Source organism: Rhineura floridana, chromosome 4 (genome assembly GCF_030035675.1).
Source record: "Rhineura floridana isolate rRhiFlo1 chromosome 4, rRhiFlo1.hap2, whole genome shotgun sequence".
Classification (NCBI taxonomy): Eukaryota; Metazoa; Chordata; class Lepidosauria; order Squamata; family Rhineuridae; genus Rhineura; species Rhineura floridana.
In genome coordinates this window covers 174,322,396-174,466,574 of record NC_084483.1, presented here as the reverse complement: position 1 = coordinate 174,466,574, position 144,179 = coordinate 174,322,396, and the positions used below count along the sequence as shown (strand labels likewise).

Sequence of the window (144,179 nt, the reverse complement as noted above, 5' to 3'; positions counted from 1 at the left end):
TTTCCAAGCAATTTTTGGTGTCTTTTTGTGCGGGTGGGAGAAGGTGGGACCAACTTCTGTTTAAAAGAAATTTAAGAGATCTCGGGTTCTGTAGAGTTAATGTGCCGGGAAAGTGCTAAGTCAAATTGTCTGTTTGTTTGTTTTTCAGTTAGGCTAACTGAAAGTAAAAGTTCATTCATCCGAGTGACCGATCGCTAACAGACACACCTAAGTAATAGAAACTGCCGCTTCGTTTCCTCCTTTGGCGCTTTAATCGTTGCCGTTTTAAATATTTTGGCGATCCCTCACTGGCTTTTTTTGTTTTTGTTTCTTTGAGGTTGAGAAACTTACTTTTCCTCTACCCAAAGAGAGAGAGAAAAAGTTCTGTTTCAATCCCAAGATCGTATCTTTTGAAGTGCGTAAAAGAAGTTTTTGCGGTTGTTTTCCCATGTCATCGCTAGCATTTTAATTTCCCAGAACTCTTTAAAAATATTATAAGTGATCACAATCAAATGATGATCATTTACGGTAAGTTGTGGGATGGCGAGAGCTGACGGAAAGATTTAAAAGCTTAACTTTTCTTTTTCTACGATAGAGTATATCTCCAGCTGCCTGTTGGTGGCGCACTGCGTGGTAGGGAACACGCCTCAACTTCTTAGGGTGCTCCCCGTTCGAACTGTCAGATTTGTTTTATACGCCGGTGTTAAGTTATCAAGGTAGCCTGTCAAAGTCGTTCGGTATAGGAATACAATTATGTACAGATATAAGACTATTTCAGGGCTTCTGTATGTTTGGGACCGTGGAGTGCTAGACTTCGTGGACTATTAGGAGAGATGAGTAACAACTGCAGATGAATTCCAAAATCCATATTAAGGAAATATCTTTTGTTAGGGCAACCAAAATGCCACAAAATAATATGCAAGCTTTTGAGTTCAGCAGAACTCTTCATCAGGCTAGATAAACCAAAGCCATAGTGTGTCTACCATCTAGGCTGATGAAGAGTTCTGGAGAGCTCAGGAGTTTGCATACTATTTGGTGACATTTTGATTGGCCTAGTAAAGGGCCTTAACATGGATTTTTCTTATGGGCCAAAAAGCCTACCTTTACTTTAGGTGTAGATGGATATGGCTTGTTTAAAATGAAGGAATCTTCATGTGGAGAGAGGGAGAACATTTAACATTTTTTGGATTTATTTGCATGAAGGTAAGTCATTATCAGCTAGGGTAAATGCCGGATTTGCTACATCCTATGCATGTTTACTTGGAAGTAAGTGAGTTATATGGAATTTACTCCCAAGTAAGCCTTTAGCATTGGCACTGTGATGCCGAATCCTGAGTTCAATTGAGCTTACTCCCAAGAAAGTCTGTATAGGACTGCAGCTGCACAGCACAGTTCCTGTACTTCTTTACTCAGAAGTAAGTTCCACTGTGTTCAGTGCAGCTTACTCCTTAGTAATTGTGTATTCCCTAATAAGTGTTTACGTTTCCAGCTTTATTACTTTGATTTACCACAGCATACATGTACAGTATGAGCCTCCTCAGAAATCCTTACTCAGAAACAAGTCCCACCAAGCTCCATCAGATGGCCTCTCTCCAGTAAGCGTGCAGATAGGATTACCCAAATCACTTTAGAGGTTGTCCATAGTAAGGATATAGGACAGTCTTTGCCTACCGGGTGCCCTCCAGTTGTTTTGGACTACAATTCCCAGCAGCCCCAACCTGCACAGCTGGGGCTGATGGGAGCTGTAGTCCAAAACAGCAAAAGGGCACCACATTTATGGCATCTGAGAAACCACAGGGGGCATCTAAGCGGGGGTTTTGTGAGGACATCCCCAAAAAGTGGTGATGAGTTGTTTTTGGTCCTCTGCTGATTTTCCTCATTGCATCAACAGCTGGCCATTTTGAAAGAAGCACATAAATGTGGCCAAACTGCAATGTCAAAAATCGTCAAAGGTCAAGTTCGGTTCAGGGTGTTTGTGGACTTTAATTGCTTTTAAAGCTGTGGGAGATTAACTTCAATGGTTAACGGGTCTTACTGAATCAGCATGAATCAGCATAAATATTGTCATTTTAATTGTATTGTATTGTATTGTATTATTGTACACCACCCAGAGAGCCTCTGGCTTTGGGCGGTATAAAAATTGAACAAAATAAATATAAATAAATAAAAATAAAAATATTCAGGGGGTGGGAAACAAATGTATCCGTCAAAAACTAAAGACTTTGTTTCTGATAAAATATGAAATGAAAGGCACAGTCAGGTCAAGGTGCCTTGTTCTGTTTTTTAGAGTGAGGATGAAACTTTTAATGTCAACCAAGTTAGCTGAAAGTAATCCAGCTTTTCAGAGAATGTAGTCTTTGATTTGTCATCTGTTCTAGCTGAGAATGTTCTGGATTGGAATCAGAAATCTGGCTATGACACAAATTTTGTTGCTGTGCAACAAAATGTTCATGTTCAGTGTTCCAGCCAGCCGTGTCCTCCTCAAGCATATGCCATTCCCTTTCCTGTTTCCTCTGGTTTCCCACCACCCCAACTCTAACAGCCAGCCAGCAGTGCACTCCGTAGCCACTGAGCATGCCCAGTCCTCATTGGGCTGTTTCCTTGTCCCCATTGGTATTCTTTCTAAAGTTTTTTTCTCTTGGTACTTCTGTTGGAACCCTTGGGATTCCCCAGTTCCTACTGACACCTTCTCCTTGTGATTGGAAGGTGCCATTTTGGCTACATGAGAATCTACACTCTGAGGAGTTTGCTGTTTGTATATATAGGATTATAGGATGGTAGGCCTAAAACACAAATCCAGACAACAGGGGTGTATAAATTAGGTTGTGTTTATTTTGACTATGAATGCCTGCGCCTGTACATCAATCGTTTTTTGAGTGGGCGGGTCTCTGAAGCAACTCAGTAGACTACCCTTGTTTTACAGTGTGTGGGCAAACTGGCATGAGTTGAAAGAATGGAGAAGTTTTTGGAATCTCTACTGCTGCTTAGAATAAAGCTATAAACAGCAGAGGGTCCGGCAGCCATGTGTAAAGGACTACATGAAGGATAGGGTCTGGGTGGTCTTAGTGCGGTGGTAGGATAGAACAGGTCCTTGTATGTTTAAGGTCTCATCTCGGGGTCAATTCCTGGTATCTCTGGGCACTTCCACACAGCAGTTTATGGTAGACTTGATGCTGCTTGTGTGTGCCAGTCTTTTTCAAAGTTCCTATGATGAGATCCTTGTTGAAATGCGATCCTATATTTTTCTTCTGTTTAAACTAGATTAACTGTTTCTGCTTTTTTAAAAATTAGATTTTCTGTGGAAAAGAAAAATCTGGATTCATTGAGAAAATAACATCTGGTGACATTCTGATGAGGAGGATGTCAAATAGCTGCTGTCCAAAACTTGTGTGCGTGATCAGCACAAAGTCCACACTCAGCTGCGGTGTGGAAGCCCCCTCTGGTCCAAAGATCTCTGTCTGTAGATGTTGGGTGGGGGTCAAAGACCTCGGGCTGATGGAGAGCTGCTGCCAGTCAGAGTAGACAATGCTGGGCTAAATGGAGCAATGACTTGTCTTTTAAAATTCTATATAAAGCATTCATCATTTAAATGCTAAACAGATTTGATGATGACGATTTATCGGTATAAGGCAGCTCCTTACACATAGGCTTTGTAGTATTGGCTTTCTGATTATTGGGATTGAGGAGAGGACTTGGTTCTGTTTTGTTCTTGCTGTTGCCCTGTTTAAAAGGGGGATTGTTACAAAGAGATGGGGAACATTTGGTGTCTGAAAACAACATGGGGAGTGAATGTCAGTTCTTGCATTTTGAATCATTTGGAAATGCAGCGCCCAGAATTTCATAAATGGACTGTGAAATGTTTCTATTTATTTGGCTCCATCTGGAATGTTATTTGGCGCCATGTAATACTGTGGATGCAGAAGTGTCTCTAAATGATTTCAGGGTGGAATACATGTTGATTGCAATAATCTTGCATCAGCCTGTAGGAGAGGTCTAGGTTCCTTGACGGAAGATCTTAACAGCATCTCTGTGTTTGACTCCAACAGATAGTTATGGTATTCTACATTCCTTGAGCTCGGGGCCCATCAGTGGAGCCGGCTCGTTTGGGCAAATGGGACTCTGCCCCACGAAGCTCACCCTCCCTCAGCCAGCCCCCACCTACCTGCCTTCTTACTCAGGGCAATTCCAGGTGGTGGCCCTGCCTGTCAGCTTCCTCTTCCTTAGTCTCAGGCCACATTCACACCAGACATTTATTCCACTATTATTCCACTTTGAACAGTCATGGCTTCCCCTAAAGAATCCTGGGAAGTGTAGTTTATGAAGGGTGCTGAGAGTTGTTAGGAGGCACCCTATTCTACTCACATAGTAGCAATTCCCAGAGTTCTCTGAGAAGAGGGACTGACCGTTAAACCACTCTGAGAATTGTAGCTCTGTCAGGGGAATAGGGCTCTTCTAACAAAGCTCAACACCTGTCACAAAGTACACTTCCCAGGATTATTTGGGGGAAGCTATGACTGTTTAAAGTGGCATAATAGTGGAATAAATGTCTGGTGTGAATGTGGTCTCAGTGTTACCCTTGTAGAACTGAGCAAGGAGGAGGATGGGGGACAAAACTGGAGTTAGTTTCCTCTGCCTGTCGTTGACTCTGGCTCCACCCGCTCTTGGTCTCCCTGCCTTCCGCCCTACCAGTCTCCATGGGCACCAGCCATCACTGAATCACATGGACTGTACATGATGGCTCTTTAAACAGAGACCATACCAGCAAAGCATATTTAGTGGATAAATGTAGAAAGAACATTGGGCTTGGATGGGAGAAGCCCAGATTCTAGTTCCTGCTTACTCAGGTATGAATCCTATTGGTTATCTTTGGGCAATTCTCTCAGCTGAACCCTCCTCGCAGGCCTCTGTCTGAGACACAGCTGAGAATGTACATTATTAGCAATATGGTTGTTCAGATAAGGTTACTGCAGCTCGAAGCTGTACTAATTCTCTCCAAAGTCCCATTTTACTGCCAGCATTCTCAGTTGTTTTTCTGTGAGGGGATTGGTGTAACTAAACTTTGGCCATTTCCCAAATCCTCAGAAATTTGTGCTGATGCCAACAGTAGTGCCAACGTGATGAATGGGGCTCCCAGAATTGGCATGAGGTACCTATTGACCATGGATATAAATGGGGCCTTTGCATGTCCCCATCTCTGCATATAATTACCTATAACATTCAGCATTGTAAACACCTTAGCATTCTGTTTTTTGTTTCTAAAAACATGTTCAGAACCCTTCTGGTTTATAAAGGTAAGCTTAGGAAAGGAACAGATTAATCTGTGCTCTCCATGTAGAATTTAGCAATCTCTTTAATCAACAAAATGAGTCAGGTAATGCATATTATTATTATTAATAACATTATTATTATTATTATTATTAATAATAATAAATAATAATATACAAATTTATAGACCGCTTCACAGCATAAAGACATCAAAGGGATGTACAAGATGTTGTGAATTTAATATTTTGATCAACTGTTTATTAATATTTTCAGCATTACCTTAGAGCTGAAATGAAATGATAAACCTTGAAATTGAAGGCCTTTTTGTTGACTCAGTTTGACTGGAGTATCTTCTACCTCTTAGGTGGATTAAAAGATATCAGCATTTTGAGGTGTGACTCATGACCAGGGGATTTCTGCAAAATTACATAAGTTTCTCAAGGTCTCTGGAAATAACAAACAATTCCAGGAAATCTTCGCTTTGATAATGAGGTCAAGAACATTTTGGTTTTCTGCTCTTATCATATTGTCTGGGGTTCACTTTGCACATCATAACACCCTTACTTCTGTTTCAGAATAAATATAAAACCCTTAGGGTAGATTGCCAAATGCATGTATTTTGCTGTTGCAACTAGCCAAGGTTTCCAGTGCATGTAAACTGTGTGTATGTACATGTAGCAAAACGTGTGCATGACCAGCGAATTTAACAGGGTTGTAGCCAACTAAGTTTTACACAGCGCAGACTCACTGAAATGAATGGGCTTGATTAATATGGGTCCATTAATTTCAAAGGGTCTACTCTGAGAAAAGCTTAGTTGACGACAACTCACAATTCATATCAGGGCTGGGGGAACTTCAACCTGACGGCTGAATATGGCCCTCCCAGCCTCTCTGTCTGGCCATTAGATCATGCCCCTCTTCAGTCCAAACTCCTACCCAGCCCTGCTCTGCACCCTCTTCAAGTATTTTTGTCTGGCTGGTTTGTTGTTGTTGTTATGTACCTTCAAGTCAACTACAACTTATGGCGACCCTATGAATCAGTGACCTCCAACCGGATCTGTCATGAACCACCCCATTCAGATCTTGTAAGTTCAGGTCTGTGGCTTCCTTTATGGAATCAATCCATCTCTTGTTTGGCCTTCTTCTTTTTCTACTCCTTTCTACTTTCGCCAGCGTTTCGCCAGTTTCATCATTTTAGCTTCTACTGATAGTTCTGGTTAAACTTGTTCCATGACCCAATTATTTATCTTTTTCGTAGTCCATGGTATCCACAAAGCTCTCTTCCAACATCACATTTCAAATGAGTTGATTTTTCTCTTATCCGCTTTTTTCACTGTCCAACTTTCATATCCATACATAGAGAACAGGAATACCATGGCCTGAATGATCCTGACTTTAGTGTTCAGTAATACATCTTTGCATTTCAGGACTTTTTTCTAGTTCTCTCACAGATGCCCAGTCCTAGCCTTCTCCTGATTTCTTGACTATTGTCTCCATTTTGGTTAATGGCTGTGCCAAGATATTGATAATCCTTGACAAGTTCAATGTCCTCATTGTCAACTTTAAAGTTACATAAATCTTCTGTTGTCATTACTTTAGTCTTTTTGACATTCAGCTGTAGTCCTGCTTTTGTGCTTTCCTCTTTAACTTTCATCAGCATTCGTTTCAAATCATTACTGGTTTCTGCTAGTATTATGGTATTGTCTGCATATCTTAAATTATTAATATTTCTCCCTCCAATTTTCACACCTCCTTCATCTTGGTCCAATCCCACTTTCTGTATAATATGTTCTGCGTATAGATTAAATAAATAGGGTGATAAAATACACCCCTGTCTCATACCCTTTCCATATTTTGACCTTACAGCAGCCTCTTGTCCAGAGTATAGGTTGAGCATCAGGACAATCAGATGCTGTGGCACCCCTGTTTCTTTTACAGCATTCCATAGCCTGGCTGGTATGTGGCCTTGAACTGTGATAATGCACCCTTCTATGCCTGGTTGGAGAGCTGTGCGTGTATGTAGAAACCACTGACCTTTCCATGGCTGGAACATAGTCTACTCCATTGTTCTTCAACTTTGGACTCTCAGATGTTGTTGGACTATAACTCCCATCAACCCCAGCCAGCTTAGCCAATGGCCAAGGATGATGGGAGTTGTAGTCCAACAACATATGGGGAACCAATGTTGAAGACAGTGGCCTACTGTACATTTGTCTCTGGCTCCACCCACCACTGGCATGTGGCCCCTGGAAGATTGGCCGCAATGGAATGTGGCCCTTGGGATAAAAAAGGTTCCCGACCCTGGTCTATGTGTGGGGTTTGCATTCCTACACAGAGGTCCTTTCTGTGCAGGACATTTGACAGGTGTGACACAGGCTTAGATTCCTGAAGAGATAAGGCAATGACAAGTTTTGTGGTACCAGAACACAGGCATTCTAGGCTGGGAACGCAGCATCTTCAGATCTTTGTTTTCTTGCTCTGCAATATACTAGTAGTGCAAAAGGGTGCAACTTATGCTGGTGTGCATGACCATAATGAAGCTTGTCTAACTCCAGCCATTACCTGAAGCTGTAATTACAATAGAGACGGCATAAGTCAAAACTAGTCTGACAGCGTGATGGCTTCATTTATGTACACAAATGCCCAAAGGTAGTAATTAGCTTATCTATTGTGAAGCAAACTGTAAACTGATTTTGCTGTAATAAGATTTTGCAGACTTTTGTTGCTTCCTCTAAGAAAATGAGGCTTCCCAGGAAGCAAATCTTGTGTTCATTTGAACACACTGTCACTGATCATTCCAATAAAGAGTGATGGAGTGGATTGATTTCAGAAGGTGACAATATATGGATGACCAGTTAACCACATTGCGTGAATCTGATTCGCACAATATAGCTTCAAGAACCGGCTGGATGCACATGCAGCTGTATGTGTGAATGATGAGTCACGTTCTTTCCAGATGAGAGATTTCTTGAGTGCTGGGTTAACCAGTTTAGTATATCTGGAATACATAAGCTGCACAAGCACTGGGCCAGTCTCTAGGCCGATCCCTACTAGTCTAAACATAACATTACAAGATTAATTAATCAGCACAGGTGGCCCAGTTCAAACTGTAGTGCAATTATTGTACCAAATCTAGTGTAACTTGTGTTGCTTCTTTCAGTGTGTTGCTTCTCACACTACCTGTTTGGTTATAAATCACTCAGCCAGCAGTATTGAAAGCTGCCATTGGACACAATCTTATATATTAAATTGCTTTCTGTTGAGCTTCAGTATATCTTCAGTTTCTAGTTGCATTTAAATTGAACATCAAGGGGACTTTGTGTATATGTGTATAAATATGTATGAAGCCAGTGAGATGTAGTGGTTAGACTAGGGTCTGAGAGATCTGGGTTCAAATCCCCACTCAGTCATGAATCTTACTGGGTGACCCTGGAGCTTAGACCAGTCACCTTATCTCAGCCTAACCTACATCACAGGGTTGTTGTGAGGATAAAACAGGGAAGGGGAGAACCATGTATGTTATCTGGACCTTCTTCGAGGAAAAGTGGGATATAAACCAGTATGCGGGGGCTGTGAAAAAGGCAAATTCCATGCTAGGAATCATTAGGAAAGGTACTGAAAATAAACTGCAAATCATATGCCCTTATCTATGGTGTGGCCGCATTTGGAATACTATGTACAATACTGGTCATCTCATCTCAAAAAGGATATTGTAGAGCTGGAAAGGTTCACAAAAGGGCAACCAAAATGATTAAGGGGATGGAGCGACTACCCGATGAGGAAAGGCTGCAGCATTTTGGGCTTTTTAGTTTTGGGAAAAGGTGAGTCAGAGGCAACATGATAGAAGTGTATAAAATTATGCATGGTATGGAGAAAGTAGATAAAGAAAAGTTTTTCTCCCTCTCTGATAACACTAGAACTCATAATATCCAGTAAAGCCAAATGCTGGAAGATTCAGGACAGACAAAAGAAAGTACTTCTTCATGCATCACATGGTTAAACTATTACATTCGTTCCCATAGGCAACAGTGATGGCCACCAACTTGGATGGCTTTAAAAGAGGATTAGACAAATTCATGGAGGATAAAGCTCTCAGTGGCTCTTAGCCATGATGGCTGTGCTCTGCCTCCATCGTCGGAGGTGGTATGCTTCTGAATACCAGTTGCAGGACAGGAGAGTGCTCTTGCGCTCAGGTCCTGTTTGCAGGCTTCCCATAGGCTTCTGGTTGGCCACTGTGAGAATAGGATGCTGGACTAGAAGGGCCATTGGCCTGATCCAGCAGGCTCTTCTTACGTTCTTAAATCTAATGATTTGTCTGTGTAACAGCTCGTATAGCACAGTGGGGAGGAGAGCCTGGCTGCGAGTCCAGAGTCTGTGAGTTCAAATCTCCACTTGTGTCTCCTGGGTGTAAAAGACCAGCTAAAGATCACCCCCACAGTGAGTGACTCGGGTTACATGCCCTGCCACAGGTGCAGCCGTGGGCAAGCTGTATATTCCTAAGGAGCCCAGTTGCCCCCCAGCTGGCAGTTGTGGACAAGGAAGGGGCTGGCATGTGCAGCTTTGGCAAGTTGAGCAGGCTGTAGCCAGCTGGGGAGGACTAGCCTCAGAGGGAGGCAATGGTAAACCCCCTCTGAACACTGCTTACCATGAAAACCCTATTCATAGGGTAGCCATAAGCCGGGATCGACTTGAAGGGAGTCCATTTCCATTTCCGCAGAGAGAGAGTTGTATCCAACTAAGCCAATACCCAAAGTAGATCCGTTGAAGTTTTTTCATAGACATGATTCATTTATGTCTATTGATTTCAGTGGGCCTACTCTGAGTATTACTTAGTTGAGTACAACCCATATAAGCAATCATTCTATCAATATGTTACCATGTGTCATGGCACAGAGTTGCTGTTATTCCATGACCAAAGGTCATATTTTCTGAATCAGGCCATAATTGAGAATTAGCTGTCTTCTGACGAACACTTTTTTGTCCTGATCAATTCAGGAAGACTAATTCTTGTTCTTTCTTTTTTTCAGCAAAATGATGCTCCAACACCCAGGTCAGGTGTCTGCTTCAGAAGTCAGTGCCTCTGCAATGGTTCCCTGCCTCTCTCCTGTAGTATCTCTGGGTTTTGAAGACTTCACAAATCTAACTCCTTTAGTGAAAGAAGAGTTAAGATTTGCCATCCAGCATAAGCGCCATTCACATAGGATGTCCTCCACATTGGACACAGTAATGGTTTCTGATAGACCTGGTGAAATGTCTGTTTTGAAAGCAGAGGTACGACATTTTTATTTTATTTTAAATTCTTATTCAATAACAGCATTCTTTTTTTAAAAAAGGGAGAATATAAAAAAAAACCCTAAAAGCAGCATATAATTGTTCAATAACTTTTCAGTAAGATAGCTTATTATAGATAAGATAGTTGTCTGCAGTAATATTTTTTTCCCCATTGCAGTCAGTGATCTAAATGTGTTGGAATGAAAGTGGCCTCATGAAAGGCACATATAGTCTTGCTGCATACTGGATCCACATCTGAATCGTGTGTTCTTGAGAAAGGACTGTAACTCAGTAGCAGAGTTCATGCTTTGCATGCTGAAGCTCACAGTTCAATCCCTAGATTTCCAAGTTTAAAAAAAGGATCAGGTGGCTGGCGATGGTCAAGGGTGTCTGCCTGAGATTCTAGAGAGTTGCCACGTGTCATATGCTCAGCTAGATGGGCAAACACTCTCCTGGCATAAAGTGGCCCTCAAGAGATGCCTGGAGGTTAGTAGCAATGATGCCTGCTGAATATCTGATGGAAGAGTATAATTCCACAGCACGGGGCAGGTGACCATAAATGCCCAACTTCTAGTGGAATCAAGTTGGGCTTTTGACTCTAACATCAGGGGAAAGCTTACATAGGAAGCTGCCTTATCTCAGATCAGGCCATTGGTCTATTTTGCTCAGAGTTTCCTACATTGACTGACAGCAGCTCTCCCGGATTTCAAACACAAGTTGTCCCCAGTACTACCTGGAGATGCTGGGGATTGAACCTAGGACCTTCTGTGTGCAAAGTAGGTGCTCTTGATCTGATCCAGCAAAGCAATTCTTCCATTATTATGTTAGAATAGCATGTCAGACTATGTGGACCTTGGTCTGCTGCACCAAGGCAATTCCTGTGTTCCAATTCCTGTGTATCCTTGTATACCCAGTTGATCACTGCGCTCTGCAGGTGAGGGCCTCTTGCAGATTCCATCTTATCAGGAGGTTCGTTCTGCACAATATAGGAAACGGACCTTTAGTGTGGCGGGACCTACCCTGTGGAATTCCCTCCCCTTAAATATTAGGCAGCTGCCATCTCTGTTCTCTTTTCGGTGCCTATTGAAGACTTTCCTGTTTCACCAAGCCTTTTAAGTTGAGACCTATCCCAGTCTGAGTCTGTGTTAGAATGCTTTTAATATGTTTTCTTTAATAATATGTTATTAAACCTTCTTTTGTTTTTAAAGATTTTTTAGAAACTTTAAAAAAATGTTTTTAACGTTGTTTTGTTTTAATCTATTTTAAGGTTTTTTTATGATGTTTTAAAGTGTTTTTAGCGTTTCTGTTTGCCGTCCTGGGCTCCTGCTGGGAGGAAGGGCGGGATATAAATCAAATAATAAATAAAAGAGCACATTCCTAATCCTATGCATGTTTTAATTAGAAGTGAATTGCACTAGTTTCAGTTGTTTCTACTCCGAAATGTGCGTGGAATTGTAACTCATGAGCTCAATCCTATATATGTCTAATGATTCCATGGGACTTACTATGCAGTTCATTCCTACAAGAGGCAGTGATGGCTTTAAAAGAGGATTAGACAAATTCATGGAGGAGAAGGCTATCAGTGTCTACTGGCCACGATGGCTATGCTCTTCCTCCACAGTTGGAGGCGGTATGCTTCTGAATTCCAGTTGCTGGAAACTGCAGAAGGGAAGAGTGCTCTTTCACGCAGGTCCTGCTTATGGGCTTCCCACGGGCATCTGGTTGGCCAACAGGATGCTGGACTAGATGGGCCATTGGCTTGATCCAATAGGCTCTTCTTATGTTCAGCCTCTATCTGGAAGCACCCGAAGTCAACCAACTGACCGTTCTCTATGAATTCTGCTAGTGTGCACCTGGAGAAGATGAAAGGAAAAGGAGACGGAGGGAAAGGAACAAGATTGCAGCAGCAAAGTGTCGAAACAAAAAGAAGGAAAAAACAGAATGCCTGCAGAAAGTGAGTTAACTGGTATCGGGGCACAGAAGACAAGATAGGGGAGAATAGAAAAGGTCTTTCAGCTAAAACTGCCTACATGAGTGGCTCTGCATTTTTCTGCATTGCACTGTTCATTAGGTCTGACATCCTATACACGCGTAACTTGGGTGTAAGTCTGAGTAGACTTTTATACTGCACTGTAAATATAATCTTGGTTGAGCTACTGAGGATCGATGCGTGTTAGCTATGGGTAGTATCCAACTGAGAGTAGACCCGTTGATTTCATTCATTGCAATGGATCTGCTCAGAGCATGACTATTATTATTATTATTATTACTATAATAATAACAACAACAACAACATTTATTACCTGCCCTTCACCCAGAGGTCCCAAGGTGAGTTACAACAATGTTCAAATATGGCATTAAAGACCATTGGAAACAACCTAAAATCACAAAATAGAGTGGGTCCTAAAAATATACATCTCAGGTGTCAAAGGCCAGGGTAAAGAGGTGTGTCTTCAGCATTTGCCTAAACCCATACAGTGAAGTTGCCAGCCACACCTCAGTGGAGAGGAAGTTCAACAGCTTGGGGGCTGCTACAGACTGTGCCCTCTCCCAGGCCACCACCCCCAAGCTTCTGAGGGGGCTGGAACTACCAAAATGGCCCCCTCTTGCTGATCTTAACACCCAAGAGGGTCTGTAGGGAAGGAGGTGTTCTTGGATACAACCCAATGTTTAAGCCAGGTGTGGTGAACCTTTGGCCCTCCAGATATTGCTGAACTACAACTCTCATCATCCCTGGCCATTGTTCATGGTTGCTGAGGCTGATGGGAATTGTAGTTCAGCAATATCTGGAGAGCCAAAGGTTACCCACACTTGGTTTAAGCCATGGGTTTGTTTTTTTGCTTTCAGTGTGATTTAGATATTCCCAACTCTCCTAGGATCCCATCTCTGTTCTTTTTTCTTCTCAGCCCACCAGTTATTTGGTGAGAAAGTTTTAATTTTTCACTAAAAGCTTTCTAAATTGTACCACTTCGCTGTCAGGGATGGGGACCCTGTGGCTCACCAAATGTTGTTGGACTGCATTTTGATTGGAACCTCCTTGCCTATTGAATTCTGCGAAGTGTCATGCATAAAGGCAGGTTTGGCAGCTTTACTTGTTAAAAGTTTCAACCCTCTGGCAATAAATCTGTATTAACTGCAAATATTTTGTCCCTTGAGAATTATGAATCAAAATGCAGCTCTTTGCATGTTCATAGTCGCTACAACTGCCATCATCCCTGACCATTGGCAATGCTGGCTGGGGCTGATGGGAGATGGAGTCCAGCAACATCTGAAGGGCTGCCTGTTCCGTATCCCAGCTATGTAGGATTTTCTACTATGCAATCAAAATGTTGTAGAGGAACAAGCCACCTGGCTTTTCTTTACCTCTCTGTTTTCCCCAACTCCCTGATTAAACAGATGAGTTACTATGGTTAAAAATAATGGTTAAAAAGAGCAGGAAAATCAGATACCCTTAAAAGGAGCTAAACTCCTGGGAGAATAATTAGGTTTTTGAATGGTGCCCCAGAGTTAATAAGGTGGGAGTTACCCATGTCTCCCTGGGAGAGAGTTCTGTAGGAGGAGCTCTGCATGACAATGGAGGTTCCCAGAGGAGAACATCAGCAGATGACCACTGTGTATGGACAGATGACATTTTCATAATTCCCTGCCCTTGACTTAACTCAGGGATGGGAAACTTGTGGCTCTCCTGATGTTGCTGGACTACAAAGTACAAAGTACAAAGGTCATCTTTGACCTTTGGTTATGCTAGCTGAGGCTGGTGGGATCTTGTCCAACAACTTCTGGAGGGCCACCAGTTCCCTACCTCATGATTAACGTAGCAAAGTTTGCATCCCTAATCATATGTAATAGTTTCCCCCCCCCAAGATATAAACTGCTCACTAGAAAGGTTATAAGAGTTAAATAAAGCAACATTGTCAGATCAAGTTGTGTTTTTTTAATGGTTCAGAACTTTCATTTTTATATTTACACTCTTCTACTATGACTAGGAATCTGAAAAGTTGGAAACCATAAATGCAGAACTGAAGGCTCAGATTGAGGAGTTGAAGAATGAGAAGCAGCATTTGATCTACATGCTCAATCTGCACAGGCCCACGTGCATCGTCCGAGCCCAGAATGGGAGGACACCAGAAGACGAAAGGAACCTCTTCATTCAACAGATCAAAGAAGGGACCTTGTAAGGCTAAGTGACAATGATGATGCTAGATGCCCTTAGGGCATGCCTTTAACACCAAAATATAAAATCCCCAGCACACCACCCCAAGCCAGAAGCCATAGAGAAGGTATCTTGGTATTTGTGGTCTCCCATTAGTCAAGAAAAAGGCAGAGGAGATGACTCGCACTGCTGAGGAGAAAATACATGTGTTAGCTTATCTGTGATTCTCTCTGTTGAAAAAAAAACCTCAGTGGGGTTCAAGAGCAGCCACTGCCTTTGCTTCAGGTTTAGGTATCTGCCAGATTTGCTGTTCCTAGAAACAGTACTCACAATGGCTACAGGCTTCCTAAGCCCCTGATGGCATGTGGTATTTGCACTTGAGTTATTTCTGGTAGAACACGGACTCTCAGTGATGTACATCTTACGGACAACCAGGATGAATGGGCTCCACTTGTTCTTGAGTCGGGTAGGAAATGTCAGATGGAGTGGGTTGGTTGTTTTGTTTGTTCTTTTGCTTTGTACTTTCAAAAGGAAGAGGTTGGCAACTTCCAGAATGCTGCTTTCAATTCCAAAAGGCATTGCAATATAACGGGAATTACTGTGTTTCTACAGTCTAGTGCAATGTTTTAAACTGAGCATTGCACTCTCTTTGTTGTTTTCACGGAAGCCCTTCTGTGGGTTTTTTGATGACTCATGTTGGAGGTGATTTGTGGGACGATATGACAGGCATCAGCTTCTTTAAAAACTAAGTCTGAATTTGTCAAGCTGGAACGCGACCCCCTCCATTGGCTTCTTTGAAGAAAGGGGAATTTCTCTTTGAAAACCCAATTTATGAGTCATATGTACAGTATTCAAAATAACTTTATAATATACAAAACAATGACATGATCAATTAAAGGTCCTCTTTGGATTGTGGGTCACCATATTGTGGATCCTAAACTTGCACATTTTTCCTGGCACCACCTTTTTCAGAGCAAGAAACTGGTTGCTGTCAGTTTGCACATATAAATGAATGTGGATGCATCAACTGCATGTGTTTGCAAAACTGCCCGATTACTTCATGGCTGTGCTAAGAAAATAGATGAAAAAATAGCCAAGTTGGGCCGCAGCATCTTAATAGCAGGCTTGGAGGTGCATCTTCTTCTGTCATTGTGCAGAGAGCTAGTGATTGGAGTGTAGGACTAGGGAGATTGAGGTTCAAATCCACATTGATCTGTGAAGTGACCAGTTGGTGTCTCTCAATCCACATTGTCCTGCATTGATAGTAGAAGTTGCACCTATTTCATGATACAGGAACACCCATCAAAGTTAGTGTTGGCATTCCTTACAGTTGAGTGGTTCTTCTTTTTTAAAGAAGGTTGTATTATAGTTTAAAGTGGTAGTATTGTGTTGACTGGTGGCAACACTGATAATCTAACTAAACTTCCCTTAAAGTGCTCATAGAATCATGGAGCTGAAAGGGACTGCAGTGGGTAAAATGGTCTCACTCCGTGTCCTGAATCAAGATAACCAATGCCAAAAAAGCATCCCGGGCCACTGTGTCGATCAGTTTTGCAATATCACTGTCCAGTGAGAGAACCAGCCCAAGACTGCATTGCATAAGTCCAGTTCTGAACCTTGCATATGATCTACACATTCTGGCTTCTTGACAGTACTAATCTAGTTGGCAATTCATTGGACAAATCTCCCAAATATAAATGAACTGCAAAACTAGATCAAAAGATTGGGAGAGTAATAAAAGGTCGGAAACAAAATCCTTTCAGCTGCTATATGTGCAAGCTCTCTTGCATTCTCTCAAGCAGTCAGTGGGTTTAACTAGATGAGTATCTGAAAGGTTCCTTGCTGTCACTTCCATAGGGAGTAGCTCCTTTTGGTAAATGGCACGCGTATGTTTCTAGTTGCTGTTGTCCCTTTTTCTTTTTTTATAAATGGATGGTGGCTGCTGTCATCTCTAAATCTTCTGATAGACATTTGAAACATCTAGTACTTTCCTTCTTCAAAGAACTACATATGACTAAAGTTTCAACGTTTCTGTGAAATCTGAGGGTTGCATGGTCGAGTGAAGTATTGTCATTAGAGTTTTCAGCAGGAGGAAAGATTGGCACAAGAAGAGTCATCCAGTGTAGAAACACGCAAAGCCGCTTTCCAGAGTCATAGCTTTGGTCCATCTTGTCTGATGCCATCTGCTCTGACTGACAGTGGCTCTTCAAGGACCCCAGATTGTGCTACTTGACATCTTTGTTTAACTGGAGATGTGAAGGGTTGGATGTGGGGCCTTCTGCATTCAAAGCATGTGCTCTAAGGTCACATCCACACCATGTATTTAAAAGCATGCTTATACCCCGTTAACTGTCATGGTTCCCACCATAGAATCCTGGGGGAACTGTAGGGTGCTGTAGGTTTGTTAAGGGTGCTGGGAATTGTACCTCTGTGAGGGGTAAATGACAGGATTCTTTGGGGGAAGCCATGACTGTTAAAATGGTATAAGTGTGCTTAAAGTGCATGATGTGAATGCAACATAAAACTTGAGCTCTAGTTCCTCCTTGCTTGCCTATAAGACTTCTCTGCATAGCCTTCTGACTGTGGTACCATGTGCACAAAATGGTACACTGTGTGTGTGTGTGTGTGTGTGTGTGTGTGTCCAGTGAGTGAGTACTGCTATTACTCTTGTACTCACTGTCATATTATTAACTCCAACAGTATATATCTTTTTTTTGATGGTGGTGGTTGGGTTTAATTTCAGACATCCCTTCCTACTCAATAAGCCACTTGTCCTGTCAGAATTGACAGCTCCAATAATTTGTTGGCACTTCTCACCCCTCACATGTGAGGATCTCTGAACTGGACCCATGACTTTTCATTTGGCACTAATATTCCTAAACAGTGCATACAATAAATAGAGCAAATAATATAAGCTGGAAAAATGCAAGTGATTTGCAGACCTTTCACTATTAATCCCTTCTCTCTTCTTGCTTAATATATTTAAACGCTTCAACATTGCTGGATTTTCAAATGCTGAAATCGTAGAGTTCAGATTTTGGGAGCTGACAAAAATGGGGTTTATTTAAACTAACTTTTTGGCTAGTGGCAAACACCTAAAAAAAGAAAAAAAAGCTCAGCCTGCTCTCTGAAACGTGCCCCACCCAGAATTCAAACTTTGAATTTTGAAACCTGAATGGCAAGGCATAGAATTTTAATTGTGCAAATCAGATTTCTGCAGGCAAATTTAAATTAGAATAAGGGTTTTCCTATTTTTGCCCAAACTCTTCTCAGTTTTATTATGAACTATTTCTCTTTTTAATCTGTGGGATCTATCTGTTTAAATGTAATAATGCAATCAGTACAGTAGACAAAGAAGCTTACAGGACAAAACACAATTCACCATTATCCAGTGTTAAAACACACAGATGCACACAATATTTTGGAATGGTAGCTTCTAATGCTGCAGTCCTATTTACACTTAACTAGGAGTAGACCATTGAATGCAATGGGACTTCTGAGTAGAGACATGCATAGGATTACACTGTCAATCTCTGACTGGTATACTTGAGCCTGCTGCCTGTTTTATCTCTCTTTGATTTTTACATTCTGCAACAGAACTACTTAATACACTTGCAGCAATTTGGATATATTATAATGTTCAATGCTGTGTTTCAAATGTATATTTTATGTAAACATGGAAGGAAGTGGGCCAAATTCTGTCTCATTAGGGTGTAATTTTTTTCTTCCTGCAGAGTAAATCCACTTTGTTATTTGTCAGCTTTTGGCCAATAGACCTTGAGGCCTCTGCATTGACTGTGCAATGGGTGGGGGTGGGGGTGGGGAGAGGGGAAGAGAGAGTTTATTTACTATGTCACTATGTGCAATTTTGCTAACAAGAACCTTGTTGAAAATCTTTTCATTGGATTTCTGTAATAATGAATATATTATACTCATTCTTCTGTATCTGACATTGTTGCCCCATAAAAGTGGTATAAGGCTATTTATTATGGGATGCGAGGGGTTGGATCCAGAGAACCAAGTGAAGGAAAGTAGCGACTTGCATGTTGTACTTCAAGCACCAGCAGAAGAGTTTTCACAATTCTAAAAGACAGAGGTTGTATTGCTGTTTTCACACTTGCACAAATTTTGCAAGTGAAAGATCATCTTTGGATCTAGTTTTCCTTTGCTCATAGGATGCCCTAGTTCAGGGATAGGATAATCTGAGGCCATCCAGATGTTGCTGGACTCTCATCAGCTCCCTGGCCAGTTTGGCCAATGGTCAGGGATGATGGGAGTTGTAGTCCAATAACAACAACAATAATAATAATAACCCCTGGAGGTCCATAGGTTTCCGATTCCTACTGTAGTGAGACCTGTAGAATAGACCTTCCATGAACAAACACACTTTTCATACATGGAAGGGCTCCTTAACATCCATGTCCTAGTCTGGGGTATGGAGCTGTCAACGTTAACCAAATATGGGCCCTACAAATCACGTGCACTGTATCAGAGCCCCCCCCACCCTGCTTTGTCCATGTATTTCAAATGTTTCCAAAAGCAATCCTGAAAATAATCATAATAATTGAAAAATGGGCTCCGAGCCTCCGACGCTGTTGCATGTATGATGTTCTCATACAGACAGTCTTTGTTAAAACTCACCATAGAATTAATGTTTCTCTTTTCAGAGATTTTTGTATTGCTGTTCTATAGCCTATTTAAAATGACGCAGGCGTCATGCTGCTGCTGCTGCTGCTAAAACAGAAATGATGTTAACAAGCATGCCAAATGTTTACAATGGCACTGCTACTTTTGTCAAAGATAATCTTTGTTCAGCTGTGGCTGCTTCCCTGTGTGTGGTTGAGTGTGCCTGTGGGTGGGTGAATGTGCAGTGCACATACCTCAACATTATACAAGCAGTATCTATATACCTATAGCTATTTGCATTGCTTGAGAGAAGCAATGGACAGAGAGGCTAGACTTCTAGAGGAGTCTTATGCTCTGACAGCGTTCTGGCAGGGAGAATTTCACACCATTTATTGCACTATTATTCCACTTCAAACAGTCGTGGTTTCCCCCAAAGAATCCTGGGATGTGTCATTTGTGAATGGTTCTGGCGGTTGTTAGGAGACCCCTATTCCCCTCAGAGGGCCACAGTTCCCAGAGTTCTCTGTGAAGAGGGATTGACTGTTAAACTACTCTGTGATTGTAACTCTGAGAATAAGAGTCTCATAACAACTCTCAGCACCCTTCACAAACTACACTTCCCATGATTCTTTGGGAGAAGTAATGACTTTTTAAGGTGGAACAATAGTGGAGTAAATGTATAGTGTGAGTGTGGCCTTGGCTTGTCTGCAGAGATGGGAGAAGTGACAGTAGCAGAACTCTTTCCTGCTCTACAGGCCACAAACTCCTTCAAGTGTCGGCCTCTAAGTCACAAGGGAGAAGAACTGTTGAATGAGAGAACTGCATGGATTTATGTATGTTTTATTCTGAACATTTAATAATGCACTAGAAGCAAATTTGTTTTCTATTCTTGAGGTTTATGTTTTGATACTTTAATAATAAAAAAGACTAATACATGTGTGTGGTTTTTCCTGTGTGACTTACTTCACCTTGTTTGAAGGACTGAGGCTCACTCAAAAAACAAAACAAAATAAATAAAAAACCACCCCTAGGTAGTATCTTAAATATGCTCTAACTTCAGCCGAATGTCTGTTCTCCAGATTCACTGCATGACCCTCAGCCCTGTGCCAATGTGAATGTTGATGTCATGTCATCATTTCCTGCTCTGTATTACGACCGTTGTCCCTTATCTGATCTGCTGTTGCCTTCACTTGTCATGTTGCTGCAAGCTGTTCCTTACACCTGAGACAAATAGCCCATCTGTCCATCTACCCTGAGTTTGTACATACAAAGTCCTTGTCCAATATGAATGGACACATGGTTCTTCTTCTAGGCTATGATCAATTGGAATTTGCCCTGTTCTGCTGGGGTTTGGGCCTTGCTGGGGAAATAGTAGGCATTAGCAAAGCCTCTTCAAGCAAGGCAGGATTGGACCCTGGACAGCTCCCAGTTGTCTCTGCAGGCTGAGCTTTGGGAGAGGTCTCGCCAAAGGTGCAGCGTCATCTCAAGGTTTAAGAAGGCTGGTAAGGTTGTTTTTAGTGGCCTGGAACTTTGGGAGAGCTTTCTGCAATATTTGAAGGGCTCACAACATATTCTGCAGTTTGCCACTCCTGTGCAGCTGCAGACCAGGAGCAGCTACAGGGGAACCATCCCCAGAATCTGGGGATGATAGGGAGCCCCAGCCCCAGGATGGGCTTGTGTAGCAAGGGGTGCTGAGGATTCCCCCCAGAGTGGGCTGATATATGAGTCCTCTGAAACAGAGTCCTCCTTGGGGTAACACTGGAACCCAAATGCACCAGACGCAATACACTCAACTATTGGAACTGTCAGACCTTCAGACACTGTACCATTACTTTTGCTCGTAATGGGGAAGATATAAACCAGGGATAGGGAACTGTTTTCAGCCTGAGGGCTACATTTCCTTCTGGCGTACACATGCCAGTAGCGGGTGGGCCAGAGGCAAATGTGAACAGAGCAACAATGCAACTTTTGTCTTTGTAGAGTAGGCTAGTTTCTACACATGCTCACATGCACCACTTTATCCTCCACCCAGACCAGCAAGGAGCGCTAGCAGAGTTCAAAGACACATTTTAGTCAGGCAAAAGCACCCAACCCACCAACAAAGCCTCCATTTTGTCAGGATTCAGCTTCAGTTTATTGTCCCTCATCTAACTCATTCCTGTCCAGAGGCAGTCCTGACTCAGATGGTATGGAGAAACAGAACTGGGTGTCATCTACATATTGGAACGGTGTCCCAAATCTCTTGATGACTGTTTCCAGCAGCTTTATATAGCTGTTAAAGATCATTAGGTGCAGAAGAGAACCCTGTAAGATCCCACGGGCCAACTGCCATAGGTCCAAGCAGGATTTTCCCAGTGCCCTGGAGGTGGGAGTGGAATATCAGTATGCCTCCAACTAGGAACCTCCAGAGTTACTCCAGAAAGATACCATGCTTTATAGTATCAAAAGCCACTGAAAAATCGAGGTGTTGATCAACAGGGTCTCTCTCTCACACACACATACTTGTCCCTCTCCTGACACAGGACATCAATAGATTAAAATGGGTCAATCTGATAATCTGATTCCTTCAAGCATGTCTGAAGTTGCCTGACCACCCCTCTGTCAAGCACCTTGCCCCAAAAGGAGATATTAGTGATTGGGCAGTAGATGTCACCTACTTCTGGTTCCAGGGTCACAGACAGGCACACAGCAATGGCACTAGCAGAAACCCACACAGCTGCAGCAATAGAAATTCATAGGCAGTAGTTATTTTGTGCCATCATCACAAGCCTGCCAAAGACCGGTGTCTTCACCAAGGGACAAGAAGCTGAGCTATTTATTTATTTATTTATAAATATATTTGTCTACCGCCATTTCATTTAAAAACATCAAAGTGATTTACAATAAGTAAAAACAAACAACCATATGACAAAAACATTAAAAATACAACAAAAACAAGGGTCAACTGTCGCAAAAAGGCATCTTCTTAATTGCCTGCAGAAGCTTGGCAGAACAGAAAAGTTTTCAGCAGGAGTTTAAAAGTTGAAACAGAAAGTTCCCGCTGAATCTCTGTTGACAGAGCATTCCAGACAACTGGGCTGATGACACTGAAGGCTCAATTTTGTGTCAATGTTAAATGAGCCTTGCCAACTCAGTAGACAATCAGAGCCGCTCCTGCAGATGATCTCAGTGATCAAGCTGGGATATATGGGTTCAGACTGTCCCTAAGATACCCTGGACCTAAGTTGTTCAGGGCTTTGTAAATTATACAGCCACGAGAGTAAGAAGAACACCAACAAACATACAAAAATATAATTATATTTGAAGATGGCAGGTGTTGCCACCACTCACCATATGCTCAGAGGCACATGTTACCAAATTCTTCCAAGCTACACAGGAAGTGGATTGGACTGTGAAAGACCAACCCAAATGGTGTTTGCATTTTGACCAATTTGTAGGGCAGACCAATATCTCAGAGAGGAGTTCAGGTCTCCTGCTCCCCTGGTGCATTCACTATAGCTGCCCAATTTCCCTGCTTTTTAAAGTTTGATAGAAATAGTTGTGGGCTATAGGTACATTCTTAAACCGCAAGGTTTTTTGCCTATTAGGCAAAAATCAGAGTCACTCCTGTAGATGATCTCAGTGATCAAGTTGGGATATATGGGTTCAGGCTGTCCCTAAGATACCCTGGACCTAAGTTGTTCAGGGCTTTGTAAATTAATACAAGGACCTTGAACCTGGCTCGGTAATGGATGGGCAGCCAGTGCAGATATTTAAAGAGTGGAGTCACATGTTGTCGGCCATGTGCTTCCATCAGTAGTCTGGCTGTTGCATTTTGCACTAGCTGGAGCTTCTGAACCAAGGCCAAGGGCAGCCCCAAATTGAACACATTGCAGTAATCCAGCTTTGAGGTTATCAGTGCATGGATGTCAGGCCCAGGATGTGACTCAGGAACCAGACCAACGGCTGTAGTTAATTCGTGTTTTATTAGGGTAATGTCCAAACAAAGACTGCGTTTTCTCATGAAGCAATACAGGGATACAGGTCCTGCGGCATTGGGAGAAAGTTGACAGAGCAAGGGACTTCTTCCTGCCTGTTCTTTAAGAAGGGGCCAAACGGGCGCGCAATCTTTCGCTCCTCCTTAACTGCCCCTCAGGTACTGCCCGCCTTCCCCCCCTTCTCTCCTGTCTTTTCAGCTGTCTGCGTGTGCGCGGTGAGGGGGGAAGCATCACCCCCTCCTCTTCTGAAGTTTCCGATTCCAGGATGGGGGATAGGGGAGGAGCTGATGGTAAACTGCCTCCCCGCTTTTCGGCTGTGAGCAGCCCTCCCTCTTTCCCCTCTTGCTCTGAGCCTGAAAGAGGGGGAGGCGTGAGAATGTCCAGGGAGGGCTCAGGCTCCCCGTCGCTAAGCGACCTTATCACTGGCAGTTCCTCTGTTTCGTCTTCGCTCCAAAGGGGGAAGTTCCTCCCCCTTCCCTCTGCCATCCATCCGAATACTCTTCTCCCAACTCTCCGGGATCCAGCTCCCCGGGATTGGGACCCCAGCTCTGCCTTCCTACAACACCCCCCCTCCCAGGCTGTGCCCCCCTCCCCTTGTCTGGCTCGGGACGGTGGGGAAAACGTTGATGGAAAAGTTTTACCAATTCTGGAGCATGCACATCAGCTGCATCTTCCCATGATCTGTCAGCCACCCCATAGCCTTTCCAGTGAATCAAGTACTGCAGCTTGTGGCGTCTGATCCTGGAATCTAAGATCTCCTCAACTTTAAACTCAAGCTGCTCATTTACCAGGAGTGGAGCTCCGGGAGGTTCCTCCGGCCGTAACTCACTGGGAGGGGCGGCTTTCGTTAAGAGGGATCGATGGAACACAGGATGTATTTTAAACGTGTCAGGCAACTTCAGTCGGTACGCCACGGGATTGATTTGAGTTTCTATCTTGAAAGGACCCACCCTCTTGTCTTGTAATTTTCTACATTTGCCCGGCATCTGGAGGAAGCGGGTGGACAGCCATACCTGGTCTCCCGGTTGAAGGGGGGGGCCCTCCTTCCTATGCAGGTCAGCAACTCGCTTGTACTCCGTTTTGGCTTCGTTTAACTGCTGTTTCAGTGTCTGTTGCGCCGCTTGCAATTCCTTAAGGAAGTTCTCAGCTGCCGGTACCAGCATTCCTTCTGAGCTGCTTGGAAAGACTTTAGGATGGAATCCATAATTAGCGAAGAACGGGGTTTGTTGAGTGCTGGAGTGCAGAGAATTGTTGTAGGCGAACTCTGCAAAATGCAAATATGATACCCAGTCAGTCTGTTGATAGGACACATAACTTCGTAAATATCTTTCCAAAACGGCGTTCAAGCGTTCCGTCTGCCCATCTGTCTGGGGGTGATGGGCGGAGGAGAGTTTTAATTCCATCTGCAACTGTTTCCACATTGCTCTCCAAAATTTGGCTGTGAACTGAGTTCCTCGGTCTGAGACTACGCTGTTTGGCAATCCATGCAGCCGGTAGACTTCTTTGATGAATAACGTGGCTGTTTCTTTAGCCTCTAAGGCCCCTGCACAAGGAAGAAAGTGTGCCATTTTGGTAAGTAGATCCACCACTACTAAGATGGCTGTCATTCCTTGGGACTTGGGTAGATCAGTTATAAAATCCATGGAGAGGTCCTTCCAGGGTTCGTGTGGGACAGGCAACGGTTGTAACAGTCCTGCTGGTGTCCCTGTTTGTGTTTTTGTCCGCAGACAGACAGAACAGGACTTTACATAACTCTCAATATCCCGACGCATTTTAGGCCACCAGAAGTCCTTGGCCACGTTCTGAATGGTCTTGTAAATCCCAAAGTGTCCCGCTGTGATGGAATCATGACACTGGCGTAGGATTCTGAGCCGTAATTCCCCTTCTGGCACATATCTGGCGGTTTTGAACCATAACAGTCCATTTCTCCAGTGAAAGGTTACTTCTGAGTCTTGACCTTGTCCCGTCTCCTGCTGATATTTTAGCATGTCTGCATCTTCTTGTTGTGCCTTTTTGAGTTCCTCTTCCCATGAAGGCTGGCATACTCCCAACGTTAATTTCTCTGGCAGGATTACGTACTGAGGCTGGTCCTCGGATTCACTTTCTTTGTATTGTGGCTGTCTGGATAAGGCATCCGCTCTCTGGTTTTTGGCTTGGGCATGGTAAGTAATCTGGAAGTTAAACCTAGTGAAGAACTGGGACCATCTTATCTGTCTCTGGTTCAGCTTTCTGGCTGTTTGGAGGCTTTCAAGATTCTTGTGGTCGGAGCGCACTTCAATTCGATGAGAGGTCCCCTCTAGGTATTGTCTCCAGTTTTCAAAAGAGTCCTTGATGGCCAGCAGCTCCTTCTCCCAAACTGTGTAGTTCTTATCTGCAGGCTTTAACTTCCGAGAGAAGTACGCACAGGGGTGCAGCTCCTTCCCTTCTTGGTCTAATTGTAGCAGGACCCCCCTGATGGCAAAATCTGAAGCATCTGCTTCCACTACGAAAGGGCGGTTCGGATCAGCAAAGCGCAGAATGGGCTCAGTAGCAAACCTTCTCTTCAGCTCCTCAAAGGCCTCGGTGGCGTTCTCTGTCCATTGAAACTTCTTCTTCCCCCTTAAACAGTCAGTCAGAGGAGCTGTTAATTTGGAAAACCCTGGAATGAACTTTCTGTAATAATTGGCAAACCCCAAAAACCGTTGTACATCCTTTTTGGTGACAGGTTGGCCCCAGTCCAATATGCAGCTTACTTTCCCTGGGTCCATCTCCACGCGTTCCGCTGAGATTTGATATCCAAGGAAGTCTAGAGACTTGAGGTCAAATCCACATTTCTCTAATTTAGCATACAGGTGATTTTCTCTCAGTCTCTTCAACACCGTCTTCGCATGCTGGTCGTGGTCTTCCTGGTTCTTTGAGAACACCAGGATATATCTAAGTAACAGATTACATACGTGTCCAACAAGTCTCTAAACACGTCGTTCATGAATTTTTGAAAAATTCCTGGACTTCCACAAAGCTCGAACGGCATGACCAGGTATTCATACTGTCCATAAGCGGTCAAGAATCCTGTTTTCCATTCATCTCCCTCCTTCATTCTGATCAGATTGTACGCTCCTCTCAAATCCAACTTCGTGAAGATTTTTGCAGAGCGCAGTCGGTCCAGCAACTCTGAGATCAGGGGCAGCGGGTAGCTGTTGGGGATGGTGATCTGGTTCAATGCGCGATAGTCGTTACAGGGTCTGAGTTCCCCCCCTTCTTTTTCACAAACAATAGTGGCGCTCCAGCAGGGGATTGTGAGGGGCGTATGAATCCTCGCCTCAGGTTTTTATCCAGGCATTCCTTCAGGGCCTCCCTCTCATTCTCTGTGAGAGAGTAGATTCTCCCTGATGGGATGCTGGCTCCTGGCACTAGGTCAATTGCACAGTCGTAAGGGCGGTGGGGGGGTAAAGTCTCTGCCTCTTTTTCATCAAACACATCTTTGAATTCTTCATACTTTGGCGGCAGGGTCACTTGCTCAATCTCTTGCACTGCCCCCGCTAAGGTGTTCTTGATTCCTTCAGGTTGACAGTTCTCCTGGCAATACTGTGAGGTGAACCACACCACCGCCTCCTTCCAACTTATTTTGGGTTCATGCTTTGCTAGCCAGGGCATTCCCAGAATCACCTCAAAGTTCGAGAGATCTGACACGTATAGCGAAATGAACTCTTCGTGCCCAGGGATTTGAAGTTTCACTTCCTCCGTGGCTTGTGTCACCCCTCCTGACTTCAGGGGTCTCCCACAGCTAGGGGAGCATCCAGTTTCCACCGGGAAATTCCATGACGCTTGACTAACTTTGCATCAATAAAATTTGTGGAGGCTCCACTGTCAATTAAGGCAGTGGAATTAAACACCACTCCTCTGGAAGTTGTAATCCGAATAGGCAAGACCAACACCCCCTTTGAGGGAGGTTGGATCGTTGGGGGGCCTTTATACAACGCTGCCCCCAGTCCACCGGCCTGCACGTGGACTGGGTGTTCTAGTTTCCCGACGGCTCGGCTTTCCCCCCTTTCAGTCCACAGTCTCTGGCCACATGGCCCGGCTTTGAACAATAAAAGCATAAACGTTCCCGGCGTCGTCTTTCCTTTTCTTCTTCCAACAGTCTTGGCCTAGCCCCTCCCTGTCCCTCAGTTGCATTACCTGCCATCCCTGCAGTGGGAAGGGTTGCGGGATGCCGAGGCTGAGTATCTTGGGACCTCCTGCTTCCTTTCCAGGCGCCTTCCTTCCATCCGGTGATCTATCTGTAGGCATAGCCGGATGAGCCCTGGTAGGTCAGCGGGGGGGGAGGTCCTGGCCAACTCATCCAGGATTTCAGCATTTAATCCACTCCGGTACATAAACATCAGGGCGGCGTCATTGTAACCAGTTTCCTGGGACAGAATTTTAAAAGCGTTAGTGTACTCGGAAACAGTCCCTTTAGCTTGCTTCAGAGCGCCTAGTTGCCGCGCTACTGTTTCAGCCCTTTGCGGGTCTTGAAACATCTCGGTCATCTCCTGTATAAATCCTCTGTACCTTCCTAAGACAGTATCCTTTCTCACGAGATACGGAGTCACCCATTTTGCAGCTTCTCCCTCCAGGAGGCTAATCACGAAAGCTACTTTAGCCCCATCGTCTGGAAATTCCGTGTGCCTGACATCCAGATATAACTCACATTGAGCCACGAAGGTTGCCAACTGATCACTTTGTCCCGTGTATTTTGGGGGCAATCCAATGGGAACCTTTACTACGGCAGCTGGAGGGGCTGTTCGCATCTGGTCTATTGTGGCCTTCAAGGTTTGATTATCCGTCTTCAGCGCCTTGACTGCTGCTAGCAGGGCTTGAACATCCGTCTGCAAATCAGCTACCTTAGTCCTCAAGAGTTCCACTTCTTCCATCTCAGAAGTGGGGTTCGTCCCCCCCGCTGCTCCCTTTGACATCTTGTCCCAGTCAAGTGAAGAGAGCGTTGAGGGTGATTTAGGTGGCTGTGTCAAGCTGTCAGGCCCAGGATGTGACTCAGGAACCAGACCAACGGCTGTAGTTAATTCGTGTTTTATTAGGGTAATGTCCAAACAAAGACTGCGTTTTCTCATGAAGCAATACAGGGATACAGGTCCTGCGGCATTGGGAGAAAGTTGACAGAGCAAGGGACTTCTTCCCGCCTGTTCTTTAAGAAGGGGCCAAACGGGCGCACAATCTTTCGCTCCTCCTTAACTGCCCCTCAGGTACTGCCTGCCTTCCCCCCCTTCTCTCCTGTCTTTTCAGCTGTCTGCGTGTGCGCGGTGAGGGGGGAAGCATCACCCCCTCCTCTTCTGAAGTTTCCGATTCCAGGATGGGGGATAGGGGAGGGGCTGATGGTAAACTGCCTCCCCGCTTTTCGGCTGTGAGCAGCCCTCCCTCTTTCCCCTCTTGCTCTGAGCCTGAAAGAGGGGGAGGCGTGAGAATGTCCAGGGAGGGCTCAGGCTCCCCATCGCTAAGCGACCTTATCACTGGCAGTTCCTCTGTTTCGTCTTCGCTCCAAAGGGGGGAAGTTCCTCCCCCTTCCCTCTGCCATCCATCCGAATACTCTTCTCCCAACTCTCCGGGATCCAGCTCCCCGGGATTGGGACCCCAGCTCTGCCTTCCGACAATGGACTACAGAGGTCAGGCTATCCTTGTCTGGGAACAGCGAACCAGACAAAGCTGATGAAAGGCACTCCTAGCCACAGAGGTTACTTGGGCCTCTAGTCACAAAGATTAATCCAAGAGGACCCTAGAGTATGGACATAGTTTTTCAGAGGGAACATGACCCCATCCAGAACAGGCAACTTGCCTGCCTCCCGGACATGGGAACAACCTACCCAAAGAGCCTCCATCTTCCCAGCTTCAAACACCGTTTATTGGCCCTCCTGTAGTCCACTACAGCATTCAGACACTGATCCAGAGTATTCACAGCCTCTCCTGATTCAGATGTTATGGAGAAATAGAGCTGCATGTCATCAGCATACTGCTGACACCTTGCTCCAAAACTCCTAATGACTGCTCCCAATGGTTTCGTATAGATGTTAAATAGCACTGGGGAGAGAATAGTACCTTGTGGAACCCCATAGCACAAGTGCCGGGGGGGCGAGGAACACTCACCCATTGTTACTCTCTGGATGCGATTCTGAAGGTAAGATTGAAATCACCGTAATACAGTGCCTCCAATACCCATCCCACTGAGTCAGTCCAGAAGGATATCATGGTCAATGGTATCAAATGCCACTGAGAGATCGAGCAGAAGTAACAGGATCACACTCCTCCTCTCTCTCTCATGATAAAGCTCATCCATCCGGGCAACCAAGGCTGATTCTGTTCTGAAACTAGATCTAAATCCAGATTATGATGGATGTAGATAATCAGTCTTATCTCAGAAAGCCTGCAGTTGCTCTACAAACAGCTTCTCTACCACCTTTGCCAAGAAAGGGGTGTTGGTGACTGGTCTATAGTTGTTACACTCCATTGGGTCCAGTGTGGGCTTTCTAAGAAGTGTGTGCACTGCTACTTCTTTAAGGGCAGTGGGCATCACACCATCATGCAAAGATGCATTTACTATGTCTGTGGCCCATTCAGTTACCCCACTTTGACTAGCTTTAATAAGCCAGGATGGACAAGGGTCTAATGAATAGGTGGTCAGGCACATTACTGCAAGTACCTTGTTCACATCATCAGGCTGTATTAACTGGAATTGATCCCACAACACTGGGTTTGACATTGCATTGGACACCTCAGTTGGTGTCCACAATAGCAGCGCCTAAATCACTGAGGAGCCGAGGAACTTTGTTCTCGAAGTGTTTAGCCAGTAGGTTACAGCTGAACATTGTGTGTTGCAGAGTTCTGCCCCCTGATCAGGAGTGACCAACCTCCGTACCACATGGAACAACTCAGCTGGGCAGCTCCTTGAGGACACAATGGAGGCAGCAAAGCAGGAACTCTTTGCTGCCCCCCCCATGTGGTAGGCCTGATTATGAGCCTAACCACATGCTCGGTCTGCTCTGGAGCAAGATTCATGCCACTTATGCTCTAGCCCTCGCCTAGTCCATTTCATCAACCTCAGCTCCTCAGTATGCCAAGAAGCAAAGTCGGTTCCACAGCACCGGGGAAGCTATCATGTGAATCGCTGTATGAGTCTCACCATTCCATATTGAGACTAGGACCTCAGCAGGATCACCTGCTGTATCCACTGGAAAATCCCCCAGAGCAGTCAGGAATCTATCAGATTCCTGATGGAGCCAGACAGGTTTCCCTGGGGAGGGCATTCCATGACAAAGGTGCCATGACTACAAAAGGCCCTGTCTATCCCTACCACCATGCCTTAGATAGCAGTTGGGTGTGAGGAGGAGAGAGAGAGACAGAGTGGGACTTTTGATGTGTATTACTATACACTCTAGCAGGAAAATGCATAATAGGATGACATCAAAGCATGAGGTATGTTTTCCAGAGCTTGGAAAAGTTACTTTTTTGAACTACAACTCCCATCAGCCCAATCCAGTGGCCATGCTGGCTGGGGCTGATGGGAATTGTAGTTCAAAAAAGTAACTTTTCCAAGCTCTGGTTTTACCACATGTTGCAGAGAAGAAGGTGAGAGGGAGAGAAGCGCATTTGGGCAATAATGTCATGTAATGTCTAGTTCTGGCCAAACCAAAGGACTAAATGGCAAAACAGAAGCTGGTTAGCATTCAGCAATACATCCACAGTGAACATTATTGCTCCAAACATGATTTTATTTTCAGCTTCAGAAAAGGATAGGTACTTTTAGACACAACGGTTCCATTCATGTTACTTTGAAGAATGGCAGCCCCTCCCTACCGCCCAGCCAGCCATTCTGATGATGCTCTGGCCAAAAGAGTCTGGACGGAGGCAGTATGCACCTGAACACCCCTTCTTGGGAATCAGAAGTGGGGACAGCACTATTGCACTCAGGTCCTGCTTGTGAGCCTCTCATATAGGTTTGCCATATTGCCCGGTTAGCTGGGTTTTACCCGGATTCTATGCATGCCACCCAGCGCCCGGCTAGCCTTTTAGGTGGCCCGGATTCTCAGCTTTAATTTTTTTTAAAAATTAAGTTTCTGGGTGGTCCGGTTCTCGAGATATACATAAAAACGTCAGCCGCCCCCCCCCCGACTGTTAAATCTTTCTTTAAACAGTACTGTATAGCACTTCGTAGCTTTAACCCCGCCCGTTCAGGATTGCAGCCAATCAGGGATTGTGTTTCAGTTTCATTGATCTGAGGCAGTGTCTAGAAAACAAAATGGTGGTTTCACCCCCTCTTTATCCGAAAATCTCATAAATTGGGTAAGTATATACATTTCAGGTTTTTTCCCTCTTGTGTGCAGGAGTCAGATCTTGGGCAGTGTTTTGAAAACTTTCCCAATGCTTGCTTTTTGTAAAAGCAATGCTAATCCCATATGCCCAGAGTAAATCCCATTGAATTCAATAGGACTTACTTTTGAGTAGACATGGTTATGAATGTGCTGAAAATCAATGGGACTTTGGAGTGAATGTAAAAAAGAATTGTGTTTGTGCCCTCCAGTCCTATTTTAAAGCAAGTAGGCAGGGCTTACTTAGGTATTACAGTTTTTATTCTGTAGGAAAGTAATACTGATTTTTTTAAAACTGATACTGATTTTTCTGCAATGACCAACTGGTTTGACAATAAACTATTATATGGGCTGTATGTATTTGTACATCTGCAGTGTCTGCGTGTGCGTGTATGGAATCTTTCCGACACCCCTGTAAGGTAGGGTTGGAAACCAAGGCAGCTCACAACAAGAAATAAAGCCATTTAAAATCCAATAACCATAAAAACAAGTATAAACAGTTGCAAAACAGCGTAAAGTGGCATGATTCGGAATTTTGGGTTGTGTGAATGAAGTTGCTTATGCATTTCTGTCCCTGTTTGAGTAAGCCCCACTGAATACGCTGGGACTTGCTTCTGAATAAATAAACCTGGGATTGCACTATAAATATCTTTACAGTTTGTTAAATAATAAATATATTTGATAGTCATGCTTTTATATAAACATTTCTTCATTTATCATATTTTTGGTTGTGAGATGCTTAGTTTTCTGCCTTACTCATAGGAATCTTGTTGTGGTTGGTATGATATTACACTTAGGAAAGTGTTACTGCCTTTTGTGTTGTTTTTTTCCTATTTGCATTTCACTTATCTTTAACCTCACTCCGTTACAGCCATAGAAGCAACAGCAGCATATGCAAGATAATTAACTCCCATTAGTGATAAGAACAAGAATTTATAATTATTATTTCAATTAAAACAAGAGGCTTATCAATACTTTGAAGAGGACCAGATATTTATTTTCTTTCTGAGCCCAGGACTGGGTCTTTCATGATGCCCGGGGGGGGGGAGCAGGAGAGTAGTCGATAAGACAGACATCCTGGCATTGGTAATCTAATTAGCAAGGTATGTGTGGGGTTGTTGCACACTTCCAGGCCCAGTTTCATTTTGAGTATGAAGGTGGAACCTGTGTAGATGTGGTTGATCAAAGGGAGAAGAAATTTTGAGTTAAGCAAAGCTCTGCTTTTATAAAACCTAAGAAACATACAGATACTTTGAATGTCTGAGTGCCTGCACCAGTGGAATACTGGAGGAACTTGTAAAGCTTGCTGCAACAGTATTTACAACTGAGCATGTGGTGTGAAAGACTCCTTTTCCTAACATTTTGGCTTCTTGTTTTTCTCCACCCACCACATCTTTGAAATATATCGTATATGGTTAACCGTACTGTTGCCCTGACTTACTTTATGTTTGTTGCTATGTTGTGTTTTTATTATGTTTTTATATTGATTGTGTATTTTTATTGTTTTTATTATATTTGTAAGCTGTGCTGAGCTCTGTTTTTAACAGCAGAAGGGCAGGATATAAATCCTCTTAATCAATCAATAAATATTCCATAGTGTTGGAAACTAGAGTCTAGGCATTTAAGGCTAAAAATGTTGCTTTTAAAAAAAAGATTTCTCACATCTTTCCCCAGTTTTTGGTGGTAATTCCTAGGCACAAAAACAAAACAACTGGACAATCCAAGTATTAATATGCAGATATTTGCATAATATGCAAATAATATGCAAATAATTTGCATAATACACAAATACTTTACACAATATGCAAATTAACCTGCCCGGATTTGTGGAACTGGAATATGGCAACCCTACTCTCATAGGCATCTGGTTGGTTACTGTGAGAACAGGATGCTGGCCTAGATCCAGCAGGGATTTTATTTATAACTAGTTTCTTTGCCTGAAACTTTGATTGCTGTCTGGCATCTGATATATGACAAGGAGAGAAAAGATTGAAATGAGCTGATGATTCTGCTTTCATTGGAGAGACTGGCCCCTAGAGAAATCATTTTGTAAGTTATAAACTAAATTTGATATATGCAATAAATAAATGACAAAGCAACGTGCTCACACAGTGCTTGATTATGACTGGGTTTGACACACAGAATATATATGCGTTGACTTTTGGAAAATATTCTGTACCTCTGAACAATTTTTTAATAGTTTATTTGTCTTATGATTAAATGTTCATAAGAATTATCCAGCTGGAGTATTACAAAGGGATTCTGTTAAATACAGCATTGTTTCCCAATCTCAAATGGTGGCTACCCAGCTCCATCAAGAAAGCTGAAAAGAAAGTACGGTAGATATCACCATCCACTGTATTAGTTTTGTCCATTTACTCACATACTCACACACACACACACAGAGAGAGCGCTTCTGGTAGTCTGAGAAAGATTGTGCTTCAGTGAATGACTGCAGATAGAAGCACCTAGCATGAAAAAATGTATATCACAATTTACAAAACAAACCTCCAACAAAATGTTGTGGTGTGGAGTGCTCCTATTCAGCCATGTTCTCCTCCAGGATACTCTACTCCATGGCCACTGAGTGTGATCAGTCCTCATCGGGCTGCTCCAGGGCCGGTGCCAGTGGGCGGCCAGGTTGGGCCCTGGCCGAAGGCTCCTGTGGTCCAGAGGGGGCCCTATGGGGCCTCTCTTTAGGGTGGTACGGTGAAGCTCCAGCTCTGTGATCTTCGGCAACGTCAGGTTGCAGGACTCAGCGACCCTACGTTGCTGTGGATCACAAAGCAGGAGCTCCCATGGACCACCATGGATCCCCCCCAATACAGGCGGTGCAGGGCTTAAACTTAAATAAGCCTGCCCTCCCCAGCTACCTGTCACATCAGTGCATTAGTGCAAAAGCCTTGTGTGCTGCATGGGCATGTTTGCCATCACCCAAGATGGCAGCAGGGCATCCCAAAGGGGTTGATGCCCCCACCACTATCTTGGGTGATGGGACAGCATGCAATGCATGTGCACTGATGTGCTGACAAGACAGGAAGGTGGGCGGGCAGGCTTATTTAAGCCCCGTGCTGCCTGTATCGGGCGGAGGTGTTCAGCCTTATAGCACTGCCAGCCCAGGGCAGGCTGGCACCCAAGAGCCCAGTCATGCCTGGTGCTGTCCCTCGCTGTTCCCCCTAACACTTTTCCTCTAAATATTTCCTGCAGCTTGGTAATACTTCCTCATGTGCATGGGTGATGTCATTTTGGGTACATAAGGGGCAGTACTTGGAGAACTGAGATTGATGTTACAATCAAGAAATCCCTGCTCTAGTGCCCTCTCCAGTTGTTTCGGAGTGCATGGGGCTGATGGGAATTGCAGTCCAAAATAGCCTGAGGGCACCGGGTTGGGGAAGGCTGCCAGGAGGCTTTTCTTACCTCACCAGGAGGCTTTTCTTACCCCACCATTTTTCTGGCTAAAACAGGGGAGTTAATATGGATGAAAATATAATCTGTCTGTGCACTGGTGGGCATCTGCTGATGCTCTCCTCTGGCTTTCCCACCATCATGCAGCACCATACACACACCATATATTTAAGCACATGACTTCCCCAAAAGAATCCTAGGAACTGCAATTTGTTAAGGGTGCTTGGAATGGTAGCTCTGTAAGGGGTAACCTTAGTGTCACATGGCAATGTGCTGCTCTTTGAATATATAGCGGTAGTTGACAGACCTCTTATACTAAAGTAAATTCAGTTATGTCCACAAAATCACATCAAAGTAGTTGGTCTATGAATTACTCCTAATTGCTAATAGTGTTTTGGCTGCTCTTAAGAGAAGGGGGAGGGGAATCAAAGGCCTCTGAGAAGAAATTTCTGCCTGAAAAGGGCTCAGTTAATGGTATTAGGTCATTCTAGTAACACCAAGATTACCATGGCAATATCCTATAGGAAGATAGATTACCCTAAGTTTATGGGGGGAAAGGCAATTCTGTTTTTCTGACTCATGGTAATAAAAACCCACATTTGTGGAATAAAACAGGATACTCTCTATCATGTGATCTGAATGATGTCAGGTTAGATGAAAGCTCAATATCTGTAAATTAAAAAGGGGGGGAATTCAATGCTGCATTTGGATTCATAATTCTCAAGGGACAAAATGTTCTTTGCGATTAATGCAGAATTATTGCCAGAGGCAAGAAACTTTTAAGAGGTGCAGCTGCTAAACCTGCATGAACTATTCATTCAAGATGTTAAATCATTTAAAAAGAATCTCTCCAGCATTAAAAGCAATTGGATTGCAGAGAAAAATAGTGAAAGAAAGAGATGTGGCTTTTAGCCCTGTAGTGTAGCCTACGCAAGTGAGCAGGGTTTGATTATTTGTTTATATACACACCTTTATACCTGGTACTTCACAGAATTCCATAAGCAAAGAGTTTCCAATCAAATTGTTGATAATGACAATGGAATAGGGTTGGTGAACCTGTGCCTCCCCCTGATGTTGGACTACAAATCCCATCATCCATGACCGTTGGCCATGCTGGCTGGGGCTGATGGGAATTGTAGTCCAACCCAATATGCCTGAATGTTGACCATGCTGGCTGGGGCTGATGGGAATTATAATCCAACTCAACATCCTTGACCATTGGCCATGCTGGTTGGGGTGGATAGAGTCCAACAACATCTGGGGGAATACAGGTTGCCCCCCCACACTCCAAGAGAGGAAGGGGACAGAGTGATAAGACCAAGACAGGATGAATGTGAGAAAATGCCTTTATAACATTTGTACAGCCTTTGTGGAAGAAAGATGAATCTGAAGTGTGAAGGAGGAAAGAGGAGACCCCCCCCCATACATATTCACACAGGATGTAGTTAAAGGGCACAGAGAAAACAGAAGGCATCATAGAGGACAGTATTGATTGATTGATTGATTGATTGATTGATTGATTGATTGATTGATTGATTGCACTTGTATACCGCCCCATAGCTGAAGCTCTCTGGGTGGTTTACAGCAATCAAAAACATTAAAACAAATATACAATTTAAAACACATATTTTAAAAACAATTTAAAACACAATTTTAAAATTTAAAACAATATAAAAACAGCAGCCAAGACATCAGAGATGGCGCTAGTGACAGAACTAGCATAAACTCACATGAAAACACTCATAATATAAGCATCTAAATTTGGCGTGGGGATCCTTTGACCCTTCAGATGTCTCTGAACTGCAACTCCCATCATCCCTGGCCATTGGCCATGCTTGCTAGGGTTGATGGGAGCTGTAGTTTAGCAGCATCTGGAGGGTCAAAGGTTCCCCACACCCTGTCTAAATGAAGCCTCTTGGTTACTACTACCTATTTACTATTGTCTTACCTGAAGCAGGAAAAATGGGAAGTGAACAAAATGGTTCCAGTTAAGCACAACGGTGGTGCATCTAGGAGGGCCAGCCCTACTATCAGGCAGAGTGAAGCAGCTGTCTCACGTAGCTGAATTTGGATGTCATGAATGTTAGCTATTTAATTTGGGTGTCAAAAATGGCTAGTTATTTAATTTACTACTGTTGTATTTTTACTGCCAGAGGAGAATAAAGACACTTGTGGGATTTTCTGCCTCTGGTAATCAAACAATAACTTGAATGTCCTTTGTTTCTCAACCTCAGGAAACAAAATGTTTTGGGCTGGCCCTACACCATTGCTGTGGCTCCTGTCAGCATTCAGTTGTGTACACAATACTCCCATCACTGTCTGCAGCGCCAATGTGGGGAAATGCACTGTGGTGCAGTTTTGCGCAGTCAGAAGTGCAGAAGAATCTCAGTTGGCCAGATGCAAAGTGTGGACCATTGCCTTTTATTGAATGGCAATCAGCATTTGATCAAATCCTGCCATTTGGGTGGCTTTGGGGAAATCAATGACCATGTGGCAATAGTTTGTGTGCATATGTGCGTGCACATGCCTGAACACAGCTGTCTTCTGTTGCTATCCCAATGAACATAAATTTAAAGTAAAAACGAGGTTCTTGTTCTCCAGACCTTAAGACTGTTCAAGTCCCTTCCATCTGTTTGCAATTTGGCATGTGACTGAGCAGATACCACTAGAGGACAGTGTGAGTCAAAACATGTTCTGCCCTGCCACGGCTACCTGAAATCTTATCGCTTTGCAGAGTCAAAGAGTGCAATTCTCAGAAAAGGCATCTCCATAACGATTTGGATCCTTTGCTTCTTCATTTGGCCACATAATTGCTTTGTTCGTTTGAGAGATTTTTTTTATGCTGCACCATCATCAACATGGTCCTTTGCTTTATAAAAAAGACAGGAGTGTGCACTCTACATTTGACCGTTGTGAGAAAATAGTGGGGAACCTCAGGCCCAGGGCCAAATGCAGCCCTCCAGATCGCCCTGTCTAGCCCTTGGGATGCTCTCCTGGCCACACCCTCTCCATAGGCCACATCTCTCCCCAGATCTGCTCTGTACCCTCAAGTGCTTTTGCCCAGCTGGAACGTGTTTTCGAATTGTGATAATGCCTCTTGCTTTCCTGGAAGGAGAGATATGGGTGTGTGTGTGTGAATTTGTGGCTTTTGCATGTATCACCTCCTGTATAAAGATAAGAGTTGTATCTGTTGCTCAGCCCACTTTTTGCTTCTGGCCCCACCCACCACTGACTTGTGCCCCTGAGGAAATGTGGCCCTAGAGCGGAGGAAGGTTCTCCAACCCTGCAGCAGAGGACAGGAAAGAATGGAAGAGACAAATGTAGAAAAAGGGGGCAAATGTAGTTTCACATACACCCACAGACATATTAAACATAGCCTGCATCAAGGACACTGCAGAATCATGTTTTATTTTTGGACATCATTTATTTATCATTTTAATGTATTAATTTTAATCGTATTTTGTTGTTGTTGTTATGTGCCTTCAAGTCGATTACAACTTATGGCGACCCTATGAATCGGCGACCTCCAAGAGCATCTGTCATGAACCACCTTGCTCAGATCTTGTAAGTTCAGGTCTGTGGCTTCCTTTATGGAATCAATCCATCTCTTGTTTGGCCTTCCTCTTTTTCTACTCCCTGCTGTTTTCCCCAGCATTATTGTCTTTTAGATGGTGGTAAATCGCCTTAAACTTTTTTGAATAAAAAGTAACATATAAATGATTCAAACAAATTTAAAAAATGTAATAAACCTGCAATGTTCAGCCAAAGGCGTGACTTGCAGAATATTCACATATTTAAACACACACACACAAAACCCTGTTGTAAACATCCTGCTTCTCTTATTCATCTTAAGCAACTTTGAAAAATCCAAGCCAGAGATGGGCATGACACTCGCGATCTTCATCTGCAGGAAAAGTCTAAGCGCATCCAGTAATGCCAGCTCATGGATGTGGAAACCACATGACATTTGTGAAAATCTACACGATGCGCCCAATGGCAAGAGTTGTGTGCGCTGCTGGGGAGGAGGGAAGCAGGGAACTACTACAATTTCCCAGCAACTAAAGATTACAATATCGACAGTGGTAATGACAGAAGAGGTAGTTGGGGAAATATGGGTTTTCTGCAACAGAAGTATGGCCTTGGTGAAAGAAGCTTTGTCATGGAGGGGCATCTTCCCAATGACAAATGACTTAGAACAGCACATTTGTTGGACAATGAAGTGTTTATCTGGAAAAGCCAGAGGGGAATCCTTAAAGTTACCTAAATCCAGTGTTTCCTCCAAACTCTTTGTTATATTTCTTAAATGAAACTCTGAAAATATTGTTAGATAGAATGCCATATCTGAAAGTTAAGAAAGGTTTTAGAATATTCATCATTATTTGACATACATAGTCTTTAAAGACTATGCTGCCTACAAACCATACATTTAAAGCACCTTCCTCAGAATCTTGGGAGCTGTATTTGTTAAGGATGCTAGGAATTGCAGCTCGGTGAGGGATAAACTACAGTTCCCAGGAATCTTTGGAGGGGGGGAAATGTGCTTTAAATGTACGGTGTCTATGCAGTCTCCAGGCTTCATCTGTTCTACACCAAATTGTCCATGTCACATTATGGAGGGAATAGAGGTATGAAAGGAGGGTATATTCATATTTTATCTCAAGTAGTCCACCATTTTTTGAACCAGCCAGCCAGCCAGCCAACCAACAGCAGCAAAAAGCATATTGCTTATAAGTCCCATTGGTTTCAGTAGGCAAAGTTATATACAGAGGAAACTTTGGCTAACACAAATCCAATGTACACCCATTCACAATGAACATTAATTAATTGCCCTTCTCTTTCTTAATGTGTGTGTGGTGTGCATGACATTTTCCCCAGTTTGAAAATGTGCCCATGGACCCTAAATGTTTGGTGGGTCCAGGACTAACTTGTGCCTATTAGCACCTAATGTTGGGGATCTTAATAATACTGTGCCGGGTAATGAAAGATTATGAAGCATATTTTTTCTGTTCAAGAGGGGTGGCCATGATGACATGTTACAACAAGAACAATAGTCTCATGGCACCTTAAAGACCTACGGGTGTATATTGGTTCTCCTGTACAGGGTTTACGGGCATATATAGGAACATAGCAAGATAGGAAGCTGTCTTATACCAAGATAGACCACTGGTCCATTTAGCTTAGTATTGTCTACACTGATTGGCAGCAACTCTCCAGGGTTTCAGCCCTGCCTAAAGAGGCCAGGAATTGAATTTGGGACCTTCTGCTTGCAAGGCAGATGCTCTGCCACTGAGCTACAGCCTTCCCCTGATTTGTACAACATCAACTTCGCTGGACCGGCCATGTTGTTTGAATGCCTGATCACCGTCTTCCAAAGCAGCTACTTTACTCCCAACTTAAGGATGGAAAACAGAATATCAGTGGACAGCAAAAGAGGTTTAAAGATGTTCTCAAAGCTAATCTACAAAAACATAACATGAGCATCGAGACCTGGGAAGCTTTGGCCCATGAGCGTCCCAATTGGAGGCTGGCTATTATCAAAGGTGCTATGGACTTTGAAGAAGCACGACTACAGGGCGAAAGGGACAAATGAACTAAGCGGAAGGCACGTCAAGCAAATCCTCATCGTGACTTTCTTCCATCTGGAAACCTATGTCCTCACTGTGGGAGACTGTGTGGACCTAGAATTGGCCTCCACAGTCACTTACGGACCCACTGTTAAAGACCTTACCCTGGAAGACAATCTTACTTGGCCACGAGTGATTGCCAATGAAATGACACTTATAAATGAAGCAAATATTGCATAGACCTCTTACGTTCCAGTGCTCTCTCATCCAAAGGATGTTCAATCTCTAGTAGTGCGGTCCCTGGGACTTATAATTGGTCGGGAAAGTGGGTACATGTAACACTATCTTGAAATGCGGTACTTTACAAAACAAAGTGACAAACGCATTTTGCCTTCTGCTATTTCAGCTATTTTGCCTGCTATCCTCCCAATCATGGATTTGCTTCTAATGTCTGAACTCGTTGGCCTCTGTTTGATCACTTCTGGCATAAGCTTTCCAAGGCTACTGTTGCCTTTTATTCCATGTTGTGCGGAGAGAGAGAGAAAGGCGGACTAATGTTAGCGTATTGGAAGAAGCAAAGACCACCAGTGTTGAAACAATGATCCTCCAACATCAACTTCGCTGGACCGGCCATGATGTTTGAATGCCTGATCACCATCTTCCAAAGCAGCTACTTTACTCCCAACTTAAGGATGGAAAACGGAATATCGGTGGACAGCAAAAGAGGTTTAAAGATGTTCTCAAAGCTAATCTAAAAAAATGTAACATGAGGATCGAGAACTGGGAAGCCTTGGCCCATGAGTGTCCCAATTGGAGGTCAGCCATTATCAAAGGTGCTATGGACTTTGAAGAAGCACGAGTACAGGGTGAAAGGGACAAATGAGCTAAGTGGAAGGCACGTCAAGCAAATCCTCATCATGACCATCTTCCATCTGGAAACCTATGTCCTCATTGTGGGAGGCTGTGTGGATCCAGAATTGGCCTCCACAGTCACTTATGGACCCACTGTTAAAGACCTTACCCTGGAAGACAATCTTACTTGGCCATGAGTGATCGCCAGTGAATGAACAGGTATAGGCTCTTTCTGTGCATCTAAACCGCACATGCATAGGATCCAGCTTTGCTCACAGAGTCTTACTGTGTTGTGTTGTGTGTGTTGGAATGGGGTAATGATATTGGCACACCAGGCCCTGCCTCTGATATACACACGGCCAGTTGAATATCTACATACAATCTGTGTATATACAACTACACTTAGGATGAGGAAGGAGCTGAAACCTGAGGCATGGTAACTTTTACAAGTCACCTGAACAACAGTGAGAGCATTCCAGAGCAGGGCTGGGGAATCTTTGGCCATCTGGATGTTGTTGGACTTTGGTTTCCATCATCCCAGACCATATGACATGTTGGCTGCAGCTGATGGGAGTTGGGAGTCCGACAGCTGGTTCTCTGTCTCTGTGGTTTGCGAAACACAACCGAAAATGTATTTCATGCAACACCTAGGTGGTTTGTTTCAGAGATGTTCTTCCTTTGGTTTGTCAAGGGGCTTGGTGAGGAAGATGGAGGGGGCTCTTACCTGAAAAGTAACTTACTTCCAAGTAGCGGAGGAATGGTTTCTGAAATACAATTCTGAGAAATCAATGTCATCTCTTTCATCCGCACTGTAGTGGTGAACTCAGGAAATCCGTGGTTGTACATTTACCACTACTTTATATATATATATAAAAGGCTGTGATCAAGAGTTTAGCTATTACTAACTGACAGTAACAGGGAAAGGGAGTTTTGTTGACAGAGATCCTAAGCTGAACCCAGCGTAGTATGTGAAAATGTGGTGTAGGGATGCTAGAAACAGCTTCTAAACAAAGCATTTTAAATTCAAGTTGCAATGGACAGGTTCATTCATGTGTGCAGAGAGAGCAGGCTTAGTCAGTGGAGGCTTTTGCTACTATTGAAGTAAAATTTTGTTTTGCAATTCTGTTTCCCGATCTTCAGCAGTGGCTTTCTGCAGGAAAGCCTCTGCCAGTTTGAATGTTCATGCATTCTGGTTGCATGTGAATTATACAATATTATCAATTTGTAGCTTTTGGAAAAGTTCCCATATATCTGTTTTCACATATGGATGTTTTCACTTGCAGTTGCATTATAGCACAAGTAGCTAATGTTTTTAGGTGTAGTAATAGCAATAACAATAATGATACTGAAAAGTATCAATACTACTAATAATAGGCTTTTGTTTTTAACATTTCATAAACTATGTTTATCCATGCCTAGCTTGCTTACAAGAATTGATGCAGTTTGGCTTAATAGTTGTCATGCAAATGTAGCTATAAGCAAAATATATGCTTGTTCACGAAATCATGGATCACAAGCAGTTATGTTGAATGCAATGCACATTTTGGAATGGATGACGGAAAGGTTGTGGAAGTGATGAAACTATTCAGAGTAAAGCACTGATGCTTGTAACAAGTAATCTGAATCATAGTGGTGGGAAATAGAAAGGTAACCTGCTCCTCCCTCACTAATTCCTTCTTTAGTAACCACCTGTTAATATGCAGATTGTTTTTTTCCCAGGCTTTACTTTCTTCTTCTTTCTTCTTAGATAGTGTTAGTATGTGAATGTTAACCTCATGACTCTATAATGGCCACATGTATGTCTGTACTCAAAATGACTTTATTTCCCAGGAATAACAAACCTGAAGTTTCTTTATTTGTCAACCATCAGTCTTATCAGGCTGTTCATTTCTGCACTGGACTGCTATATCTATATCAAACTCCAATAGAAACTCCAAGGTTTCATCCAAATTCCATTTCCCTCTACATTTCAGCAGCATGACTACTTCTGTCATCCTGTGAAAGCTCTCAGATATTCTGGTTGGGGTCCTTTGATTAATTCTGGAGTATTTCAGTTAGGTTATTTCTATTATATCTGTATCAAATATTGGTCTATTTCACAAATTTATTCTCATTTCCCTTTTCAAATTCACTTATTATTTATTGATTGATTTGATTTGGTTTATATCCCACTCTTCCTCCCAGCAGGAGCCCAGGGTGGCAAACCATAGAATCATAGGCACATAATAATCTGATTTATACTGAATCAGACCATTGGTCCATGTAGTTCAGTATGCTCTACACTGACTGGCAGTGGCTCTCCAGGATTTCAGGCAGCACTACATGGAAATACCAGGGATTGAACATGGGATGGTCTGCATGCAAGGAAAATGGTCAATCACTGAGCTATGGCCCTTCAGTGTGGATTCATTTGCGTCTCTCACCCAGCTTTATGTCACAGATTCACAGTCCCCTAGAGCCTGAAGTTCCTTCTGAACTGTGATATAATGCTCCTCTCCAGATGACCTGTTTATTGAGCATTCATCCTGAATTCCTTGTGCAAAGTTTGTGTGGAGGTTAATACAATGCCTGCTCCTTATTGAGCATTTGGTCTGATTTGTTTGCAGGAAGGTTATACGGCATTGAGCAGTCTTCCTGATTTGCCTGCGTGGAGGTTATACATCTTCCCATCAATCATTCATTTATCCCACACTTTTTATTGTGTTCACTCTCTTAACAGCAAATGTGAATTTGTTGCCCCAGAGCACTTTAATGGTGCAAACCTACATTTCTAGTGTGCAATTGACTCCCTTCTGCAAAATACTGTCTGGAAATGACCATAGTTAAGCTATGGAATTTGCTACCAAGATGTGGTGAGGACCACCAGCTTAAATGACTTTAACAGAGGATTACAATGATCCATGGAGAATAAAGCTATCCAAAGCTACTAGTCATGACAGCCAGGATCAGAGGCTTCTGAATACCACTTGCGGGGGAACAATAGTGGCAGAAGACTATTCATATCTTGCTTGAAGTCTTCCTTGCTAAATGAGATGCTGAGCTAGATTATTTATTTATTTTATTTTATTTATTATTTAATTTATATCCCACCCTTCCTCCCAGCAGGAGCCCAGGGCGGCAAACAAAAGCAGTAAAAACACTTTAAAACATCATAAAACAGACCTTAAAATACATTAAAACAAAACAACTTTAAAAACATTCTTTAAAAAAGCTTTAAAAACATCTTAAATAAAAAGGGTTAAAAAAACATATTGTTTAGGGGAAAAAGGTGTTTTTTTCTTTTTCTTTAAACATATTAAAAGCAATTCCAACACAGATGCAGACTGGGATAAGTCTTAACTTAAAAGGCTTGTTAAAAGAGGAAAGTCTTTCAACTTTGGTCTGATCCAGCAAGACTGTTCTTATAGTCTTATGGCCAAGCTTCAAAGGGCTGGAAGGTCAGTCAAGCATGTGGCAGAGCTCAAAGATTGTCAAATGCCCATCACTCCAACAGCACCACCATTCTTACTTTGCATGGAGCTCCCAAAGTTTCCATGCCCTGCTTCTTCCAGGTAAGGTGTCTTACTGGAGAGCCCCAAAATCCTGTTCCATTGTTCTGAGTTCTCCAAGTCACTAGAACATAAGAGCCCTGCTGGATCAGATCAAAGCTCCACCTAATCCAGCATCCAGGTGCCTCTTAGAAACCCACAAAAAGGACATGAGGGCAATAGACATCTATTGTTCTCAGCAGCAACACTGCAACATTAATTGGCACACTGCCTCTATACTTGGAGCTTGCTTATAGCTATCAAGACTAGAAGCCGTTGGTGGTGTTGTAGGATTGAGGCTGAACTGGGTGACATCTCAGGGCACCTTCCAAGTCTGTGTTTCTGTGATACATAGGTGCTGCCTGGGTGCTCTTTGGTTGGGATTGTCCCATGACGTGGCCTTCTTGGTGGTGGTTCCCTGTTTGTGGAATGCCCTCTCTTCTGAGGTGTGTCTGTCTCCTTTATTAGTAACATTCAGGATGAATTGTAAAACGTTTCTGTTCACACAGGCATTTGATGGCGGAAAGATACTATTCCTGGCAACCCTGTAATTATTAGCCATGAGAATATGCAAGTGTTTTAAAATGCTTTTAGATGTTCTTAATGTTTTTAAATGGTTCAGATGTTTTCATTTATTTTGGTTTTAATTGTATCTTTTTGCTGCTCTGTTGCTTGAGCTACAGCAGGGGTTCCCAAAAGGGTCTGTGAGCTTCATTCAGGTGGTCTGCGGCATGTCTGTGGATTTGTGGTGGAAGGCAGGAGATGGCGCCTCAATGGCATTAAGAATTCATGTTGTTTTTTAATTGTATTTTTTATTGTTTCTCTTCTTGTATTCTGCTTTATTGTGTTACAATTTGAATTCTATGGAATTAAAATGGCAATTTATTAAAATACAATATATAAGGAAAAAAAGAAGCACTAAGAAGACAGTTAAAAATAATTCAGCATCTAGCACAGCATATTACAATTGCTACAACAGAAAAATCATTAAGTGGCCCACAGGGGAAAATGTTTGGGAATCACTGCTCTAGAGCCCATCCTAGACAATTACATTTCCCTCTCACAGGTGGTAGGCCTGTACTTGCTTACAGACAGTTCCGCCCCCCTGCTGCCCCTAAAACAACTACTCACCAGCAACAACACCAGACGCTCACTCTGTCTCTATGTCTACTCTGGCAGCACTATTACAGGCTCTAATAATTTCATCCACAACATCTGGAGTTCATTCACCGGCTCATCTTCCAGTGTGATAAAGCCATCATCCACCAGCAATGCCCTTCCGCATTCTTCACTGGACAAACAGGCCAGTCTCACTCTCTACACAAAAGAATAAACGGACACAGATCTGACATTAGAAATGGCAATATTGAAAAGCCATCCCGGACACATTTCAGCTTCTCAGGACACTCTGTAAGTGACTGAAGAATGGCCATTCGAGAGTAAAGGAACTCGAAAGGGAGAGTGCAATGAGAAAATGGTGAATATATCAAGAGGTGCAATGTTATCACTTGTGGAATGAACCCAGACAGGATTTTTAGCACATTATATGTGTTAGTTGGCTTACTAATGCAAGGATCTCTGTGTTTTCAACAACTGTTTTGTGAATTAAAATGTAAATGTACTGCTTTCAAGTCGATTCCAACTTATGGCAACCCTGTGAATAGGGTTTTCATAAGGCTGAGAGGCAGTGACTGGCCCAAGGTCACCCAGTGAGCTTCATGGCTATGTGGGGATTCAAACCCTGGTTTCTCAGGTCATAGTCCAACACCTTAACCACTACACCACACTGGCTTTGTTTTGTGAATTACCACTGCTAATTATGTAATTACTGTGGTCTGTGCTTTTCTGCATTTCATTTCTTTCTGACCTCACTATTTACAACCCTTCCACCACCACCAAAACCCATGTGTATATATACTCAGCACAACACTTTTACATCTGATGACATGGATGAAGTCCACAAAAACTTATGCCACAATCAATGTTAGTCTTTAAAGTGCTACAAGTCTCTGTTTTTCATGTGCATCACTGGAAGATTACCCTCCAATGAACATGTGAGGATGAGGTAGCACAATGCTGATGCTGAATCGTCATGCTAAATATAAAATGAAGTTGGAGAACCCCCTATTTTAAAAAAAAAATCTTCTGAAAATACTTTAAAACAGGTCAAGTCAGATCTTAATTGGATTCAATTCTGTCAATTAAATATTCCAACCTTTGAGTGATACAGAACTTTTTGGGCAGTCCGGGTTGCATAGCTTAACGGGGCAAACACATAATTTTCACAGACTCAGAGACTACAACGTGATAACCTGAAATTGAAGTGTGAGTTATCTTTATTGCGGACATTTCTAGTAAACAGAAAGCAAAAGAATGTTAAACACTCGAGTCATGTAACCACCAACCCCCACGTCTCAAAACCTGATATTGCACTTGGAAATTACTACAGCCCCCCCCCTTTCAAAAAGGTTGATAAGCCAATTTGAAACTTGGAAGGCTGAAGGGGGACTGGCTTGGCCATTACATAGTATAAATTTCCATGTTAAAGCTTTCTGTGCTGTTCACCGACTAATAGCGAACTGGACATGAGAGGGGGAGAAAATGAAGGTGACCTTTTGCTACATTTCATTGATAGTTTATATATCTCTCTTAGGGATTGATGAATCTGCCAGTGTCAGTTTCTGTCAGTTTCTGTCAGCTTCTTATTTTTGCAATCTGAAGTGTAGTTCTCCTTTGTTCAACTTCAGTTTGCAATTCTTTTTAAGTCCTTATGAAAATTCAGCAGCATTTTAGTACATATTTCTTCTAACATACACGTTTCGGTATGCAGTTTTGCCTAATATACACAAATAAACACTCCCAATTCCTCCCCATTCAGCTCCTACGGCATTCAGCAGAGACAAAAGGGAGTTCTTTTTCACACAGTATATAAATTATGGCAGCCTTCCTCGGATTTGTCCCTCCAGATGTTGCTGAGCTCCAATTCCATCAGCTTGAGCCAGCATGGCCAGTAGTCAGGGATGATGGGAGTTGTAGTCCACAATATCTGGAGGGCACCAGGCTGAGAAAGATTGAATCATGGAATTCAGTGTTACAAGAACATGGTGAAGGATACTGGTGATTTGATGTAGCTTTTGAAAAGGAATAAACAATTCATGGAGGCTTTAATGGCAGCTATTACCAGTGATATGTTGACCCTCCATGTTCAAGAGCAGTATACCTCTGAGAAGCAGCTGATAAAAGCAAACTGCAGGGCAGAGCAATTGTCTTTACGTTCTGCTAGTGCGCTTCCCAGAGGTATCTGGCTGCTCATAGTTGGAAATAGACTAAAGCTTCAATCCCTTATCTACTTACCTGTCCTCTTGAATTCAATGGGGCTCATGTCTCAGTAGGTCCCATTTTGAGGATTGCACTGCAAATGGACCCTGGAGTGATCCAGCAAGGCATAGGACATAGGAAGCTCCCTTATATCAAGTTAGACCACTGCTCCATCTAGCACAGTATTGTAGACGCTGATCGACAGTGGCTCTCCAGACTTTTGTACAGTGGACTTCCCCAGTTCTACCTGTGGTTGCTGTGGATTGAAACTAGGACCTTCTACATACAAAGCACGTGCTCTGCAGCTCTGCTATGGGCCTTCCCCATAGCAGTTATTGTGGGATATATAAGAAGATCCCTGCTGGATCAGACCAAAGAACCCATCTTGCCCAGCACTCTGTTCTCACAGTGTCCAACCAGAGGCCTATGGGAAGCCCGCAAGTGGGAGATGAGTGCAATTGCGCCTTTGATCCTGGAGCCATTTTTGCAAGCAATTTCCCCCAATGTTTTCTCTAATGTAAGCATTTTCATGCACACTTCCTCAAAATATGTGCATTTTCGTACATATTATTTGGTTGGAAAACTGCATCACAGAATTCAGAGAAGTGAGAGTTTCAAAGAATGGCTGTGTTTTGGTTCATATATTGTTTTGGAAAGTGCAAATTAGGTAGGTTCACACTAAAATCTGAACCAAACTGAATTTCTCCTCCATCCTTACTTCTGAGGGTTTGTGGGAAGGCTGAAAACCAGTGCTTGACATGACCATACGTGATGACTCCATCCCTTGTCACTATTTTAAAAAAATCCTAAAAAACTGAATTACATTCTCACACTCGTTTACTTACTTAGATGGACAGGCCAGTCTTCTGTAGTGAAACAGCACAAAATCCTGCCAAATTAAAGCTCATAAATCATAATGATGCTAATTTGTTTTAAAATATTTGTTTTATTGATATTGTTTTAATGTATATTTTAAATTTGCCTTTGTAAACCGCTCAGAGGTTTTTTTATCGAGTAAGTGGTGGTATGCAGATTTTGCTAAAGGCAATACATTTTAAAAATCATAATTTGTATGTGAGGGTGCATGCAGCTTTTCCAGAGTTGTGTAAAAATGTTTCTCCTGAATCTTACGCATCAAAAGACAAACTTAATCCTCTTAATTTCCCTTAAAAGCATAACAGCTCTAATAACTGTACTTTTTTCCTACTTCCTGTGAGAGAAATGATGCCTCAAGACTGATGGGAAGAAGAGAGAAGGTTTTTTTTATGACTAGTGCTTGATGCACACCAGTTTTATTCAGGTATGTCAACATTCTCTGGGATGATTCACCAACAAAAACCCCAGGCGTTATACACCACAGTGCTTGCCTGAGGGAGGATGGAAATTTTTCAGAAAGAATTCAGCAAAGGCTATGCCATGAATTAATTCCTCACCAGATGGCACTACAGCACCCACAGGCTTGTTTATTTATGAATTTCTTTTACAGTATTACATTGCATCCCACTATTCCTCCAATAAGCTCAAAGCAGCAAACATGGTTCTCTCTTTGGTGTTTCAGCAGAAGGAGCTGTAGCTCACGTGAAAGTGTTGGAGAGATGTTTGGGCAAAATAATCTAGATTCTAGAACATTTATTGCTTTGGCTAAACAATAAAGGTTATGATTTAGATGAACTGAAATCCACATTGAGGTTAGATTTTGAATGAACAATAGGAGAAACATTTGGTGGTACGAGCAGTTCAGTGATGCATTCAATTACCTACGAGCTCCTCTTTGATCAGTAGTGATGGGTGGCTCTGTGTCATTGGGGCAGCGGAATCTGCTCTGGTTTTACTCCAAACTTTCAAGAAGCTGTCCAAGGTGATGGAATGCTCAGATGACTGATGCATCCCAGATATACTGCTATCTGGGCTGGCTGAGAGCCAAACTTCACAGTATACGGGATGCATATTTGCATTTATGCGTGCCTGCATGTGTGTATGTATGAACATGTGGGTATTTAAAAAAATAGCATCTGGGAGAAAGTCCAATCCAAGTTGGGTCCTGTGAGTTGTATTCAGCTAAGTCCTACTCAGAGCAGACACATTGAAATTAATGAACCTAAGCTAGTCATGTCTATTAACTTCAATGGGTCTACTCTGAATAGGAATAACATTGACTACCACCCACAGTGTGGGTGGAGGGAAGGACAGCTTTTCTCTCTGCACTGCAGTTCAAGTGAAATCTGTCCCCCATCACTAAAGCTGCTATTTGTCCTAGGAGGGAATATGCTGTTGGCACAAATGATGGCTTCCCTCCTGGGGCAAAAAGCAGCTTCAGGGGCAACACTTGATGGAACTGGAGAGCAGGGGGAAAGTGTTAAACTTCCCTTCTACTGTGATTGCCCGGAGGTACCCTATTTCTGTGAGTTCTCCAGACAGCACTGAGGGGATGACTTACCATATCCTGGATGAATTCACTCATGCTCAGATTAGTTCCGCTGAAATCAATAGACTTAACTAAAATCCATTGATTTCAATGGGTTTACTCTGATTTAGTCAGATATAACCCTTATTGTTTTAATAAGTGCTGCTTGCTGTCTGGAAATCTTCTGAGTAAAGGAAATAAATAAAAATGTTGATGATATTTGGATCATCTGGTATTGTTGGCATTTTTACACTTTTTTTTAAAAAAAGACTACCAATTCCCTGATGCAGTGCTGCATTAGGCAATCGACCTGTGTATGAGAACCACTGTTCATTCAAGTTTGATGCTGTAAAAACCCATCCTGCTGTCTGACTTTGAAACTGCATGCACAACAACATCTGGGGCCCAGATTACATCCAACAATTCAGAAGAAAATTAACTTGAAAAGAAGTGCATGTTGTTTTTGTAAGTGAGTTGATGGGGGCAGAAATTTGTCTTTCTGGGGCTGGAACAACAGGAATGATTCTTGCAGGTTTCACATATAAGAACCCATAATATGGAGTGATGAATATGATGTGTTAGAGTTAATGCATCACATCTAAAAATCGCAGAGAAGGCAATATATGACAAGTTTGACATTAACAAGAAAAGGTTTCATGCATTTGGGGCCACAGTTTCTTCCAAAGACAGCAACAAGGAAAAGGCACATCACACCATTTTATTGTAAGTTGCCTGCTAACTTTAATACAGTCATGTAAATGCAACAGCCTCCATGCGGGAAGGTCCACTGCTGCTCTCCTTGTGGATATGTGCTTGGGTGGAAACAGGCATAGTCTGTGATACTCAGGAGAGCCAATCCCAAAAGCATGTTTTCCCTACCACTATTTTTAATAGAGCCAACCCATGAGATGTACACCTTAAGGCTGTATTCACACATGCATGAAGGCATGTGGTGTTAGATGTTTCTTACAAAGCGGGATCCCTTTTCTGTACAGTTCACACTCTTGATGTCCAGGAGTAGACTGCCTGCAGATTTCCAGTGGCCCTCTCACTGAACAAGCAGAAGATAAAGGGAAAACCTCAGGAGGAACTTTGGGGAAGCTATAGACTGGAAGCACTTTAGACTCATATCCTGAGAGTATTCCAATTCCTTGTGGGGGTGGGGAACTTGAGCATTTAGCAATTTTCATCTGAAGGGCCTTTCTAAACAATGAGGGGGACCAATGGCAAGGTTGTAGGATGTGTATGACTTTAGCCATCTGATACATTGGAGATGGGAAACCTTGGGTCCAGGGGCCAAATGCAAACCTCCAAGCCCCTCTACCTGGGCCTGGGGACTTTTCCCAGGTCAAACCCCCTGTTCCTAGGCCACACCTCTTACCAGCCCTGTTTTGCAGCCTTGAGTGTTTTTGCTTGACTGGAACGTGCCCTTGAAATCTGATAATTGTTCTTCCTTTCCTCAGTGGAGGATACAGGGGGTACATGTGTGTTTAGAAACTATTATACTGTACAAAGGTAAAATTTGCATTGGCTGCTCTGCCCACTCTTGCTTCTGGTCCCACCCACCACTGATATGTGGCCCCCAGAAGGGAAAGTGGCCCTTGGCCTGAACAAGGCTTTCCCAATCCCTGTTAACATTCTGTTAACAGTGCCATATCTAGTTTGGAGCACCAAAGGGGGAATCACTTGAAGGGCAGTGTGCGTTGGCTGTCTTTTCTGACCAGGCAGCTCGAGAACAGACATATGGCCCTTAGTGCTTTTTCATGGTCGAGTGAAAGGAAGTCACTTTGATCTAACTTGCTTGTTCACCATTCTTGTCATTGCATGATGTTTAAGCACAGCACAACACCTCTTTTGAGCACTATTGGCATGACATTTCAGAGCTTGGAAAAGTTACTTTTTTGAACTACAACTCCCATCAGCCCAAGCCAGCATGGCCACTGGATTGGGCTGATGGAAGTTATAATTCAAAAAAGTAACTTTTCCAAGCTCTGCATTTGATCCACATGTTCAGGATAGCACATAGCTATGTTCACTTACCACAGAATGTGGGGCTAGCCACCAGCTTAGATTCCTTTTAAAAGGGGATTAGATAAATTCATGGAGGATAGGGCTATCAATGGCTACTAGTCATGATGCATGATGCCTGTATAGGCCCAGTGACAATGATGGTGTAACATTTCCCAAATGCTTAAGCGCCCTTGAGAGACTCTAAGCTCCCTTTTTCTATTTTCTCTTCTTTCTCACTTGAATCCCCCCAGTAGCTCAGACAGGACACAATTTTGGCTCAGAGGTTCAGGGCCCACTCAGCAGAATGGGCAGGAGAGCCCCCAAATGCACAAAGACTAGCTCAGAAGTCTCTCAGTGGGTGGGGCAGAGCCCCTATGTTACCTTCCCGGCAGGTGGTTCATTGTTGCTTCCTGGGACAGAGAAGGGCAAGGCAGGTTGGTGCGGCACAAACATCCCAGCAGGAGTGCTAAACTGGCTCCACCGGTGCATTTGTGTTTCACCGACCTTCCTGTCACCTCCTCCCTTTCCCTTCTGCTAAGCAACAGTAGGGATGTCAGAGAATTCCAATGATAACAGAAAAGGAAGTGGAAATTGCTGCAGTTCACATGTTCAGCTGTGGGCAGGAACAGGAATCAGTCAAGTGAATATGTGGCTGTTTTTTTAAAGTCTGCAAATGATACATAATTAATTATTGGCTTTTTTTACATTGTTTTGGCATTTCCTTTACATTGAAAAGAAAATTAGCTATATAAGTTAAGTAAATAGTTATTTATATTATGTAATGGATGTTAGAGAGTGGGGAGTGAGATAAATAATGTAGTATTTGCTGGAAACCGAACTGCAGTAGAACAGAAACAGCATTGATTACAATTAATACAGTTTGGAATGGAAATCACTTACATCCCTACTGTCAGGAAACTAGAGTAGCGGCTCCACCCCACCCCATCCAGCACATCACTTCTGGATTGGCTTAGCACATTTTGAAGTGAAGTAATAGATATTACCATATAGAGAGGAGGGGATGGAGGAGGAGAGAGGCTATGACTATTAAATCCACAGACTAAAATTACCATGCTTCTCACAATCTTCCTTCCCGTTCCAGCCTTAAGCATAGTGTAGGCGGGAAAATCAAGAAGGGAACTGTACAAGTCGAAGCTGACAGCATCCTTAAAATGCTCTTTCTTTGATCATCCAACCAGAACGTGCCATTCGCAGAACTACAGAATAGATATTTAAGCATTCTAACTTCAAAACCAAAAGGGTACTTTAGAAACAGGGATAAAAGTATCCTCTTGCATAAGTGATGAGAAACCAAAAGGTCCTTTTTGAAAAAGTCATGAACTTCCCTTTTTGGAGAATCCCATATCCTCATTGCAGTAAGCGTTGTAAAATGTGGCTATGTGGTAAACAGATATTTCCCTGGCTCAAGAACTTGATAACAGAACCAAACTGTATGAATCGGATCGTTGTTTTCAGATGTCCAAGAGTTTCCTTGGGAGCTTTATTCATCCAGTAGAAGTTGTGTCTACCAACATACGTGAACTAATATTGCCTTTACACTATTGTAACTCATGACTTCCCTCAAAGAATCCTGGGAATTGTTGTTTGAGGAAGTACTTAGCATATAGGGGTAGAGAATCAGTTCCCCTCCAGATGCTGTTGGGGTCCAGCTTCCATTAGCCCCAGGCAACATGGCTAATAGCTAGAGATTACGGAAGTTGGAGCCAAGAACATCTGGAGGGCCACAGATCCCTCATCCCTGTTAGAGTGTAAGCTCCAATAAACCCTGGTGGGACTTACTTCTGAGTAAAACATGGGTTGGATTGCTCCATCCATTTCCCCTGCTATAAAAACAGTTCAGAAATCCTGGGGAAAGGGCGATAGCTCAGCAGTAGAGCATCTGCTTTGCATGCAGAAGGTCCTGGCATCTCAAAATAGGGCTGGGAATGCCCCCTGTCTGAAATTCTGGAGAGCCACTGCCAGTCAGTGGAAACAGTATTGAGCTACATGGATCAATGGTCTGACTCAATATAAGGCAGGTTTCTATGTGATGTAAATGGACTGCCTTCAAGTGGATTCCGACTTATGGTGACCCTATGAATAGGGTTTTCATGGTAAGCGGTATTCAGAGGGGGTTTACCATTGCCTTCTTCTGAGGCTGAGAGGCAGTGACTGGCCCAAGGTCACCCAGTGAGCTTCATGGCTGAGTGGGGATTCGAACCCTGGTCTCCCAGGTCGTAGTCCAACACTGTAACTTGCTTCAGTTTAAATATAAAAGTAAACCAATTAATTCGCACTTTCCAAAACAATATGCGAACCAAAACACAACCATCCCTCAAAATGTGCATTTCTCTGAATTTTGCGATGCAGTTCTCCGGCCAAGGAATGTTTACAAAAATGCATATATTAGGGGAAAGTGTGCATAAAAATGAATATATGGGTCAAAACAACATATAAAATGCATTATATACTATTTGCAAAAATATGTACATTACTCAAAACTGCATACAAAAATGTATTAGGAGAATGCAGTAAAATGCTGATGAATTCTCATGAGGATTTTAAAAAATCACAAATTGTTGCAGAAATGTGGAAAAGTAAATTTAAGATTGGAAAAATGAGAAAGAGAACCAAAATGGATGGCTCTTTCCATCCCTACTTGTGGATGCCCTCCAGACAAATTATCCTGGAGGGAATAGGGACATCATCAGAAAAACATTTTTTTAAAAAAAACACCACATGGTGATTTGGGGGTAGCAGGGAGATAGCTTCCTGACTGACACCAATGCTAGCCAATCTCCAGGGGAGATGGCTATATGTGTATCTCTGAATTTCTGTACATCTTCAAGTAGCCTTATAGGTAGTTTAGGTACGTGCCCAATTACAGTATTTGGGTCTTCACAGAACTTGACTATGTATGGCAGTGAGCAGATGAGGAGAAACCTAAGAAAAGTAGGGAACAAGGAATCAGTTAGGTAGGAAAGAGACACAGGAATCCCAGCCCTTGGTCGTGCCCACCATCCCTTTTGGTTTCAAATTCTGGCACTCTTCCCCTTTCCCCATGATCACCAACACATTTCTCAGCAACAATGAGGACCAGACAGTTGCGTGTTTAAAAATAAATGGGAAGATAACATTCTTTGTATTTAAGCTTCCGCACCATGCCCCATATCAGATTCCATGCTTGGCATACAGCGCACAGTGGAAACACAAGGAACACACACCCAGCTTTGTCCAAAGATTTCCCACAAGGTTGCAGCCCATCCACACTGCCACACTCGAGACAGCTTCCTGATTATTTGGTAGACTTCCATGATAGAAAGGCAACTGTAAGACAAAGTCTACACTGTTAGAAGGCTGTTTGTTATGTCCTTGAAGCATGGTGATGAAGTGAGAGGCTGGGTCTTGAAAGCTTTCTCATCTGAGCAGAACTTCTTCCAGATCTTCAGGAGGTGGTCTCATCTTGGCAAGGGAACACTGAGGGCATCGTGCCTGGGAATCAAGCCAAAGTTTAAGGAGCAGCGCAACAGAGGGCAAACTTTTTCATGGTTCCTCAAGACTTCGCTCAAGTGTTTCATTTCATCATTCAGCTTTCCAATCTCTTTTTTCAGGGAGGTATTCTCTTGCTCAAGGCACTCGTATTCCTGAAAAGAAAGAGCAATTAATTAAACAAGCAAGCAAGCCACTGTCAGTCACACTTTTTCCCACTCACTACTTACTCACCACAAGTTGATGAAAAAGTAAACAAAAACATGGCAAGAGAAAGGTGTCAAGAATAACTAACTTTGGTCAAGCTAAAATGGTTCAACCAGAGAGAATTCTGGGAGCCTTGTGGATCCCTGGGACACCCTGTTGAGAAAGATCTGTGGCTCAGTGCCAGACAGGCAATTTGCAAAAGTCAAGAAGATACAGCTGAACCTTATTTGTTATCTCTTGTTTGCTTCCTGAGATCAAAAATCAGAAAAAGGGGGTATTGCACATCAGGGCCCCTGGGGGGCACTGTCTAGCCCCCTTATTTTCAAAGGAGGGGATCACCGAAGGAGCGCCTAGGATGTCTAGCCCCCCCTTATCTTCAAAGGAGGTGATCATGGAAGGGGCGCCCAGGATGGCTAATTGGCCCCCTCCCTGTTGACTACTCTTAGAGAGCCAGTGTGGTGTAGTGGTTAAGGTGCTGGACTAGGACCTGGGAGACCAGGGTTTGAATCCCCACATAACCATGAAGTTCACTGGGTGACCTTGGGCCAGTCACTGCCTCTCAGCCTCATGAAAACCCAATCATACGGTCGCCATAAGTCGGAATCAACTTGAAGGCAGTACATTTACATTACCTGTTGACCACGAAACCCCATAAAAATGAAGGATGATCTTTCAGTTGTTGTTCCTTATTACCATCTACCTTGACTCGTCTAAGAATTCCAGTAAAAGCCATTGGGAACCAGGCTACTGTACTGTGAGTAGGAAATCTTAGGCTAGAAAGCTTTTGTTATGTTCTTTTGTCTATATTGAATCTCTCACTTTTGTTATTCCATGTATGTTGTGTAGCCCGACTAGGGGCAATTTAACTTTAAAGAACCAAATGTTGCTCTCTTTTTTATATATACCTTTCTTTTCTTTTAAATAAACTACCCTTTTATAACTGGTGTGTGTTGCTTGAGAGCTAATGATTCTAAATCCAATCTCTGATCGCTGGAAGCTACTGATTACTGTTGATTAGTGTGGGTTAAAGCCCTAGGAACTCAGTTTGTTCTCTGAGGTCCCCTTTCTCAGAGAGAGGAGTTAAGAAAGAGGGGTGGTGGCAGTTTCTACTGAGAATCTAATCCTAAAGGAGGGAGAGTTTTCCTGGGAAGCAGAGACCCAAAGGAGTTGGGACTGTTCCCAGAAGCAAAGAACTCCTTTGGGGTGCTGAAGTCAAGGGACCCCAGGGGGCAATCTTTGACAAAAGGAATACTGTATAAAATCATCAGATAAAAGCAAGCTTGGTTTCAGCTACCGAGCTAGTCTGAAGATCACATCAGTGTGATATTCCTTTCATTCTACGCTTGTACTGAGTCATGGTCTGGGACATGAAAAGTCTGTTTAAGAACTTAAGAATGTAAGAAGAGCCCTGCTGGATCAGCCCAATGGCCCATCTAGTCCAGCATTCTGTTCTCTTAGTGGCCAACCAGATAACTGTGGGAAGACTGCAAGCAGGACCTGAGTGCAACAGCACTATCCCCTCCTGTGGTTTCCAACAACTGGTATTCAGGGGCATACAGCCTCTGACATGTTAGAATAAGCAAACTTGCATGTTCCCTTTAAGGGATATTTGGGAAATATCCCATGTACCCGTTTACCAGTGATGTAACTTCCTAAAGGGTGGGGTTACCTGGCTTCTCTTCCTCCTCCTTTGTCTGGTAGTGTCTGCATATTCTCCATTAAGCCTGAGGAGAGTGAAACATGCACATGCTTCTCTTCCAAGATGACCATTACCATGGACTGAGACTTCTATTTTTCCATCTAAGCTAGAGCCTATGTTTTCTGAACATATGAGAGGTTGAGAGTAAACATTCTTTATCTTTTACTTAAGAAGATTGTGTCTGTTATTATTTGTGTCTGAGGGAAAGGGTGGACTGGTTGATTCTTATCCCGCTGCTTGCATTTATATCTCTGCTAAGAAATAGGACCACAAAACTATTCCTATTTCACACATATTTTTAAAATACCAAACAGCAAACATGACAGTGATGGTAGAACATATCCACCATGGCTAGTAGCTATTGATAGTATTTTGTGGTTGAGGTAAAGATTGATATGTGAAGGGTTGCACCTTGAGGCAACAGGTTGGGCTTCATGATATCCTGGTCCTGAGATTTTATTACTGTGGCCTTGGCTGATGCAAATCTACCGTTTGGCTGCACGTTAGATGTTCAACCAATGCATGTGTTGGCCCTTTGTGGTGACTTAGATGGCTTTAAAGGGGGAGTTAAGACACATTTATGGCAGATAGACATATCAATGACCTGTTAGCCATGACAGACAAAAGCCACTTATACATTGTCAAAAAAAGAGGGTATCCATCACCAAAAAAAGATGTACATATGCTAATTGATATGTGTGGATGCACATTTAGACATAATTACTATAGTTTAAACAGAAATTCAGTATATCTCCACCTAGTGGACCTGACCAGGTGCTAACTATTGATGGGAAACTTCACAGCCCCCTCCTGCTCTTCTTTCAAAGGGGTCTTTATCTTTACCTGGACTTGGACTAGGCAGCCTTTCAAACTGAGGACTGTCCTCTGCAAGGTAGGGCATATGGCCCTGCTAAATCTGATCATATTACTCTAGTTTTCTTAAAGAGGCACAGGCTTCCAATTCATTTCTGGGCACAATGGTGCTGGTTATTACCTATACCACTCTTAATGCCTTAGGACTGCAATATTTGAAGGACTGCCTCGACCTGCTCATGAACTGAGGTCATTTTGCTCTGTGTTCCATCACCAAGGTCAATGTGACAGGTAGGGATGTGCAACAGGGCCTTTTCTGGTTTAGCACTGCAATTGTGGGATTCCTTTCCAAGGGAGTTTACATTGGTCCCTTCTCTTATCGTTTAGGTAGATAGTTAAGACTTATTTTCCCATTCTGCCAGACTTTTAATATGTTTTTGTTTATCTATTTTTGGCTTTGAGTACTCTTTTTAATTGTCATAATGTTATATTGTTGTAAACCACTTTGGGGGCTCTTTTCAGATCTGAAGGGTGGGTATATAAAAGCAAATCACTGGACCCCAGGTCATGCTCACACATATAAACCTCCCAGTTCAGAGGCATTATGCCTTTGAATACCAGCAGCTTTGGGGCAATCAGTGGGTGAAAACCATTACTTTCACCCCCTATTTATTGATTTATAAATAAAATTTCTTACCTGCCATTCACCATAAAGTCCCAGGGCAGCAGTGGCAGCTGGTGGCTTCATGTCAGTGGGGCAGTGGAATCCGCTCTGGGTTTTAGTCCAAACTTTCAAGGAGCTGCTTGGACAGCTCCTTGAAAGTTCGGACTAAAACCCAGAGCGGATTCCACTGCCCCACTGACATGGAGCCACCAGTCCCCACTGTCATGCAAAATATTTGTAGAAAACTGCAGCAAATCACAGAGATAATTTTTGATAACCAACTTACTGCCTGGCATTATCGATTACCTACCTAGACCTGCAAACACGGGAAAGAAATCTCAAAAAGGATGCATTTGAAAATACTTCCTAAATTTCTTTTAAAAGATGATCCAGCTTAAGCAAGCTTTGGTAAAAGAGACAATCTATTATTTATTATTATTATTATTATTATTATTATTATTATTTATTAAATGTGTATCCCACCCTTCCTCCCAGCAGGAGCCCACAGCAGCAAACAAAAACACTAAAAACATTTTTAAAATCTTAAAAACAGACTTTAAAAGATATTAAAGCAAAACTTCTTGAAAAAACATATTAAAACAGAACATCTTTAAAAACATCTTTTTAAAAAAGCTTTAAAAACATCTTAAAACAATTCCAACACAGACACAGGCTGGGATAAGGTCTCTACTTAAAAGGCTTGTTGAAAGAGGAAGGTCTTCAGTAGGCGCCAAAAAGATAACAGAGATGGCACCTGTCTAATATTTAAGGGCAGGGAATTCCAAAGGGTAGGTGTCACAACACTAAAAGTCCTTTTCCTATGTTGTGCAGAATGGACCTCCTGATAAGATGGTATCTGCAGGAGACTCTCATCTGCAGCGCACAGCCATCGCCTGGGTATATAAGGGGTACAACAGTCTTTCAGGTGTCCTGATCCCAAGCTGTATAGAGGTTTGTACACCAAAACCAGAACCTTGGACTTGGCGGTAGCTAACAGGCTGTCATTATCTAGCACAGATTGGAACACATATATCTCTTAGACAGCGAGCAGAGACACTCTCTGGAAATAAAAAAATACAAGTCCCTGTGTAGAGCAGAGGCTTGCAATCAAACCAAAGTCAGCCCGTCAGCCATCTCTTGTGGTCTGCCTAGTGCTCCCCCTACCCCGGCCAGGCAAAACCAGCAGTTAGTCAAGTTTATAAAGCCCCTGGTGAGCTACCAACACATGGCTTTCTGCCATGGAGCTAACACATTCCCCTCCCTCTCCTCCTGCAAACGTGTCCACAAAACCCACATCATTTGCAAATCCTTTCCTGGATCACCAGAGCTTTCATTTTTAAAAAATAAAAAATAAACAAAACCCTCTGTTTTCGGGGTGTGTGTGTCTGCTATCTCATCCTCTCTGCTCCTTTATCAAACATTATCTACTTTCTTCATCACCGCCATCCTCAAATGAAACACAAATGTGAGGCTGCTTTTTTATTAAACAAAATGTAGACGGGGAAAGAGAGGGGGACTTAGGCACGAATGCAAATGTACAGTTAAGTTCAAGTTTCCCCTTTGATTTGAATGTGGCTAGGACAGAACTTGCATCAATACACTTAAAAAAAAAAAAGACAAGACCAGCAGTTGCTCAGACCAGTCACTGTGGCCAGTAAATTCATTACCTGCTTGAAAACTGGCTTGTAACACACGTAGAGTTGCTAGAGTGGATGAATGATTTGCTCTCTTCTATGGAAAGATCACATTCGTCTGTGGTCCTTCATTTTTTTTTACAAAATGGCATTCATGATTGCTCATAAGTATCAAATGATAAAACTGGCAGGAGTTATTGTTGTAACCTCACTTAACTCAGCCTTGGCCAATGCCCTTCTTTTTCCAGATCTGAACCTCTTTTCTAGAAAACCAACCTTACAATAATCAATTAACTGAGTGAAAAGGAGAGTTGATTGGAATGCAGCAGTGCTCTCCAGAAGAATAAGAAGGGTGGGTGGGGGGACTACTAAAGAATTTACTATAATAAAGTGAGATCATGCTCTACATCAGAAAAGAGCAACTAAAATGGGAACATATTCCTGCAGAAGGAAGGGTCATGGTGTAATAGGAAACTGTCTTATACTGATCTGTCTAACTCAGAATTGGTGACACTGAGTGGCAGTGACTGTCCAGAGTTTTAGGCAGTGTCTATCCCAGCTAGGGATGGGGGAGCAATTTGCTTCAGTTCACATTAAAAGCTGAATTTATCAAATTTGCACTTTCCAAAATAATATGAGAACCAAAACTCAGTCATCATTTAACATTTGCACTTATCCAAATTTGGCGATGCAGTTCTCCCACCAAACAATGTTTACAGAAATGCATATATTAGGGGGAAATGTGTATAACATGAATGTATTAGTGAAAGTAACATAAAATGCATTATATTAGGAGAAATTGCTTGCAAAAAAAGTATATACGTTGATCAAAACTGCAGACAAAAATGGGTTTATGAGGAGAAATTCACACTGAAATGCCAGAAAATTTTCATTTAAAAGAAAAATAGCAAATTGCGCGGAACTGAATTTAAGATTGGAAACATGAGAAACTGAGAGAACCAAAACTGGCAGATTCTTCCATCCCTTCTCCTAGCCCAACCTGGAGATGCTAGGAATTGAACTGGGACCTCCTCCATGCAAAGCAGATACTCTACCACTGAGCCACAACCTCTCCTGTGACTTGCTGCCAAAGGAAGAAAGAAGCTGTGTGACAGACAGTCAGACTACTTGTCAGTCAAGCCCAGCGTTCTCTACTCTCACCTGGCAGGACTCTCTAGGGGCTCAGGCATTCAACCAGAGACCCTTTGCATGGAAAATATTTAACCCACATGAAAGTGACAGATAGAGGGAGGGAGGACCCTGTGTGAGAGGCAGGTGAGAGAAGGGGAGAGGAAAGGAAAGCTCCCAGGTGAGAGCTGGGAGGGTCTGTCATTTTCTCTGAGGGTGAGGAGAGGAGAATTAAGAGCTACTTTTGTATTTTATGCACCTTGTTCCTGATTTTCCCTTCCCTTAGTTATTTCTTAAGTTGTTGCTGTTATATTTCTATTATGTTTTACAATTGTACCTGAGATGAGTAGGTAATAGCTTATGTTATGAGACTGTATTTTATTATGCATTTCTTCTTATAATTGTTTTGATTTTGGGGGGAGGGTTGTAGATATTATGTTATGCAATGTAGATCATGTGTAGATATTGTTATGCAGTGACACATATTTTTTGTTATGTTCTAGGTTGCAACCACTCTGGGGTCTCTTGAAGGGTGGTATGTACATTAATAAATAAATAAAGTAGGTATTCTATCACTCTGCTATGGTCCCATTCTCTTAATGGCAGAGATCGTGTACCCCTTTAAGAGAGATGTAGAACAGAATTTTAACTATATTTAGGATCGAGAGGCCATTCTGGCTATCATTCCTTCTTCTACGCCGGCAGGGGGAACCTGTGGCCCTCCAGATATTGTTTGACCGCAACTCCCATCATCCCTGGCCACTGGCCACGCTGGCAGAGGGCTGATGGGAGTTGGAGTCCAACAACATCTGGAATTCCACAGGCTGCTCATCTTGGTGTACACAGTTATTACTGATAAAGGAGGAAACCTTCCTCCTTAGCAGCTGCTTGCCATGATAAAGCCTTCAGCAGTCTGGGCTTTATAGCTTTGAAAGACAGAGGACCACAGGAAGGGATGTGCCATAGGTTTCTAATATCATGAACAGTGCAGAGAGAATGAATAGTGAAAATCTCAATCACTCTGACTCAAAACACTACACACTCCAAGGTCATCTCCTGAACCTGGAGGGTGTGTAGGTACAAGCAAGTCAAAATAGTACTTCATGTGGTGTGTAATTATTCTGTGGAATTCACTGTCACAGGCTGTTATGACAGCCACTAGCTTCAGCATCTTTGAAAAGGTGTTTGTGGAGGAAAGATCTGCCTAGGAGCCCCAAGAGCAAAGCATAGAACATCCATAATCTACCACTGATTACCAGATGTCATGTACGCTGGATGGCCATTACCTACTGGGCTAAGTTCAAGGTTCTGGTTTTGGTGTGCAAAGCCCTATATAGCTTGGGACCAGGATACCTGAAAAATCGTGTTACCCCTTATATATCTAGCTGATCACTGCACTCTGCAGGTGAGGGTCTCCTGCAGATACCATCTTATCAGGATGTCTGTTCCATACAACATAGGAAGCAGATCTTTAGTGCTGTGGCACCAGTTAGTGCTGGTCTTTAGTGCTGTGAGACCCCTTAAATATTAGATAGGTACAGTCTCTGTTATCTTTGCAGCACCTACTGAAGTTCTTCCTCTTTCAAAAAGCCTTTTAAACAGAGACCTCATCCCAGTCTTTGTTTGTGTTGGAACTGCTTTTTAATATGTTTTTAAAGATTTTTTTTTAAAAAAGATCTTTTTAAGATGTTTTGTTTTTAAGATATTTTAAGTTGTTTTTAGTATTTTGTCCCTTGTTCACGCCCTGAGCTCCTTCTGGGAGGAAGGATGGGACAGAAATTTAATTAATAAATTAACAACAACAATGTACAAATAACTGGGGATGCTGAACTCTGTTGCACCCTGCTTTCTGGGCATCCCTGAAGCATTTGGCTAGTCTTGTCAGAAAGAGAGTGCAGAGGTCGATGAACCTGGAATTTTCTGAGACAGCAAAACTGAGCTCCCCTAGGAAAACTCACAATGGCTATATGTTACCTCCTGGATCAGAGACAGCATGCCTCTGAATACCAGCTGCTGGGGAACAACAGCAGGAAAGGGTTTTCCCACTCATGTCATGTTTGTGGGTTTCCCTTAAGCATCTGCTTGGTCACTCTGGGAAACAGGATGCTGGACCAGATAGGCCTTTGGTCTGATCCAGCAGAGATGTTAAACTCCTTAAGTTTACTTCTTGCAGGTAGGGAAGCCAGGCTGCAATCTCAAGAACGTACCTGTGGCTTGAAGTTCCCTGGCACAGCGGTTGAACGTGCAGCTCTGGCTTCTCTTGCTGATTCCTTCCCTGATCCTACTGCCTAGCCCACATAAGAAAAGGCCCAAAGGCCCATCAAGTCCAGCATCCGGTTCTCACAGTGGCCAACCCAATGCCTATGGAAAGCCTGCAAGCAGATCATGAGTGCAACAGTGCTCTCCCACTTGGAATTCCAGTATTCAGAGGCATCCTGCCTTCGACATGGAGGCAGGACACAGACATCATGGCAAGCAGCTACTGATAGCCTTATTCTCCAAAAATGTGTCTAATCCCCCTTTAAAGCCACCCAAGTTGGTGGCCATCATTGCCTCTTGGGAGCAAAGTCCAAAGTTTATGTGCTGTCTGTGTGAAGAAGGACTTTGTGTTGTCCTCCTCAGTTTTCCAGCATTCAGCTCCTTTTTCCACTTGTTGCAGTGAGCAGTACTCCAGATGTGCTTCACAGCAGGCAGAAACAGAGCGTGGTTGACAGGAGCCGGGAGGAGATGATCAAGAAGCCTTTTCTCATGCTGTACCAAAGAACTGGGCTTCATGAGTATTCCCTGGGTAGCAACCTGGAAAACTCTTCCTTAGCGGAGAAAACTGACTTCAGCCTTTTGATACTTTTCATGTCTGTAACACCTGCTCTTCTTATTTGTTTTTAATATATTGGCCTTTAATTTGCTGCTTGATTTCTGATGCCTTGCTTTGCGTGTTTTTCTTGTGCCATTTTACTAGGATATTCATGTTTTAAACCAGGGAGAACTAACTTGGTGCTCACTAGATGTTGTTGTACTACAGCTCCCACCATCCATGAACAAAGGTCATGCTGGTTGGGGCGGATGGGAATTGTAGTCCAGCAACATCTGGAGGGCACCTGGTTGGCTAACCCTGTTTTAAACAAAACAAAACAAGGTGCTTGCAAGTGTTTAGAGGATTGGTTCAGGCTTTACTTTATTGGGCCTTTCAGCTGGATGGGGTGAGGATGAGTTATTTCAACTTTCAGCTACTGTTTTATTTAAATTGCAGCTCTTAATGCCTTCTAATGGATGCTTTGTGATTTCACATTGCTGTTTTAAAATGGTCATTCTGAGCCTCTATAAGGGATCATTAAGAATTGATAAGGCAGCTTATACATTTACATACAAATGAAAATGACATGGATAGGGTTGCCAGGTCAGAAGCATCCCAAACCCTGAGATTTCGGGGGCAGGCCTTAGTGATGTCATGGGAGTATGCCCTAGTGATGTCATAGGGGTGGGCCCTAGTGATATCATAGGGGAAAACTCTGGTGATGTCATGGGGTGGGACCTAGTGGTGTCATTTAGCATGATACATTAAGCATCAACCACAGTTCCTTGGAACATACCACTCAAAAAAAAATTTTCTGATTGGAAATTAACATAGCAATCTTAGCTAAATGAGGGTGTTTGCAGATACAGCTGAAGTGATGGGATCATTCCTTCTCACCTGCTTAGAGAGCCTGGGTAAGGAACATTTAATTTAGCCTACTTGCTTCTGGCAAGAAGGGTTTAAGTGCCCTCAGGCCAGGCCAGTCACCAGAAGGCCATTGTAGGAAGAAAGCCTAGTGGTGTGGAGATGTTAGATGGGAGCACTCAGGAGTAAAGATGGATGCTCCTGAAGGCTGCAATTCTAAACACACTAAGGGACTAACCCCCATAGAACTCAACAGGACTTACTTCTGAGTATATATTGTTAGGATTGTGCTGTTGTAAGGCTTGACTAGGGATCCTCTGCAAGATATCCATACCAAAGCAGAGTTGGCAACCCCCTGCATGGAATGCCCTGCCTGCCTTTTAATGTGGCTGTTCCAAACTTCTTTACAGACTTGACTCTTCACTGTAGCGAGAGGTTTGAGAAATGAGTAAGAGTTAAGAAGATTCTCTGCTCTTTCCTGCCTACTCTGTGGGCTGCTATATATTCACTTTGACAGCCAACCTAATTCCAGTGAGTAATAATTGGTAGAGAGAAAACACACTTGGGAAGAACAGCAACTGAAGCCACAGTTCCCAGTATGTGAATTCTGTTTTACCGCTATTGGGCAAGAAACAAACCATTATGCAAATAACAAGATTCCTCATCAATGGGTTTACGGGGGTTGAGCTGACCATATGGAACCACTGTTGTTGCTTCTATGGATGTAAGGGACTAAGGTCAGAGGTAAATAAAATGCAAATAGAAAAAGAAAAAAGACAGTGTTGATTTCCTAAATGCAATATCATACCAACCACAAGATTCCTATGAATAAGACAGAAAGCTCAGCATCCCACAACCAGTCAGGGTTCCTAAACAAAACTAAAAAAAATCCTGTCAGCCAGTCAGCCAAGGTCACAGAAATCCCCATGCAGCACAACCTGATCTGGGGGCTGCAGTTAGTGCAGAAGGCTGCAGCACGATTACTGACATGAGTGAGACCATATCAGCACATAATACCTCTGCTCTGAAATCTGCACTGAAATCTGCACAGTTGATGTACTACCAGGTCAGGTTTAAGTTGTGCTTTCCATGTTACTTGTTCTGCTCTTGTAAGAAATTGATCCTTTAGTGTGGCAGTACCTATGCTTTGGAACTCCCTGCCTATTGACATTAGGCAGGCACTTCATTGTATTCATTTTAGCACCTGCTAAAAACAGTTTTGTTTAGGCAAGCCTACCCAGGCATGTAGACGCTATTATGTTTTTAATCTGTTTTTAACTCATTGTTGGTTTTATTGTTTTAAATGTTTTTAAATACCTATCTTAAACTGTTTTTGCCAATAATTTTATTGTTTTAATTCCTTCTATAAACAGCTTTGAGTTTTCCCCCCAATAAAGTGGTATATAAATGTTGTAAATAAAATACATAAATAAATTTTGGTGTCACTGTGGCCCTTCGGTCTCTTTCCTCTTTTAGGCACAAAGGAATCTGCCTTATACTGAGTCAGACCATTTGGTACTATATAGTTCAGTACTGATGACATGGACTAGCAATGGCTCTCCAGGATTCCAGACAATGGTTTCTTCCAGAGATTGAATTTTGGGCCTTTGCATACAAAGCATGTACCCTACCACTGAGCTACAGCCCTTCCCTTGTTTAAAAAAGTATCTTTTAGAATTGTTCTTTTCAATTCACTAATGAATGCACAGCATACTAGGGCAGATCAACACCATGCATTTAAAGCACATTAAACATTTGTTTGTTTGTTTCTTTATTTATTATTTTATTTTATTTATATCCTACCCTTCCTCCCAGCAGGAGCCCAGGGCGGCAAACAGAAGCGCTAAAAACACTTTAAAACATCATAAAAACAGACCTTAAAATACATTAAAACAAAAGCTTTAAAAACATCTTTTTAAAAAGGGTTAAAAACATTATTTAAAAAAGACATATTAACAAGCATATTAACATTTGAAGCACATGAATCCCACAACAGAATCATGAGAACTGAAGGGTGGTGGGAACAATAACTGTGAGGAGGAAACTACATTTCCCAGGATTCTTTGGGGGAAGTCATGCACTTTAAATGCAAGTTGGATGTGTGTTATGTATTATGCAATGCCAATATTATGTGGATCTACATTACTTCATAAACTCTGCCTGCATATAAATCATTTTAAAATGGAAATAAAGCTACAAAGTTTACTGGGTGACCATGGGCTATGCACCACCTCTCAACCTAATCTGCCCCTCAGGGTGAAAACAACACAGGGGTCATGATCACCCCAAGGAAGAAGGGCACACTTAAAGTGTAGAGGAAATAATAATTTGTAATTTACAACCATAGTGTGAAATCAGATACATATCAAGACACAATATGAAGAAATATTTAAATAAGCATGACTGTCAAAGATGTTTATCATTTACACAACCTGTAAAGATATTTATAGTGCAGTCCTAAGCATGTTTACTCAGAAGCAAGTCCCAATGTATTAAATGGAGTTTACTCAGACAGGGAAGCATGCACAGGATTGTAATTCAGTTATAAGGAACTTCACTCACCCAATCTAAAATTCAGAATCATGTCACTTTAAGCTGTTTTGCAACTGTTTTATACTTGTTTTATGGTTATTGGATTTTAAATGGCTTTCTTTCTTGTGAGCTGCCTTGGTTTCCAATCCTACCTCACAGGGTCATTGGAAATATTCCATATTTCCATCTTTTACTGGAGATGTAAAAATACATACACCCCATATAATAATTTATTGTCAAAACCCGCTGGCCATTGCAGAACATTTTTTTAAAAAAAATAAGGCTTAGTTTCCTGCCAAATAGAAGCAGTGACACCTAAGTAAGCCCTGCCTAGCTGCCTAAAAAGGATTGGTGGGGGAGAGAAAGATTTACAACACAATCCTTTTCTATGTTCACTCAAAAGCCCCATTGATTTTCAGTACAATCCTGACCATGTCTACTCAAAAATAAGTTCTATTGAATTCAATGGGGTTAACTCCAGGTATGTGGAATTAACATGCCAGCGTTACTCCCAGAAAATATTGGGAAGGTTTTCAAAACAGGTTATGAGTAAGACAAATAAGCTGCTCTCTTCAATAGTCCAGTAAAATTAAAACTTGAGTGGTTGTCATGATGATTTTCATAGTATGTACATGGGAGTATGCTGTTTTTAGGATGTGAGGTTGAATTATGCGAGTGCTTTTAGAATGTGATTTGAGGTAAGCATGAGTGTGTTCGTTTAGAATGTTGATATGTTTAAATACAAATGTGCTGATCTTGTAAGAGTATGTTTGAGTAAACTAAACAACATTTTCCCCCCAACTGTAGTTAGACAAAATTCTGTTATAAAGGGGTCAGGCTGTTTTAATTGTTTTGCTTTTTATTATACTATGATTAAGAAATGAGCTGATTTGTTTAATCTATTATGTTTAAAAATAAGCTTGTTTTAATTTTTTCCCCTTGAAATTTAGGGAATATTCTGTTTATTATGTATATTAAAGTTTTTTCTTGTATTTCTTGTACTTGATTTTATATGCAATGTTTATATTATGTAGATACTAAAGAAGATGTTTTGTTCAGTTAATTGTATTTTATTTATTGTTCTTTGTAGTCGCTGTTTTGACTTGTACACCGCTTAGAGTTTTATTTAAATATAAGTGGTATAAGTGGTCTAAATGATAATAAATAATAATAATAATAGAAGGGAATAGAAAAAGAGGAAGACCAAACAAGAGATGGATTGACTCCATAAAGGAAGCCACAGACCTGAACTTACAAGATCTGAACAGGGTGACTTATAACAAATGCTATTGGAGGTCCCATAAGTCATAATCGACTTGAAGGCACATAACAACAACAACGAAAGGTCATCCACTCCAGTTGCCTGAGACAGTGTTTGCCATGTCCTCAAAGTGCTAACAGTTTTTTGTTTTTGCATCAGGGCAAAACTGGAGAGTTGGATGAACATTGGATGAATCATAGAACTGGAAGGGACCTTGGATGTCATCCAGTCCAACCCCTTGCTCAATGCAAAATCTACAATGCAGGATTCAATTGCAGCATCCCTGAGAGATGGCTGTCCCACCTCTGCTTAAATACCTCCAGGAAAGGAGAGCCCAACTCCTCCTAAGGCAGTCGGTCCTACTGTCAAATAGCCCTTAATCATTTGGAAGTTTTTCCTAATATTTAAGCCAAAAACTGCTTCCCAGCAATTTCCATCCATTGGTTCTAATTCTACTCTTAGAACAAGTCTGTTCTATGTGACAGCCCCTCAGGTATTTGAAGACAACTGTTGAGAGTGTAGCCATTTCCCTGCCTTCTGCTTCCCCATACAGTCCCTCTCCCCAGTTGCTTCTTTTCCAGGCTCATGTTTGCTGCATCAAAGAAGAGTAGTTGGGGAAGGTGACGGGAAAGCAGTAGTGCCAGCGGCAGAAGAAGGGTTAAGCATCCCCCTCCCACTGGCCTTTTTTTGTGTGTGCTACAAATCACATCCTCCCCACTGCTGCTTTACAGCTGCTCAACAAAAAGCCAGGTCAAAGGGCCCAGGTGAATGCTGCCATTATGTTAACCCCTTGAAGAGAGCCTCATTAGCACTTGGGAGTGATATTGCTCACTCCCCTACAGGTCCAGAGTAATGTTCACCTCGTGGAGTTTATCTGCTTTCTGCGTTTGTTTTTTTCTGCTCCTCTGGGCCGCAACTCTGTTCTTCTCTCTCCGCCTTACTTTCCTTTCATCATCTTCATGGCCCTGGCCAACAAAATAAGATTACTTAGTTAGGGCTCATTCATACTGGAGTTTAATGTAGCTTTGAAGCTGCTTGTGTATCTTTATTTTTGTCAAGACTCACACGATATCCTCCTTATCTAACTGCCTCCCCCAGTTAATTTGGATTTTTCCCAATGTGCAGATAATCCAATAAGAGAAGAAACTCCAACATAAAATTGCATGTTACCCAACTCTGAATGTATTAAAGCACATTATGTAGACAGGGTTTTTTTTAACATGTGTGGTGATGTTTTGCTGAATATCGTCTATTGCCACACACCTCTATGTTCATTTGTTCCCTACCTGATCGCAACTTAGTCTTTTGTTTCCATCAGCCCAAAGGAAAGGATGTACCATGCCTATTTCCACCAGTGGTTCCACCATGCTGAAGGAATGTTCATGGTGTGTGTTGTTTAAACCCAGGTGTTTTGTACAAAACTGCTTTTGCTCACAATAGCTGTATTAATTTTTTTTTAAAAAAATGGCCCTTTAGGGAGAATCAGCAGGTACAGATGTTTGTTCATTGCAGCAGCCAAAACAATGCATATTTCCAAGCATGCCTATTTTTATTTGCTACTTGGCGGAGGCATGCTTGCAGAACATAGATCAACCTTTTTATTTTATTTCATTTTTATACAGAGGTTTTGCACAAGACCACTCTTGCAAAATACTAGAATCAGCAGCTAAATATAAATTGGGAGTGAAGGAACATGGGAATGAAGGCACATTTGTAGATTATAAATCAGTCTTTTAATTTTATTAACAACACAGAGGTTTGTGTTCAAACTGTCATGTGCACAGCCTCCATATTGTTATTGTTGTTGTAAATATTCACAGGAATTGACGGCTACAATAAATGAATATGAATTGGGAGTGAAGGGAAATAGGAATATGAAGACAAAAATATGAAGGGTTAACCTAAGGATGTGGAAGGAGGAGGGAAGAGCTTCAGCTGTCAGAAGTACAATTCCCAGGTTCTTTGGGAAGAGGGAATGAGCGATATACTCCTGGGCCTTTTCAGCTTTTGCTTATTTTATTCGGAGATCTGACCTGCTTAAAAGATAGTAGGCTAACTTAGGGGGTGCAGGGCAGGCTATGCGACACTTACAGCTCTGCCACTCAACACTTTACTATTGTTGTCTCATCCCAGCATCTGCTAGCTGAGGCAATTGCTTCCCTTTGCCTAAAGGTAGGGCTGGTCCTGGCGCAGCTAGATCAAACGTCAGGATAAGGAATGACGCCATGCAATCCATTGGCCATTCTTTGACCTCTCTTTTTGGCATGTTGCTAGGATGCCCACTAGCTAGCAACATGAGACAGTGTCTTCCACAGGTCTGGGACTTTTGAACAGAAATAAGTCCAGAAAAATCACCAAAAAGAGCTGATGAAGTGTGTGAGCCAGCAGCCAGAAAGCCCCTAGTTCTGCTCTTAATGAGTACATACTCATTAAGTGTATGATGGCTTTTTAGGCAAGCCCTCCATTCACTCAGCCCATATAACACTTTGACCTTTGCCACTTAAGATGTATGTTTTTAGGACCCACCCTATTCTTGCGAGTGTAGTTTGATTTAAACTGTTTTACTATATTTCAAGTTGTTGTGACCTGCCCTGGGACCTTAGGGTGAAGGGCAGGTAATCAAATAAATACTAATCAAAGTATTATCTGGGCTCTTGCTGGGAGGAAGGGCGGGATATAAATCAAACAAACAAATAAATAATAAATGGGTTATATCCAACTAAGTTCTCCTCAAGTAAACCCATTGTAAGTAATGAACCCAAGTTAGTTATGTTCATTAACCTCAATAGGTCTACTCTGAGTAAGACTAGCATTAGAGACAACCCAATAACATCATAATATGGGACAGTAAATGTTTCATCTAACCTGCATCACCTTCATTGCTCTCAGAGCGGCCCAAGAAATAAGCAAACAAACCTGGATGCATAAGGAAGTGTCCAGGGTAGTTTCAGATTTGCTCCAGGAATATATGGGAAGAGAGGGGTCTAGTATGAGAGACACCATTACATATCTTCAATGGGTTGGCCCAAGACATTTTGTTGCCTGAAGGAGCAGAAAAAATGGCACCTTCCTCCTCACCCTCCAACCCCAATTCCACATACAGAAGAACTGGGCTGGCAGCCGATTCTTACTTCTAATCCTTGTGAGGTGACAGTGTTCCTCACTTAACCTGAGGTCAACAGGCTTGGTTAAGGGCAGGGATGGGGAAGACATTCAATTCAGTTTGCGTTTAAAGGCTACCTTGGCTCATTCACAATTTCTAAAACAAGATGCGAACCAAAACCCAGTCATTGTTTGAAATGAGCACTTCTCCAAAGTTTGGAATGCAGTTCCTTAGCCAAGCAACATGTACAAAAATGCATGTACTAGTGCATTATGTCAGAGAAAACCGCTTTGCAAAAATGTGCTTATTAGGCAAAATTGCATACAAAAATGTGTATATTAGGAGATTTTGCACTAAAATGCTGATAAATTTGCATGAGGACTTTTTTTAAACAAACGAACTCAAATTGATATGGAAAACTGTATTTAAGACTGGGAAAATGAGAAACTAAGAGAAATCAAAATGGATAGATTCACCCATCCCTACATAAGGGGCACAAGGCAAGCCATAGTGCACATACAGCTCTGTTGGCTGCTGCAGCATCTGTGCCCTGAGATGGCCCCCTCACCCTGCCTGACTGTTGGCCACCCCTGGGGCCCTGAAAGTCTTGGGCATACGGAAGTCTACACAAAATCACTGAACCAGACCCTGGACTGCTTTCCCCTTATGGGTAAAATCCAAACACCCATCAAGTGCACCAAGGCTTCCTATCGTCTTCTATCATGAGAAATGCTTTGCATCTGCATGGGGATTCCCCACAGTGAATGGGGAACATTTCCAGTCTAACTCACTGCTTCTGTCCACTCACTCACTCCTCCCCCTCCCCCTCCCATTCTCTTGTGCTCTCCCTCCCTTCCTCTTCCTCTCTTAAAAACTTGTTAAAAACAAAAAGTATGGTGGTGCCACTGATGCTATCTACTGCCTTCCACCAAGACATGACTGACTAGTGGGTCATAGCCACCAGTTGGTTTTGATTTTTAAAAAATATAAAACGGGGTCCTGCAACAAAATATTGCTGTATGGGGTGCTATTTGTTCAGGGTTCCAGACATTCCATTCCAGCTCCCTACTCCTGAGCTCCGCCTCCCCCAGTCAGCATCCCATGCTCACTGATGATGCTGAGTCCTCATTAGTCTGTTTTGTGTTCCCTGCCCCTGGCACTCTATTTGCATTTTTTGGCTCCCAATTTTGGGGTGGTCAGAGTGAACAGTCTTATGCCCAATCTCAGCTATATTATTATAGGGGTGTGCTAGCAGTGGTGACTGGCAGCTCCAAGGCACTGGAATCCACACCAGGTTTTAGCTTCAGCACCTTGGACATCTCCTTGAAAGTTCAGGCTAAAACCAGGAGCAGATTTCATTGCCATGGAGCCACCAGCTGTCCTGGTCTGCTGGGTATGGCGGATCCTGCTTCACTGCTCCATACAGGTTGGACAAAATGGCATTCAGGTATCTTCCATTTTGTTCTTACTAACATTGAATTAATCCAGTATTTCTGTTAATACAATTACTGTTTGACATTTATTGAGCAATGCTAGGAATGTAAGACCTTTCTACCTGGCCCTTGAGCCTCCTCCCAGGCTGCACCTTACCCTCCTCTCCTCTCCTCTGTACTCTTATTCTGTTCAGTGGGGAGTATGTTTGTAGCAAGTGTGTTCCAGATTGCAGTCTTAATACATGGGGGAGGTTTAATAGAAAACCTGAATGATGTAAACATGTGATATTACTTGTATGTGGAAATTTGCTGTTTCATACCAATCTATAAACCTCCAAGTCCCCTTAAGTCCCCACCCCCAGATCCTGGAAACAGGTGTGGACCAGTAGTCCATTAGTTACCCTGAACACAGGGTAGCTAAGATTTAAATCAGCCAAGTGCCCTCCAGATGTTGCTGGACTATAACTGCCATCATCCTTGACCATTGATCATGCTGGCTGGATCTGTTGGGAGTTGTAGCCGAAAACATCTGGAGGGCACCAGGTACAGGAAGGCTGAATTAGATCAATGGTGGGGAATCTATGCCCCACAGCCTCATCCCATGCAGACCACAGGTCCCAAGAGACTGCTCTGTGCTGCCGAGATGTCGCAGACTTAACCTTTGTTCTCAGAGTTCAGGTTTGAACAGGGGTGGCTGACCTTTGATCCTCCAGCTGTTGGACTACAATTCTCATCATCCCTGACTACTGGCTATGATGGTGGATGTTGAAGTCCAACAACAGCTGAAGGTCTTGCACATGTGCATGAGGAAGAGCAAATCTAGAGCAGGGGTAACCAAAGTGGTGCCCTCTGGCTTTTGTTGGATGCCAATTCCCAAGAAGGCCTGGCCTCAGTGGTCAGCCAGGATAGGCACTGGCCGAGGGACCCAAGAGCTTGAAAGGGGCCCTCACTGGTCTAACCCAGCGGCACCACCAATTATCATCTACCTTGCTGTGTCTCTAGATGCTTCTTAGCAGCGGTGCTCCTTTTCAACAGGAGCCAAGCTCAGTTCCCATCTACAGTGGCTGTCTGCAGGGGCGTCACTACCGGGGTGCGGAGGGTGCAGCCCACACCCAGGTGTCACCATGAGGGGGGTGTCACCCAGAGCTGTCCCGCCCCACCCTGCACCGTTGCCTGGCAAGGCTGCTCCAACTCCTCCTTGGAAGCGGGCAAGACTGTGAGCAGCGCTGGCAGGGCGAGGGAGGCGCGCTGGCAGGGCGAGGGAGGCGCGCTGGCAGGGCGAGGGAGGCGCGCTGGCAGGGCGAGGGAGGCGCGCCGGCGTTCCCAGGCCTTCTCCGGCTGGGTGCTCCTCCGGCATGCACCCTCCCAGGGGCATGGATGGGGTGGCTGGCCTTGAGCACGCGCGCACAAGCACGCACACACGCAAGCCCAGCCACCTCGTCCATGCTCCTGGGAGGGCACGTGCCGGAGGTCTGCCCCCCCCGCACTCCCGCTAGTAACGCCGCTGTCTGTCTGCCACGTTAAGTTACCCCAAGTGCAATGCTCTGGACTATAGATCTAGGCATATAGGGTAGAAATATAGATCTATAGATTTCATAGATCTATTGGCCAGGGTGCTGTATTTTAGGTATCTTAAGATAGTGGAAGTACAGATGGGAGTCACACTTACCTCCCATTGAAAAGCAAGGCTGCTTGTTCACTCCTGAAGCATGTTCAGGGGCCTGGTAGAGGGTGGTGAGTGAATGATATGGTAGCTGGCAGGGGAACCATGGCTCATGCTGGGGTGTGTGACTAGGGCCCATTGTCAGCACTGTGCCAAAGATTCCTGAAGTCTGGCACCAGCCCCACAGACATCCTGACTCTGAATGTGAGCAGGAAGCAGTAGAAACAGTTGGGAGACACATGTGCCACTCTCCCTTTGCCCTCCAATCTTTGCTCAGAGCAAGCACTTCTGGGCCATCTCCCCTTTCCAACTCTGAGGGTCAATACTTTAAAAAGTCTCACTGCACCATTATTGTTATTATTACTACATTCATATCCCACCTATCCTCCAAGGAGCTCAAAGTGGTGTACATGGTTCTCCTCTCCATTGCATCCTCACAACAGCCCTGCAAGGTAGGTTAAGCCTAAGGACACCCAGCAAGCTTCATGGCTGAGTTGGAATCTGAATCCTGGTCTCCCAGGTTCTAGCCCAACACTCTAACTACTGTGCCACATCAGTTCTTGCCTTCATCCCTTCTTCCAGTGTTCACTGAAGCAGGTCATGTCATGCTACTCCATGCGAGGGCCAGTCTTAGTCTGCTGCCCACCTGTTTTGCATTCATAAGGTCTCCGGTTCAATCCCCAGCATCTCCAGGTAGGACTGGGGATGTCTCCTGTCTGAAACCCCAGAGAGCCACTGCCAGTCAGTGCAGACAATACTGAGTTAGATGGACCAACTGTCTGACTCGGTATAAGGCAACTTCCTATGTTCCCTATGCCCCAGCTTCAATGCACAGCATTTCCTGCAAAAAGGATCAGGTAGCATGTGATGGCATGTGTCCCTGAAAAAGCTGCTGCCAATCAGTGTAGACAGTACTGGGCTAGATGGACCAAGATCTAACTCTGTACAATGCAGCCCCCTGTGTGTTTATAACTGTGTGAACAAGGCACTGTGATTGCTATACTTTCACCTGTCCCAAGGATGGGACTGAGCTCTAAACCCTGGGCTGAGAATAAGCTGCAGCCTGGAAAACACTCTGGGGCTAAGCCCTGGTCTTCCCTGGTTCAAGTTAAGTGCTGCAACTTCAGCCATGAACACATTGGCCAGCCGTAGGCAGATCACCCTTTCTCAGCCACAGCATCCCTTCTGTTAAAAAAAAAAAAGGAATTAAGAGCAAGCGGCTTTATAGTGATTTCAGTATGCAACAAGCCAGAAACATCAAGGTCATAAGGTGCGCCTAGCTTGAAAATGCTATTGTTCTGTTCCCACAGTGGTTGACCAGATGCCCTCTGAACAATATAGTCTATGGTGATAGTCTATATACTTATCATGACTAGTAGCTATTGATAGCCTTTTCCTCCATGGATTTGTCAGATCTAAGCTGCCGGCTGCCACCACATCTTTTGGCGCCAAGTTCCAGGAATTAACTGCTGTGTGAAGAATCACCGGCGGGGAGAGCTGTGCTGCTGCGCTGGTGTCTGGCTTGAGGGCTTGCCTGAGGCATCTGGTTAGCCACCGTGGAACAGGATGCTGGACTAGATGGGCTTTCGGCCTGATCCTGCAGAGCTCTCCTTATGTTCTGAGGGGCTGCCTTTGGCCTCCCCTGAATCTCTGGCAGATCACTTTCAACGGATGACCCACATTTCTAATATCAGCATGAGGGAAGGCAAAGAACTCCTCTTCCTCCATCCCCTGCCTGTCCTTATACACCTCTCTCAAGTCTCTTCTCCTCCGTCATAGATGCCTTTTCTTCTTCTAAATGGGAAAAAACCCACTCGACGAGATAGCCTTTCCTCCTGAGGAAAGCGCTACACCCGCCGATCATTTTGAGCCCCTTTTTTTGCCCTGCCCTGCCCCCGTGGCTCCCTTTTCTTTGCACCCACAGACATACCCCGTTCTGAAAAATCCCACTTTCTTTCCTTTGCGACCGTACTATGGTTTGTGCGTAAGAACCTTATGGGCTAGCGACAGTTTTATTTTCGACCCTTTTCCAGCACACCAGTTAACAGCGCGCTTGGCACAGTGGCAAAGTGCCCCGCGGAAAGGAGAGAGAGGGAGACACCAAAGCCAAACCCGCTTTCTCCCAACACACTTGATCCCTCGCTCCTTTCTTGGCCTGCCGCGACTCTCGCTCGCTCGCCCTCCCCCGCTCCCGCTTCCCTCGTGCCCTTACCTGCTGAGCGCCTTCGGAAGAGGAGCTCCTTTGCAAAACGCTCCCCGCAGCGAGAGCGCCCTGAGACATCCCGCCAAGGCGGCGCGCCCGCTCGTAGGCGCAGCAAGGAAGCCAAAGAACATCGCAGGGTCGCCGAGGAAGCGGGCGCCGGGCGCGCCGGACGGACGGCTGCCTGTCTGCTATCTACGCGGAAAGCCCGGCCAGGGACATCCCGAGAGCTGCCGCAGCCTCGCGCCTGACTGCAACTACCGGCCGCGTGTTCCCACAGCCGTTCCCCTTCTTGAGCAGAACTCGGCCGGGGAAAACAGGCGCCCGATCTCGCTCTCTCCTACTCTGGCGGCGGCGCCTCTGCTTGCTACTGACTAAGCCGCTTGTCACTTTCATGGAAATCACGTGGCGCCCTTTTTGAAACTTCGGAGGGAACTGGCTGCCTGACCACAGCGGGCCGGGGGTCTGCGGCGGCTTTCAGGCGCGAAGCCGGCCCGATGGGGAACTGAGACGAGAGGGGGCTTTTCCCTTCTTCCCGCCCCGCCGGCGGTCTGTGGCTCTGGAGCTGTCATCTGGCCCTGCAAAGTTACTACCTTGCCGTCCTGTACCTGCTACCAGTTTCAGTTGGATGGGCTGTGCAAACTATTTCTCGCTCAGATAATTCTCATATATATATAACACGTCCAGAGGGGGGGTCCACTGTTGCAGGGAAAAAAATTAATGGTAGCCTTAAAGATTAACAAATTGACTATATATGGCTATCCTAGGGCAGAAAGCTTTAGCAGCCCGCTTCATCAGAGGCATTAAGTGTTATCCTGATTAGTTACAGGTAAAATTACACACACGGTGGTGGAGCTGTTAACAGGGAAGCCAGAGGAAAATGAAATACAGAAAGCACAGACAGTAATAATTATGCTTTTAAAATTGCCCATTGACAAAACAGTCATTTTGGCATTGCTAACACACATCCCCTTTGTTCCAAGTCACGCCACGGGTGATAGAACTGAACCTCTTCATTAATATCTGGTGGTAAAAGATCCATGCCAGGCAACAGAATGAGGTGGTAACTGACTGCTTATCTTCAGATCGCTAGGGAGGAATCATATCACAGTAATAGGCAAAAAAACTTGCAGTTTAAGAACGTACCTATAGCCCACAGATACTTCTATCAAACTTTAAAAAGCAGGGAAATTGGGCAGCTATAGTGAATGCACCAGGTGAGCAGGATACCTGAACTCCTCTCTGATGTATTGAACTGCCCTACAGATTGGTCAAAATGCAAACACAATTTGGGTTGGTCTTTCAGTCCAATCCACTTGCTGTGTAGCTTGAAAGAATTTGGTAACATATGGGGAGTGATGGCAACACCTGCCATCTCCAAAGATAATTTTATTTTTGTATGTTTCAACTGTTCTTCTTACTTTGCTTCTTTCCTGTGTTACTAATGTTTCTACAGAGAATCTAAACTAGAAACGTTTATTTCCCTCATTATTCATCCTAGAAATCCATGTCAAATTTATTTTTATTAATTTCAAAGCCTTTTTATTGGTCAATGTCATATGATGGTGAAGACAGCCTTTTGTGTTTCAAATTGGAGGTTATGTTCTATTTCTATTTTGGGTGCATTAACAGTGGAATGTGAAACTGCAGTTTGATGTAAAATCAGACTGATTCCAATATATTGCTACTTAAGCAATGACTCTAGCTGTTGGAAAAAAGAGGATGCATGTTTTCAGCCGGCTATGTTTAAACCACTTCATTTAAGGCAAGGTCAATTAAAAACAGAGCACACCTAGAATTTTGCTAGAATATATTTCACCTCCCACTGTTTTATCTTGTGCAAATTGAAACGCTCCTGAAGTCCACTGGAGTCTATCCTGCAGGAATCAGTGCCATTATTCCACAATTATGTTTGGAGGTTTTTTAGTGTAAATTTTGCAAAGTGTTGCTGTACTTCACATATTCACAGAAACAGAAACAAAAGAAAATGATTTCCTATAGGAAACTTCACTACAATTGCAAAGGAAATCAGACATATTCAAAGTGACCATCTGAACTATAGCAACTGTCTTAATAATGTTGCTTCCTCCCTGCTAAAACAAGATCAGCACAGCACGTCTTCTTTCTATTCTTTGGGCTGATTGCAGGTATTGCCACCACTCACCGTATGCTCAGAGGCATGTTGCCAAATTCTTCCAAGCTACGCAGCAAGCAGATTGGACTGTGAAAGACCAACTAAGAACATAAGAACATAAGAAGAGCCTGCTGGATCAGGCCAGTGGCCCATCTAGTCCAGCATCCTGTTCTCACAGTGGCCAACCAGGTGCCTGGGGGAAGCCCACAAGCAGGACCCGAGTGCAAGAACACTCTCCCCTCCTGAGGCTTCCGGCAACTGGTTTTCAGAAGCATGCTGCCTCTGACTAGGGTGGCAGAGCACAGCCATTATGGCTAGTAGCCATTGATAGCCCTGTCCTCCATGAATTTGTCTAATCTTCTTTTAAAGCCGTCCAAGCTGGTGGCCATTACTGCATCTTGTGGGAGCAAATTCCATAGTTTAACTATGCGCTGAGTAAAGAAGTACTTCCTTTTGTCTGTCCTGAATCTTCCAACATTCAGCTTCTTTGAATGTCCACGAGTTCTAGTATTATGAGAGAGGGAGAAGAACTTTTCTCTATCCACTTTCTCAATGCCATGCATAATTTTATACACTTCTATCATGTCTCCTCTGACCCACCTTTTCTCTAAACTAAAAAGCCCCAAATGCTGCAACCTTTCCTCATAAGGGAGTCGCTCCATCCCCTTGATCATTCTGGTTGCCCTCTTCTGAACCTTTTCCAACTCTAGAATATCCTTTTTGAGATGAGGCGACCAGAACTGTACACAGTATTCCAAATGCGGCCGCACCATAGATTTATACAACGGCATTATGATATCGGCTGTTTTATTTTCAATAACTTTCCTAATTATTGCTAGCATGGAATTTGCCTTTTTCACAGCTGCCGCACACTGGGTCGACATTTTCATCGTGCTGTCCACTACAACCCCAAGGTCTCTCTCCTGGTCGGTCACCGCCAGTTCAGACCCCATGAGCGTATATGTGAAATTCAGATTTTTTGCTCCAATATGCATAATTTTACACTTGTTTATATTGAATTGCATTTGCCATTTTTCTGCCCATTCACTCAGTTTGGAGAGGTCTTTTTGGAGCTCTTCGCAATCCCTTTTTGTTTTAACAACCCTGAACAATTTAGTGTCGTCAGCAAACTTGGCCACTTCACTGCTCACTCCTAATTCTAGGTCATTAATGAACAAGTTGAAAAGTACAGGTCCCAATACCGATCCTTGAGGGACTCCACTTTCTACAGCCCTCCATTGGGAGAACTGTCCGTTTATTCCTACTCTCTGCTTTCTGCTTCTTAACCAATTCCTTATCCACAAGAGGACCTCTCCTCTTATTCCATGACTGCTAAGCTTCCTCAGAAGCCTTTGGTGAGGTATCTTGTCAAACGCTTTTTGAAAGTCTAAGTACACTATGTCCACTGAATCACCTCTATCTATATGCTTGTTGACACTCTCAAAGAATTCTAATACGTTACTGAGACAGGACTTTCCCTTGCAGAAGCCATGCTGGCTCTGCTTCAGCAAGGCTTGTTCTTCTATGTGCTTGGTTAATCTAGCTTTAATAATACTTTCTACCAGTTTTCCAGGGACAGAAGTTAAGCTAACTGGCCTGTAATTTCCAGGATCCCCTCTGGATCCCTTTTTGAAGATTGGCGTTACATTTGCCACTTTCCAGTCCTCAGGCACGGAGGAGGACCCAAGGGACAAGTTACATATTTTAGTTAGCAGATCAGCAATTTCACCTTTGAGTTCTTTGAGAACTCTCGGGTGGATGCCATCCGGGCCCGGTGATTTGTCAGTTTTTATATTGTCCATTAAGCTTAGATCTTCCTCTCTCGTTACCACTATTTGTCTTAGTTCCTCAGAATCCCTTCCTGCAAATGTTAGTTCAGGTTCAGGGATCTGCCCTATATCTTCCACTGTGAAGACAGATGCAAAGAATTCATTTAGCTTCTCTGCAATCTCCTTATCGTTCTTTAGTACACCTTTGACTCCCTTATCATCCAAGGGTCCAATTGTCTCCCTAGATGGTCTCCTGCTTTGAATGTAGTTATAGAATTTTTTGTTGTTGGTTTTTATGTTCTTAGCAATGTGCTCCTCAAATTGTTTTTTAGCATCCCTTATTGTCTTCTTGCATTTCTTTTGCCAGAGTTTGTGTTCTTTTTTATTTTCTTCATTTGGACAAGACTTCCATTTTCTGAAGGAAGACTTTTTGCCTCTAAGAGCTTCCTTGACTTTGCTCGTTAACCATGCTGGCATCTTCTTGGCCCTGGCGGTACCTTTTCTGATCTGCGGTATGCACTCCAGTTGAGCTTCTAATATAGGGTTTTTAAACAACTTCCAAGCATTTTCGAGTGATGTGACCCTCTGGACTTTGTTTTTCAGCTTTCTTTTTACCAATCCCCTCATTTTTGTGAAGTTTCCTCTTTTGAACTCAAATTGTGTTTGTATTTTGACCAATTTGTAGGGCAGTTCAATATCTCAGAGTTCAGGTCTCCTGTTTCCCTGGTGCATTCACTATAGCTGCCCAATTTCTCTGCTTTTTAACGTTTGATAGAAATATCTGTGGGCTATAGGTACATTCTTCAACTGCAAGGTTTTTTGCCTATTAGTGAAATTCCCTGCTTTTTAATCCGGGAAGTAAGAAATGGGATCCTGTGCAAGTTTGCTGAGAATGGATTGATCATTTGCATGCTTATTTAGTTCAATGGATTTACTCCCCTGCAATCATGCTTAGGATAGGTGAAACTGACCACAGAGGATGGGGAGGGAGGAGGAGGGAGAGGGGAGGACAGGTTTGATCATTTGCCTGTTTATTGAGTTCAGTGGGACTTACTCCCATGAAATCATGCTTAGGATAGGTAAAACTGATGGGGGGGGAGGAAGAAGGAAGAGGGGAAGGAGGGGAAATGTGAATGTGAAAAACCCACGCTGGCTATAGTATACAGCCACTCTCGTGGCTATAAAATTAAATGCATATAAATCACCCACTGTTGTTCTAAATGTTGTACAGATATTACAAGATAAGACATTTCCTGCCTGCAGAACCCCAGTCTAATTCTAGTGGGCATGACAACTGGATGAGGAAGAAGCAAGCACTGGGACAGTTTACTCCTTCACTGGTGGATGAATGGGCCAGCCTGCTCTTCTCTTTGCCAAGATGTTCTGGGGAGGAGGCACAAGGCATTCAGCTTCCCAATGGCCCTCAGCCTCACAGCTACTGGCAAAGGTCACAGTATGCTTCTCTTCAACTCTGCAATCCCAGAGTATCAAAGGTACACACACACATATATAAACATACAACAGAGCACGGGTCAAACCATAACCTTCTTCCCTGAGGCTACAGATTGCTTTTTAAAAAAAACTTAACAGGGAGCACTTAAAAAATAGTAGCAGAGAAGCATTCAAAAAGAACTGGTATCCTCCACTGTCATTTCAGGATTGTACCATTTCATTCTGCTGTGTGCGCAGTCTGGCATCTAAGATTATGAGCCGGCTAGAGAATACTGGCCCATCTTAAGAAATGGGGGGGGCAGTAAATGCCCACTTAATACAGCCAAAAGAATAGCGCTCAATATTGGGAAGAAATCAATATGCCACTACACCACACATCCTTACCTAGAATAGTTTGCATGGTGCTGCTAAATTATTTATTACTACTATACACAAATCATTGTGAGAAAAAGGAAAGGGAGGAAATACAACAGGGAGAGAACAGGAAGGATATAGTGAAGAGACAGAAGGAAATAAATTTAACATAGTCTGCATTGTTAATTTGTGCTGCTAAGTTTCTACATTTGATATTATGAGCCACCCTTAAAAGTTTCTCTAGAAAGAGAAAGTCAGGTTATAAATCCTACAAGTAAAACAAACTAGCAAGGGGAGGTAACCAGCACACAGAATGAATATACAGTAATAACTCAGTTAAGGAATCCTGTAGGAATGAAGCTCCTTTTAACAAAGGCTTTTTTAAAGGAGAAACTGACCAGCTTTGCTTTGGATAAACTTTCAAGCCTGGGTCTTTGCTTTAAGGTGAAACTGACTAGCATGTGTCTGCAATCAATAAACTGATAAACCTGTGCCTTTGCTTTGCTAGGGTGCTACTGATAAGCCTGTGTCTTTGCTTTGCATTAATGAGATCTCTTGCTGTCTCCCAAGGCTGGGGAGGGAAGGATCCAATAGGATTCAGAGGAGGAGAGGAGTGAGTGGGTGGGTGAGTGGGTGCCAGATAAGCACCTTTTAGAGCCCTGTTGAAACTACCCTCACAATCCATGAACAGATGTAGGAACCTATCTCTATTATTTTCATGTTATTCCTACCTCTGGTATCAACGTTTCTGTTGAAGCAATGTCCAGGAATGCATCTACTTCTTTAACTGAGGTATTATTGAACTTATACCTTACAGTTCAGATACACAGAAATGTCCTATGGCCAAATTTATCTAGGTCTAAGATATCATTTACATTGCTCAACTACATCTGAAATCTTCCAGTGTTGCAGAATTATTCTCCTCGGCACTAGGCCTGTGAATCCACAACGTATGTTGAGGTAACACCCAGTGAACAGGTAAGTATCCTTGAACCAGATGAGTGAATTAAAGATTCAACATAGTAACCATAGTAACCAAGGCAGATCTATGGTGTGTCTAGCTACGCCGACTGACTGGCAAAGACTCTTCAGAGTCTCAAAAAGGAGTCTTTTCCAGCCCTCTCTAGAGATGCCAAGGAACTGGGAAACATTTCCACAAAAAGCACCTGCTTCATAACTGACCTATGGCCCTTCCCTCAAATGGATTGAGGAAAGAGTATCACTTATTCTTGCTTCCACATCCAGCCATAACTGCGTAATTCCAGAATGCCATGATGTGTGTGTGAGGTGAGCATCACCAGCAACTATGGTGTACACATAAACAAAGAGCAAGCTGGATACTGACTTGCTCTGATTCAAGTTTTCTGTTGAATTAAATTGCAACAAATTTAGAGAAGCCATTTTGACAACTTGAAGGGCTGCTTTTAGTTGTCTTTTACATAGCAGTAAACCAGCTTCCAGAGTTTCATTTGCCACAAACACTGACAAAGTCTACATAAACTTTGGTTTGATTCTTAAGACTGTGGTAACAATCACATTCCTGGGAAATGTCAGGTAGATTGGGGAGAGCCTGCATTTTTGAAGTCTCACCAGCCTGTGCTGTTAAACAAAGCTCTAACTATATAAACTGCCATGTAGCTACTGGAGGCAGATCTGATTCAGATGGGAGGGTCTGCCAATGCTTCATGTTTCATTGGTCCAATATTGTTTGAACAACTTTCTGATCAGTTTTTCCAAAGCTCAACCCTCTTGCCTATCTCAGCAGCATACCACACTATCAAGCCCATATGCACACAAGGATCAACCAGCTATTCTTTTATTAGGTGTCCCTCAGAGGACTTGATGAGCCATATTAAGAAAACAGCCAGACGCCTACTGATGCAATACCAGTTTCAGCCCAAGTTAAAAATAAAAATGTTGAATGTTATACATTTCAAGTAAAGGGAGACTTTAGAATTCCTTTCTACAACATTTTCCTGCAAATTAGAAATCAAAATAATTAAACACAGCCAAGAAATAGAAGCTTCATGTTATAAATCACTTCAAAATATGATAGTTACACATCTGTTGAATCCACTATGAAAGCTACTAGAAGAGTCACTCTCTCATTACCTTTTTTTGCAAGGTGCTTCAATTATTATCTATTTTGCATTTCATAGGACTCTCCTCTTCAAAGGCAATGCTACTCCTATCAAAACTAGGATTCCTAAAATAATCATTTTTTAAACAGAGTGGCATAATCCCTTGCCCAAATCTATCACTGCATTACTTCATCACTTAACTTTCTCACTTCCAGCTTTGTAACTCTTCCTAAGAAAAAACAAAACCCGAATTCACTACATTGTCATAAAAAAGTATGCCCATGTCTCAATTTAAAAAAAACTTAGACCTAAGATGCCACCCTCTTCATTCAGCATCTTGAGAATTATTAGACTGCAGCACTTTGTGGGAAAGATTGCTGATGTATTTAAAATGAACCACATCAAAAAAAACAATATTGTGTCTAAGGAAAGTGTCAAGAACTCCATGAAATTGAGCTCCTCCTTAAAACATGTTCAGTCTGAAATAAGTCTTGCTGAATTCAGTGGGAATTACTTCCAAGCATGTATGTTTAGGATTGCAGAATTAATAAGATTCGAAGAGAACTTGATTTTAGAATATGAATCTAAAAAGTTACCACCTGGATTTTAAGATCAGCTTAAAAAAATTAAAGGATTATTGTATCAATGACAAAATGGTGGCAACAGGATTCAAGTGAACAGCTGATTCCTGGATTTGGAAAGCTACATTTAATTCAACTATTTCTTGTTCACTATGCTGATGCTTTAAAAAAAGCCCCTCAGTATTATTAGCTGCTGTATCAATGGCATTTGACACCTTCTACAGTTACAGGCTAAGGGCAAGATCCAACGTTAATGCAAGGGATCATCTGCTTGTGCAACTGGGCTTATCCTTCCTTTCCTCTGCAGCCCCTCTGGAAGGTTGAGGGACCCTCTGGAGCAGATTTGGGGGGGGAATGCAGGCAGCTGAGAGAGAAGAGAAACTGGAAGTCTTGTTGTACAAGCAGACATCATGGGGTGTCACCCTAGCAGTTGGAACTGTTATAATACTAATTTTATACACAGGTGAGGGATATCCCCACTTCATAAGAAATATTGTCAAGAAGTCATACTGTTCATTTTCAAAATGATTGGGTATAGAACAACTACTGAACCCAGAGGTTGTTTTGTTTAGAACATTTGGGAGATAAAATTAATGGCACACAAAGAAATGTTACTCCTTCTCCTAATTGCAGAAAACATTAAAGGGAAAATATGGAAAAGCATTTCAGATTCCAAATACACACAAATTAAAAACCAAACATACAAAACTCTGAACCGATAAAATTATGGAATACAGCATAATGGAGGAAAATTACTAATCTGTGTAATGAAGAAACTGGCCAATACTGAAAAGATGTTTGAATGCCCAAAGCAAATTGCAATGCTAAATGTAAATCTCTGTAATGGGTAGGACTTGAAACATGGCTGGGTTTTGAAAATCTACTTCAGGCATCTCCAGTAAGTTTTCCTCTCTGATCAGCCAACCCCTATTTTCTAACAAACTCTTTTTGACAACACTCCATTTCAAAAGAGATTTTCCATGTGGCATTATGGGACGAGGACTACTGTTTGAGAAATGCAAGTCAGCTCCCTTGCATATTCAGAATTAGTTGTACCATTGTTTGGATCCTGGCTGCTGCATTTTCTATTTTACAATGACATTTTCTTTATGCAAAAAATATCACCAAGTGTTACTGCATACAATGCCTTTGCTATTTACTTTAGACATGCTTGAATTCTCAGCTTTGCACCTGTTTTGAAAACAGTGAATCAGAACTATGACCGGGAAAACTGATGATTTAAGCCAAAATTTGAATATAAAATCAGAGAACTGGTCTTGGTGAGTTAGGTGTGTACTAAAGATATGTTTTATACACAAATATGCACTTTACAAAGGAGACAAAAGAAATGCACATATTCAGTATGCAAGACCTACTCTGTTAATACAAGTTTTAGAAAAAGAATTTCAAGAGCAGAATTAAGAATGTTCATAGGGCGATACTGAATGTTAGTCATACTCAAGAACATGACTACCTAACATTTGGGTATCAATTATAGCCTTTTGCCCATTGACCTTTCCTTGCAACTGATCAAGAAAATGTTTAAAGAAATAGGGTTGAATCCAACTAAGTTATACTCATAGAAGACTCACATAAAATCAACGGATATGACTAACAAATCCATTTATTTCAACGAGCCTACTCGAAGTGTGACTTAGATTCAAACCACAATAATTAATGTTGTTAAGGAAGCAAACAACTTTTTTTTGCATTTTCAGAAACAATGTATTTTCAATAAATTCCAATTAGTAAAAAAAGAAAATAGTATCTGCTAATAGCACTGATTTTGGTACTTCATAAATAAGCCTTGCCAATGTAGTCTTGGTATATAAATACATATATTGTTCCTGAAATGGTGGGAAGTTCAGGGTAGTCTTTAAGGGGGCAGGGGGGAGTAAGAGAGGAGTAAGAGAAAGACCAGAGACGTACAGTAGCTCTATAGTAATTTGTGTATTTATTAATGTACACATTGACCAAGCATTTGGTAGCAAAGCAAGCATGCAGAGGCAGGCAATGCCAGTCCCAAAACAATGCACATCCAGTAGCCCCAAATTCAAAATTGCTTCATTACAGCTCTCCTTGAACATATGCTGCCAGATTCAGCACAAACCAATCTGTTTCAGCTTGTACCACTCTGCTCTGCAGATAGATGCAACTCAAAGTACATTCCAGTCTGGTTTTAGAAAAACAAAATGCCTACTGAGCATGATGAATTGTATGGATAAATTTTTAGAAGACACCTAAAAGTTGCAATCTGCTAACTTTTTGTGAGAACAGCAATATAGATCTATAGGCAGAAAAACAGCATAGCTTGAAATTAATTTGTGAGGATTCTAGATTTATAGTGTGATTTAATTAATTTTAATCTACTACATAGATTAGTAATCTTAAACTGGTATCCCTGAGCTACAAATGAAGGGTCAATGTAATTAAAGACGGCGGTACTTAAAAGATAAAAATGTTAATGCCAGACTGCAATATGCATTGTGGACACAGTTTAAAGATAGCACTCCAAATGCAAGCTATTCTCCAACGTTCACAATGAACCTGTACAAATAAGCTATACACTGAAGTCATACTGACACCACAAATGCAAACTGTTGTTGTGATCCACACAGCTCTTTTATGCACTCCAAAATGCTTCGGTATTTGCAGCAGGACTTTTTGACTTTCTTCTTTGAAGCCAGAGCTACAGCTGCTGCATGCAAAACTGCTTCTACAACCACATGGCATGGAGTCTTCTGCTTGGGTTGTAACTGAGCTGTGCTAGGGAATACTTCCCTGCCTGTACTCCTCAGAGTCTTGACCATTCAGAAGTTGAAATCTTTGTGAACAACTCAAGGCCTCATTGTTGATCAGTTTGCTATCAGTTGATCAGCAAAGGTACAGCAGCCTCAGGTTTCAAAGAACAATGCTCAAATTTAATAAGAAATGGTTTGACGAAGTATTTAGATTATACAAGAAGCCCCAACAACAAAACTCCGTAACTATGAGATCTGTTTGGTTGTATGGATTCCAGAGGACATCACTATTGATGCTTTTGCAAGCAGTTTTCTGTTTATGTGGACAAATTCAAACAGGAAAAAGAGGCTACACAGCAGTCCCACACACAAAAAAGCTTTCATGTATCAAGATTCGGTTTTCTTTTTTGAAGTGGGTAGTGTTTCTGTGGGGAATATGATCGTCTCTTTATTTTCAGTAGAAGAGAATTACTGGTAGTAATTTCTGGGGGTGTAATTTCCACTCGTGACACAAGATTTTTCACTTCAATTTTATTCTCCTTTTTCACCTCTGAGCCAGAAGAGATTTCTTGATGGAGTTTGCACAATTCCAACGCTGGTTGCATAGACAGTGTTTTTGAGAAACCTTCTGCTTTTTCTACAAGGGATGATAGAGCCTGGGATGGGTGGGAAGAAAAACAGAACAGATTTTAAGTTATTAGAAAATGAGCAATGATGAATTGTGGTATAGCAAATTCATAAACTGCCTTGATGGAATCTCAGCAAGAGTCAGATTCCAATATTAACTCCCATAACATGAATGTCAAAACCTTCATTGGTAACGGTTCACAATTCCAAAGCTTTTAAAAGGCTCAGCAAAATGATATGTCGCATCTTCTAGAGATGAAATACTACATAGTTGAAAAAAAAATTGCCTATTTCCATATTTACACAGTGATTTTAATATTGTATCTTAATGCCATCACTGCACTACACCATGTTCAAACAACAAGAGTATAAGGTTCAAAGAGTTGCATCCAATGTTCGCTCTACTCAAAGTAGACCATTAACAATAATGCCCACTAACTTAGGCTCATTAATTTCTATGGGTCTACTCTTAGCAAAACTTAGTTGGACATAATCCAAAACAGTTTCTTGGATGTCCTGTACATTTCATTTCAGCTACATTCTATTTCAGCTAATGTTCAGCAGCAAAGAACTAAGCCAGGGTGTTAATTTAGTTTCTATTTGTTATCCAATGTGTTAGCCATAGTAAATGTCCAATACACAGGGGCATACATCTTTTATTTTTTAACATTTGGAACACTGATGCCAACAGCACATTGTTATGTTTTAATTTATCACATGTGAAGATAGAAAACTTCTATCCGAATGATAGAAGGGGACACACAGAAGGACATGTTACCTTGCGAATGAGCTTCTACTCACTCATAAACCTACCTGGCCAGCAGTGAACATTGGGTACAGTATATCCCAGGAGTTAAGACACCTTCAGTGTCTAGCTGAAATACTAAATATGGCAGGTGGGTGTGACGCCCTTCCCTGGCTCTCCCTGTCAGGTTCCTACCTGCTCGTGGTTACTGCCTGTCTCTAGGCACCACCAGGGACTCCACCAGTCCGGACTGTCCTTTTATATGGTTTCTCTCCCCGCTCTAGCACAGATCTCAACAGATCCCCCTGCAAGGCAGCACCACCAGTCACGTCCTATAACCAGTAGTCCCAGAGACTCTGCCTGAGTCTATCTGGTTACCTCTGTGACTGAGTGCTAAAGCTGTCCCAATCCCTTTGATTTACTCAGACTGCTTGTGGTGTTATTCTCTTCACCGCTGCCACCATTTGTCACTCTTCAGCCTTGGTTATTTACCTCACCCTCCCTTCTGGTCTGTGAAACCCCAGCCAAGGATCAGGCCTTTGGTAAACCAAATAAGTATTTTATTATATAACAGAGATAACAAGATTTCTTTAAAAGGCACTTAAGCATATGGTTACATCTATTCCTGAGGTACTGGTCTTAGTATTAATCCGAACTCCACCCTCTCCTCACATCCACCAACTCTCCACACAATCTCCTCTCAAAACCCACCAAAACAACCCTCTCAAGTCCACCAACGTCCACCTCACATCCACACACATCCACACCACATCCACCCAGATTTACCTGTCATTCTTCCTTTTTATACTGTCAGCCGTTTTAAACACTCAGCCAATCATCCAGCATTCTACTGCCCATTCACTCCCCCTCCTCTTTCACTCCACTTACCATGTATCTTCTAAACAAACAGCACTTACCCTATTTATACTAATACAGGATCATCACAGTGGGTCCTGAGGAATAGGCCCATTTAGTATGACCACAGGGGAAATAAAGGAAAAAAGGTTGCCTCCCGGAAGCTCAGAGAATTTTGAAGTCTTGTAAGCCTAAATGTCTGTGCCTTTCTAAGCACAACTGCAGATTTTTAAAATATAAAATAGTTAAAGAGCTCAGCCTACAGTAGGGTCCCACTTTTTGGTGTTCCGCTAATACAGCAGCTTTCAATTAGAGTAAGGCCCCACTCATACGGCGCTTGTTCCGCTTTTACAGCATTTTTCGGGTGTCGGGCGCCATTTTATTGACAGAGTTCCGCATTTCAGCGGGTTTTGCTTTTAGCTGGGGGTCTGGAACGTAACCCGCCGTATGAGTGGGGCCCTATTGTATTCATTTCCTAGGTTTCTGCTTCAGAAGATGTCCTATGGCAGTGTCTCAAACTAAGTTTAAAAGCTTTCAACTGATGACAGAGCTGTAGTTTCCTCTTATAGATCTTACTTTAAATGACTCTCCAATGTTTTTGGATGCAGTTTTTGTTGAAAGCTTCAAGTCGGCCATACGAGAATCTGAAAAGAAACAAAATCATTACATGTACTTTTTAATAGTAACAGAAAATTCATTTGCCCACCACAAAGTTAAAAAAAAAAAGAGAGGGATCATAGGAGAACTATTGCAGATATTCTCTACTATTTCATTAAGTTAAATAATTTTAAAATATTTTATTTTACTGTGAAAACATCCAAAGTTTCTAGTATGAAGGAACGTTTCATACAGTTTTTGGTAGTGATCTTCCTGAATTAGGCAGATTATCCAACAATTTAAGAAGAAAACTTTCCATGATAAAGGAGCATATAAATCTTCCCTATTATTTCTTTCTTACATTTAACTCCACCTTTCTTTCATCACAGAACCCAAGGCAGCATACGTGTGGTTTCCAGGCAGTCTCCCATCCAGGCACTAACCAGACCCAGACCTATTTAGCTTCAGCAAGATGGTGGCCTGACGTGCCTTCAGATCACAGCCTGAGACTATGAATAGTATTCTATATTTTATTTTATAACCCAATGACTGTTTAGCTTTTGGAAGAGATGTTATATGGAACAACATTTCAAGTCAGAAACAACTCTAGTCACATCTGAACAAGTACAGTAGGGCCCTGCTTTCCGGCGCTTCGCATTCCGGCGTTCCGCTAATGCGGCGGCTTTCAATTAGGGGAAATTCCCCATTTTAAAGCAGTTTTTGCACTTTTGCAGCATTTTCGCACGACGCGCCCCATTATACTCAATGGGTTCTGCTTTACAGCGATTTCTGCTTTACGGAACTTACCGTATAAGCAGGGCCCGCCTGTACAGAATGCACCCTCTGAAACTGAACAAACTCTCCTCCCACACCAGATAGGCAAAGAGCGAATGTGATACCATGGTTACAGTGTTGGACTAAACCAAGCAGGCTTGGGTTCAACACCCTGTTCAGTCATGAAGCTCACTGTGTGTCCTTGCGTCACTTACAACAACTCACAGGGTTGCTGTGAGGATATAATGGACAGTTAAGAGAGCCTGGGCTCCTTGGAGAAAGAGCTGGCTTAGTTGACCAGATAGACAAGCATTAGAGACTTCCTGCCCCCCAACTCTTCAAGGTCACAAATGCCTAACATAATGGCATGTTGACAGGTGGCTTAATTCAAGCTCTTATGGGTTAGTAGCTTATATGGGTTTACAAGACGAAGCAAAGTAACAAGATTTCCCCCCTTTTTTTTGGTTATCACTACTTCCAATTTTTCTTGCTATTTATTCTCTTTAAACCCCCTTTAGGATGCACACCTTAACGTGGTGAGGGGGTTTGAGAGTGTTGAAGAAGCTGAGAGCAATGTCATCAGAAGTCTAGACCAAGAGGCTAGACTCCTAGCAGGGGCACCCAAGGCGGAATAGTCAAAGCTGAGACATCAGACTAAGATGCATCTAAACTCAGAGGAAGACAGTGGTAAACCACCTCTGAATACCATTACCACAAAAACCCTATGAGCAGAGTATCCAAAATGCAACACGAGATAGTGCTGGAAGATGAGACCCCCAGGTCAGAAAGCACTCACCGAGCTACTGGGGAAGAACAAAGGACAAGTACGAGTAGCGCTGTGACTAATGACGCAGCTGGGTCAGAGCCAAAAGGAAGCCCAGAGGCTGATGCACACAGATGTGAAAGGAGAGTCCGGAGTTGTACGACGCACACAATAGGAACATGGAATGTGAGAAGCATGAACCAGGGAAAGTTAGAAATTGTCAAGCAAGAAATGGAACGTATCAACATTACAATACTTGGCATGAGTGAATTAAAATGGATGGGAATGGGACATTTTCAATCAGGCAACTACAAAATATTTTATGCAGGAAATGAGAATTTAAAAAGAAATGGGGTTGCTTTAATAGTGAGAAGTTTTGTAGCAAAAGCAATTAGGAGCTACAACACACGGTCTAAGCGAGTGATATCAATGAGATTAAACGGGAAACTTATTAACATAATCATCATCCAAGTCTATGCTCCAACAGCAAATGAGGAAGAGGAATTGGAGAGATTTTACGCAGAAATTGATCACACACCAAACCAAAATGTGCTGATAATCATGGGGTCTGGAATGCAAAAGTAGGGAACAGAGAAGAACTAGGAATTGTGCGGAAATGGGGCTTAGGAGACAGAAATGAGGCAGAAGAAAGACATTGAATTCTATGAAGCCAATAGTTTGTTTCTTGCAAACATATTTTTTGAGCAACCGAAAAGACGACTGTACATGTGGACATCACCAAGGGTCAATATAGGAATCAAATTGATTATATAATTGGTAACAGAAGATGGAGAAGTTCTATACGTTCTGCGAAAACAAGACCAGGAGCTGACTGCGGTACAGATCATGAACTGGTCATATTGACAATCAGAGTAAAGCTAAAGAAGAACAACAAAGCAATCATAATGCCAAAATACAATTTAAACAACATCCCAGAAGAATATAAAGATCAAATAAGGAACAGATTTGAGGCTTTAAACTTAGTTGACAGAAGAACTATGGAGAGAAGTCAGAGACGTTATCAGGGAAGAATGCAAAAAGACAATACCTCTAGCTAAAAAGAGAGAAAGACCCCAATGGATGACTGAAGAAACTCTTCAAATGGTTAAAGAGAGAAGGAAAGCAAAAGCAAAAGGAGATAGAAACACAGTCAGAACCCTTAATACAACAATACAGCAACTAGTACAGCCTTTCCCAACTAGTGGGCCACCAGATGTTATTGCACCATGTGATGTTCCTATATTAATGTATATATGGTAAGTGCTGGTTGTTTAGAGTATACATGGTAAGTAGTGAAAGAGGAGGGGGAGTGAATGGGCAATAGAATGCTTGATGATTGGCTGAATGTTTAAAATGGCTGACAGTATAAATGAAAGGATGACAGGTAAATCTGGGTGAATGTGAGGTGGTGAATTGTGGAATGGGGGGGAGAAGAGAAAGAGTGGATTGCTTGGTGGGGTTTAGAGAGTTGTTTACCAGGAGGGAGGTGGAGTTCGGATTAGTATTGAGTAAAACCATATGCTTATGTGCTTTAAGAAGAAATCTTGTTAATCTTGTTAGCTTTGTTATCTGAAATAAATACTTAATTTGGTTTACCAAAGGCCTGATCCTTGGCTGGGGTTTCACAGACCAGAAGGGAGGGTAAGGTAATGACCAAGGCTGAAGGGGAACTGTAACAAATGGTGGCAGCGGTGAAGAGAATAACAATACCAGTATTCAGAGTCTCTGGGAATACTAGTATTGGGATGTTACTGGTGGTTGCCTAGCAGGGGGATCTGTTGAGATCTGTGCTAGAGCGGGGAGAGAAATCATAAGAGAGAGTGGTCCGGACTGGTGGAGTCCCTGGTGGTGCCTAGAGACAGGCAGTAACCACGAGCAGGTAGGAACCTGACAGGGAGAGCCAGGGAAGGACGCCTCACACACCACAACTCCCATCAGCCTCAGCCAGCATTGGCAATGGTCAGGAAGGATGGGAATTGTGGTCCAACAACATCTGGTGGTCCACTAGTTGGAAACGCTGGACTAGTATGTAGGGACAAAGAGAACTATTACAATAGTTATTGTCTAGAAATAGAAGAGGACAACAAAAAGGGAAGAACAAGAGCCCTATTCCAAAAGATTAGAGAAATGAAAGGGAAATTTAAACCAAGAGTAGGGATGTTGAATAATCAACAGGGGAACACACTGACTGACCGAGATGAAATAAAAGGAAGATGGAAGCAATACACTGAAGAACTCTATAAAAGAGATGCCAGGGTGACAGATTCATTCATGGAGGAACCGTATGATGAAGAACCAGAAATGTTAGAATGTCAGGTGAAAGCTGCTCTTAAAATACTTAGAAGAAACATGGGGCTTCAGATGTGCATTGGTAAATTATATTTCTGATTATATTAAAAAAGATGGAGAAATTCATTGCATATAGTTTAAATGAGCATACAGACTTGCTATGTAAATAATGAGGAACTAACTGCACATTACTTGGAAGAAACAAATCACTAGGAACAGATGGCATACCAATAGAGTTTCTACAAGCTACTGAGACTGAATCTGTCCAAATTTTGACAAAAAAATTGTCAAGAAATATGGAAAACTAAACAATGGTCCACAGACTGGAAGTGTTCAATATATATCCCAATTCCAAAGAAAGGGGATCCCACGGAATGCAGTAATTATCGAACTATTGCCTTAATATTCCATGCAAGTAAAGTAATGCTCAAGATTCTACAACAAGGGCTCTTACTGTATATGGAGCGAGAAGTGCCAAATGTCCAAGCTGGATTTAGAAAGGGAAGAGGCACCAGAGATCATATCACAAACATACATTGGATAATGGAACAGACCAAGGAATTTCAGAAGAAAATCACCCTGTGCTTTATAGATTACAGAAAAGCCTTTGACTGTGTAGACCATGAAAAACTATGGAATGCTTTAAAAGAAATGGGGGTGCTACAGCATCTGATTGTCCTGATGTGCAGCCTGTACTCTGGACAAGAGGCTACTGTAAGGACAGAATAGGGAGAAACCAGTTGGTTCTCGATCGGAAAGGGTGTGAGATGGGCGTATTTTATCACCCTATTTGTTTAATCTATACCCAGAACATATCATACAGAAAGCGGGATTGGACCAAGATGAAGGAGGTGTGAATACTGGAGGAAGAAATATCAATGATTTAAGGTATGCAGATGATACCATACTACTAGCAGAAACCAGAAATGATTTGAAATGAATGCTGATGAAAGTTAAAGAGGAAAGCACAAAAGCAGGACTACAGCTGAACATTAAAAAGACTAAAGTAATGACAACAGAAGATTTATGTAATTTTAAAGTTGACAATGAGGACATTGAATTTGTCAAGGATTATCAACACCTTGGCACAGTCATTAACCAAAATGGAGACCATAGTCAAGAAATCAGTAGGAGGCAAGGACTGGGGAGGGCAGCTATGAGAGAACTAGAAAAGGTCCTCAAATGCAAAGATATATCACTGAACACTAAATTCAGACCATGGTATTCCCATCTCTATGTATGGATGTGAAAGCTGGACAGTGAAAAAAGTGGATAAGAGAAAAATCAACTCATTTGAAATGTGGTGTTGGAGGAGAGTTTTGCGCATACCAAGTACTGCAAATAAATAAATAAAGAATTGGGTGTTAGAACAAATTAAACCAGAACTGTCACTAGAAGTTAAAATGATGAAACTAAGGTTAACCTACTTTGGACACATATGAGAAGACATGATTCACTAGAAAAGACAATAATGTTGGGAAAAACAGAAGGAAATAGAAAAAGAGGAAAGCCAAACAAGAGATGGATTGATTCCACAAAGGAAGCCACAGACCTGAACTTACAAGATCTGAACAGGGTGGTTTATGAAAGATGCTCTTGGAGGTCACTGATTCCTAGGGTTGCCATAAGTTGCAGTCAACTTGAAGGCACATAACAACATTCTCTTTAAAACATTCCACCTAAGATTTTTCTGACTCAAGCCTGTGATATTAGACTGTTATTAACAGGTACATATACCTTTTATCTTATAAATCTAGGTCACTTCCTATCTGAAATCATATAATAGATTCTTTGCCATATACCCAAAGCTGCTTAATTCAACCATGGTATAATCTTTTTATTCATCTATTTGAAGTAAAGGATTTAAGATTGAAAAAGGATGTAAATTTCTATCTGCTATGCAGCAGAACTGTAAAGACTTTTGCAATTATGATGCTGATTATAATTACTGGAGTTCATAACAGACACAAAGGACCTTAACTCAAAACTTTGCCCATGTATAAGATCGAAGAGTGCATAAGAGAATCTGTGCCCCAGACAGCATACAATCTAAGTCTTGTTTCAGATTCCCCGAGTAAACTGCCTTGCTGCTACTACTGTGTGGGTTAAGTGAATGTAGGAGCCAGGGTGTCCATGCTAACAACATTCTTCCAAAAGTCCCATTCACATGACTTTACTCAGAACAGAGAACTCATACAAGCAGGCCCTGGGGACCATGCACTTTGGTGGTTTTTAAAGATATGAACCAGCACTAAGAGTTGCCTCCCAGAGTATGTATTTCCATTTTACAATGCAAGTCAGATTGCCTCATTCATGCTACACTTGTATTCAAGAGTCAATTAACACTTTATGTGAAAAGAGTGTTTAGATCAGGAAGTGTTATAAAGTATGAAACACAGGTGCAGTTATGTAAACTCACTGAGTTGTGGAGAGCATGTGACGGGGAACTTTAACCTGCAACCTTTTCCTCAGCACATGTCCTCCACGTGTTTATAAACACGCACCTCTACTTCACACTTTAATTTGTTACTGCTTCAAAGACACTTGCTCCACAAAATGTGAATCAGCTCTGACTCATGAATATATATCCTTTCCCAACTCACAGAATAACTTGGAAGAACAGCTCTGTGAGCACATATGAAGCAAATAGCCCTGGGTGAGGCATACTGAACCAACAGAGATCATGGCAAAGATATAAAGGGTAAACATCACAACACAACCCCTGAAGTATGATCTACAGCCTGTGTGCCTCCTGGTTCTTAGATAACAGTTACTCTGTTCAACAGAAATCAAAACTATTGTCATAACTGCAACTGCTTTTTTTCAAATACGCTCAGCTGAACGTTGTGGATTTAAATTCTTGGGTCAAATCTTGCCCCTTCAACAAGGTTGGACCTTTTTGATTGAATCTGTGGACAGGTTATGGGGGAAAAATATTTTCCCACCCCCTCATTTGGTTCCTTCTTGCTAGTTGGGGAACTGCACAGCAGTCAAGTGACCTCAGCAAAAGCATGAAAGAAGTTTCAGCCCAGCCCTAGTTCTCAATCTTTTCAATTACAAGTACATTCTTTCCTGTCAACAGAAACTTAGCATGTGAAAAAAAAGTTACACGAAACAAAGAAGTGGAAATCCCACCCATTGCAAAACAAGAACTTTCTCTGTTGGGTCAAACTCAAGGAGAATAAGAAATTATAAGAAGGGTGGTGACTAAGTTAAAAGCATTTTTTAAAATGCTGATATTATAATGAAAAGAAAATGAAATTAACTAGAAATGACTCCCTGTGTGCTTTCCCATACATTAAAATTGCAAACACACAAAGAATTGACACTAAGGCAACTTTTCACCCAGGGAAACACACCAAGGAGTAAAGAAACTTATTCAGAGGGTCTGCTATGTGAACCAGCATGAGAGAAGACAAAACCCTTGGGAACTTCTAGGTGGCTCACCAGAATTTCATACAAGACACTCTGTATCTTGGAACTGAAGCCATCCTAAGTAGCTCAAGCTTGTCACTCAAGAGTACAACCTATTTCCAAAAAGGAGCCTTGATAGGAGGGTGCAAAGTTGTAACATCTTGGCCACATAGAGGACACATGAACCAGAATTCCCCACGAGGTCTGAGGAAGCAAACAGCAGCAGTTGCTGAAGAAGTTTTACAGACTGGTTCAATGAGCTAGAGTGCCCCAGGCCAGCTCACACCTTCTGACAAGCCTCTGTGAACTAATCAGGCCTGAGAGCCAGGATGGCATAGTTTTTCTGTATCCCAGCTGTGATCTGTGAAAATACAGTCCTGCCTGTGACCTTCATGCCTTAGCTGTCTGAACTGCCTCCCAGAACACCTGCATGATGCTAATGCTTTTACTGCCTTTAAACCCTTCCCTCAAATCCATCATTTCCATGAAATGCAGTCCCTTCCTCCCACTGATCCTATTTTACCCAAGCCTTAGTAGGTGTAACTGAAATATATAGTTAATCTTTCATCCATTTACTAAATACCTCTATCTTTATTCTCTGTCTCCCCACTTCCCACCTAATCCTCTCCTGTACTTTTTAGAGCACCACACACATTATGGGTACTATATAAATAATACATAAACTCCAGCTCAGCCATGACCCTCTCGAGTAAACCCAGGCAAATTCTTCACCTACTCTGCCTCAGTTTTCAATCTAGGAAGTGGGATCAGTAATAACAGGGGCTGCAGCAAGATACAGCAGGGGTGGGCAGACTGCAGGTTTGCGAGATCTACTTGGATTTTTTCTTTTACCAAAACCCCATGATCCACCAACTGGAGCTGGTCCAAAATTAAAGAATTCAGATCCTAGGAATTTGTTGTGAGTAACACAACAATGAAGTTCACAGCTCTTCCTCCCCTCAGGGTTACCTCAAGCTTTTTTTCATTTCAGCAATATAATTAGGGTTGTGGCACTGTGTGTGAGTGCTCATTTTGTTGCTGCTATTGTTAAACAACGGAGAGCCAGAAATTCTTGCTTATCTAACGCAGATCACCCCAACTCTTTCAGTAGATCCAGAGCTACCTTCCGTCCACCAGAGCTAGAGACTGCAGACCACTGATATTATAAGCAACTGTGCATGAGCTTCTCAGAGGCATTTAACTGGCCTCTTTTGAATACAGAGGACTGGACTGTCTGAAATGATCTAGCCCAGCAGTTTCTACATGTTATAATAGGCTGGGAAGACAGTTACATGATAGCATATAAAAGGTACTTGATATTTAGTAGCAGAGTTATTTTCATGTTTTCCAAAACACAGGGAAATGAAAAAAGGAAATGAAAGGTAGTGAGTAATCTAAATATCTTTGGTTTCTGGCCACCAGAGTTACTGAACAGGGATGCATGAACATGCTAAAACACAATGCATATACACACATTCAACATAGTGCCTAAATCTGTATGATATTTTTGTTAGTAATTTGTATTTTTGCTCAGTTTATAAACAAAGTTAAGAAGCACTAACTGCTGGGCATTGACTGTGAGATGCTAAAAAAATACATTTGTTTCAAAATATATTTACAGCTCTTTCCATTTAAAGGTTATTTACAATTCTTACAACATTCGTCCTTGCAACAGCTTGTGAGTTATATAATTATTCACTAATAAGCAAAAAAAAAACCCTTGTGGTTGAAGAACGTACCTATAGACAACAGATATTTCTATCAAACTTTAAAAAGCAGGGAAATTGGGCAGCTATAGTGAATGTACCAGAGGAACAGGAGGCCTCTTCTCCGAGATATTGTACTGCCCTACTAATTTGTCAAAATGCAAGCACCATTTGAGTTGGTCTTTCACAGTCCAATCCACTTCCTGTGGAACTTGGAAGAATTTGGTAATGTGCCTCTGAGCATATGGTGAGTGATGGCAACACCTGCAATCAGCCCAAATAACAGAAACAAGACAAGTACTATGCTGGTCTTGTTTTAGCAGGGAGGAAGCAACAATATTAAGACAGTTGATATAGTTCAGAAAGTCACTTTAAATATGTTTGAAATACTTTGCAATTTTAGTGAAGTTTCCTATAGTAAATCATTTTCTTTTGCTTCTGTTTCTGTGAATATGTGAAGTGAAGCAACACTTTGCAAAATTTACACTAAAAAAATTCAAAACCAATTGTGGAATAATGGCACTGACTATTCTGCAGAATTGTCTCCAGAGGACATGAGGAGTGTCTCAGTTTGCACAACATAAAACAGTGGGACATGAAATATATTCTAGCAAATTTCTAGATGCCCTCTGTGTTTTTAATTGACCATGTCTACCTTTCCTTAAGTGGAGTGGTTTAAGCATAGCAGGCTGAAAACATGCATCTTGGGCAGACCAAGTTTGGTTTTTCCAATAGCTAGAGTCATTGCTTAAGTAGCAACATATTGTAAACAATATTACAAGGAGGAGGAGGGTGGGTTTGATCATTTGCATTGCATTGAGTTCAGTGGGATTTACTCCTGTTCAATTGCACTTAGGATAGGTAAAGCTGACTATGAAAGGGAAGGAGTGAGGGCTGGAGTGGGCAGGGAAGGAGGAAGAAGGAAGGAGAGAGGGTAGGAGAGAGGGAGGGGAAAGGCAGGTCTGCTCATTTGCATGCTTACTGAGTTCAGTGGGATTTACTCCTGTGCAACCATGGTTAGGATAGGTAAAACTGACCAAGGGGAGGAGAGGAAAGGAGGAAGGGAGGGGAGAGAGGAGGGAAAGGGGAAGGAGGGGATTGGAAGGGGAGGGGCAAACAAAGGGGGAGGGAAGGGGCAAAAGGGAGGTGATGGGAGGGAGGAGGAGGAAAAGGCAGGTATGATCATTTGCATGCTTATTGAGTTCAATGAGTTTTACTCCCATGCAATCATGCTTAAGATAGGTAAAACTGACCATGGGGGAGGAGAAAGGGGATGGGGAGGGAGGGGAAAGGAAGGGATTGGAAGGGGATGGGAAGGGAGGGGCAAAGGAAGGGGGAGGGAAGGGACAAGAGGAAGAAGGAGGGCAGAGCAGGTTTGATCATTTGCGTGCTTTTTGAGTTCAATGGGATTTACTCCTGTGCAGTCATCCTTAGGATAGGTGAAACTGTCCTGGGGGAGGGGCAGGGAGGGGAGGAGGAGAGCTTGGGTGGGTGGGCACTTTCCACACCTTTCCAAAAGGAAAACATTGTGAAACTATCATTGTTTTTCAGCATTTCCCCCACCTTTTTATTCTACAGCAGGCACGTGTAGACTTCCACCCAAATTTAAACCAAAGCTGTCACTGGCCACACACAGTCCTTTACTTCACTTTAGACAGCGATGGCTTCTCCCAAAGAATCCTGGGAAGTGCAGTTAGTGAGGTGTGCTGAGAGTTGCTAGGAGATGCCCTCTTCCCCTCACAGAGCTTCAATCAGAGCAGCTAACTGTTAAACCACTCTGGCCACTGGAGCTCTGTCAGGGGAATAGCAGTTTCCTCTCATTAGCCTTCACAAACTACAATTCCCAGGATTCTTTGGGGGAAGCCAAGACTGTCTAAAGTGAAATAAATGTCTAGCCTAGGTGTGGTCCCCTCATTAGCTAAGCCAAGCAAGTGCGAGTCTGGCTTTTAGAACACTGACAGTTCGTCTTACTGAGCATGCCTGGGCTTATCATTCACTCCAATGCTAAATTTCTTAAATTAAGTAAAAATCAGCCAGGTATTTTTTTTAAAAAACTTTTAAACTGCAGAAGACAACCATCAGAGTATGGGAGGAGGGGGAGAGGGAGAGAGCGACTTGCCTCAAGTCATTCAGTTAGTCCATGACACTGCTGGCGTTTACAGACCACCTCTCAAAACACACTGGAACTCACTAGCTCAAATGCACCCAAAGCTAGATATGAGGAAAAATCCTTTGCTGCTCAAAGAGCAGCAGTCCCTTTCACGCGAGAAGAAATGTTGCCTGAACTCAAGCCAAACTTGACAGAAAAAGAACTTTACATCTGTCCAGCTTAACAGCGTGTTTAGCAAAGTGTTAATGACAATCACATGCCCAGGTGGCAAAATACACATTGCATCCTACGATCAGCTAGCCATGGGTAAGCTCAGTGGTAGCACACGTGCTTCACACGCACAAGGTCCCAGGTTCAGGCCCTACAATTTCCAGTTAAACAGATCAGGTAGCAGGTGATGGAAAAGACCTCTGTCCAAGGCCCTGGGGAATTGCTGTCAGTCAGAGCAGAGCAGGTGGACAAGGAGTCTGACTTGGCATAAGGCAGACTTCCATGCTTCCAACCAGTGTTCCTGTTGTGTGCCCCTCTTGAGGTGTTTTGAAACAAAACTCAAAGCAAAGCAAATTTCAGCTCTGAACAGGTATGTCATACTGCCTTTCTGTCCATCAAGTGTCCTGCTCCTCCTCCTCCTCCTCCTCTATTACCAAAAACTTCAAAACAAAAAGAAAACTTTCTGTCTGGCAACATATCATTACTTTATTACTGGGATGCATTTGGATTCACACCTGCCACTGCACAAAATCATATTATTTGGAGGGAGTGGCAGCAGAAAAGCAACCAAGCCTACAGTTCCGGGTGAACAAAGCATTTGTAAACATGGAATGTTATATTATTGGTATTAGACAAAAGTGAATGGATAGGACACACTTCTGGTAACAGAGTTTAAGACCAGGTTTGCCATGTCTTCTGCACAGTTCCGTTTCATTTCTCTGACTTTGGACAATGCTGGCTGTTTGTAGATAAAGTATTTATGATTTTTTTCAGCGGGTAGTTATAGAATAATTAGTCAGGAGATCTATTTTTTTAATTCCCAGGTTGTTCATGATATCAACAATGTCCTGAAGTATGGCAAATGGGCTAGGACAAAGGGGCAGAACAAAGTAGTGTGGTAATGTACTGAAACACTAGTCAGTTACCGCAGCATCTAAGGAGATTAATACAGTTACAACCACAAAGAAAGGGCATTTCAAACACTGAAATAAACCAAAATATTTAAATCAAACCAATCACTGCCCAAAAAGAATGAACAAGTCTTAGGGCACCTTAGTGATTAACATATTTATTATGGCATAAGCTTCATGGACTAGAGTCCATGTCATCAGATTCATAAAATGTTAACTGGCAGAAATATATACACAAGAGTGAAAAGAAAAAAATAATCTCTACAGCCACATATATTCACTATATGCCAGTCAACATAGGATAACATTTCCTGCATCTGATGTTGTGGCCTCCAGTCCATATAACTTATGGCACAAGGTGCCACGAGGCTGACTGTTTTTGCAGAAACAGACTAATATAGCTACCTGGAAAAGAATGAACAGATTAGAGTTTTCGAAGTTCAACTATTAAAAAAATGCAGCGATTTTTTCTTTTTTACAATGGCTGCATTTTCTAGCTAGCATTAAGCTATAATATCAAGCAATTACCTTGAGATGGTTCTACTTTCATCTCTTGAGGATTCACAAGAGGTTGATAGCAGCCCTGTATAAACAAAAATATATATTTGAAGTATCCATTACTAAGTATTTGACTTGCCTTGAGTTTTTATGATGTTTACAAAGGACAGCGTTGATAAGTGAGAACATCTGGTTCTTATGCACAGAGAATGGAGACTAGGGTTATGATAGGCAAGCAGCAGGAATATCCAGTAGCATCCGGCATTCTTGTTTCAATCCACAGAACTACCAAAAACAATCTATCTTGCTTATTTATCCAGGCTGCCTAAATTCTGCCATTATAATACACTTGAAATGCTCATTTGAAGAATTATTATTATTATACAGCCATGAGAGTGTATATATGCTATAGCCAGCATGGATTTTTTGCATTCCGCTGTGTTAAATTGAAAATACCCCCATGCTGTTCTGCTGCTTCCCATAAGCACATTTCAAAACAAAACCGTACAAAACCTATAGTCCTAAACTCAAACGCTTGCTTAAGGAGGAGCAAGACACTTGATGGACAGAGAGGCAGCATGACATACCTGTTCAGAGCTGAAATTTGCTTTGCTTTGAGTTTCATTTCAAAATGCCTCAAGAGGGCACAAAACAGGAACACGGGTTGGAAGCGTGGAAGTCTGCCTTATGCCATTATGCCAAGTCAGACTCCTTGTCCACCTGCTCTGCTCTGACTGACAGCAATTCCCCAGGGCCTTGGACAGAGGTCTTTCTATCACCTGCTACCTGATCTGTTTAACTGGAAATTGTAGGGCCTGGACAGATGTAAAGTTCTTTTTCTATCAAGTTTGGCTTGAGTTCAGGCAACATTTCTTCACACTTAAAAGGGAGTGCTGCACTTTGAGCAGCAAAGGATTTTTCCTCATATCTAGCTTTGGGTGCATTTGAGCTAGTGAGTTCCAGTGTGTTTTGAGAGGTGGTCTGTAAACGCCAGCAGTGTCATGGACTAACTGTGGAATAGTCTCCCCGAGGAGGTGTGTTTGGCGCCGACATTGTTATCCTTTCGGCACCAAGTTAAAACCTTCCTCTTTTCCGAGGCATACTAATTTAAGTTAACTTAATTTTAAAATCTGCTGTGATTGATTTTAGATTATTTTATTTTATATGTTCTGTTGTATTATATTGTGTGATTTTATTGTATTTCTTGTGTTCACCGCCCAGAGACCTATTGCTAGTCGGGCGGTATAAAAGTCTAATAAATAAATAAACCGAGAGACTTGAGGCAAGTCGTGTTCTCTCTCTTTCCTCTCAGTATTTAAAAGTGAAAAATTATACAGCCACAAGAGTGGCTGTCTACTATAGCCATCATGGATTTTTTGCATTCTGCAATGTTAAACTGAAAATACCCACCCATACCATACTGCTGCTTCCCATAACTCATTTCAAAACAAAACCTTACAAAACTTATAGTCCTGAACTCAGAAACACTTGCTTAAGAGCACTCTAAATTTTCATGGCGATTCACAAAACAGACAAGAGAGAATTGAGAGTTCAAGTGTAAACCTCTGTTGCATTTTTTTCTGTCACTGTTCTCATAATTCGTTGAAATAAATTAAAAATCAGCCATGTTCACAGAGTAACTGCAATCCTATTACTGACCTTGCTCCATACTCTGCCGGTCATCTTCTGAAGTTTAAAAGTAAAAAAAAAATAAAAATGCCTGGCCAATTTTTACTTAATTTAAGAAATTTAGCATTGGAGTGAATAAGCCCAGGCATGCTCAGTAAGAACCAACTGTTAGTGTTCCTAAAGCCAGACTCACAGCTGCTTGGCTTGGCTTATCAGGGGGCCACACCTAGGGCAGACATTTATTTCTGTTTAGACAGTCATGGCTTCCCGCAAAGAATCCTGGGAAGTGTACTTTGTGAAGGGTGCTGAGAAGAGGCTGCTAATCCCCTGATAGAACTCCAGTGACCAGAGTGGTTTAACAGTCAGCTGCTCTGGTTGAAGCTCTGTGAGGGGAAGAGGGCATCTCCTAGCACTCTATATTTTTAATTGACCATGCCCACCTTTCCTTAAGTGGAGCGGTTTATGCATAGCAGGTTGAAAACATGCATCTTGGGCACGCCAAATTTGTTTTTTCCAACAGCTAGTCATTGCTTAAGTAGCAACATATGGTAATCAGTGCGATTTTACATCAAACTTCAGATTCAGATTCAACGGTTAATGCACCCAAAATAGAAACAGAACATAACCTCCAGTTTGAAACACAAAAGCCTGTCTTCACCATCAGATGACATTGACCAATAAAAAGGCTTTGAAATCAATAAAAATAAATTTGACACAGATTCTAGGATGAATAATGAAAGAAATATAATTTTCTAGGTTAGATTCTCTGTAGAATCAGTAGTAACACAGGAAAGAAGCAAAGTAAGAAGAACACCAACAAATATATAACAATGAAATTCTCCATCTTTGGATTTGGCAGGTGTTGCCACCACTCATCATATGCTCAGAGGCACATGCTACCAGATTCTTCCAAGCTACACAGCAAGTGGATTAGACTGTGAAAGACCAACCCAAATTGTGTTTGCATTTTGACAAATTTGTAGGGCAGTAAAATATCTCAGAGAGGAGTTCAGATCTCCTGCTCCCCTGGTACATTCACTATAACTGCCCAATTTCCCTGCTTTTTACAGTTTGATAGAAATATCTGTTGGCTATAGGTACGTTCTTCAACTGCAAGTTTTTTTTTTGGCCTATTAGTGAATTCAAATTTATATCCCACCCTTCCTCCAAAAAGGAGCCCAGGGTGGCAAACAAATGATAAAGCACTAAAAACATCTTAAAAACAAAGCATCTGTAAAAACATCTTTAAAAACAATTCCAATACAGATGCAGTCTGGGATGAGGTATCTACTTAAACGGCTTGTTGAAAGAGTCTTCAGCAGGTGGCGAAAAGACAGAGCCAGCACCTGCCTAGTATTTAAGGGGAGTGCATTCCAAAGGGTAGGTAACACAACACTAAAGGTTTGCTTCCTATGTTGTGCAGAATTGACTTCCTGATGAGATGGTATCTGCAGGAGACCCTCACCTGTAGAGCATATTGATCGACTAGGTATATAAGGGATGAGATGATCTTTTAGGTATTGTGGTCCTTGATTATTGCGTTTTCAAATTCTAATGCAATTTAAAAGAATGTCCAAACAGTGCCCTCTACTGTCTGGCTTAAGAAGTGGCCCTACTTTAAAAGACTTTCAAAAGTCCACAGCAGATCTAAGGGTTACAAGAGACACAGAGCTGCTATCACTCCTTGTCTTTTGCCCCCTCTTCCTGGTAATATTTAATTTTTTTAAAACTTGTGACACAACAAAATTGTGCTGTGCACCTGAGATCACAGACTGACTGTGGTAGGGGTAGAAAATTGCATATCACAATGATGCCACGTCACCCATTGTGTAGAAGTAGCTGCAACTGGGAAGAAAAGGGAAGACATACAGAGCTAAATCAGCAATATGGCTCTTGCAATGTCTAGTCTGGTCCTTAGAGAGCCAGCATGATTGAGTGGATAGACTATTGTACTTGAACCAGAGTGCTAGTCTAGGTATTAGGCCTGCCTCACCATGAAGCTTACTGGATAGCTTGGGGCAAGCCACTATTGCTCAGCCTCATCTACCTCGGGCAGCAGGTGTTGTGAGGATAAACTGGAATAATCTAAGATTTGCCACTCTGAGCTCATTGAAGGAAGGGTGAGAGACATTACAAAAAGGGGGATAGGTATTCTCTTGTTTCTACTCCTGTTCAGATACTCTGTTCAGAATAAGAAGTTACATGAATGACACCAAGACTGTCATTCTTGTTAACTTCCTTGGTTCAAAAGGAAAGCGTTCTGGTGCCTTTCCTCCTTGATTGTAATTTGTACAGTTGTGCAAATATAGCCATTACTATTCTTGGTACTGTAAAATACAAACACCAGATGCAGTTCTAAGATTTTTAAAAGGTGTCTGGAGGATCTAGGAAAATACTGCCATGATATGTCATACCCACTTACCCCAGCAACAAGGAGATACAAATATGAACATGATCCATACAGTCCAGCACCTTGTTTTCCATAGCAAGGAACTTCTGGGAACCCCACAAACAGGATATGGGTAGTAGCCCTACTGCTCTTAGCTGCTGGTATTCAGTGGCATATAGTCGTTGTGACTACGAATCACTGATAGACAAATTCATGAAGGATAAGACTTTTTGAGCTATCCCCACATCGTGCGGCATCCAATTCTACAAATTACTTCAGCACTGGGTGAAGTCTTTTCTTTTCTGTCCCGAATCTCCTGCCAATCAATTTCATTAGGTTCTCTTGAGTTTTAATATTGTAAGAACAACCCCCCACTTTTACGCCCACAAATTTATATCCCGCTCCTCTTCACTAGTAATCTTGGGATGGGTCACAACAATTTAAATATACAATAACCAATAAAGACCAAAAAAACCACAAATGGAAGATTATAATAACCCCAATCTGTTACTTTTTTTCCAGCATGCCTAATTTATGAATCTCTATCATGCCCCTGTTGTCTTTTTTCTAATACCAAGCCCCAAGCTTAGCTTTTTCTTTCAGAGAAGATGCTCCAGCCCCCTATTCATTACAGCCACCCTTTTCTACACCTTACTCAGCTCTAAAATACCCTCTTTGAGATGCAGCAGACAGAACTGTACACAGTATTCCAAGTGTAGTCTCACCATAGGATTATACAGGAAGAGGACCTTTAGTGTTGTGACACCTATCCTTTGGAATTCACCCCACTTAAAGACAGACACCATCTGTGTTATCTTTTTGGTGCCTACTGAAGACCTTAAGTAGAGACCTCATTCCAGTCTGCATCTGTATTGGAATTGTTTAAAATGTTTTGTTTTCAAGTTTTAAAAAATATATATTTAAGATGTTTTTTAGTAATCTTGGGATCGTTTATCATTTGCTTGCTGCTCCGGGCTCCCTTTGGGAGGAAGGATGGCATAACAGAAACAACAACATTACAATACCGGCAGTTTTATTTACGATGCCTTTCTTAATAAAGGAATCCCTTTCCTTTTCTGAATATCTATACTGTTTTCTTTTGGCTGGAACAGTTTTACTTGTTTTTTTAATAATTGTAACTGTTTTATTTGATTTTATAACGGTATATTATATTCTTGTAACTCACTCCGGGACCTTATGATGAAGGGCAAGTAAGAAATCTAACAAAGAAAGTTGTTTGAAACTAACAATTTGACATGAATTGACTCAACACAAAACTATGTGAACAATCGATCTTAAGAAGAGACTGCCTGATCAGGCCAATGGCCCGTCTAGACTAGCATCCTGTTCTCACAATGGCCAGCCAGATGCCCATGGAAGCTCATAAGCAGGACCTGCGTACAACACCATTCTCCCCACTTGGGATTCCAAGCAACTGGCATTCAGAGGTGTATTGCCTCTGACAGTGGTGGTAGTACATAACTACAATGGCTAGTACCTATTGATAGCCTTACTGCATGCCATCCCCTCCCTTCTTAAAAAACCAATCAGATATGCTGTGCAACCATCTTCTCAGTCACACAAATCACTTCTTGATCACCACGATGTGCACAGACAGACATGTAGTAACTCATACACAATGTATGGTGCTACAATGCAGCAGCATGATTAGAACCTGTTGTATTTATTATGCAGACTGAAAACTGGGAAAGCATTGCTCAGCTTTTCTGTTCTGTACAGCAGCTTCCACACAGCTGGCACTATGAGATTAAAATAGTTGCAGCAGGAAAACAGCAAGGAGCAGAAGATGCAGTGCAACTAAGAACTGCCTATTCATTATTAGCAATCTTACATTTGATGGCATAATCTCAATTCACTAGATTCATTCTTGAAAGTGGCATGTAACTATACATGCTTACTAGTGGGAAAACACAGGACGGCGTGAGGGGTGGGGACAGGATTACACAGTTAAATTCTGCTATAATCCATAGTTTATGAATACCTTAAATTGAAGGGTGCAACTCAGCAGTCAACTGCAAACTTTCAGCTGATTTTTTATGCTTTAAGAATTTGAATCAGGATAGAATTGATGTGTCCCAAGAAGATGCAGAGAAAAGAGGTATCACTTGCTATTGCAAAGATTCCAGGCTTTAGCCTTTAGCATCCTATCTATCATATCATGGACAATTCATTCATGGTGAACCATATACAGGATTTGGTCTTAGTTCTATATGCACTGTGTGTGTTATGTGCCTTCAAGTCGATTATGACTTATGGCAACCCTATGGATCAGCGACCTCCAAAAGCATCTCTTGTAAACCACCCTGTTCAGATCTTTAAGTTCAAGTATGTGGCTTCCTTTATGGAGTCAATCCGTATCTTGTTTGGCCTTCCTCTCTTTCTACTGTTTTTCTCAGCATTATTGTCTTTTCTAGTGAATCATGTCTTCTCATGATGTGTCCAAAGTATAACCTCAGTTTCATTATTTTAGCTTCTAGTGATAGTTCTGGTTTGATTTGTTCTAACACCCAATTATTTGTCTTTTTCGCGGTCCATGGTATCTGCAAAACACTCCTCCAACACCACATTTCAAATGAGTTGATTCTTCTCTTATCCACTTTTTTCACTGTCCAGCTTTCACATCCGTACATAGAGATCGGATGCACTACCATTTCACATTTAGTATCAACAGAACATTCTTTTTCATGGAGCATTTAACAAATTCTGGTGGTACAAAAGTGGTTCCTTAAAAAACCAGTTTTAAAGGTATAATTCTAATATATATTTGCAGGGCAAGTGTACACTCAGCAACATACTTCATCAGCTCTCACAGCCATCATTGGCATGATCTGCTGGGCATATAGCAAAATTAGGGGAGAGAAATTCAAGTAGTCTAGAAAGAATCTTTGGAAAATGAAAATTCAAAAAGTTGACATCTACAAAAATCTGCTGACCTAGCCATAAGCAAAGTGACAGTTGGATTTAGTTTTTCCCTTGAAATGCACACAACTTTTTTCCAGTGAACTAAGAACTGGGAATACTCACCAAGAATTCTTGCTTTGCTTTAATGGCTTTAAACACATGCACTTGTATTTTTCTGGGATACTGATTACGTTTGGAAGCCACCTCAACTATTAACTCATCAAGCTGATCTTCAAGGAGTTTGCTATCCGTATCTAATTTACAAAAAAAAATGAAGATATGGTACATAAAATTACTCAGACAGTCTATGTGAAAGTTTCATTTGCAGTATCTCTACAAAAGTTTGTTTTTCCCCTCCGAAAGCTCCCAAGCCCAGTGGTCTTATGCATCCCTCAGCATCTCTGAAACACACATGGATAAAGTATTCCTCTACCCCATACCTAGAGAAGAAGAAATTTAACTACAGCAACCAGGTAAGAACTGAAAAGTGGAAAGATGTATATACTCAATTCCATCTTGATCAGGGACATGTGGAACTATGAATCATAAAGTTCCCTTGTTCAATGCAGAATCTGCAGTGCAAGAGGCAACTACAACATCACTGATAGTTTAGCCTCTGCTTAAATACCTCCAGTGCAGGAGAGTCCACTACCTCCCCAGGTAGTCTGCTCCATTGTCTAATAGTTCTTGCTCCGATCAAGTTTCTACTAATGTTTAGTTGAAATTTCTACACATTGGTTCTAGTCCTGTGCTTTGGAGCAACAAACAAGTCTGTTCCATCTTCCTCATAGAATTTGGTTTCCAAAGCCTTCACCATCTTGGTTGCTCTCCTCTGAAAACACTCTAGTTGGTCAATGTCCTTCTTAACACGTGGCACCAGAACTGGACACAGTACTCTAGATGCAGCCTGACCAGCACAGAATAGAGTGAAGAAGGGCCAGAGAAGATGTATACCACAAGTTGCTGGACTGGGCAACTTGAGGTGCAACTACATTGCAGTTCACAACTGCTACAATTCTGCTAATTGGGATGGGGCTGAACTGGAATGGAAGAGTCTCTGTCTCAACTGACCGGAAAGCAACAGCTTGAAAAGGGAGGTGCCAGCTGAATTAAAAAAGGAACCAACTACTGATAATAAAGTTTTTATTCATGGTTACCAATCAGGACCGGGTGTGAAAATAAGGTGTATGAGCTTAACAGAATGACTAAATTTAACACAGCAAAATTTTTAATTAGCTGTACTTCCATTCTAAAACAAGACACCCAATTTAGATGATTTACTAAAAAATTCAAATCATTTACAAATTACTGCAAAGAGAAATGGGAAACAGTTTCTAAGTAAGGGACCCATACAACTCAAAGATACAGAAAGCACAACAAATATAATTTATTGTGACATAAAATAAAACCCACTTCCTCTAGTTTAGAAAACTTGTGGCATAATGAATGTATTAATCTCTTAGATGCCACAAGTCTTTTTCTTGATTTTGCTGCAAAAAGACTAATATGGCTATCTCTCTTAAGGAGAGGTTTGGTTACTAGCAAGGATATATTTTTGCCACCCAGGGCTCCTACTGGAAGGGCGGGATATAAATTTAATAAAAAATAAATAAATATGTTGAGCAGCCTCTACTGGACAAAAATGGTAACAAGGTAAAAGAAAATATTGGGGAAAGGAGTTGTGAGTTTCTTTTCTTTTTCTTTTAGCCCTACAAAAAGTCCAAATACAGTAGCAACAAAATTTGACAATATTTAAAAACACAAATTATTATTTACATTATATTCTATATTTGGAGTTAGAATGAATATCTAAAGCTTCAACTGCACACAAAAAATTATATAATTTGCATGCAGATGTTAACACTGCAAGAGAGACAGCGTGGCATAGTGGTTAGCGTGTTGAACTATGACCTGGGAGACCAGGGTTCAAATCCCCACACAGCCATGAAGCTCACTGGGTGACCTTGGGCCTGTCACTGCCTCTCAGCCTCAGAGGAACGCAATGGTAAACCACCTCTGAATACCACTTACCATGAAACCCCCTATCCATAGGGTTGCCATAAATTGGAATCCAGTAAACTTAAAAATAACAATAAAAAACTTTAAGTGTGTTAACTTACATATATCCATCTTAATCTAAAAACATGGTTCCCAACATCCATATTATTTTAAACTACGGTTTAACATAGCATGCACACCAGGCCATGGTGTAAATACTATGAAAGCCTGATATAAAAATGATGAAGACCACACAGCCATTGGTGGTTGTTTTCTTAAAACACAGTAGCAATTTGGTTAAATTCATTTTATAGAAGGTATATGCATGCATACACAATCATGAATATGATGGTTTCCCCGTTTGTGAAGTCCCTCCACTGGTGACGTGCACCTGTCTCCCTCATTATTAACATTCAGGAGGGACTTTAAAATATCCCTGTTCACGTAGGCATTTTATGGACAAAAGACAGTGTTTCTGACAACCTTGAAGCTATTAGTGGTGACTATTTTAAAATATTAGATGCTCTTAAAGTTTTAAATGTTTTTTTATCAATTGTATCATTTGGTTACTTCATTGTTTATCTCCCTGCTCTCCTTTGGGAGGAGGGCTTGAATAGAAATGTAATAAATAAATAAAAACAAACAAGAGCAAAAACATGAGTGTTGCCTGTAAAGTACAAATACTGTGACTGCAAGAAGTCCAAGTTCCCATTATCCAGGCTATAAGTAATTCTCAACTCTTAAAAAAGCCTGTTTTTAATCACAAGCACAAACCTTTTAATTCAAGGCCATGGAAAAGCCTATCTTGTACTAATGGCCTGGTTTGGATGCAATGTTATAGTTTAGCACTACATGCACAACCATCAGCAAGCTTCTGGCTCACATACTCCTCTCTCTCCACTCACACAGCTTTGGGGAGTAAATTGGAAGCATCCTCTTCCAGTTTTAAACTAAGCAGAGTACCTCAGTATGTCAAAACAAGAAAAAACTCTATGGTATTTAAACTATGATTTTAGAACAAGCCAGGATCATACAACAAAATTTGGATGCAACAAGGACCTTTGATTAGTTTAAAAGTGAGAGCAAATGTTTCGTATCACCTCCCTGCAGCCAAACTAGAAGGAGAAAAAGGGAGTGCATGTCAAGGACACGTTTCATCCAGCAAAAATACTCAAGGTGCAAAGCAGGTCAAGTGAGGGATGTAGCCTGGGGATTTCAAGCAGCCAATTAGAGAAGCTTGGAGCTGCATTTGGCCACTGGGCCTGAGGTTCCCCTTTCCTGACCTATGGGATATGAAATAACTTATCGGTTATTGCACATAAGGAAAAAAGGACTAAGCACTTTCCACAAGCACATATAACATGAGTACATCACTCAAATGAGGTAGTAGATGTGAAAAGGTTATCTGGTATAATTAAAAGACATATGCAAAAATGCACTCTGAAAATACCTTTGTTGGATTTCACAGAATAAAAATTTTCATTAAGTTAGCACAAAAATAAGAACATAAGAAGAGCCTGCTGGATCAGGCCAGTGGCCCATCTAGTCCAGCATCCTGTTCTCACAGTGGCCAACCAGGTGCCTGGGGGAAGTCTGCAAGCAGGACCTGAGTGCAAGATCACTCTCCCCTCCTGAGGCTTCCAGCAACTGGTTTTCAGAAGCATGCTGCCTCTGACTAGGGTGGCAGAGCACAGCCATCATGGCTAGTACCCATTGATAGCCCTGTTCTCCATGAATTTGTCTAATCTTCTTTTAAAGCCGTCCAAGCTGGTGGCCATTACTGCATCTTGTGGGAGCAAATTCCATAGTTTAACTATGCGCTGAGTAAAGAAGTACTTCCTTTTGTCTGTCCTGAATCTTCCAACATTCAGCTTCTTTGAATGCCCATGAGTTCTAGTATTATGAGAGAGGGAGAAAAACTTTTCTCTATCCACTTTCTCAATGCCATGCATAATTTTATAAGAAGTTATATTCAGACATTCACATACCATTTTGAAGAACATCTGATGACTCCTGCCATGGTTGTCCATTAACAGTGATGTTCTCTTTAACAGCTGTTTCAAAATTCTGTAGAAAAAGTATACATCAGAACGCTTAAAAATATTAATTTCTCTACTGATGTAATATAACACCCAAACTACTTGAATGTTCCCTCATTCTGTTATCTTTTTCCATCTCTATGCATTTATTATCATTATCATTTTATTAACTGAATGTATATCTTGAATGTATATCAGAGTGGGCTCTGTAGAATAAAGTAGCCAACTATGGAGAAGAGCTGATTCACATAACCCTGAAGGCAGAGACCCTCCAACTACAGGTCAATAGCGGCGAAGTAAAATGCCATCATAAATTGATAAAAAGGGATCTGCCTGAGCAGTGGACCCATTCACAACCATTAATGCAGACTCAGCACAATAGCCCAAAACATTTTGGAGCCAAAAAATGAAAACAGTGAATCCATATATATATGAGTGTGAGAGTGTGTGTGAGTGTGTGAGTGTGTGAGTGAGAGTGAGAGAGAGAGAGAGAGAGAGAGAGAGAGAGAGAGAGAGAGAGAGATTAAACAAGGAGAGAATATGAGATTGTCTCAGTTACAGACCCTTTGGACTCTAACATCCAAACTTGAGGAACTGTGGTTTGTTTAAAGTTGAAGCTGGATGGGGAAAGGTAGAAAACACTGCTTATTATTGTCACATATTATACAGCCACGAGAGTAGCTGTATACTTTACCAGTGTGGATTTTTCGCATTCCACAAAGTTAGATTGAAAATACCCCCATGCCATTCTGATCCTTCCCATAAGCTCATTTCAAAACAAATCCTTACAAAACTTATAGTCCTAAACTCAGAAACGCTTGCTTAACAACCCTCTAAATTTTCACGGCGATACACAAAACACTCAGAGAGAATAGAGAGTTCAAAGAGTAAAAAGAGAGAAAAAACCCAGACCCCTTTTGGACTTTCTTCTGCCAGAGTTCTCATAATTTGTTGAAATTAATTAAAAATCAGCCATGCTCACTGAGTACCTGTAATCCTATTACTGACCTTGCCCCATACTCTGACCTTCATCTTCTGCAGTTTAAAAGTTTAAAAAAAAGGCCTGGCTGATTTTTAATTAATTTAAGAAATTCTACATTGAACTCAACGCTAACGTTGGGCATGCACAGTAAGAACTCTCAGTGCTGCTCCACGAGCTAGAGGGAGCCCCAGCTGATGAAGCGTCAAGGCGAGTTAAGCAGCAGAGCGAGTTCGGCAGCAGGGCGAGGAGGCCAGGGCCCCCCACTCTGCCCTTCTGTTCCCTGACCTCAACTAAACCGCAGTCTCCAACCCACTGACGTAATAAACCTTAAACAAAACGATGCAGGTAAGAAGCCAGCAGGGGTGTGGGGGCTTTCCAGTGTTTTGCACCGCCTGCAGCATGTACGACTATCTGCCTGTTGGACAGAAGTCGTGGGTGTGCTCTCGGTGCAATGAGCTCCTGGCTCTCCGGGAACGACTTCATTTCCTTGAGGCCAAGGTGGCGGACCTGGAAAAGCTGAGAGAGGCAGAGAGGTGTGTGGAGGAGGCCTTCAGGGACGTTATAGCTGTGTCCCACTCCAACGATGATAGCTCTCCTGCTATCATGGACAACGATGGTCTCGGGGAAGGAGAGCATCCAGCTGAGGAAGAGGGAAACGATCCCTTAGAAGGGACCCATACCTTGGGGGATGAGCAGCTATCCTCTCGTGCCGAGGATATATCTCCAGGGAGTGGAGGGATCCTTGTAGTGGGTGATTCGATCATTAGGAACATAGACAGTGGGGTGTGTGATGGGCGTGTAGACCGCAAGGTGTTTTGCCTGCCTGGTGCGAAGGTTGCGGATATCGCCCGTCGTTTAGATAGTTTGGTAGACAGTGCTGGGAAGGAGTCAGTGGTCGTGGTGCACATCGGCACCAACGACATGGGGAAATGCAGCCGTGAGGTCCTGGAAGCAAAATTTAGGTTGCTAGGTAGGATGCTGAAAGCCAGTACCTCCAAGGTGGCTTTCTCTGAAATGCTACCGGTTCCACGCGCAGGACCAGCCAGACAGGCCCAGCTTCGCAGTCTCAATGCGTGGATGAGACGATGGTGTCGGGTGGAAGGGTTTGGATTTGTTAGGCACTGGGGAACATTTTGGGACAAGCCGGGCCTGTACAAAAGGGACGGGCTCCACTTGAACCAGAATGGAACCAGACTGCTGGCACTTAAAATTAAAAAGGTGGCAGAGCAGCTTTTAAACTGACTGAGGGGGGAAACCCGACAGGAGCTGAGAAAGGTCCGGTTCGGAATAAACCTCCCCCCTGGGATAAAAACCAAAGAAATGATGAAATTTTAAAAGGGGTAGGCCTAGAAGTAGGCATTGTGAGAGCAGGGGCACAGGATATAAATTCAGAAGAGCAAAATTACCACAGGCCTAACCACAAGTGCCAAAGACACTTGAAGAGAGACACTGCTTACAAGTGCCTGTACGCTAATGCTAGGAGCCTGCGAACCAAGATGGGAGAACTGGAGTGCTTGGTCTTAGAGGAGAGCATTGATATAGTGAGCATAACGGAGACCTGGTGGAATGGAGAAAACCAGTGGGATACAGTTATCCCTGGATATAAACTATATCGGAAGGACAGGGAAGGACGTATTGGTGGCGGAGTCGCTCTATACTTGAAAGAAGGCATTGAATCCAGCAAGCTCGAAACCCCAAAAGAGGCAGACTCCTCCACAGAATCATTGTGGGTGGTGATACCATGCCCCAGGAGGGACTTAATACTGGGAACGATCTACGGTCCCCCTGATCAAAATGCTCAGGGAGACCTTGAGATGAGATATGAAATTGAGGAAGCATCCAAACTAGGAAATGTGGTAGTAATGGGTGACTTCAACTACCGGGACATAGACTGGCCGCATATGTGTTCCAGTCATGACAAAGAAGCAAAGTTTCTAGATATTCTAAATGACTATTCCCTAGACCAGTTGGTCATGGAACCGACCAGAGGGACGGCAACCCTGGACTTAATCCTCAGTGGGGACCGGGACCTGGTGCAAGATGTAAGTGTTGTTGAACCGATTGGGAGCAGTGACCACAGTGCTATTAAATTAAACATACATGTAACTGGCCAATTGCCAAGAAAATCCAACACGGTCACATTTGACTTCAAAAGAGGAAACTTCACAAAAATGAGGGGATTGGTAAAAAGAAAGCTGAAAAACAAAGTCCAGAGGGTCACATCACTCGAAAATGCTTGGAAGTTGTTTAAAAACACTATATTAGAAGCTCAACTGGAGTGCATACCGCAGATCAGAAAAATTACCGCCAGGGCCAAGAAGATGCCAGCATGGTTAACGAGCAAAGTCAAGGAAGCTCTTAGAGGCAAAAAGTCTTCCTTCAGAAAATGGAAGTCTTGTCCAAATGAAGAAAATAAAAAAGAACACAAACTCTGGCAAAAGAAATGCAAGAAGACAATAAGGGATGCTAAAAAAGAATTTGAGGAGCACATTGCTAAGAACATAAAAACCAACAACAAAAAATTCTATAAATACAGTCAAAGCAGGAGACCATCTAGGGAGACGATTGGACCCTTGGATGATAAGGGAGTCAAAGGTGTACTAAAGAACAATAAGGAGATTGCAGAGAAGCTAAATGAATTCTTTGCATCTGTCTTCACAGTGGAAGATATAGGGCAGATCCCTGAACCTGAACTAACATTTACAGGAAGGGATTCTGAGGAACAGACAAATAGTGGTAACGAGAGAGGAAGTTCTAAGCTTAATGGACAATATAAAAACTGACAGATCACCGGGCCCGGATGGCATCCACCCGACAGTTCTCAAAGAACTCAAATGTGAAATTGCCGATCTGCTAACTAAAATATGTAACTTGTCCCTTGGGTCCTCCTCCGTGCCTGAGGACTGGAAAGTGGCAAATGTAACGCCAATCTTCAAAAAGGGATCCAGAGGGGATCCCGGAAATTACAGGCCAGTTAGCTTAACTTCTGTCCCTGGAAAACTGGTAGAAAGTATTATTAAAGCTAGATTAACTAAGCACATAGAAGAACAAGCCTTGCTGAAGCAGAGCCAGCATGGCTTCTGCAAGGGAAAGTCCTGTCTCAGTAACCTATTAGAATTCTTTGAGAGTGTCAACAAGCATATAGATAGAGGTGATTCAGTGGACATAGTGTACTTAGACTTTCAAAAAGCGTTTGACAAGGTACCTCACCAAAGGCTTCTGAGGAAGCTTAGCAGTCATGGAATAAGAGGAGAGCTCCTCTTGTGGATAAGAAATTGGTTAAGAAGCAGAAAGCAGAGAGTAGGAATAAACGGACAGTTCTCCCAATGGAGGGCTGTAGAAAGTGGAGTCCCTCAAGGATCGGTATTGGGACCTGTACTTTTCAACTTGTTCATTAATGACCTAGAATTAGGAGTGAGCAGTGAAGTGGCCAAGTTTGCTGATGACACTAAATTGTTCAGGGTTGTTAAAACAAAAAGGGATTGCGAAGAGCTCCAAAAAGACCTCTCCAAACTGAGTGAATGGGCGGAAAAATGGCAAATGCAATTCAATATAAACAAGTGTAAAATTATGCATATTGGAGCAAAAAATCTGAATTTCACATATACGCTCATGGGGTCTGAACTGGCGGTGACCAACCAGGAGAGAGACCTCGGGGTTGTAGTGGACAGCACGATGAAAATGTCGACCCAGTGTGCGGCAGCTGTGAAAAAGGCAAATTCCATGCTAGCGATAATTAGGAAAGGTATTGAAAATAAAACAGCCGATATCATAATGCCGTTGTATAAATCTATGGTGCGGCCGCATTTGGAATACTGTGTACAGTTCTGGTCGCCTCATCTCAAAAAGGATATTATAGAGTTGGAAAAGGTTCAGAAGAGGGCAACCAGAATGATCAAGGGGATGGAGCGACTCCCTTACGAGGAAAGGTTGCAGCATTTGGGGCTTTTTAGTTTAGAGAAAAGGCGGGTCAGAGGAGACATGATAGAAGTGTATAAAATTATGCATGGCATTGAGAAAGTGGATAGAGAAAAGTTCTTCTCCCTCTCTCATAATACTAGAACTCGTGGACATTCAAAGAAGCTGAATGTTGGAAGATTCAGGACAGACAAAAGGAAGTACTTCTTTACTCAGCGCATAGTTAAACTATGGAATTTGCTCCCACAAGATGCAGTAATGGCCCCCAGCTTGGACGGCTTTAAAAGAAGATTAGACAAATTCATGGAGGACAGGGCTATCAATGGCTACTAGCCATGATGGCTGTGCTCTGCCACCCTAGTCAGAGGCAGCATGCTTCTGAAAACCAGTTGCCGGAAGCCTCAGGAGGGGAGAGTGTTCTTGCACTCGGGTCCTGCTTGCGGGCTTCCCCCAGGCACCTGGTTGGCCACTGTGAGAACAGGATGCTGGACTAGATGGGCCACTGGCCTGATCCAGCAGGCTCTTCTTATGTTCTTATGTTCTAAAAGCCAGACTCATAACTGCTTGGCTTGGCTAATCAGGGTGCCACGTCCATGCCAGACCTTTATTTCACTTGAGTCAGTCATGGCTTGCCCCAAAGAATCCTGGGAAGTGTACTTTGTGAAGGGTGCTGAGAGGAGACTGCTATTCCCCTGACAGAGTTCCAGTGGCCAGAGTGGTCCAACAGTCAGCCGCTGACTGAATCTCTGTGAGGGGAACAGGGCGTCTTCTGGCAACTCTCAGCACCCTTCACTAACTACACTTCCCAGGATTCTTTGAGAGAAGCCATGACTGTCTAAAGTGAAATAAAGGTCTGGCGTGGATGTGGCCACACCAGACCTTTAAGCTTTGGTTTAAATTTGGGTGGGAGGCTACATGTGTCTGATGTTGTTATGTGCCTTCAAGTTGATTATGACTTATGGCAACTATATGAATCAGTGATCTCCAAGAGCATCTGTCATGAACCACCCTGTTCAGATCTTGTAAGTTCAGGTCTGTGGCTACCTTGATGGAATCAATCCATCTCTTGTTTGGCCTTCCTCTTTTTCTACTCCCTGCTGTTTTCCCAAGCATTATTGTCTTTTCCAGAGAATCACATCTTCTCATGATGTGTCCAAAGTATGATAACCTTAGTTTCATCATTTTAGCTTCTAGTGACAGTTCTGGTTTAATTTGTTCTAACACCCAATTATTTGTCTTTTTTGCAGTCAATGGTATGTGCAAAGCTCTCCTCCAACACCGCATTTCAAATGAGTTGATTTTTCTCTTATCCGCTTTTTTCACTGTCCACAACTTTCACATCCTTACATAGAGATTGGGAATACCATGGTCTGAATGATCCTGACTTTAGTGTTTAGTGATACATCTTTGCATTTGATGCAATGCCCATGCAACATGTGCCTGCTATAGAATAAAAAGGTGGGGGGAAAGCTGAAAAGCAATAATACTGATTCACAATTTTTTCCTTTTGGAAAGGAAAGGGGCTTCCCCTCTGCCCAGTGCCCACCCACCCAATCTCTTCCCCTCCCCCAGATAAATTTCACCTATCCTAAACATGATTACACAGAAATAAATCCCAATGAACTCAAAAAGTATGCAAATGATCAAACTCCCCCTCCCTTCTCCTCCCTCCCATCCCCTCCCCTTCCCCTTCCAATCACTACCTGCCCCTTCCCCTTCCCCCTCCCCCCTCCCCTTCCTCTCCCTGGTCAGTTTTACCTATCTTAAGCATGATTGAACAGGAGTAAATCCCACTGAACTCAATAAGCATGCAAATAATCAAACGTGCCCTCCCCTCTTCCTTCCTCCCATCACCTCCTTTTTGCCCCTTCCCTTTCCCCGTCACTTCCAATCCCCTCCTTTCACTCCCCTCTCCCCTCCCTTTCTCCTTTCCTCTCCCCTCCCCCCCTCCTCCTCCCCCATAGTCACTTTTACCTATCCTAACCATGACTGCATAGGAGTAAATCCCATTGAACTCAATAAGCATGCAAATGATTAGATCTGCCTTTTCCCTCCTTCCCTTCCCCTTCCCTCTTCCTTCTTCTTCCTCCCCTGCCCACTCCAGCCCTCCCTCCCTCCCTGGTCAGTTTTACCTATCCTAAGCATGATGATTGCATGGGAGTAAATCCCACTGAACTCAATAAACATGCAAATGATCAAACCTGCCCTTCTCCTCCCCCCTCCCCATCTGCCTCTACTGCATCTGCTCAATGTTGTTCGGTGATGCTTATCCAGGTGGTCCAGGGTCTTTTGGGGTCTGGCCCTATATTAGACTCTGAGCCCTCAGTTGCTCGTTGCAACATGTTTGCAAGGAACTTTGCACATAAAATTGCTCGCATTCGGCTTGATGTGTATTCCTCATTAACTACAGTTGTGCCAGATGTCCCCGAGGCTTCTTCTGGTCATTTTTCTATGGATACTTTTCAGCTTGTAAAGCCTGAGGATGTGGACAGGATTCTGGGAGAATCAAGGGCCGCTACTTGTTCTCTTGACCTTTGCCCAGCCTGGTTAATCAAATCTGCCAGAGCGGGAGTGGTTGACTGGTTGGTATATTTAACTAACACCTCCCTAAGGGAAGGTTCTGTGCCAACATTAATGAAGGAAGCTGTGATAAGCCTTCGTTAGACCCTGTGGATCTTAACAACTTCCACCCAGTCTCTAATCTCCCCTTTTTGGGCCAGGTGATTGAGAGGGTAGTGGCTGCTCAGCTCCACGTTTTCCTGGATGAGCTGGACTATCTAGACCCTTTTCAATCAGGCTTCAGGTCTGGTCATGGGACAGAGACTGCCTTGGCTGTCCTGCTTGATGACCTATGCTGGGCATCAGACGGGGAGTGCATCTCTGTTGGGGCTGCTGGACCTCTTGGCGTCCTTCGATACAATCAACTATGGCATCCTTCTGGGCCGTCTAGCTAGGATGGGATTGGGAGACACTGTTTTATGGTGGCTCTGGTCCTACCTGATGGACAGGACCCAGAAAGTGGTTCTGGGAGACTATTGCTCGACCCCCTGGCTGTTGGCCTACGGGGTACCACAGGGTTCCATTCTGTCTCCCATGCTCTTTAATACTTATATGAAACCGCTGGGAGAGGTCATCCGGAGTTTTGGAGTGCAATGTCATCAATATGCTGATGGTTTTTCGGAGACTTCTGAAAATGATCTTGTTCCGGAGAGCCTTTGGGAGGGACTGAGGGTAGAGCCTGACACTGATTTTATGCCTTCCATGTTAATTTTTACCTCTGTAGTCCCTTCAGTACCACTCCCTATATATATGTATGTGTGTGTATTGTATTTTAATTTATTTTAATGTTTTTTGTGATCTTTATTGTGTACAATTTTTATTATGCACATGTTTGATTTTATTGTAAGCCGCCCTGAGTGCCCTATTATAGGGTAGAAGGGTGGGATAGAAATATTTTTAAATAAATAAATAAAGTTTCATTTAAAATTAAAGGAGACTGTCTACTTGTGAGTTGTGGATCACAGATCAGTTGCAACACAGCACTGGTTACAAAAAAGAAAGCAAAACACAGTTTCTGGGGAACATATCTCCCCAAAGACTGACAATCTCTTCTCAAGGATTCTTAGAAATTGTCTACTGGAACTCCAAATGTGACAGCTCCATTGGCTGCAATACATTTTTGTGTGTGTAAGCCAGTGACTGCAGTGGCATTATACATTCTACGATCCTAGTTTAGCTATCAACTCAGCTATGATCACCTAAAGGCAAGCACCTCTCTCTGAATTACCAACTTGCAGTGGGGATAATACTGACCTAGCTAATGTGCCTGCTGCAAGAATCACAAAGGCTGCACTGCTAAAGTAACTTTTTAGGGATTACGTGTCACTGAACACAAGGAGACTTCCAAATAAATATGTATAGACTTTCACTGTGATATGGTGCATATGAACAACTTTAAACATTTAGAAAAAGCACTTTGTAAATAGGATTATACAATCACCATCAAGGTTATCACTATATTAGCCAGGTCCCTGAGCCATGAAGAATTCATAGGGGCAGCTTTTCCTCTCATAGAGACAGTGAATCATAAAATTGTACCCAGTGAATTGTAACTCGCTATTGGAGGTCACCGATTCATAGGGTCGCCATAGATTGTAATCGACTTGAAGGCACATAACAACAACAAAGCCTAAGAGTAGAGTACTTTCAAGATCACTTTTACCAACAAGAGCCTGTACTGCCTTCAAGTCAGTTCTGACTTATGGCAACCCTATGAATAGGGTTTTTTACTAGGCTGAGAGGCAGTGACTGGCCCAAGGTCACCCAGTGAGTTTCATGCTCCCAGGTTGTAGTCCAACACCTGACCTGTATTTGCCAGGTACCAGGGACAGCACCTAACTGTGGAATCCCTGGGGAGGTCTGATGGGCTCCCTCTTTAAAACTTTGTTATTCCAATAAGCATTTGATGTATATTTTCCACACTTTTAACCACTTTAATACTGCTTTAGTGGTACTTTTTGTTCCTTGTTAAGTTATAGATTGAAATTCTCTCACACACACATACATAAATATCCTTTTGGCTGCCTTTGCAAAAAAAAAAAGCGTGAAAAAATGAATCAAAACTAAGTAAGTAGATTTTTTTTTAAATTCGGTCATGTTGCACTAAAGATATAGGAACCCTGTCAGAAATTGTGGCCCCCAGCTCCACACAACAATGCCCCATGGGCCACTGAATGACATTACCTTTAAATATGAGTTTGGATCTGCCACAAATAAAAAATAAAACAACCCATCCCGCCCGAGTCCCAGGAGATTTGGGGACGGGGGATGGGCGGGCTGACTTGCTAGCTAACGGCCCATTTCCACCTACCCACCGACCCTTCACTTCGGCCGCTCTTACCCATAGCGCTTCGCCAAGAGCTTGTTCCAAGCTCTCGGCCTCCACCGACTGACCATCCCCGAGCTTGCGTACAAAAGGCGTGCAGTGGCCGAGCAACTCAGCCGTCCAGCGGCGCGAGGAACACCGCACACGAGGATCAGGAGAAGAAGGAGCCATCGGCGCCTCCATTTCGGCTGCCTTTCCCGCTCTCGCAAAACCGTTCGTTGATATACCCCACCCCGCTCCCTAACCCGGAAGCAGTACTAAGCCGAGTCGCATTGAAAATAGTACCGAGTCGATGGTGCGATCTCTGAAAATAGGTCCTGGTGGAAAAGGAAGTTACTTCGGCGGCAGTTCCGCGTTTGAGGATGGGGATGGTAGATTGTCACTGCCATCTCGCGGCGCCCGAGTTCCAAGGGGTGAGTGGGCGACGCTGAGAGGGAAGGAGATCCGGCTTCCACACTGGTTAGGATCCCCACCCCACCTTAAACTTATATTTCCCTTTCCTCTCATCTCGTAAGAGCCTCGTTGGATGAGAAAAATCCATCTTGTCCAGCACCCTCTTTCCCACAGCGGCCAGTTAGATGCTTCTCCTGGGAAGCCTCCGAAGAAGGCATATAGGCAAAAAAGCCCTCTTCAGCAGTTTCTCCCCGTAGGAACTAGCGCTCAGTGGCATATGGGTTTGTTTAGTCCTCCTTTCAGGCCATGTGTGAAAGGCAAATCATAACTGAATAAGAATAATAAATATAAATTAGTTGCTATCTCCACATCCTTGGGCAGCAAACTCCAGAAATTAATTATGCATTGTTCTCTTCTTGGGAGGTAAATCTAGGCTAGCAGGTCATTGCTGGCCGGGCTACCCGTGTCTTCTACTCTAGGTCTTTCCAGGTTGCAATCCTCTTAAACTGGGAATAAGCCCCAGCGAGGTTTACCTCTGAATAGACATGCGTAGTATTGTACTGTACAATACAGTCCTATTTACATTTATCCAGAAGCATGTCTCACTGAGTTAAATGGATCTTACTTGCATTTATTTAGTACATCTTTATTGATGCAACTGAGGTTCCCAGGCAGTTTCCCATCCAGGCACTGACCAGGGTCAGTCCTGCTTAACTTCAGTAAAGTGTTTGCATGGTGAATTGCAACCTAAAAATGCCTGGATTATTTTTAAAGGCGCACGAGGGGGAGGGGGGTGTTTCCCCATCTATTGAATCTACAGCCAGCAGCTGATTATTCTGTTCCCACATAAGGGGTTGTCCTGCTGCTTGTGAATTTTCCAGAAGCACCCGATTCTCTGCTTTTGGAAAGAGAATTCTGGATCAACTGGATTTTAGCGTAATCCAGAAGATGTTCTTGAAAGTACGGGAGATTACCAGGTTGCTTCAAAGGCTGTCTGTCTTTTAGCCACATAATAGACAGCAGCGCAGCACTTCTCAGGGTGGAAATGTGTCATCTACTGAATGTCTGCCATGGCCAGGTGAAAAAAACCTGCACTTTTAACAGTTGAGTTGAAGAGGGAATTTCAGTAGGTGTAGTTTGTCATGCCCTCTTTTACATAACTGTTAAAAGTACAGGAATCTTTTCCTCTTTTTTTATCTGGCTATCCTAATTTATGCTTGCTGTACAGTCTTTTTTATGCACAGTTGGGGCTGTCATGAAATTGAAAATTTTATGAATTGTTAAACCAATTTTTTGATATCATGGCTCAGTGCAAAGAACTCTGGGAGTTATATCTTGTCAGAAGACAGGCCTCTGGCAAGGCAAAAATGTTAAATTTAGTTATCTTTGCTAATCAGTGAGAGCCTGGTACTCAAGGACATGCAGGCCTGTGAAGGTTAAGAACACAGTTGGGAGGGGGGCCTGCAAGGCGTGAAAAAGTGAAGAAGCATCGAGAAGGGATTACATCAGAAAGCCCCTGATTTGTTAATTAATTCTGGACCGTTGGGTTTCTTTTTCCTTAAGTATAGGGTTTGAGACCCATAGCCTTTGTTGCCTCTGGAAGGTTTTCCTGGATGATGACTATGGGTGTCCATCTTGCTGGTGGCTACCTACGTAGGGTTCCATTGCTTTGTACTTGATGCTCATCAGCTCCCACTGGTAGTACATGCCCTGGTCACCTCTCGTTTACACTACTGCAATGCGCTCTACGTGGGGTTACCCTTGAAAACGGTCCGGAAATTACAACTTATGCAAAATGCTGCGGCTCGACTACTTACAAATTGTCGCCGCCGGGAACACATCACTTCAGTGTTATTCGATCTACACTGGCTTCCAGTTATTTTCCGGGCTCAATTCAAGGTGTTGGTACTAACCTTTAAATCCCTACACGGTTTCAGACCAGTTTACCTGATGGAGCGCCTCCAGTGTCACCAATTATGCCGCCCGACAAGATCGGCCACTCAGGGCCTTCTCTCAGTCCCACCAACTAAAACAGCTAGGTTGGTGGGGACTAGAGAGAGGGCATTTTCAGTGGCGGCCCCCACTCTCTGGAACTCCCTCCTGTACGATCTTCGGCATGCCCCTTCCCTGAATGTATTCCGCAAAGCCTTGAAGACCTGGCTTTTCAGACAGGCCTTTGGGACTTCCAGGGAGGGTTAATTTTCAAGACTAATTGCCTATTACTCTGAACTGTTATCATTCCTATTTATAGTTTCCTTGTTATATTGTATTTTATGTGTATTTTATTATGCTGCATTTACTGCAACTGAATTGTACGTCGCCTAGAGTGGCCATTGGCCAGATAGGCGACATATAAATTAAATTATTATTATTATTAATTATTATGCTATTCTCTCTGAGGAGAGATGAGATTACAACCAACTACCTCCTAAGTAAGTAGACAGGCTAGCTAGGTTGTTATTTTCTTGTTGTGTGTGTGAACTCTCTTATGTATACCTAAACCCCTGATTGGGTGTCTGGTTTTGAGGAATTGTTTTGCTGCTATATTTTGATGTGCACTTATATTTTTTAATAAAGCTACTTCTATTTAACCTGGTGTGTTCATTGAGGGTAAGGGTGGTTCTGAATCCAGCACCTTGACCATTCGACTACGAAACTACCGAGGATAAGGAAGTTAAGTCTAAATCTATTTTGGGGTTTTTACCAGAGGTTTCTTGACAAGGAGTGTAAGTTTGGCTCTTGTCTTATTGAACTTTGGTTTACCTGTTTTCTGGGCTCTGAGTTCCCCTATCTCTGAGTTGAACCAGTGAAGGGGTGGTGGTAGCCTATCTTCTACCTTGCAGGGTTGGTGTTGGTTTGCACGAGCTTGGCAAGGGGAATTTGGTGATTGGGTTGCAGAACAATTGCCCTAAGGGTGAGAATTGGGTCTGAAGCATGGTATTCGAGCCCTGTGGGGGCAGGAGGACTATGACAGGGGGTAGTTAAACCCAGACAAATCAGGGTTTTGTGGAATTTTGGGGGATGTGCTTCTGAGTAAACATGGATAGGATAAGGTTGTGCAAAGCATGTGCAGCCTGAACCTATACAGAATTAAGTGTACTTAATCAATGGGCTCAGGCAGGTTTAACTGTGCATTGGATTGCAGTTTACCTGTTTCAGCTAGAGATTATAATAGTTTAATTTCAGGCAGTCTATCAAGATTTAATCTGCTCAGTATTTTGGCTCTCAATACACCAATTGCGTTTTGCAATCTATTTTTGAGTGGTATTCTGCTAAGGCATTTATTACTTATTTATTGTTTTTTATTTATATTCTACCCTTCCAGTAGGTGTCCAGGGCTGCATCCCATCAGTACAAGGATTTCTGCTTGCGCAACTGGACTCCCCCCCCTTCTCCCATGTGCACTCAGTACCATCCCCAAATCTACTCCAGAAGTTGGGGAACCCCTAGAACAGACTCAAGGGTCATGGAGGGAGGAGAGGGGAGAAATGTTCCATTGCGCAAGCAGAAATCCTTGCACTGACAGAATGATTGCCATAACATTACATTGGATTACTTTTCCACTTACTTCTATCAACTTAATTCAGTAAGTGTGCATAAGACTGCAGCTTTAGGCTGTTTTTCCCCTAAAGGTTACAATCTTATTTTTAGTATAACTGACAAATGTACAGCTTTTAAAAATAATTTATTTATAACTATTATGTAAATATACTATACTTGATTCCATAAAATACTTTTCTCATATCATACATTATAACAACTGACATATAATTTACATAATAAAACTTTATCATTATCTAAACCCAGACACCTTAAACCCACCTGGCAATGGGACAACAAGATCATATAATCAGTATAAAGAGACATAGACACTTTAAAGTTCATGATGGTTAAAGGAAAAATTATCCACTTTTTAAAATTAAACGTGAGAAGAGCCCTGCTGGATCAGACCGAAGGCCCATCTCCTTCAGTATTCTGTAGCCGCCAGACACCTATGGGAAGCCTGGAAGCAACAGCACTCTCCCCACTGGAGATCCCAGCAAGTGGTATTCAGAGGCATACTACCACTGATAGAGACAGAACATTGCCATCATAGTTACGCTTGGATCCAGATTTTGCTCCCGCAAAGGAGGGAAGTGACATATGCCAATTTCTCCATTGTGCCAGGGTACCTGCTAACGCATATCCAAAAAGGAGACACAGATTTGGATAACATTTGCATACACAATTTTTTTTTTAGAAATCATTAGTATAATTTAAATAGAAATACAGTAACCCATGCATTCCCCACTTACCATAGCAGGGCCGACTTTGGCCACGTGACCTTCTTTCCTGTTAACGTGCAAACTGTTGATGGGCAATTTCGAGGTCCCTCTGCTGTCTTCATTTGCTGCTGCTTCTTTAAACTGGACTTGGACCTGACAGCCTACAAATAGGACTACCCTCTGTAAAGTAGGACACATGGCCACCACACCTTGTGCCCTTCAAAACTTGGAGGACCCTCTGCAACACTGTGGAGGAGCTTTGGGAGGAGGAGAGAAGCAGCAAAAAAGAATTGCCTCCTCCTCAGTCCTGCCCCTGGATCCCTTTGCTGGGTCAAAAGCCTTCTGTGAACTGAAGAAGCCCTTCCATTTATGAATGGCTAAGTTTGGATCCAACCCATTGAAATGAGGCTGCAATCCTGTGTGTGCTTATTTGCGAATATGTCCCAGTGAACTCAATGGGACTTACTTCTGAGTAAACATGCATAGGATTGCACTGGGTAAGCAAGAAGGGTGCTAATATGTACCTCTGTCTTATTCCTACAATAACAATTGTTTGTTATTAGGACCTGGCTGGTCCCATCTAAGCCTGTAGCAGTGCACTGTTTAGACAAGGTTTCACTAGCTTTAGAAGTTTCCAGCGCCGGTCAGTAAAACAGTGTAAACGATTCATCAACTCAAAAGCTGGGGACACATAGTATGAAATTAGCAAACAAGTAGTTTTTACTCAGCAAATAAATATGTATGAATCTAGTGCAACAATACAAAGCCTTTATCTGTAGCTGAATATCTGAACTTAAACAGAGAAGGTGCTTTAACAAGTAGTGGTAGCAATATCATTCTTTCCATCAAAAAGCAGGGACCGCCATTTTAAATAAATGGTGTTTGGCTGCTTCCTTCATTATTCGTGCAAAGAGTTATTGAAAGAGAATGAACACATTTGCCATTTGGTGGTTTGTTTTTTTTCCTTTACCACTCATTCTGTCAACATAATTGTACTTTTAATATCTTCTAGGACATTGAAGGTGTGTTGGAAGATGCAAAAAAGGTTTGTAATTGTAGCCATCATTTTTTCTGTAGTTATTAAAGTTTTATAGGCAGTAAATCTATAGACTACTATAGTTCAACCTTAGCTTGGATCTTAAGATAGTTAAGTTAAAGTTCTTTGAAAGAAAGTTGGCTGGACCCTTCTGCAGGCCCTTGTACCCCTTGAAAAGCCTCTCCAAATGCCCCCCCAAACATGTAGGATGAGAGGTGCAGAGGTTTCTGGGAAAGGAGGAATCTCCCCAAATCAGGCTTGGATCCTATGATTAGTAAGAAGGTTCATGGAATGAAAGTTTCCCATTCCCTATTTCTCCGAGCAGCCCCCACACCCTATCACACATTATTCAGGAAGCCCCTCCCTCGAGAGGCTTTTGGGGGCTCACACATGACTGTAGTGGTTAGGATGGAATGGAAGAGTTTCCTTCCACAAACTTTCTTTAGTTAACTCATCCTAGGATCCAAGCTGCTTTAGGGTAAACCAAGAAATGTTATGGTGAAATGGGTAATTCCAAACAGATATGTTTAGGATCAAGTTGTAAGACTACTCATTTTTGTTCTAAATTCTAGCTAAAGTCTTTCCTGTTGTTTCAGTCTAACGTCTTGGCTCTGGTGGTAGTTGCTGAACACTCAGGAGACTTTGAAAAAATTATTCAACTTTCAGAAAGGTACTAAAGTTTCCAGTTCTTCAGCCTGTCTTGCAAGGGATGAAAATAGTTACAGGCTAGGATCCAAAGATCCCAGAGCTTTGTTCCACACACCAAGCTAAGCTTTGGATTGTGCTTCTCGTACAGCCATGCTGTAGTATGATGCTGTATGATGACTGTTTTTCCCCCATCAAAATTACATTGTGATATGATAATATATTGAGTGACCTTCTGCTGTTCAAAGAAGAGAAGTAAAAAATCCCACTGGACTTAGAAATAGTGCTCTTTGCATTTAGGTAGTGTTTGTGGGCTTCCCATGGGCACCTGGCTGGTCACTGTGAGAACAGGGTGCTGGACTAGATGGGCCACTGGCCTGATCCAGCAGGCTGTTCTTATGAAGTGCCTTGAGTGTTTCAAGCAAATAGCCTTCTGATGTAATGTAGTTGATTCCATTATGTTAAAAACTTTCTTTTTTTAAAATTCACAGTGATATATTGGAGAATCAGTGTAGTATAATGGATAGAACATTGAAGTTGGAATGTTGAATGTTGGAGAGCCCAGATTTAAATTTACATTCCCATGAGCCTCGCTGAATGCTTTTGAGCTAGTCACTATCTCATAGTGAATATAAAAATATAAAGTATGGTTGGGTATTGTTTTACATAAAACATGCTATGGTATAGATAGCAGTGGTATTCTAAGAGACACTCAGTATCGGAGTGTAAAATTTGAAAATGCTATTGTTAATAAGCAATCAAAATAGAAACAATAAAGCTTAGTTACTTTTTGCTTTTATTATTCTGGTCTTGACATTTTTTAATTTGTGGTGTTGATTGGAATAGCAAAAGTTGTCACCTTTTCAGTCTCTCTCTCTTTTTTATTACTCAGTAATAATGTGAGTCTGTTTTCCTATTTCTTAATGCACATTTGTATCCAGCTACCCAGGATTTGTCTTTTCATGTCTGGGGATCCATCCAGTTCAAAGTATTCCAATGGGACATGAGCGCAGCGTTACTTTAAAGGTAAAATGGCAACAAGTTAAAATTGCTGTAGTTTATTGTTTCTATACTATTTCTCAATTTGCCAGGTACTTAATCAGTTTCGTGTTGTTTGAGATCTTGCAGCAATACAGTGGTGACTATTGTTCCCATTTTACAGATGGGAGTAGTGACTTGTGCAAGCCACACAGGGGGTCTGTGAGAGAGGTGAAACTTGATCCATTAAACACCCTCTCCAGTGGATTATGCTGACTTCCAAGCAAAACACTGTTTAGCCCCAATCCATAATGCAACAATATCTCAAAGTAACATTTAATTTTGTATACTCAGCCCCTTCTTCCCCACCTCCCTCTCTCTGAGTGCAATACTATTCAACCTCCCCTGCCTGCTTTCAGACTACATTAAGGCTGAAATACTATGCACACTTGACATGAAGAGGTGGAGTTTCACTGAACACAGTGGGACTTGGCTTCTGAATAACGGTCTGTAGAATTGGGCTTTAGAACTAGGAACCTTCATAAAACAGGACTTGTATGTGGGTTCTTAGGCAAAGTAGGAATGACCGAAGGTAGAATTCCAATATATTTAACTAAAACAAAAAATATTCTCAAAAGAATATCAGAAAGAAAATAAGCATTGATATTAGATAAAATAACTCTCCATCCCTTATTTAGGTGCATGAGCAAGATCTATGACTTAACAGTCACATAATTCCAAGGTAAACACATAACAGGTTTACTTAGGAGCTGGGATAGGGAACCTGTAGCCCCTCACATGCTGCTAGACTAGGATGCCCATTATCCCTGGCCAGTCTTTTTAAAAGTCTGCTTGAAATTGCACCCCGGCTCTCAGAGGTGCTGTTTACTACATGCAGCATCTTTGGAGGCAGATAGCAGTGGTGTGGGGAGAGGATTTTCAGCAGCAATTTTCCGTTCCCCTGATGGGTGGGGACCAATTTAAGGCACACTTTTTAAAAGTCTGGCTATGGATGTTGTAGTCAAGCAAGGGGGCTACAGATTCCCTGTGGAGATTATCAACAGGAAACCAGGGCATGGTCCAGATGGGGAGCACGTTTTGACCGGGGGCCTGTCACTGCTTTCTTCAAAATAAAAGTGACCGATTTAAAACACACTTTTAAATAAAAAAATGTGACTAACAGAACACGGGGAATCTGTGGCCTTTCAAATGTTGTTGGGGTCCAACTCCTAGCAGCCTTGGTCAGTGTGGCCAGGGATGATGAGCATTGTAGTCCAGTGACATCTGGGGTCTACAGGGTCCCCATTCCTGCTCTTAAGTAAACTAGCTATGTGTCTGCCTTGGAATTATGTTAACCTTCTCTGTGACGTCCTCCAGGAGCTCGACTACAACTCCCATTAACTCTGGTCATTGGCCAGGTTGGCTGGGGCTGGGAGTTGGAGTCCAACAATCTTTGGAGAGCACCACGTTGGCTGCCTCTGTCTTGGGTGTATATGCCACAGCCCAGGATACAGGGTTTGCCAGGCTGACTCTGCAGACCTAGCTTAAGTAGAACAAGTAAAAAGCAATTGGGTACAACTATATGGCTTTGCTATAGCTCGGGGTGGAGAACCTTTTTTGGCTCAAGGGGCACATTGCCCCATGGAGAGCCTTCCAGTGGCCACATGCTGGTGGTGGGTGGGGTCAGAGGCAAAAGTGGGTGGAGCAACAAATGTGTACAGTAGGTTACATTCCAGCCATGCAACAGTCAGAGGCTTCTACGCAACCCTCCATTCTTCACCCAGCAACGGGCAAGTGGCATTATCGTGGTTCAAGGACACATTCTAGCCATTCAAAAACACTCAGTGAGGACATGGAGAAGAGCCAGTGAAGGATGTAGGGCCAAACAAAGAAGCTTTTGGCCTCTAGGCCTGAGGTTTCGCCCCGGGCTTGAGGTTAATCTACCCCTGCCATAGCTAAACAGTTGCAAATATTAATTAAGTGTGAATCCATTGTCCTATAGGCAGGGAGAAAGAAAATGTGTGGAAACACCTATGGTGACTTCCTTAAAGATGGGGGAAGAGGGAGGGAGTAATAAAATAGGAACTGGAGAGAGAAAAGGTACTGTAGTTAAATGGGGTAGGAGGAGAGCAGACATCTGGGTCTGCCTTAATTGTTTGAGGCATCGATGTTCATTTCACACTTACACCAGATCTTCCTGTAGGATCTGGATGAAGCATTGCCACTCATAGAACTCTATAAGGACCGTTTGTTGGCAATTGGAGAAGTAAGTAGAATCTTCATAACTTTCTTTTATGTTCGATTATGCCTTTGATGTTAGGCTGCTTTTTTGTATGAATGGAAGAACCATGCAGCACAATCCTAAGCATGTTTGCTCAAAAGTAAGTCCCAAGGAGTTGAATGAGACTTACTCCCTGGTAAGTGTTCCTAGGAGTTCAGTATCTACATGTTTATTCAGAAGCAAGTCCTGCTATGTTTAGTGGGGCTTTCTCCCAGGTAAGTGTGCATAGGATTGCAATCTTAGGCTGCAGTCTTATACACAATTAAACTAGGAATGAATCCAGTTGAACTTAGTGGAACTTAATTTCTGAATAGGCATATATAGGATTGCGTTAGTACATAAAACAACGCTACACATTATTTGCTGTGTTTGGAATATGTACTGAGAAGCTATGATTGGCTATAGCGTTGCATAAAGTCTGAAATAATGTACATCTGTGATCATCTGACATAATAATTTATATATTGTGGACTGTACAAGGAAAGGCAGGATACAAATATAAATTATTTTTAGCACATAGGATGCGTGCTATTTCCTACACCACCTCTATGTGCAGTTGTCATATGATGATCTACATCTGGGTGGCACAGTATTTCTTACATGGGAAATATTCTTGATACAGGAATTTAGTTGTGTGTGAAGCAGCCCTTGAACTCTAAGCATATTCCTGGTTTTTTCATAGCACTGAACATCTTCCCCCTCCCCCCAAAAAATGTTTTATTGAGGGTTGTACAAAGTTACAAATATTGTTGCACATACAAAATGGAACAAGGAGAAATTTATACCTGAGCTGTGTTACATCACACAATTTCACAGAACAATATTAAAAATAACTAACTTAAAATAATATATACTTAAACTATAGGTTTTATTTTATGTATAACTCATTATTGGGAGAGAAAAAGGAAAAGCAAAGTTACATAGTATTATATACAGTTGGATAATGGTTTGAACAATTAAATAATTTTTCAACTTTTTAAAAATCATGCACCTGTTGCACTGCTGATTAACTGATTGATTAAGGATCTCATTTCCCCATTTTTCTTACAGGTTGGTCTGGATTTCACTCCCAGATTTGCCAGCACTGATGAGCAGAAAGAAGGGCAAAGACAAGTCTTGATCAAACAGATTCAGCTGGCCAAACAACTTGATTTGCCTCTGTAAGTCTTATGCACTTTGGAAGAGAGACAAATATTTTAGTTTTATGAATAACCACTTGAATTCCCTGTTTCTTTGTTGTGATTATAATTCAGTTACTAATTAATCCAGAGTGTTGTCTTAAATTCACTGGTCTAATTAAAATTCTTATTGCAGTTTTTTAAAATCCTGTATTGTCTATTCCCTGTACTAATGGTGGAAATGTTTTTCCTGTCTTTTCAGGGTAATAAACTATACTAACATTGTATAATCTTTGCACAGCATTTTGAGATCTTTCTGGGCACTACACACTAACTGTTTCCCCCCACTGCAATTTTGCTGTAAGCAGCAGTGCAATGAATCATCAAAGTGCAGTTTACTTGTTTCTGTAATTTTTTTAATAGCCCTGTTCTGAACGCCTGGGGTAGATAACAGAGTTAAAATATGCAGCTTGAATCGAGCTTAAAAGCATAAGAAATGCAAAAACTCTGCCCATGGAAGTGGTTTATCCAGCCATGAAAAGTCTGCCCAGTTTTGCTAAAATCTCCTGCTGATATCTTTTGTTCTTCTTATTTATCCTAGAAATGTTCACTCCCGCTCAGCTGGAAGGCCAACCATTAACCTCTTAAAGGAACAAGGTATCATATTTTGTTTGGTTTACGTTTATTTAATTTGTTTAGTTTTCTTGCCAAAATAAGTGGGTGCCACATGTGGGACTTTCTGACTGTGGGAGGCAGAGACAACTTTTTCTTTTGGATGTTAGACCAGAAGCAGGAGAAGCAGATCCTCAAGTAGCAGATCACACATCTGCTTTAACAAAACATCCAAAGCCATTCTCAAATACAGGCACAAGGGTAGGCTTTTGAAGGTTCAGGGCACTTGCACTTTAGGGAGGTGCTATCTTTATTTATTTGACGCTTACTACAAAAAGTCTCTAAGTGATTTACAAAGGATTAATTGCCAAAGGGTAGCATAAAATCAGAAACAATACATTATATAAAAACTCATAAATGGACCCAGCAAAACAACAAAAACATTTAATAAACAGCAGAACATTTATTACAGTCCATCAAATGCGTGGGAGAAGAGATAGATTTTTTTACCAGGTGCCAAAACGATGTTAACGATGGGGTCAGGCAGACCTCACTTGAGAGAGCATTCCACACATGGGGAGCCACAACCGAAAAGGCCTGCTCCCTTATCACCACCCTCCAAACCTCCCTCCAAAGAGGCACCTCCAGGAGATGCTCAGATGAAAACCAAAGGGTCCAGAGAGTTTCATATTGGGTGAGGTGCTCTGAAAGATATTTGAGTCTTGATCTCCCCCCTCCCTGGCCTTTGCATACCCTGGTAGAGTAGCTGCCACATCTACTATACACAAAACAAGCCATCCATAGTTAGGCTGTGCATCTCTGTCTGTGTTGGCTTTGTCAAGAGACAAAGAGGAATGAGTGGCACAGAACCATCCAATGCCAAACCCAATTGCCATGTTGTAGAATTATGATATTAATATATGGCACAGGGATGTAATTCCAGATCCATGCTCCTCAGGTGCACCTCAAGCTGTTTCTAAGCCCTGTGGAGCTCTGGATCTTGCTCACTTTGCAATGCTGCTGCCTGGTCTGGGTTCTGACATTTCTACCTTAAGCAAAACATTTTTTCCTGACTTCTCCATAGGTGCTGAAAGGGTGCTGCTCCATGCGTTTGATGGCAAGCCATCAGTGGCAATGGAAGGGGTGAATGCTGGGTATTTTTTCTCCATCCCTCCATCTATTGTAAGGAGTGAACAGGTGAGATTCAAGGGGTCTGATCTTCTTTGTTTGTATCCCAAATCATGCAGCATTAGCCTAGTTGGAATGTACTGCAGCTGGATGCAAATGACATGGTCCAGACAGACCAGTGGTCAGGTTCTGAAGCTGACAAGACAACGACCCAAAGGGCCAGAGGCAGATGACATAATCTGAGGCAGGCTGGAGGTCAGGTTCTAGTACAGGCAGGCAAGGGTAGTCTGTTTAGCACAGGAATAGCCAATGTGGTACCCTCAAGATATTGTTGGACTCCTATTCCCATCAGCCCTAGTCAGCATGGCCATTGGCCAGAGATGATGCAAGTTGTAGTGCAGCAGCATCTGGAGGGCACCATGCTGTCTATCTCTGGTTTAGCATCCTTTAGAACCTTCACTGCATTCACCAAGAAACAAAGCCTAGGAGAGGTTTCTTTTGGCTCCCCAGGTCACTTGATTCCTTCTGGGCTGGCTGGCTGCACTTTCCTTCCCAAACCAACCTGTCACTGTAAGCTGTCTTAATGGTGCAGAGAGTAAGGCGTCTCGTCCTTGCGGCCAGATTCCTTCCTTCATTTGAGCCCCTGGCAGATTACATGGCCCACCATCTTCTCTCCAAGAATGGACTGTTGTTTTGTGAACCTTTGCTTTAGGGTTTCAAATGTCGCTTTAATCTTCAGAGGGTGTTCTTTTCCTCTCCTCCAGCACATGTGAAAAATCTAGCTAAAATTTGTTTTTATGAGTAGTACAAATAAATCCCCACAACAAAGGTAACGATGTCCTGTCGATTGTTGGGGGATCAACATCCTGGTATTGTCATTAAAACAGGCTTGTGGATGAAACACTGTTTGAGGCACACACTGACAGATCAAGCAGAAAGGCCTTTTGCCTCTTTATGAATTATAGTCCCAATTTAGGAGAAGAAATAATAGCAACAGGACTTTAACAGGAGCAGGATGCTGCCTTCTGTATAATTATAATTCAAGGCAGCTTGTATATTTCTTGATCTTTACTATAGATTTGTAATTTGATAATTGGAGCAATGAGATAAAATGTTTACATAGGTCAGTATAGGCTACAAGTACGGTTATAAGCTTTAGCAATCTTATTGATGCTTACTTAGAAATAAGCTGCACTGAACACAGTGAGATTTATTTCTGAATAAACAAGGTTAGGATTGCATAGCAATCCGATACACACTTACTTGGGAATAAGTCTTATTAGTAGGATTTATGAGTAGACACCCACAGACTTGCACTCTTAATCAAGTAATCAGTCAATTAAAGCTTTAGTTGATTGATTAGTAGAGGCATTTCTTCAATCAGTGGGAGGTGAGGGCACTCTGTTTTTGGAAACTGTTTTGAGTCTCATGCTACTGTAATAAAGAATGGAAATGGGAATGAAGATATCAACAATGGAATTCAGCCTTCCAGTGAGCAGCACCGTATAATTTAATAAACAAATCATTTCAATATCCTCAAAAAGACATTTGTATTCAGGATTTGGCAATAAAAATATTTAATTATATTTGTTTCAGTAAAAGAGGTAATGGCTCAACTAAACACTATTTAATCAGTGGACAGTTCAACTGTTTTCATGTTTGTTTTGGCTGCTCCGAGACTGACAATGTTAATTGCTTTATTTTGTTCAAGAAGCAGAAACTTGTGAAACAGCTGCCTCTAGAAAACATTTGCTTAGAAACTGACTCTCCTGCGCTAGGTCCTGAGAAACAGGTAAAAGACTATCTGTGATACTTATCAAGATCAGCAATAATGGATAAAACATAGCAGTCAGTGATAAGGCAGATAAGTTTGAGGAGGCAACAAGACACTCAGATGTGAAGAAGGGGAAAATTCTTAATGGAAGGAACTACAGATTCAGCCTGCCAAAGATTGGCAGGTCAGCTGAGTGTTTGACTCTACACCAAAATGATGAGCTAGGTATGATGTAATCCCAGGTGTGATGTGATCACGCCAATAGCGGCTGCAGAGTGTCTCAAACAGAAGAGGCTTCACTCCAACTTTCTGAGATGCAACACAGTTGAACACCACTTCTGTTTGAGAAGAAGTACCCTGAGATGCTGAGAGGTGTATGGGAAATAGACTACAACAGCATACAGTTGGAGGGAGGGGATCCAAATAGTTCTTGGCTTTATAGGGAAAAGGCATAGTAGAGTAGGTGGAGACTTTAAGTGCATAGGAGAGGGCCAATCCTATTGGGTCTTAATCTCTGAAAGGGTGGGGGTTAGTAATGAAAATGGGAAAGGCCTGTTTCAAAGGTGAAGAAAAGTGAATGGTGCAGTTATTAAGACTCAGAGCATGACACAACTGAAACCAAAAACAGAAATTAAATTGACCATAGGTTTTGCTAATGAGATAATAGTCACATATTTACATTTCAGATGAGAAATGAACCAAAGAATATCTTCATTGCTGCAGAATACACTTCTAAAATAAAGGGAATTTCAGTGGAAGAAGTTATAGAAATTACAACCAAGAATGCACTGAGACTCTTCCCCAAACTGAAAAACTTTCTCTGGAAGTAGCTAAAGTTCTACTGTGCCTTCATCTCAAGCAGAAAATATTCCTGTTAGCTGGCTCTGATATAGTTATGAATAGAACTTCACATTCTACATTAATTATTTTGAAGTTACAATGATTCTGTGTTGGTTGTTCCATCACATGTATAAATTAAGCCAAATACAGAATGATGCTGTGTACAAACTCTCCTGTAATTTGACATTGGCTTTTTCCTAAATAAAAGGTCTATAACCGTTACACATTTTAAAAATGTAACATTTTCAATTTTGGAGGGCTTAAGAAGCAATAAAAATGGATTTTGTTAAAAATTCAGGGAGCACCTTGGCTTAATGAATTGGTAGTAGAACCTGGACATTTAAACACCACTCTGTAATTTCTTTGCCATGTTGGATTTCCAGTTATGCAAGCATAGGTTGCATAGGTTGTATAGGTTGCTCAGAGCAATTCAAGGCAAAAAAAGAAGAAGTTTGGTCTGAGGCTTGGAAAACCTAGTCATCCCCAAGTGACCTTGGTAGCAAAACTCACAAAGATTTTAAGGGGTTTGAAGATTGTACGACTCTGTTAAAATCCCAGCTCACTAAGGGCCATTTGACACATAACATTTTTCCAATTCTTGTATACATGAACGTAAGAAAAGAAAATGTGCACCACTATATATGAAGGTTGTGCATATATCTATATTGCTATGTAGTCACATATTGACAAGCACTGATAGGCAGCCAGTTTCCAAGATAAAAGTAAATTACAAGTAAAATTTCAAGTAAAATAGATATGAGCAGTCTTTGGACACTGCAACGTATATAGATGCACTTTCTTTCCCTTTGCCTATACGTGTATAAGAAAACAGCCATCAGCAATCCAGTTTGCCTCGAAGTAAACCCCACTGAATTCAGTGGGACTTACTTTTGAGTAGACATGGTTATGATTGTAGCCTAAAGGTTGTAACTAAGTCCTACTCAGAATACACTCATAGACAGTAGTGAACCTGTCAGTCATGTCTATTAACTTCAGTGGGTCTACTCTGAGTAGGACTAGCATTAAATATAATCCTAAATCACTGTATCTCAGTCTTAGTTCTGAATTTGCAAAATGGGAATATCGATGTTCTGTCTCATAGTACTATGGTTAGAATGAATGAATGGAAGACTCTAGCACAGGAGTGGGAAACCTCAGGCCTGGTAATGCTGTATTTTAAATTGTTGTGACCCACCCTGGAACCTTAGGGTGAAGGGTGGGTAATAAATTAATAATCATCATCAATAATTTTGTTGCATATCCCATTTGTATGTAATAAGCCATATAGTTTTGAGATAAATGCAAGGAACAGCAAATACTACAATGTTTTCTCTTTACATCTCAGACCTGCTTGTGAAATTATATGAAGTTCTGCCTAGTTTTGAGGTAGTGGAGGATGAATTATGCTGTCAAATTAGCAATGAAAAGAAGGATCATCTAACTCTGTTGTGTTAGTTTGTTTTATTTTAATTTAATGGTGGCTCTTATGTATGAGCTTCCACAGTGCCCCCCCCCCCATGTGGAGGTTTCTCAGACATCCTGTTGGAACCCAGAAATGATGCTGCATTGTCTTTAAAACAGGGAACTGTTTTAATAGTTGGACTATTTGTCCATTTAGCCTAGTATTGTCAACTGTGGCAAATGGCCTTTCCTGTAACCTAAGATGGTGGTTCCCCAATTTGTTTCCCCCATGGACCCCTTGAAAATTGCTGAGGGTCTTGGCCGATCACTTAATGACTTTTCTGCCTGTTGTAACAATTGTAATATGCTGTGCTGGATGCTGTATGCTTTCCATAGAATTCAAATTGTAATACAATACAATGCAGTATAAGAAATAAAAGAAGCAATAAAATTACAATTAGAAAGAATACAAATATTTATGATGGATTGGATGTGTCATCTGCTGTCTTCACCCACATCATGGATCATCTGAGTGAAGCTTGCAGACTACTGGTGGTCCATGGACCATCGTTTTGAAACCCTAGACCTAAAAGCATAATAAGGAAATAAGGAAATTTCATTGAAGATGATATCTATTAAAGCTATTAAGCCACAAATGCAAATTGGAACTGCCATATTCAGGGTTTGGGAACAAACAACAGAGGGTAGGAACATAGGAAACTGGTTTATACTGAACCAAACCATCAATCCATCTAGTTCAATATTGTTGACACTGATTGGCAGCCATTCTCCAGGGCTTCACCCAAGGGACTCACTTAGCCCTCTCTGAGAGGCTGGGGAATGAGCTTTCTGCATGCAAAGCAGATGCTTTACCACTGAGCTACACCCCTTCCTCTGTTAGCCAATCATCTCCATGACTTGCTTGTGAACTTCCAGAGAAATCTGGCTGGCTATTACTGGAACCAAAACAAGCCTAACCCTAAAAGGCAATTCTTAAGGTTATTCTAATTAAGGATGGGTGAGAATTTTGATTCAGTTTGCATTTCAAGCCAAATATATCAAATTCACACTTTCCAAAACAATATGAGAACCAAAACATAGCCATCCTTCAAAATTTGCACTTGAATTCAAGTTTTGTGATGCAGTTCACCAACCAAACAATGTTTATAAAAATTGCATATATTAGGGGAAAGTGTTTATAAAAGTGAATATATGAGTGAAAATAACATGCAAAAATGCAGTATGTGACAAGAAATTGCTTGCAAAAATGAATAAGCTAGTCAAAACTGCCTACAAAAATGTGTTTAGGAGAAACTCATACTAAAATGCTGTTGAACTGAGAGAACCAAAATTGACAGATCTTTCCATTCCTAATTCTATTGCAGCTTGGGCTGTAACAAGAACAACTGCTTCCTATTTAGGGCACAACTATTTGGTTACAAGTAGCTTTCTGCTCTCAGGTGAATGTGCGAAGGTCAATTCAAACGCTTGTTTCACTATAGAAGTTCAGATTTGCAAAGGTTTCTCAGTAGCTCCACCTCCCTCAGACGTTCAGAGGACTGGCAGGCCAGGAAAGAACTTTCTCTGCAGCAGCCCTAAGCTGTGGAATTCCCTTGCCACAAAGGTGCATCTGGCAATCACAATATGTAGTTTTTATCATATGCTAAAGATGCACCTCTTTACCTTGGGCTTTGACACGTGTGTGTGTGAGAGAGTGTGTTAGTGTGTTAAAGGGAATGTAAGGTCAGCGGTTAATGTGCACAATAACCAGCCATTGTGCACATTCACCAGACCTCATGGAGAATATGTACATAATCCTTACATGAAGACAGAATTGTGCACATTTCCTAGTAAATCAAAATTCTTTTGATATATGCACGTTCCCCAAGGCCTGTTAGGGATTATGCATAATGGCCAAAGAATGTGCAACATGAAGCCAAGATATGCACAATCCCCAAAACCCATTGGGGATTTATGCATAACAGCCAGAGAATGTACAGAATTCAGGCAATATATGCACATTCCCCAAGACAGGTTGGGGAGTATGCTTAATAACTGCAGAACATATTTTTATATTGTTGTAACCAACCCTGGGATCTCATGCTGAAGGGTAGGCAACAATAACAATAATATAGGACACTTCCAGACTGTTATTTTCAGGTGAGAT

The 144,179-nt window shown here is 42.3% G+C and overlaps 4 protein-coding genes and 1 long non-coding RNA gene across 14 annotated transcripts in view; 3 read left to right on the top strand and 2 right to left on the bottom strand.

The window, feature by feature from the left end:
- Positions 1 to 20,227, top strand: part of ATF3 (activating transcription factor 3) — a 20,699-nt gene extending 472 nt beyond the window's left edge. For both annotated transcript variants that reach the window (XM_061625260.1, XM_061625261.1), the window contains exons 2-4: positions 10,272 to 10,515; positions 12,362 to 12,469; positions 14,502 to 20,227. In XM_061625260.1, the coding sequence (XP_061481244.1) occupies positions 10,276 to 10,515; positions 12,362 to 12,469; positions 14,502 to 14,693 (540 nt within the window). In that variant the 5' untranslated portion in view covers positions 10,272 to 10,275 and the 3' untranslated portion in view covers positions 14,694 to 20,227. The remainder of the gene's footprint in view (positions 1 to 10,271; positions 10,516 to 12,361; positions 12,470 to 14,501) is intronic.
- An 11,296-nt stretch (positions 20,228 to 31,523) lies between these two features.
- On the top strand, positions 31,524 to 69,337 carry LOC133383822 (uncharacterized). The gene is made up of 3 exons (XR_009762415.1): positions 31,524 to 31,578; positions 62,822 to 62,878; positions 64,978 to 69,337. It is a non-coding gene; the product is annotated as an uncharacterized LOC133383822 (long non-coding RNA).
- BATF3 (basic leucine zipper ATF-like transcription factor 3) lies at positions 55,780 to 78,513 on the bottom strand. The gene is made up of 3 exons (XM_061625259.1): positions 78,181 to 78,513; positions 70,630 to 70,734; positions 55,780 to 56,328 (listed from the first exon to the last, which is right to left on the bottom strand). Exons 1-3 carry the CDS (start codon positions 78,247 to 78,249, stop codon positions 56,143 to 56,145), a joined length of 360 nt encoding a protein of 119 aa, XP_061481243.1. The 5' UTR covers positions 78,250 to 78,513; the 3' UTR covers positions 55,780 to 56,142.
- Positions 78,514 to 88,469: 9,956 nt separating this feature from the next.
- On the bottom strand, positions 88,470 to 125,817 carry NSL1 (NSL1 component of MIS12 kinetochore complex). Its single transcript, XM_061625258.1, has 6 exons — positions 125,557 to 125,817; positions 115,706 to 115,784; positions 111,843 to 111,973; positions 104,810 to 104,864; positions 92,084 to 92,151; positions 88,470 to 89,936 (listed from the first exon to the last, which is right to left on the bottom strand). Exons 1-6 carry the CDS (start codon positions 125,722 to 125,724, stop codon positions 89,661 to 89,663), a joined length of 777 nt encoding a protein of 258 aa, XP_061481242.1. The 5' UTR covers positions 125,725 to 125,817; the 3' UTR covers positions 88,470 to 89,660.
- TATDN3 (TatD DNase domain containing 3) lies at positions 125,655 to 140,833 on the top strand. 9 transcript variants are annotated; one of them, XM_061625249.1, is made up of 10 exons: positions 125,657 to 126,000; positions 131,212 to 131,243; positions 131,830 to 131,905; positions 132,822 to 132,906; positions 135,062 to 135,124; positions 136,190 to 136,299; positions 136,859 to 136,914; positions 137,954 to 138,066; positions 139,712 to 139,789; positions 140,458 to 140,833. In XM_061625249.1, the coding sequence occupies exons 1-10, from the start codon at positions 125,834 to 125,836 to the stop codon at positions 140,599 to 140,601; spliced, it is 924 nt and encodes a 307-aa protein (XP_061481233.1). In that variant the 5' UTR covers positions 125,657 to 125,833; the 3' UTR covers positions 140,602 to 140,833. The 9 variants fall into 9 exon arrangements, with proteins under 9 accessions (XP_061481234.1, XP_061481233.1, XP_061481235.1 ...); XM_061625248.1 differs by having other exon boundaries at positions 125,658 to 126,000; positions 139,709 to 139,789; XM_061625254.1 differs by having other exon boundaries at positions 125,804 to 125,954; positions 131,212 to 131,244; positions 131,832 to 131,905.
- Positions 140,834 to 144,179: the final 3,346 nt, after the last annotated feature.

Coding starts and splice junctions, on each gene's coding strand:
- BATF3 (XM_061625259.1), bottom strand. CDS start 78,249: ATGTCTCAGGGCGCTCTCGCTGCGGGGAGCGTTTTGCAAAGGAGCTCC. Junction 70,735..78,180: donor CTTCCGAAGGCGCTCAGCAG/GTAAGGGCACGA, acceptor TTTGTTGGCCAG/GGCCATGAAGATGATGAAAG. Junction 56,329..70,629: donor AAGCAGATAAACTCCACGAG/GTGAACATTACT, acceptor CTTTCTTTTCAG/GAATACGAGTGCCTTGAGCA.
- NSL1 (XM_061625258.1), bottom strand. CDS start 125,724: ATGGAGGCGCCGATGGCTCCTTCTTCTCCTGATCCTCGTGTGCGGTGT. Junction 111,974..115,705: donor ATCAGATGTTCTTCAAAATG/GTATGTGAATGT, acceptor TTTGTAAATTAG/ATACGGATAGCAAACTCCTT. Junction 92,152..104,809: donor GAAAGTAGAACCATCTCAAG/GTAATTGCTTGA, acceptor GTTTCTTTTCAG/ATTCTCGTATGGCCGACTTG.
- TATDN3 (XM_061625248.1), top strand. CDS start 125,834: ATGGTGCGATCTCTGAAAATAGGTCCTGGTGGAAAAGGAAGTTACTTC. Junction 126,001..131,211: donor GAGATCCGGCTTCCACACTG/GTTAGGATCCCC, acceptor AATATCTTCTAG/GACATTGAAGGTGTGTTGGA. Junction 136,915..137,953: donor TAACCTCTTAAAGGAACAAG/GTATCATATTTT, acceptor ACTTCTCCATAG/GTGCTGAAAGGGTGCTGCTC.